Source organism: Schistocerca cancellata, chromosome 4 (assembly GCF_023864275.1).
Source record: "Schistocerca cancellata isolate TAMUIC-IGC-003103 chromosome 4, iqSchCanc2.1, whole genome shotgun sequence".
In the NCBI taxonomy this organism is placed as follows: Eukaryota; Metazoa; Arthropoda; class Insecta; order Orthoptera; family Acrididae; genus Schistocerca; species Schistocerca cancellata.
The window spans coordinates 731,028,562-731,172,740 of NC_064629.1; positions in this window are offsets into that span (position 1 = coordinate 731,028,562).

The window sequence follows — 144,179 nt, forward strand, 5'->3', positions numbered from 1 at the left end:
AGTATGCGAGCTGTTTCAACTCTTCAGTAATATAACTGCCAACATACAGAAAGTGGCTCTACAGTAGCACAGGAGGAGTAGCAAAAACGTAGAACAGCGTTTCTTCTATACAGGTTAGAAGATGCTGACCCCCGCCTCTCCTGTAAGCTGAAGATTCAATCATCTAAGCTATTCTCCTTGGCCGAGCTGTTCTAGGCGCTTCAGTCTGGAACCGCGCGACCGCTACGGTCGCAGGTTCGAATCCTGCCTCGGTCATGGATGTGTGTGATGTCCTTAGGTTAGTTAGGTTTAAGTAGTTCTAAGTTCTAGGGGAATGATGACCTCAGAAGTTAAGTCCCATAGTACTCAGAGCCATTTGAACCTATTCTCCTTGTACGTTGGGACATTCCAAATAAAATTCCTCAAGTTTGCAAATACGACCGGCCCGAAGATGTTTCGCATGAGGAGAATAAATGGGATACACCACTTCTCGAACCTCAAAGTACCTGTAAAATAGAGTTAGCTTTGTTTTAATACATATTACGTAATTTTTGTTTGTTATGTAAGTTATTTAGAGATACTTCTTACCCATAAGTTCTTGCTAGTTCAAATGGCTCTGAGCACTATGGGACTTAACTTCTAAGGCCATCAGTCCCCTAGAACTTAGAACTACTTAAGCCTAACTAACCTAAGGAAATCACGCACATCCATGACCGAGGCAGGATTAGAACCTGCGACCGTAGCAGTCACGCAGTTGCAGACTGTAGCGCCTAGAACCGCTCGGCCACAACGGCCGGCTCTTGCTAGTGATAAGTAGTAAATTCTCTGTGTAATTTTGTGTTCTGATTTCACCTATGGTTACTATATTTTGTACATATGCGTGTTGCTTTTATAGACATATAATGGGTAAAGAGATGCATAGGGCGTAAGAGTTAGACGCGCTTCGTAAGACTCTCTTTATTTTAAAATTTGAATTCAGGCCCACGCCTGCTGGTCGCAAAAGTCCATGTTGCAATAATTCCTTACTGCACAAGCATAATGCCTGTTTTGCAAATGTCTCAGACTGAAGTGGAGTCACCGTCAGCGACAATCATCAGTGTATCCTGACAACATTGTTGTAGTTTTGTTTTAGAACTATGAAGAAGACAGAAGTCGACAAAGTACGGTATTGTTTCCCCAATTTTTTTTCTTGTGGTGCCTGACCTCGTTGTCTTTTTTCTTAAAGTCTTGTGCACCTGTTGCACGACGTATGTTTTCTTGTGAGATTGCAAATTATCTTTGGGGCAAGCCGTTAGTTTCAACCCCTTGTTATAGAGCCGGTCGGTGTGTCCGTGCGGTTCTAGGCGCTTCAGTCTGGAACCGCGTGTCCGCTACGGTCGCAGGTTCGAATCCTGCCTCGGGCATGGATGTGTGTGATGTCCTTAGGTTAGTTAGATTTAAGTAGTTCTAAGTTCTAGGGGACTGATGACCACAGATGTTAAGTCCCATAGTGCTCAGAGCCATTTGAACCATTGTTTTGTTATAGAGTTTCAAAGAATGCAGCGAATCACAGTGTACCGTAAAAGGTGACTTTTTGTGCGTGGTAAAAGGAAGCTTAATGGATTTCGTGTTCTACCTGGTCATAGAATGCAATGTATATGTTATTATGAGTTTTTCGGCCTACCAACATCCATAAAGGAAGCCTTACGGTACTTGCCGGGTTGATTTTAAGCCCGCATCTCGTGGTCGTGCGGTAGCGTTCTCGCTTCCCACGCCTGGGTTCCCGGGTTCGATTCCCGGCGGGGTCAGGGATTTTCTCTGCCTCGTGATGGCTGGGTGTGTGCTGTCCTTAGGTTAGTTAGGTTTAAGTAGTTCTAAGTTCTAGGGGACTGATGACCATAGATGTTAAGTCCCATAGTGCTCAGAGCCATTTGAACCATTTTTTTGATTTTATGATTTTTAGGACGCCAGTTTTTGCCCACAGAGCACTGAGAGATCTCCACCGTGTTGTTAGGTGTTTTGCACTCCGCTATATCATTTTGCACGTTCATCGGCCTGCTCAGGTAGATAATGTAACTAATTTGTATTTACGCCACGCTCTCTGAACGCGATGCACAACACACATCTCAATTTGATCACCGTAGAGGAAGACCTACAGCTGAGAGCCAATAGTAATTTCGATAAGCAGGAAATTCAGGTTAGAGTCCCAGTGTAGCACAAATTTTAATTGTCGTCATTCCATTATACAGCTGATGTTTTAACTTTTTTTTAGCAAGGAAGATTTTTCAGTCAGGATTTGAAACTAACGTTCGGATTTAGTACAGTAACTGCGAATTAATTTGCATTAAAATGTGGTGGAATAACTAGAGTTAATATCTTTTGTTAAATTATTCTAAGGAGCACATTTACATTGTTGCGAAATGTAATGACAGAGTTATCGTGCTGTGCTAAGGTTGTATAAGTGGCCAACCTTTGCTCATTGAAGCTGAAGAACGTGTTGCGAGGATGTGCAAGAGGAGATTCAGGTAGCACGTGCAGCAGAGGTAGGCTGTCACTTGCAAGTGAATGCTCGACCCAGGGGTCCAGCACGCACTGCGGGGCACAGGAGTTGCCACGTGCCGCTCTGCTTGGAGTACGGCGCCGCAAATAATAGCGTCGACAGGCGCCGGGGTCAGTGAACCCGTAGCCACCCGGAGTGGGAGTCTATTCACTAGAAGGAACACTGTTCACGATAAATTATATATTTTCAGTGGAAATGGACGCAGTGAGCACATGCAAAGACAATTCATTCTTGTAAATAATCACAAGATTTTACTTTATAGGAGTGGCCATGCGGTTCTAGGCGCTACAGTCTGGAACCGAGCGACCGCTACGGTCGCAGGTTAGAATCCTGCTTCGGGCATGGATGTGTGTGATGTCCTTAGGTTAGTTAGGTTTAAGTAGTTCTAAGTTATAGGCGACTGATGACCTCAGGAGTTAAGTCGCATAGTGCTTAGAGCCATTTGAACCATTTTACTTAATATTAATTTGATTTCAGTAACCACAAGGAATGTAAATTATATTTCACACACAGTTTTGTACATAGAAACGTGGCAGTCGGCACCAGTTAATCATGTAACTAACCACACAGTAATTTGCAGTCACTAGATTAATTTAGTTTATGTCTTTTTTCAGTTAGATTAATATGCCAAACTTTCGACCCACCAGGTTAGCCGAGAGCGTTAATGCGCTGCTTCCTAGACTCGGGTAGGTGCGCCGGCCACGCATCAAATCCGCCCGGCGGCTTAACGGCGGAGGCCGGTGTGCCGGCCAGCCTGGATGTGTTTTTTTAGGCGGTTTTCCACATCCCACTAGGTGAATAACGGGCTGGTCCCCACGTCCCGCCTCAGTTACACGACTCCCTGACATCTGAACATATTAGCACTATTCCATAGATTACACTAGATGCAGAGAGTTGGGGTACACTAACTCTGTCCCGGGGATACAGGGTGGCGGCAGGAAGGGCATCGAGCCACCCCTTAAATTAACCTTGCCAAATCAGATTAACCATTCCGGGAACAAGGCACAAGCAAACAAAGAAAGAATTAAAATGCCAAACTTTTGCTACCTTAACAAACAATTTTTGTCTTGATCAGAATATTTTGACGTAGGAAAACATTATTTTGGATTCTGACGAAGAAACGTGAATGTTAAGTCGAATTCTTTTGAAATAATTTTCGTTTTCCACACACAAATTTCGTTTCACCTACGACAAAAAATTTTGTTTAATTTTACGCCAATCACGACGATGTTTATTGTAGCAAGCCTGCACTGCAACTCAGGCCAAGTAAGTTAGGGGATTCGGCGGCGGGCTACCGTCTGAATAGGTAATCCGTGGGATCGCGTCCTAGCGGCTGTCTGGTGCTGTTCGGCACACTTTGCTATTCTTGAGGAAATGTAAGCTGGCAGTCTGTAGTTGTGCGATCCTTATTCTGAGCATCTCGCTAACTTATGTGAGACTCAAACGCAACTTGTGTTGCCGATCTGATTTATTGTAAATTGTACTTTCGGATTCTTTAGCTTTGAATTCGCGTGCTGCATAGATAGGATCTTTGTGGTTTATTCTTCACGCAGTATTCCAGGTCAGTTTTGGTACTTCACAAAATGTTAGCGTCATTCATGGTCAATTTAACCGAGTATTAGGGTGACTTCGCGCTCTGTCAATTTGTTGTTAATTTCGCTGAACATTCATAACAAGTAAATACCTGTTGTACGCATACGTGGCTTAAATTTCAAGACCTTTCCCCTTGCTTACAAGTTTTGCTGTTTAGGTACCAATTAAAAATAAATATAACCTGTTAAATACCCAGCTAGGTAACTTCACTGCTTTGGCGTTATCCTTGTGTGCAGTAGCCAAATACAAGAATAATTTACTTATTATTTTGTGAAAGCAACGAGCATAGGACTCGCTCATCTGGTACGGTATCACTACGATCAAGTTTTACACTTCATTCTATGACAGCAAAGAGAATTGAAGCCACACATCTTGTATTACTAAGATTTGGTTTTATTAACTAGGGAGAGCTGAGTCCACTTCCCCTAGAAGTATAAGCTGGTCGTGAGCTGGTAATAATTCACGGATTAAGCACCAGACTAGGAACTTTCAGTCTCGCACTTATTTTTAAACATCCTATACAAGTATGTGCACCGTTAACGGTCACAGGCTTGCTTGCCTCGCAGACGCATGCAAACACATTTCACAGACACTCAAAGAAAGATGCCTAATGCCCAATAAAACCAGCCTAGAAAATTCCAGTTACCAATATTCTTTCCGTGCCATAGATAACGTGAGCATTAACACAACTCTCACAGGGGCATATAAAAAATCATTCTCTTCCCACTCGCTCCCTGATGAAGAAGTAAAAGAAGATTATACACTCCTGGAAATTGAAATAAGAACACCGTGAATTCATTGTCCCAGGAAGGGGAAACTTTATTGACACATTCCTGGGGTCAGATACATCACATGATCACACTGACAGAACCACAGGCACACAGACACAGGCAACAGAGCATGCACAATGTCGGCACTAGTACAGTGTATATCCACCTTTCGCAGCAATGCAGGCTGTTATCCTCCCATGGAGACGATCGTAGAGATACTGGATGTAGTCCTGTGGAACGGCTTGCCATGCCATTTCCACCTGGCGCCTCAGTTGGACCAGCGTTCGTGCTGGACGTGCAGACCGCGTGAGACGACGCTTCATCCAGTCCCAAACATGCTCAATGGGGGACAGATCCGGAGATCTTGCTGGCCGGGGTAGTTGACTTACACCTTCTAGAGCACGTTGGGTGGCACGGGATACATGCGGACGTGCATTGTCCTGTTGGAACAGCAAGTTCCCTTGCCGGTCTAGGAATGGTAGAACGATGGGTTCGATGACGGTTTGGATGTACCGTGCACTATTCAGTGTCCCCTCGACGATCACCAGTGGTGTACGGCCAGTGTAGGAGATCGCTCCCCACACCATGATGCCGGGTGTTGGCCCTGTGTGCCTCGGTCGTATGCAGTCCTGATTGTGGCGCTCACCTGCACGGCGCCAAACACGCATACGACCATCATTGGCACCAAGGCAGAAGCGACTCTCATCGCTGAAGACGACACGTCTCCATTCGTCCCTCCATTCACGCCTGTCGCGACACCACTGGAGGCGGGCTGCACGATGTTGGGGCGTGAGCGGAAGACGGCCTAACGGTGTGCGGGACCGTAGCCCAGCTTCATGGAGACGGTTGCGAATGGTCCTCGCCGATACCCCAGGAGCAACAGTGTCCCTAATTTGCTGGGAAGTGGCGGTGCGGTCCCCTACGGCACTGCGTAGCATCCTACGTTCTTGGCGTGCATCCGTGCGTCGCTGCGGTCCGGTCCCAGGTCGACGGGCACGAGCACCTTCCGCCGACCACTGGCGACAACATCGATGTACTGTGGAGACCTCACGCCCCACGTGTTGAGCAATTCGGCGGTACGTCCACCCGGCCTCCCGCATGCCCACTATACGCCCTCGCTCAAAGTCCGTCAACTGCACATACGGTTCACGTCCACGCTGTCGCGGCATGCTACCAGTGTTAAAGACTGCGATGGAGCTCCGTATGCCATGGCAAACTGGCTGACACTGACGGCGGCGGTGCACAAATGCTGCGCAGCTAGCGCCATTCGACGGCCAACACTGCGGTTCCTGGTGTGTCCGCTGTGCCGTGCATGTGATTGCTTGTACAGCCCTCTCGCAGTGTCCGGAGCAAGTATGGTGGGTCTGACACACCGGTGTCAATGTGTTCTTTTTTCCATTTCCAGGAGTGTATTTTATAGCTGTTGTGAGCATTATGGCGATCTGCGGAGTATAGCTCCAGATGTACAAATTGTGTAAAGCAGTTCTCCACTCGAGATTTGGTTTGACCGTTACCGTACTACACCATGTATGCCTGGTTCTTTTGGGATGGTATGATATCGAGATGCTCGGAGAGAAAATTACCTGTGCTAGGACAGTTCTACATAGTTAAAAGATTCAAGTGTTCGAAGAGGCAACATAGACCTCCTCTATATGTAACACTAATATCGATATTATCTAAACTTATCTCATCGCAATTCTTTGTCTGCTTACGTCTAATGTGGCTTCTGTATAACAATGCTCTTTGATGTAACACCTATGTATATGTTTTATCCATCTTTTATGTCCATTTATGTCAATATAACTAATCTATGGACGTAATTTTAAAAGTAATCTTCTGTAAAAGAATGGAAATGTTAAAATCTTACTTGTAATACTGGTTCATTCATAAGGGACTTAGGTTTATAATAATTAAAACATGTAATGATGACTGTCTGAAATGAAACTGGCTTGCCGGGAATAGAAAAGGTGGATTTGGAGGTCGAACTGTAAGGGTTCTTCGTGGCAAGAGCAAATTATGTTACAAGACACTGTTAACTACTAACACGTGCGAAGTGTTCGTATCTTGTGTGCGGAATGAGACAAGAAAAGCAGCAACTTTATTTAATATAGCCTCGGATGTGACAGAAATTTCGCTCATTATTCATGGCATACATTGGTTAGCTATGTACTATGAAAATCTGACGTTAAGAAGAGAATTTCCAGAGCTTATCATACAGCAAGAGCCATGGATACTTCTGCCGTCTTTTTTGAGAAGCCACAGCAAATCGCCATAACCTTCGTCTCAAATCATCCAGATCATAATTTGAGTACTGTAGAATTGCATGGACCTGTTATTTGGCATCTTATCCAATAATAAGTCGTGTTCTTTACTCACTGTGTTGAGCACACATGTTTTATCCTGAGTCATTTACCTTGGCAGGGAACTGTTCCAAGTGACGCAATGTTTCTGAGTATCCTATTTAATGAACTGAAAAGTAATTGATCTCATAGTCGGCTTAGTGTTAAACTCTTATCTCCCTCATCATTCCTGCATTGAAAGTGTATGAGAATGAGTCTGGAATCTCTTTAGCTATCGGAAAGATGATTCACTCTTCTGAGTAAAGGTTGTGGTAATCAGTTCAGCTTCAGACATTACCTGATTCATCGCCGTAACAAACAGTGCCATTTTGCAATACATGTATGATTCCGCTTCCTCGAATAAAGACAGTGGGACTATCACTGAAGTGTCACTGAAGTGTCACGTTAACAGTCAAAGAGATTTCGATTTTAGCGCAAGGAATTAAATCAGAATCAACATGTGCAAACAGTGTTCTGCTTGTGTGGCTAGTGATAAATGAATATGACTGCCACGTGGAGGAATCGAATTTGGTTCCAGTTGCTACTATACATTAATGATTGGCACTAAGCGTACCAAGCGACCACTGTTCCGTGCTTTGCATCTGTCGTCACTGGATGGCAGCGCTGAGGTGAATTCTTGTCAGGACATCGGTACACCGGTCGTTAATACCAAATTAAGACAAATCAAATAACTCCTCAGCTATACTCACGCGGCTGAGAAGTACTCTTTCGGGTCTTCCCGCCAAGCAAACATCTCTAGTGGTCCTGCGGCTCGGATCAGGATCCTTCGTTCGCCAATGAGAAACGTCCACCACCCAGCCGTAACTACGTCTACACGACTACTCTGCAGTTCACACTTAAGTACCAGCCAGAGGGTTCTTCGAACCATCTTTACACTATTTTCGTACCTTTCCACTATGTAACAGCACGTAGGAAAAATGAACACTTAAATATTTCTGTACGAGTTCTGATCCCTCTTATTTTATTAAGATGATCATTTCTCCCTATGTAGGGTAGCGACAGTAAAATATTTTTACATTCGGAAGATAAAGCTGGTGAGTGAAATTTCGCAAAAAAAAAAAGATCTCGAACGCAACGAAAATCGCCATTTTTTAAAATGATTGTCATCCCTACTCGTTTATTATATCCGTGGCAGTCTCTCCCCTATTTTGGGATAATACAAAACGATTCCCCTTCTTTGGACTTCTTCTATGCACTGCCTCAATCCTATCTGATAAGAACTCCATATCGCACAGCGATACTGCAGCAGAGTACGAGCAAGCGCAGTCTCTTTAGTAGGCCTGTTGCAACTTCTAAGTGTTCTGCCAGTAAAGCGCAGCCTTTGATTTGCCTTACCTATGTGATCGTTTCAATTTAAGTTGTTTGTAACTGCAATTTTAATGTAACTAGTTGAATTTACAGCCTTTAAATTTGTGTGATGTATCGTGCAACAGAAAATTTAACGGATTTGTTTTCGTACTCATGTGGATGATCTCACTCTTTCTTTATTCATAGACAATTGCCACTTTTCGCACCATAGAGATGTCGTGTCTAAGTTATTTTGCAATTAGTTTTCATCTTCTGATGACTTTACTAGACGGCATATGACAACATCATCTACTAACAATCTAACAAGAAACCTCTTGAGATGTTTACATCATTCGAAGCCCCAGATATTGTGTCATGCAACCACGATATTGACTGCTTCTGATAACAGGGGGTGGGACTGGAGTTATCAAATGGTGAGTACAGCATGAGGCTACGGAGCGCAGTTGAACTGCTTAGTCGACGAGTACAGTGCTAGTGGTGTTGACACAAAGCAGAGAAATGGCAACGATAAACAAAGCAAACATTGCATTATATCTACAACAACAGCTGCCGAACTTGACATTTAGTCAGAAAGGAACCCAAGGAATTACGCAGAGTGAAAAAGAAGCTACAGATTAAATATTAGCTCCCTGCAAGGTGAGTTAGTGGAATGTGTGGTGTCGAATACGCTCGATTGTGCGGACAGTGCACATGAGAATTACAATGATGACGACTCGTGCTTAACAAATGAAAGTGATAATGAAACAGGTTTCGAGCCATGTAGTTCATCATCTTTGTCGGACAGGGAGCCACAAATCCCGTCGCTAGTGAAAAGCAGTAAAGGACAGTCATCCAAGGACCGGGTACTACACATAATTACGTAGATGAAAGATCATCCGCAGCACGGTAACAAAACAATTATGAACACATTTCGAATAAGTACGCAGTAATATGACCACGTGTTTCATAAGGAAAACTACGGATATCCAAGAGAGGACAAGGCGTACTTGTTACAAAAGGTGGTGTTTGCGTGTTTGAAGGATGCTCGATACAATTTACAAGATGTGCATGATAGTGACCTACTACGTTATGCACAACAAATTACCCGCGATATAGGTTTCAGCGATTTCAAAGGAAGCAGTGGATGGTTGCATAACTTCATACAGTGCTACAGATTTGGAAGACGTAAGATTACGAAATTTCAAACAAAGCGTCAGCTTGATCATGCACAAAAAACTGTGGAATCAGCCAGAAAATTTATAGATGAGATAAACAAACATCGCATCGTTCAGAATGGAATTTGTTTTCAGCTCCTGACGGTCGGGATTTGAAGAGGAAATACATATGAAGGAAACCTGGACATTCGAGGTACCAAGAGAGTTGTATCAGTGCCTTAACACATTCTGATACAATTATGCCGATTGTTAATCTGAATGGTAAATTTGCTGGAAAGTTATTTATTGTGCTGTGAGACGTTGGAGGTGCTCTGCCTCTTACGATTCTTTCTCGTGTGCGTGATCTTGCAAGGGCAGTAGGGGACATTTACGTCACAGCAAGCAAGAGTGGGAAGATGGGCGTAAGAGAACTACACCGCGGTGTGAGCACTGCTTTTGGCCAATAACTGGTCAACATAACTAGCTTTCGCTTGATTTCTGGCCTGCGTATAAGTATCATACTCCTTTAGAACAAACTATCCCTCCTGAAAAGTGTGAGACATTGCAATTCACCCCACCTGGAACAACTGGACAAATTCGGTCTCTGGACGTTTATTTTTCCGAGACTGTAAAATATGTTATCACACTATTTACAGCTGCCTCTTAAAGGATAGCCAGTTTCAAGATAATCTCCACGGCAGACTGATACGCATTCGGTTGCATGCCATCACATTCCCTCAGATCTCATCACTCCGTTACACCAATATGATTCTATATGCATTCTTTAAGAGTGGATACCTAGCTGAATGTCCTGCACGGTTTGTAACTCCCAAGGAAATCGTCTTGGATCTTGATGGTGCGAACCTTTTTGATCACTGTGGTGTGCCATTTTTCATTCGCTGTTCATGGAGCAAGTTAATGGTTTGTTTTGAACATTTCTTGAATGTCTGCAATGTCCATTTTGTGAAGTGTAATAAACATATCCCGTAGAAGGCTGATCTCTCCACCTCCGGGAGGTGAGTCATTAGCAGCTAATATTTTTACTGTCACAATTGCTAACGCATTACTTTCGAATGAGCGTTATTAAAGATTGAACTTTCGACCTCACATTCAAGGGGTTACCAGTAAGAGGGCTGCTCTGACTGACTCCTAAGTCGTTCATACAGATTAGGATCGACAGAGGAGCCATAACACTTCTTTGGGGAACGCCAGATACCACTTCTGTTTTACTCCCATACAGTTTCAATCTTTATATCTTATATAATTAAATTTTCCTTGAGATCTTATTATCTGCATTATTTATTTCCAACGTGACGTGCGTACTTTTCGGCTTTTTAATAACTTTCCTTAAAATGCAACACTATTTTTGTAGTATGCAGGTAACGTCGTATCTTGACGTAATCTGGTCCTTATATAAATTTCAAATGGTTCAAATGGCTCTGAGCACTATGGGACTTAACTGATGTGATCATCAGTCCCCTAGAACTTAGAACTACTTAAACCTAACTAACCTAAGAACATCACACACATCCATGCCCGAGGCAGAATTCGAACCTACGACCGTAGCGGGCGCGCGGTTCCAGACTCTAGCGCCTAGAACCGCTCGGCCACTCCGGCCGGCCAAATAAAGTTCCCTCTCCCTCGTTATTCGGTTTTAATTTTCTTAGTTATCCAATACATGAGGCCTGCCTGGTCTCGGTTTAGGTGTGGTTGTTCCATCACGTTTCCGCTTCACAATCACACCACTACCAGTCGACTTGGACGGCTTTAGAATAGATCAAATGTCCATGATGGATCTGTTACTCAGGTAGCATCCAACGACTAGTCTACGTTCGAAGCCACTGAACTCTCTTGGCCTACCCATTCTGCTGTTACTCCGTGTCTACTGACAACGCGATTTCCCGGCCTCCTTTTATACTGCCTCTCGTGACATCTAGTGGTCAATCACGCATTACATAGCGGTTGTCCGGATACTTTTGATAGGATAATATATGAATTTGGACCTGTAGAATCATATCCATGTCACCCCTGACACACAATTGTTGGCACATTACGTTCCTGTGCGTACGTAGTGCTTTCATATTTAAGACAGACTGTTAGTTGAATGAGTCATGACCTAGCTACTCCGTAATAGTCTTCACTAACCATGATCTATACGACATTATAGACATTGTTAGCATCGTGGTCTCCACAGGGCGTTCTTTTATTTTTAAGGCAGCCATTCTTGCTACTAGCTCGATTCTCTCTTTAGGTATTACTGTTTCGTGCAAATGCTCTCATCTGTACACAGCTGCCGCGCTCAACGCATGTGGTATGAGTCGTCTGGCCCTCATATGGTGAAAGGTGGGAACATGTAATGCACCCAGAAACACTGTCTAACACGATCGTGTTGATTGTCAAGGTTTTACGGTTGGGTAGGCTCAAATGGCTCTGAGCACTATGGGACTCAACTGCTGTGGTCATAAGTCCCCTAGAACTTAGAACTACTTAAACCTAACTGACCTAAGGACAGCACACAACACCCAGCCATCACGAGGCAGAGAAAATCCCTGACCCCGCGGGGAATCGAACCCGGGAACCCGGGCGTGGGAAGCGAGAACGCTACCGCACGACCACGAGATGCGGGCAGGTTGGGTAGGCATAATGTTGTATTGGCGTACTGACCTCCAAATCTTTGAACACGGTACCCTCACCAGTCAACATTATTATGAAACTGTACTATATCCCCATGTGCGTATTTTAAGGGATGCGTTCCGCCCTGGCGATCACCCAGCAACTGTCAACCGCGCTGATAGATGAGTGAAAGCCCTATCACAAGACCTTGTGGACAGTATGGGAACACTTTGCAAAGCATGCATTGCCGTTCCTGATGATCATATATCCTGTTAAGAACCATGTCCGGCCTTTCGTAATGTTCGGGGGATCTTCATAATTTGTGGTGACTTCAGTATAATTATTGCCTTTAAATGAAGGTGCCATTTCTGTTCGTTTCATTGTGAATTTATTTCAGTTGCCTTCTGTTCTATGCGTAGCAGTTCTGTCTGTATATGATCCAAGTTTCATTATATTATTTGGCAATGACACATCATGCGAAAGTTACTTTCATCCTTAAGGTTTGCGCACCAGTATACAACAGAGACAGAATCATATGGAAGACAAAAAATAGTGTGGAGGCTAATTAAACACCTAAACAGAACAGAGAAAATAAAGTTGTGTTAAATTTACCGGCGGTCCCTGATCGGTTACTGTATCGTGAGGATGGCTGAGTTGTCATCCATATAGTAAAACATTAGTTCTATCTGCAACCCTTACCTCTTTCTGCATTGAAAACCATTTTTCAGAGACCACTTACGCATCGGCTGCTTATGCAAAACACGCCAACGAGACAATTTATGACTAGCATCCGATAATGTGAGATAGTATGAACGAGCTACACGGTTCACTCTCAGGGAGACTAATTTATGCAGAAATTCATGCATGGTAATATCACAGAGAATAACTGTAACTAGCGAACGGAGGATTGGCTGATTACACAGACTCTAAGTGACTTCCTAGCAAAAGACATTGCTCGTAGAGAATAAAGTTTTATCACCTAGGTATGGCGGGAGGAATCCTAGTCTCTGTTTGCCACTGAATGAAGATTCCAGCCAATGTTTAATGACGCACATGGTGCGAGATAACTATTACTTGTAGTGGCCGTACATAAAAATAAACGAAAATAATTGGTTCGTAGTATGAAGCATCCCACACTACACTTATTTATCTGGAATGAGGAAGTAAGATAACAAGTACTGAAGGAAGTGGTTTTGTCCACAAGTTTCCTGTAGGAATATCCATTATGAAATTTCCAGGAACCGCTCTCTCTATCAGTGCAGATTGTCTTATTATCTGATTCAAATATCGGGCGGAAAACAGACATATTAATATGAAGTGCGAGAACCTCAGAGACGCTGTAGCAAAATCAATCGCTGAGATCTCTGAAGGACGGCGAGAAAGGCCAAAAAGTTTGGAACGATGATATAAATTGAGAGAAGTAGGTCACTCAAAAATTATTTACTGTAAATGTTTGAAGACACAAAGCAGTAGAGTCATATAGCAAGGAACAGAGATAAGTAAGTAGTAAGAAGAGCACAACATTTACTGTTGGAAACATTTAGAAACGTAATATAGAATAAGATACACGGGTGATTACAAATAGCATATAATCGAATTAAACACAAAAAAAGTGATTCAAGGAAGAAAGAATTAAAGGTACAATCATCTCGACTGAAATTGTAGTTTACTGGACAACATCAGAAATTACTCCACAAGGGAAGAAACAGGAGTGCTACCAATAACAGAAAAGCAACACAGAACAATGTTGAATGAAAAGAACACCTTCCTTTGATACATTTGAGTGTGTGGACGACCGTTTATCTTTAGGTTGATTTTTCTGTGGGTACTTGTCCTAACTTTATACCAAGTATATCGCAAAAGACTTCGCTGGAGTCTATATTTCACAGGAATTTATTTCTCACCAAACTTAGGTTACGAGTTGCGCCCCACTGCTCTAGTTCCGATAAAAATTGATTAATCGTACCACGGAATTTCATTACGAAGGAAATCCAACATTAAAACCGTCCAGGACGGTCTATGGGATGATTGAAACCTACCTATTCCAGCCTAGACCTATTAAGTAAGCCGGCCGGTGTGGCCACGCGGTTAAAGGCGCTACAGTCTGGAACCGCACGACCGCTACGGTCGCAGGTTCGAATCCTGCCTCGGGCATGGATGTGTGTGATGTCCTTAGGTTAGTTAGGCTTACGTAGTTCTAAGTTCTAGGGGACTGATGACCTTAGAAGTTAAGTCCCATAGTGCTCAGAGCCATTTGAACCATTTGAACCTATTAAGTAAGCACATAAGTAAAAAGAAGAAGAATTTGAACATTTAAAAACAACGACGGAGTATGGGACTCCTTTGTGCATTAAAATGGAAACCAAAGGTGTGGTGTCGCCGCCAGACACCACACTTGCTAGGTGGTAGCTTTTAAATCGGCCGCGGTCCGCTAGTATACGACGGACCCGCGTGTCGCCACTGTCAGTAATTGCAGACCGAGCGCCACCACACGGCAGGTCTAGAGAGACATACTAGCACTTGCCCCAGTTGTACAGCCGACGTTGCTAGCCATGGTTCACTGACAATTACGCTCTCATTTGCCGAGACGATAGTTAGCATAGCCTTCAGCTACATTTCCTACGACCTAGCAAGGCGCCATTACCAATTGATATTGTGATTCTATTATTGTATCATCAAGAGCGATGTTCTACAAATGTGGATTAAAGTTAAGTATTCCAGAAGCTACGTACTTTTCTTTGTAGCATTCATTACGTATCCTGTTTCAGACCTCACGCCAGCCTGCGCGAGCTTATAGCGTGCAACTCGGCCTCCTCTAAAAACAGTGTTGGCAGTTCTGCCGACACTTCAAAAGGTACCTGAATAACTCGTTCAGTGCTAATTATCATGCCATCGTCTATGGCATTTTACTATACAATGTACTCTTCTGAACTCCATGAATAACTTAAATATTTTAATACTGAAACTGAACTAATGACCGTCTTAGAACGATCCCAAATTGTCATCGAATGAATAGCTTGGGAACAGATATTCCATTTGCAATACGTAACATGTGATACAGTTTGTGACGAGGTCGAAGATATTAGTATAACCAGTGAAAGAAATATTTACCAAAAGATATGCTGCACGGTTGTAAGAAGTCTCCAACGAGAAACGGTAAAACGGCCTATCAAGTTTCGGCACATAAACATTTTATAATACTCGTACATCACGGTAAATGATGACAGCCAAACAGTTGCAGGATAAAGAGTTATTAAAATCCTTGACCACTGTTTCGGTGCATCTAAATATACTTTCATCAGAAGCAAAATGCACTAAAATCACATCCTGCAGTGGAGATACATAAAACAATCGTGCCAAAGGCGTCGTCAGCAGTTAAAACATCATCTCCATTTATACAACATAATTATGAAGAGAAGGTCGTTGCGAACACAGCATAGCATCAGTACTTCGCCTGTGAACTGACGACGCCTTTGGCACTATTGTTTTATATATCTCCACTGCAGGATGTGATTTTAGTGTATTTTGCTTCTGATGAAGGTATATTTAGATATACCGAAACCGTGGTCAAGGATTTTAATTAATCTTTATCCTGCAGCTGTTTGGCTGTTATCATTTACCGTGAAGAACTTCAACAGTTGATGTTTCTGCCATGTTTAAAATCTTGAGATACTCGTACATTGTTTAATTTGTAAGGAACTTGTTTCTCAGTAGGTACTTTGAAAACCAAAATGTGGCTGGCTAATTATGTTATACAGAAATACACTTTATAAGAGTATGCTATCACTTAATGTAGTCGTTAATTGTTAAAATCTGCCAAATCGTCAAATTTATACACATAGGGAGCTAAAAAACAACCGAGCAGCTTTGAAGTGAAAGGCACTACCGATAACTGACACAATAACAGTTAAGCTAAATTAGTCTTAATCGAACTGAATGTTTACTCGATACAATAGTTTGTTTTATACACCCTAAGACAAAAAAGACGCTGTCCGGGCTGTCTCCGGTCACGTCTTCGATCTGGAAACTCATTGAGTGGAGTGGAAATGTCTTCCGTGATGAGTCCCCCTTCAAACTGAGCACCGATGTCTAGCGACGACGTGTCTCGAGACGTCCCGAACTGCGGTGGGATACCAACCTGACTATCTGACTGTCGCTCGCCATACGGACCGACAGCCACGAGTAATGATCTGGGGTGCCATATCACTTCATACCAGGACCGCTTTGGTTGTCATCCGCGACATCCTTACAGCAAAGCGGTACAACGATATTCTACGTCCCATTTTCTTGCCCTTCATGGCAAACTTTCCTGAGGTTACATTTCAGCAAGATAATGCCCGTCCAACATGGCGAGCTTCTACAGTCTGTGTCCGTGCTTGCCAGACCCTACCTTGACCAGTAAGGTCGCCGGATAACTCCCCAACTAAGAGCATTTAAAGCATTCTGGACAGTACCCTCCATATATCTCGAGATTTTGATGACCGACCGCGCCAGTTGAATAGAATTTGGCACTATATCCCTCAGGAAGTCATCCAACAAGTCTATCAACCAACGCCAAGCCGAATAATTGCTTGCATAAGTGCCGGAAGTGGACCAGCGCGTCATTGACTTGCTCAATTTATGAAGCTCTTGCTCTTGAATAAATGATTCAATTTTTCTGAAATTGTGGTCATTTGCTTGTCTGTACAAGTACATCACATCTACTGACTTCCGTCCCATTCGGATAATTCCTTCTTGGTGCGTCCATTTCTTTCCCTAGAGTGTATGTCAGCATTGACGCGATAACCTATCGTCACTCGAGCAACAGTCGCCACATCGTTAAGATATTCTTAAATTTGCGAGGGCATGCACATTCGGCTCCCTGAAAGGAGAGGAAATGGTCTTTCATAAATAAGCGCTCTCAGAATGCCAGTAGAGAAATGTTAGGGGATAGTGGGATGGCATCGATCAGCGGGTCGCAATGATCAGTTTATAAACGTCACTATAGTCTACTGTAGCGAAGTACGGTGAGTGCTGCACTTTATCCTGTTCAACACTGAACAACTATCGGGCACTGACCAAGTTCCGCATCGTTGTTGCAGTGAACTGCGCAAGTGCTTTTGTAACAAATTCACAGACTTAAATACTAATGCGTTGACCTTTTATACCTCTATTGCTTGTCGCTATAGTAGAATGCATAGAAGTGTATTCTCTTTCAGACGCCCAGGACATGGAAAAGGGTCACTACCAGGGGAGAACGGACTAATGAAAAGCTAAAACGGGCGATGTTAGTAATCAATGAAAAGCAGTCCATAAGAGCAGTAAGTAAACAGGTCAATATTCCATTCACAACACTGCATGGCAGAAAATTTAAGGGAGTTGCAGAGATCCACTTCTAGACCGAAAAGCAGTTTTTACTCAAGAGCAGGAGATAGCTTTGGCTGAACAAATAAAGGTAATTGACAATAATTTTTAAAGACTCATTCCACTGCAAGTCCGCAGATTGGCTTTTGCATATGCCGAGGCAAACAATGTCCATAACAATTTTTCCAAAGTTTCCTGCTTAGCACGTAAAGACTGGCTTTATAGTTTTCTCAAAAGAAATCCCTTAAGTGTTCGCCGGCCGGGGTGGCCAAGCGGTTAAAGGCGCTACAGTCTGGAACCGCGCGACCGCTACGGTCGCAGGTTCGAATCCTGCCTCGGGCATGGATGTGTGTAATGTCTTTAGGTTAGTTAGGTTTAAGTAGTTCTAAGTTCTAGGGGACTGATGACCGTAGAAGTTAAGTCCCATAGTGCTCAGAGCCATTTGAACCATTTGAACCTTAAGTGTTCGAAAACAAGAAGCAACCGTCTTACAGACTTTAACCGACAGGAAGTAAGAATTATTCTTACCATTTGGGAGCTGTGATGACAAAATTTGCTTCCACACTGGATCGTATTTTTAACATGGACGAGACGGGAGTGACAACTGGCAAGTCCTTGTAAAATGGTTAGCGCAACAGGAGAAAAGTTGGCTCTGTAGTTAGTTGGGAGCGAGGAAAAATAATATTCGCGATTTGTTGCACAAATGCTGCGGGGGACTATATTCCGCTTATGTTTATATTCTCTCGGAAAAGAATGTCCCCACATTTGCAAAAGGATGGACCTCCTTTTGCGTTGTCTAGTTGGTCAAATGAAGCTTTATTCGTTACTTGGCTTAAATACTTCATTTACCACTCAAAGGCTAGTGTAGATAATAAAGTACTTTTGGTATTGGACAACCATGGTAGCCATACCACCTTACAGTCGTACCATTTGTGTCATGATAAAGGCATAGTTATGTTCCCCATCCCACCTCACACGTGTCCCTGGCTTCAGCCGCTGGGCATCTCATGGTTTTCGCCTTTGAAATCTGCATTTCGACGTGAATGTAATGTAAAAATCAAATCCACTCAAAATCATATCCACCTGCCTACGGAAAATAGCCCCGTATGATACTGCTGGGTTGTTTAAGACTGCGAATTCCAGTGTAGCCATTGTTGAAAAACTGCTTCTGGGTTGAAACAAACACGTATTTTTCCTATGAACTCAGATACATTCAGAGTTGCAGTTTACTTACGTGCTAAAACCATCTTGCAACATGATGAAATTCCAGAAACAGCTGTAGAGAGTGATGAGTCAATGATCACATCACCTTCGAGCAAAACGAAGCCGAATGACGCGGCGCATTCAGCATTCTATATGTCTAGCAAACCATCCACATCAGTGTCCAGTGGTCATTTGGCTCCAGTGACTCAGACCATGGAAACTCTTGATATCACTTCTCAGTCCAAAAATGAGTCTAATTCAAATTTTGAAGAGCTAATCCCAGTACCATCTTCATAAAGCCAAAACAAAGCAAAAAAAGGAAAATCCCCCCAAAAAAACTGGAGGATAAACTACTAAACAAGAACTCCCCTAAGGAACGTAGGGCGAAAGAGACAAAGCGAAAGAAACCAATTAAGACGATGAGGGCTAAGGAACGCAACCACAATTCAAAGTTTGGTTCAGGTACTGAAGACTGCGATATTAACATAAATGAAGATGAGTCGTGTGATGATAACAACTTGATTTGACGGGTTATGAAGATGAAGATGTGTGCTTCGTTTGCGGCGAATTTGGACAACATTGTGAAGAGTGGTACAGGTATAGAACAGGCTGTGGGATTTGGAACCATACTCTTTATAGCGAAGCTGATTCACTATTTTATTGACATTTGCTTGAGGAAATAGTTTAAGTTAAAATTTAGAAAAAACTGTCTCAAATTATAGTTTTCTCAGATGGGTTAAACACTTTGTTAAACGTTTAGCAAATTTCTTGCAAGGCCTATTTGCTTATTAATATTTCCATTTAAACCATTATGTTCTTAGTTAGTAACGTGTTTGTGTCGGTCAAAAAATTTTTTGTAAACCATAAATTTAATAGTCAATTATTTCAGCCTTTTGGTTCAAATGGTTCAAATGGCTCTGAGCACTATAGGACTTAACTTCTGAGGTCATCAGTCCCCTAGAACTTAGACCTACTTAAACCTAACTAACCTAAGGACATCACACACATCCATGCCCGAGGCAGGATTCGAACCTGCGACCGTAGCGGTCGCGCGGTTCCAGACTGTAGCGCCTAGAACTGCTTGGCCACTCCGGCCGGCAGCCTTTTGGTGAAAATTATTGCAGTATGTATTATTTGTAAGAATTTTTAACGCAGTGGATAAAGTATATGTATATAATAATTAAATTTTGGTATTCCTATATATCAGTATTTCCCATATAAAATACATGGCGCAAACATATGAACAGTATTACTCAACGGGTTGGGGCCGGCCGGGGTGGCCGAGAGGTTCTAGGCGCTACAGTCTGGAACCGCGCGCCCGCACGGTCGGGGGTTCGAATCCTGCCTCGGGCATGGATGTGTGTGATGTCCTTAGGTTAGTTAGGTTTAAGTAGTTCTAAGTTCTATGGGACTGATGACCTCAGAAGTTGAGTCCCATAGTGCTCAGGGCCATTTGAACCATTCAACGGGTTGGGGAATGCCGATAAAAACTGTTTTTTTTTTTTTTTCAAATTCTGTACCACAAAGTAGAACTTGTGTGACTTCTACTTCTTGACCATAGGCAGCAGGACAGATTTATCTGTTATTTTTGTGCAAAATTTTACATATTCAGGTGTACACATTCTATATGAGCGATCAGTTTCTTTAAGTGATCGGTGCTTCCTCCTTCTCTCCTATACCCGATTCGAAAAATGTGGACACAGGCGTGATAATGGCGAACTGGCTACAATGGACAGAAGAGGGAATGAGAATCAAGTCTGTTGCCAGAGTGTTAAACCTGATAACGATTATGTAATTTTCCATAACGCACAATAACTGAATCATACGGTGGCTGTTTAACGAAATACGTCTCGTCGACAACGACTACAGTATAATCGAATCAGAAACTCCGATTAGGAAAGGATGGGGAAGTAAGTCAGCCATGCTCTTTCAAAGGAGCCATCCTGGCGATGACATCAAGTTGTTTAGAAAATCACGGAAAACGTGCACTCACGGAAAGCTTACATCTATACGACTGAAGGGGTAGTCTTCCCGAAAGCGAGTCCAGTGCTGTAAGCACTGCACCACCTCGCTCGAAGTGTAACAGGTTTCGAAAGAAGAGAAGTCCAATACGTGGGTGATTTATCCGCAACAATAACATTTAGAAAGTGAAAAATCTGGGAACTACATAATAAGATTAATTTATTTATTTTGAGAATATAGACCTACTTTCTTTTATTGAAAAATTCACTCAGAAGATACTGCGGGAAATGTTTGATACTGAAAGGAAGGGCTATTGCGGAGTGATAATGTTCGTGCAGGATGTTTTGAAAGCAGTTCCAGGCAGTTTATGGCGATTTGACGAAACGTGGGAGAATACAAGCTATGCGAGTTCCGTTGTCCAGACAGACAATACGCGGCTACGAATAATACCAGTGCCGGCAGGAATTCACAGTCGGCTCATTCTTTTCCGCGCCGTCTCCGCTAAGAGATTCATACTGCCAACTGCGCTGCTTTCCCGGTCCCAAAAGAACTGCGGATTTTCTTGAGCAGATGAATATGACAAACATCGAGCGTGGCTTCTTGATAACAACACTCGGCTACAGAAGAGAAAAATTCTGCCGTTACTGTAAACCCTGCCCAATCCAAATAATCAGGGTCGCTCTCTGTTTAGAAAAAAAAAATCGTTGAATACTCTAATGACAACATAAAAACTTCGCACAGTGGTAATGGACTTTGAATAAAATGAAACTCCCGTATGACCCAGATAAGATTCCATCACTACAATGGCGGGGGGGGGGGGGGGGGGTCCAGCGGGGGAGCACTATACCCACAGGATTTTATGCCTCACCACCGACAGCATCTGCAGTACGTTAGAGCGGAAGCTACGAATCTGGATATAATATTTCATTGCGGAAAGGAAGAATTCTGTCACAATCCTGTGTAAAAGTAATTTCAGAAATAATACTCATTCTTCCAAAAGGTCAAAGGAGAGCTATAGTAAGTACGCTGATGGGGAGGAAAGCAGAGCGAGTGACGAATGTTAAGAATACAGCAGCGATGATGATAAAGCCCACGAATCATACTGTGATTGCCATGATATTTAAGCGTGTATAAAAGCTAATGCAAGTTTATGTCCAAATCTACACTTCTCAAGCCAGTGTATGGTGTATAGTGGATGATACTTTGGCTAGCATTATCATTTCAAGCCTTTTTTGTTCCACTTGCGATTAGCGCGTGACAAGAGCAACTGTCGCGAAGTCTCCATACGAGCTCGGATTTCCCTTACGAGGTGCATTCAAGTTCTAAGGCCTCCGATTTTTTTTTCTAATTAACTACTCACCCGAAATCGATGAAACTGGCGTTACTTCTCGACGTAATCGCCCTGCAGACGTCCACATTTTCACAACGCTGACGCCATGATGCCGGCCGGTGTGGCCGTGCGGTTCTAGGCGCTTCAGTCTGGAACCGCGTGACCGCTACGGTCGCAGGTTCGAATCCTGCCTCGGGCATGGATGTGTGTGATGTCCTTAGGTTAGTTAGGTTTAAGTAGTTCTAAGTTCTATGGGACTGATGACCACAGATGTTAAGTCCCATAGAGCTCAGAGCCATTTGAACCATTTTTTGACGCCATGATTCCATGGCAGCGACGAAGGCTTCTTTAGGAGTCTGTTTTGACCACTGGAAAATCGCTGAGGCAATAGCAGCACGGCTGGTGAATGTGTGTCTTTCATTGTTGGAAAAAGCCAAAAGTCACTAGGAGCCAGGTCAGGTGAGTAGGGAGCATGAGGAATCACTTCAAAGTTGTTATCACGAAGAAACTGTTGCGTAACGTTAGCTCGATGTGCGGGTGCGTTGTCTTGGTGAAACAGCACACGCGCAGCCCTTCCCGGACGTTTTTGTTGCAGTGCAGGAAGGAATTTGTTCTTCAAAACATTTTCGTAGGATGCACCTGTTACCGTAGTGCCCTTTGGAACGCAATGGGTAAGGATTACGTCCTCGCTGTCCCAGAACATGGACACCATCATTTTTTCAGCACTGGCGGTTACTCGAAATTTTTTTGGTGGCAGTGAATCTGTGTGCTTCCATTGAGCTGACTGGCGCTTTGTTTCTGGATTGAAAAATGGCATCCACGTCTCATCCGTTGACACAACCGACGAAAAGAAAGTCCCATTCATGCTGTCGTTGCGCGTCAATATTGCTTGGCAACATGCCACACGGGCAGCCATGTGGTCGTCCGTCAGCATTCGTGGCACCCACCTGGTTGACACTTTTCATATTTTCAGGTCGTCATGCAGGATTGTGTGCACAGAACCGACAGAAATGCCAACTCTGGAGGCGATCTGTTCAACAGTCATTCGGCGATCCCCCAAAACAATTCTCTCCACTTTCTCGAACATGTCGTCAGACCGGCTTGTGCGAGCCCGAGGTTGTTTCGGTTTGTTGCCACACGATGTTCTGCCTTCATTAAACTGTCGCACCCACGAACGCACTTTCGACACATCCATAACTCCATCACCACATGTCTCCTTAAACTGTCGACGAATTTCAATTGGTTTCACACCACGCAAATTCAGAAAACGAATGATTGCACGCTGTTCAAGTAAGGAAAACTTCGCCATTTTAAGTATATAAAACCTTTCTCATTCTCGCCACTGGCGGTAAAATTCCATCTGCCGTACGGTGCTGCCATCTCTGGGACGTATTGACAATGAACGCGGCCTCATTTTAAAACAATGCGCATGTTTCTACCTCTTTCCAGTGCGGAGAAAAAAATCGGAGGCCTTAGAACTTGAATGCACCTCGTATTTTCTCGTCGTGGTCATTTCATGAAATGTTTGTACGAGGATCATTCACGGCCAGAGCGATGTACACTTATCAGCCAGAACATCATGACCACCTACCTAATAGCCGGCACGTCCACCTTTGGCGCGGCTAACAGTAGCGACACGTCGTGGCATGGAAGCAATGAGGCCATGGTAGGTCGCTGGAGGGAGTTGGCACCACATCTGCACACACAAGTAACCCAATCCCCGTAAATTCCGTACGTGGATTGGGGGTGCATTGAGCTCTGACGTCACATCCAATCATTCAGTCACATCCCAGACGTGTTCGATCGAGTTCATATCTGGCGAGCTGGGGGCCAGCACATCAATTGGAACTCGCTACTGCGTTCACCAAACTACTCCCATCACACTCCTGGCCTTGTGAATGGCGCATTATCTTGTTGAAAAATGCCCCTGCCGTCGGGAAACATGATCGTCATGAAGGGGTGTACGTGCTCTGCAACCAATGTACGATACTCCCTAGCCGTAATGGTGCCTTGCACGAGCTCCACTGGACCTATGGAACGCTCTTGGGAGTCCTCCAGAACGTAATGGACGACAAAACTGCGCTCTTTCATCCACATGATGAAGAATCTATCAAGATTCATCAGACCATGCAACGCTCTGCCACTGTGCCAACGTCCAATGCCGATTTGGCGTGCCCATTTCAGTCGTAGTTGGCGATGTCGTGGTCTGAAGATTGGCACATGCACAGGTCCTCGGCTACGAAGGCCCGTCGATAGGAGTGTTACGTGCACTGTGTATTCAGACACACTTGTACCCTGCCAAGCATTGAAGCCTGATGTTAGGTCCGCCACAGTTCGCTGCCTATTCTGTTTTACCAGCCTGCCGAGCCTACAACGTCCGGCATCTGTAATGAGGGGTGACCGCCCAACCCCACATCATCTCGACGTGGTTTCACCTTGGTTTCGCACACACTCACCACAGCACTCCCCGAACACCCGAAAAGTCGTGCAGTTTTCGAAATACCGTGCCGAGCCTCCGGACCATCACAATCTACCATCGGTCAAACTCAGATAGATCGCGTGCCTTCCCCATTCTACACACTGACAGCATGCTCACTGATCCTACATGCGCCATGCGTGTGTCTGACGAGCCGTCATTTCTCGACAGGTGACACTGCTATCGACTGAACGGGTATATCGATAGGAGGTCGGTTGTTATAATGTTCTGGCTGATCAATGTATGTTGAGACGCGACCAAGCTAGTGCAACACGTCAGGACCCTTGTTTTAGTGCTTTAACTTTGGCGCTCAAGTCCTTAAGTCAACCTTTAAGTCGTCAAAGTGAAAAGGGAGACAATCTAAGTAGCATATAACAAAAATAACGGTACATCAGTTGTCGTTTAATCGGTAGAACTTCCTATAACGCAAAGGAACACATGACCCAAAGACGTAGTGAATCCTCTTAGGCTATACACATTTGGAAATAGTCAAGTGAAGTAGAAGAATAAGCCAAAAGATAAGGCAAATTAAATGTTCACGTTAAGCTGGAATAAGTCTCTCGAGCGACACTACAGACTATTACGCGAGTACATAACCATATCGTAAAGAAACAAGAAGGAAACAGCCCTGTATTAAAAAGATATGGACAGGGGACATAACTAGGTATGAAAGGAGGTACAAATAATCTTAACGTGTAACTGACATGATTGACAAATGGGGTCAGCAGTATACGGGACTAAAAAAAGTGAAGTAACTTGCATTTCTATGTCCTGCAAATAAAAACATGCTTATTTTATTGAAAGAGGTCTCCAAAACTTAAAATCTACTGTCATATATATAAAATTGCAATAGAAACAACAGTGGTCAAACGCAGTTTTCCTTTAACATATGAATTACATGCAGTGAAAGCAAAATGCCTTCACGAATCTCAAACAAAGGTTGCTTGCTAGTTCAACAATTTCCTTGTCGTCAGCTTTTCATACATCCATACCTGCAGACTCTCACCATAAATACTGCTACAAACAACCACAAAGACATGACTATTGTTTGTGTGCATGCCTTGCAGAAGCAAGCGCGTAAACATTGAAGGGGTGTTACGTTTAATGGCAGAAATCCTCCAACGCATAGTAAACTGATTGTTCAGCACCTACATGCTCAGTCAGGTCGGCCCCAAAATTTGTCGGCACCTCACACACAGGACGCTTGTATGTAACAGGTACGACAAGAAGATTAGAAATATTTTCATGTTATAACTGTTTTCCATTACATAATTACAAAATAGGTAACTGATATTGCCGCACGAAATGCAAACGTTCACAAAACGAAGTCTGTCACTCAAGAGATTAAGTACAAAATCCAATAATGATTATTAAACCTTCGCTGAAGACTTCTCAATTATATTTTGCTAATCGTAAGTGACCTAAACCGACTCCAGTAGTAAACCCCATTCAAAAGCCAATGTATCCTTCATATTTTCTTCAATCTATTTGGTGAAGTGAACCGGTTCACTGGGCGCATTTGTAGTGTTTTAGACAGACCACTTTTCTGTGCATGGCTATACCGTTATCTTTCAGCATATTATTAAACTCTTTATTAGTTCCATGATGCAACATATTATGCAGGTTTTGAAATGTCTGCATTTCACAGTGTCTGAATAGTACTATACAATGTCCTTCGGGCAAGCATGCATGTCTGTAGGAACATACACTGTCAACCATCAAGAGCCGTATTAAATGGAAGAAATTTCTTCGCAAATTTCGAATGTGGTTTTACACAGCGGTACAAATGATTAGTGTCATATGAATACTTTTGCCAGACGTGGGCTACATTTTTTGCAATAACTGATTTCTAATGTCTGAAGTAGTGCTGGAGGAATCTGACACAATGAATCCTGCAGGGCTGTCCATAAATCCGTAAGAGTGCGAGAGGGTGGATATCTCTTCTGAACAGCACGTTTAAAGGCATTACAGATATGTTCAATAATCTTCATGTCTGAGCCAACGGAAGTGTTTAAACTTGGAAGAATGTTCCTGGAACCACTCTGTAGCAATTCTGGACGAGTGGGGTGTCACATTGTCCTGCTGGAATTCCCCAAGTCCGTCGGAATGCACGAAGGACACGAATGGATGCCCGTGATCAGACAGCATCCTTACAAACGTGTCACCCATTAGAGACATATCTAAACGTATCAGGCGTCCCATATGACTCCAACTGCACACGCCCCACACCATTACAGAGCCTCAACCAGCTTGAACAGTCCCCTGCTGACATGCAGGGTCCATGGATTCATGAGGTTGTCTCCATGTCCCTAAACGTCCATCCGCTCGATTTGAAATGAGGCTCGTCCGACCAGGCAACATGTTTCCAGTCATCAACAGTCCAATGACGGTGTTGACGGGCTCAGACGAGGCGTAAAGCTTGGCGTCTTGCATTCATCAAGGGTGCACGAGTGGGCCTTCGTCTCCGAAAGCCCATATCGATGTTCGTTGAGTGGCTCGTACACTGACACTTGTTGATGGCCCAGTACTGAAATCTGCAGCAATTTGCGGAAAGACTGCACTTCTGTCACGTTGAACGATTCTCTTCAGTCGTCGTTGGACCCGTTCTTGAAGGATCTTTTTTCCGGCTGCAGTGATGTCAGAGATTTGATGTTTTACCGAATTACTGATATACACGGTACACTCGTGAAATGGTCGTACGGGAAAATCCCCACTTCATCGCTGCCTCGGAGATGCTGTGTCCTATCGCTTGTGCGCCGACTATAACACCACGTTCAAACTCACTTAATCTTGATAACCTGTCATTGTGGCAGCAGTAACCGATCTAACAACTGTGCTAGACACTTGTTGTCTTATACAGGCGTTGCCAACCGCAGTGCCGTATTCTGCACGTTTACATATATCTGTATTTGAATACGCATGCCTGTTCAAAAATTTTCTAATGTGTGTGAATTCCTGAGGGATCAAACTGCTTAGGTCGTCGGTCCCTAGACTTACACACTACTTAACATAACTTAGACTAACTTTTTCTAAGTACAAAACACACCCCCATGCCCGAGGGAGGACTCGAACATCCGACGGGACGGGCCGCGCAGTCCGTGACATGACGCCTCAAACCGCGCGGCCATTCCGCGCGACCGCATGCCTGTATCAGTTTATTTGGCGCTTCAGTGTATAACATACTACTGAATTTATTATAATTCCATTAACAGACAATTTTTTTAAAAATAATCGTAGAATTGGTTCTTTCAAGGACTGGGAACAACATCAACATAACAAACGACAACGCCCTCCTGTCGAAACAAATCAAAACAGTGACCACATGCCAACAAGAGATGAGTAGGTACACACTGATCTACATTTCCCAGAGGGTGTGATTCAGGCACGTCGTCTCGATAAATACTCCATGGTTCAAATTTCGGAACGACACCAAACAAGAATTCACCTACTAATACTCAGCACACCTCAGCTGCAAGGTTGATCCATGAAAACTCTATCCTAAAATCGGCATAATATTAATGAAATCTCGAATGGTGCATTAAAGCGGTATGATGAGCTTGAGGAAACACCCAAAATTCAAGTTCGCTCTTGCTACCATCTTGAAACAAATAGTGAACTGACAGTCCTTTGATCCAGTTCATTACGTTTGTCCTCGTGCTGTGGAAAAAGGCGTTATAAGGTAACAGAAGCGACTGCGGCACAGCAGCAGCACGAAGAAGTAAAGCAAGTAGCTTCCGTATCAGCAGCCACACGTCTGCAGGGGATCCACAGACCAGTCGATGTTCATATGTGTCAAGCATCTGACAGTAAGGGCAAAGCTGAGAATCGGCCACGTTAATGACATGTAGACAGAGTCACGTCATGGGTTTATCACTGACAACCAGATACCATGGCACACGAGGCTCTATGTCGAGGTCGATGTGGTGCATGGGACGACACACCATGGGCCCTGCTATCTCAGGATGCCGACTTCCACCATGTTCTTGGTGTGACTTCTCATCATTAGGCGATAAACGTCCTATGCTGTAGGAATTCTGGTACGAAGTACGTCTGCATGGGCATAACTGTTTATGTACTATTGCAGCGGGTGGCACTCTGGAAGAAGGAACAAGTTCATCAGTTTGATGGCGGCTCCACAACTTAACCCTTATGCAGACATAGAGGGCAGTCACTCTATCATGTACGTTGATCAGATCAAGGCTTCATTCTCGAGGGGAAGGAGTAAGTGTGTCATAACGAACTTTGAAGGTAAGATTCGAGGTCTGGAAATAGCCAAACGCTGCTCGTCATCGCTGATTCCCAAATATTTTCCTGTAGGAAACCATCTGGGTCCATGGACTTGGCGCGGGCTCCCATATTGAGAGTGTCGTCGACATCATCAGCCAAAACTGCTGCCATAACGATCTCCGTGGCTGTCCCATCAAGAACACTAGGAAAAGACTGGAGGACTTCATCTATAGCATCCTGGTCCACTTATGCCGAAAGAACGGTCGATAGTGGTCCACAAAGGCACTCATAAGATTTTTCTGGGACGTCAGGTGGCGACCATCCAGTGTAACAAGGGCATGCATTAGTACTCTCAGCACCGCTGCTTCTCTCTAACAATGTGGTGCATTGATGGTAGCTGCCCCAGGGTCTAATCTTGACATCTCGCACCTATTATTACGCCCTCAAAAAAAAAAATGGCTCTGAGCACTATGGGACTTAACTTCTGAGGTCATCAGTCCTCTAGAACTTAGAACTATTTAAACCTAACTAACCTAAGGACATCACACACATCCATGCCCGAGGCAGGATTCGAACCTGCAACCGTAGCGGTCGCGCGGTTCCAGACTGTAGCGCCTAGAACCGCTCGGCCATCCTGGCCGGCTACGCCCTCAAGGCAGCAACGTGTAAGTGAGCATGGGACGACACACCATGGGCCCTACTATCTCAGGATGCCGCCCTCAACCTGTCGATCAAGGGACGGTACTCAGCCAGAGAGCTTCCAGAGCAGCATGCAATAAAATTCCAACTTATTTCGATGCCAAAACATCTCTTCACGATCATATTGTACCATTGTGTGACGCAAAGCAGACTTAGTATATTCAACCCATTACCAAAGCACTGAAGGGTTGTTGGAAGGTAACTTTTGCATGTGGCCCATACCTCTTCTATTAACTGCCTGGACTCCAGATTCTGGGATGTGTGATATTCAACTTCCATGGGCCTCGACTGCGCCGCACTCTATGCTGTTGGAGGGAAACACTGCTTATATATGCAATATGGTCATAGAAGTACTTAGGCCAAAACTCAGCATCGACATTGAGACCTTGGGAAACATAGACACCATCAAGACGACTCGTTAAATGGTTCTAACATATGTGTACCCACTTGAATCTTCATGAAATCGTTCCTATGTGTCAGCAGAATTCAAATCACGCGCCAACAGATGTAGCGCAAGACGTGAGGTATAATGGGGTAACCGATCCTTCTGGGATAACACATAGTTGAAGCCGCCACCAAGAATAAAATGTTCATAGTGGCCAGCAAACAAAGGGGTGACTTGTTCCAAATAAAACTGCGACTGTACCCACCGCTTTTCCAAGAGACAGGGGGAGCATGAACATATATGATCCGAACACCATGGAACGTCACCGCGAGCTCCCTGGCCAACACACATCTTCAACCACGACCCTTTCCCACAGGAGTATCGCCATCCCCCTACTGCCTTCAGCACATGGCATAACACAGACATTGTATCCATGAAAAGCCAGAAACTTGTCATGGGGAAGTTCTCGCACGAGGGCAATATCAATGTCCCATGCCCGCAACATTTTGTGGAGCAAGTGCAGTTTGACCTGTTTCCCAGCTAAGTTGACATTTATGGAGTCAACCCTATAATACTGTGGCGGAACCATAGTCAGAGGTACACTCATTGAAGCAAGAAGACCAGCAGTATCCGTGCAGGCCCTTCCAACAGACAGTGCGATTCCATCCAAATCCCCAGTCGACTAAGTCATTGGTTGTTGCTGCAGTGAACGCAGCTACATCAACGTTCGTCGATCCATCTACAGCATCATCAGACCACGCGTTAGTGTCCGGGCCAGAGCCTCCAGCAGAACCTCTGTAGCACCCGAGGGCGACAGTGTAGTGTTAGAGGAAGAACGGCGATGTTCCAGTTACTGTTCATCGAGGGGAGGCATGTTGCTAGGTGACGATGATTGTTCTGTATCAGACGGGATATGGGCATGATGTTCTACTATGGGATCATCCAACAGGAGGCCTTGGTAGAGATTATCAGTATCGTCCATCGGCTGTAGCCGGCAAGTGTCTGAGACAGAGTAAGCTGATGCTTCTTGTGGCTCTTCAGCGACCGTTTACGCATGTTTGCTACAGTATTTGAGGATGCCAGTGGATTCTAATGGGCAAGCACGAAGGTTTCAGTAGGTATGACCATGAAGTCGACGTCCATCCCTCCCGTGAGAACCTCCTCACCATCTGTCAGCCCAGGTGGAGCAGGAGAGAGCACTGTCCCTATCAGTTGTACAGTCACAGTCGGTAAGGGTTCAGTAGCGGGAGGCGGTGCAGACAATGGTCTAGAGTCATTTCAGAGAACTTCGACATACGTCTCTGAAAGCGTAGTCGAAACCAGTGGGTCACCAGGTAGCAACTGCATGATCCTTTGCTGCAAGCATTCTGAGAGAACGCGTCCTGCTCGGCCAACGCAAAAGAATGTCTTCAGCTGTCCATCATAGATTACAATGACGTGACACCCACCGATACATAAATAGGATAACATGTGTTTGGTCAGTTCAATACAGGTCTACTTCACTCCATTAAGGACTAGGTACGTGGTGAAGTGAGTCAACTTTTCAGCCATATGGCTAATCACCTCGCCACATGCGAGGAGCACAGAAACCACCATCTCTGAATGTACACTACTGGCCATTAAAATTGCTACACCACGAAGATGACGTGCTACAGACGCGAAATTTAACCGACAGGAAAAAGATGCTGTGATATGCAAATGATTAGCTTTTCAGAGCATTCACACAAGGTTGGCGCTGGTGGCGACACCTACAACGTGCTGACATGAGGAAGGTTAACAACCGATTTCTCATACACAAACAGCAGTTGACCGGCGTTACCTGGTGAAACGTTGTTGTGATGCCTCGTGTAAGGAGGAAAAATATGTACCATCACGTTTCAGACTTTAATAAAGGTCGGATTGTAGCCTATCGCGATTGCGGTTTGTCGTATCGTGACATTGCTGCTCGCGTTGGTCGAGATCCAATGACTGTTAGTAGAATAGGGAATCGGTGGGTTCAGGAGGGTAATACGGAACGCTGTGCTGGATCCCAACGGCCTCGTATCACTAGCAGTCGAGATGACAGGCTTATTATCCGCATGGCTGTAACGGATCGTGCAGCTATGTCTTGATCTCGATCCTTCAGTCAACAGATGGGGACGTTTGCAAGACAACAACCATCTGCATGAACAGTTCGACGGCGTTTGCAGCACCATGGACTATCAGCTCAGAGACCATGTCTGCGGTTACCCTTGTCGCTGCATCACAGACACGAGCGCCTGCGATGGTGTGCTCAACGACAAACTTGGGTGCACGAATGACAAAACGTCATTTTTTCGGATGAATCCAGGTTCTGTTCACAGCATCATGACTGTCGCATCCCCATCTGCATGAACAGTTCGACGACGTTTGCAGCAACATGGACTATCAGCTCAGAGACCATGTCTGCGGTTACCCTTGACGCTGCATCACAGACACGAGCGCCTGCGATGGTGTGCTCAACGACAAACTTGGGTGCACGAATGACAAAACGTCATTTTTTCGGATGAATCCAGGTTCTGTTCACAGCATCATGACTGTCGCATCCCCATCTGCATGAACAGTTCGACGACGTTTGCAGCAACATGGACTATCAGCTCAGAGACCATGTCTGCGGTTACCCTTGACGCTGCATCACAGACACGAGCGCCTGCGATGGTGTGCTCAACGACGAACTTGGGTGCACGAATGACAAAACGTCATTTTTTCGGATGAATCCAGGTTCTGCTCACAGCATCATGATAGTCGCATCCCCATCTCCATGAACAGTTCGACGACGTTTGCAGCACCATGGACTATCAGCTCGGAGACCATGGCTGCGGTTACCCTTGACGCTGCATCACAGACATGAGCGCCTGCGATGGTGTGCTCAACGACGAACTTGGGTGCACGAATGACAAAACGTCATTTTTTTCGGATGAATCCAGGTTCTGTTCACAGCATCATGATGCTCGCATCCGTGTTTGGCGACATCGCGGTGAACACACTTTGGAAGCGTGTATTTGTCATCGCCATACTGGCGTATCAGCCGGTGTGATGGTATGGAGTGCCACTGGTTACACGTCTCGATCACCTCTTGTTCGGATTTACGGCACTTTGAACAGTGGACGTTACATTTCAGATGTGTTACGACCCGTAGCTCTACCCCTCATTCGATCCCTGCGAAACCATACATTTCAGCAGGATAATGCGTGACCGAGTGTTGCAGGTCCTGTACGGGCCTTTCTGGATACAGAAAATGTTCGACTGCTGGTCTGGCCAGCACATTCTCCAGCTGTCTCACAAATTGGAAACGTCTGGTCAATGATGGCCGAGCAACTGGCTCGTCACAATACGCCAGTCACTACTCTTGATGAACTGTGGTATCGTGTTGAAGCTGTATGGGGAGCTGTACCTCTACACGCTATTCAAACTCCATTTGACTCAATGCCCAGGCATATCAAGGCCGTTATTACGGCCAGAGGTGGTTGTTCTGGGCACTGATTTCTCAGGATCTATGCACCCAAATTGCTTGAAAATGTAACCACATGTCAGTTCTAGTATAATATATTTGTCCAATGAATGCCCGTTTATCTTCTGCATTTCTTCTTGGTGTAGCAATTTTAATGGCCAGTAGTGTATTTGAAACAAGAGTTCAAAAACGTATCATTGTCAGTCCACGTTCTGCGTAGTTTATAGACACATCTCCAGTATTGACACCTGAATGACGGAATTTGAGACAATTCCTAGTGTCATTTGGAATCTTCTCACATTAACATTACATAACACACTGCTCACCATGGATAGGCATGGATAGGTGTATGTCAACAAGATCGTTATAGTCAATCTTATGAACATCTCAGAGAAACTATTCAATTTCATGTGCTTTTAGAAGTGCATATTCATTCGAAAAACTGATCTCCATTGTCGATTTACGATAAAAGTAGGCCATTCTTCTTCAAAAGGAAATATAGCATACAAAGACAGCTGGAGCACACAAAGTACTCTGAGTGCGAGCTGTATGGCAAGGATGTAAACAGAGACGTCCACGCCGCTACATTGCCGTAGGCAGACTTTGCCACTTCTGCTATCCAGGCACGCTTTCCAAACTGACCAAAACTTCCATATCTCACAGTGTCCAAGTCCAATGATTACACACCTTTCATGTGACTCTCTGTCCCTGTGTGGGAATCACATGAAACTGGTACAAGCGTAGGACATAGACACTATAACATAAGGTTTGGGTCAGTCCAGGAGGCATGCCTGGATAGCCGAAGTGGGTAAGGCGACCACTCGAGATAAGCGGGAAATCTGGGTTCGAGTCCTGGTCTAGCACAAATCTTCATACGTCACTAATCTTTTGTGCATATGATATACAAAATTGTAAATAAATTTCTTCCAGAAATATTATGTTATTAGCACAGAAAATTTATGCAACCACCTGAACATGAGCTCAGATTCACAACCGCTAGCTCAAAAATAAATAGTTAGTCTGTCGGAATTGTGACTAGTAGCAACTTTTTTCCTGAACATTTATCACGAGTATCAAAAATAGTTCGAGGAAAATTTTATAGGTAACCTCATTCTTAATTAAGTTACATTTTGTCAGCATTTTTCTGGAAAAGCTTAATTGGGTGTTCGTTTTCCTTACAGCCAAACTTTTGTGATTGTTCCCTCTCTTCGAACAACACAACCAAACACACTTTTTTTTTTAAATCAATACATGAAGCCTCTGGAAAACCGTGATCACACCGGATTTTTTTACAGGATAATAGTCCTTCTTGTGATCGAGACAGATTATTCTCCTGTAATACAGTCAAGGAAATCACTGCATGCATCAGTAACAACTTGCCATCAATTAGTTCAGGACTACAAATGGCCACAAAGGAGACCTGCAAATGATGAAAGCCACGTTTCACAGGCATCATGTCAGTGCAGGATAAAGAATGTGTGTAAAATGATTTTCATCATTTACTGATTTGTGCACTGAATACAATTCATTGTGGCTAGGGCCGCTCCATGCCTACCCAAACACTGATGCTACGAATCGTTTCATCATATGCAACGTAATGTAATATAATGTATTGTCCTCGTTAACGCAACACAGACATAAACGGAATTGAGTTTTAACTGCTTTGGCTTTCGGTTACCAGAGAACTTTTGAGTGATGCAGAAGCTTCAAGGGCACTATGTGCGATATGGAAGATTTCGTCACATGTTTACAAGAAGTCTAAAGGGATAACCACATTCACTAAATTGGTACAGCTGTGACTAGCGTGATGGACATTAAATAACAGCACTGACGCTATCAAAGTCTCAGATTAATGAGGTTCATACTGTGCGAGTAACAAGACACAGAAATACAGTTACACTCCCCCTGGGAGTTGAATGTTTCTTTCTTGGAAATATAAGCGTAAGAACTCTAGGAACTTAAAAAATCTGAAGTTACTTAGAGATGAAATACAGCAGAGATATTTCTCACGTATTTAGGATAGCGTACGTCTTTGGTACGACTGCCAGCTGGTGATCAGCAGACGGGAGCTGTTTGCTTAGCGTGACCTTTGCTGTGACCTTTAGGCCGACATTCTACAGAAACTAGCTGTCGTTCGGAAGAAAAAGATTCAGCCAGAAAGGTCATAATGAAACAGGAAACGAATTTTGAAGAGCTATGAGGAGCCACAAAGAAATAGTGCTATGTACAGGAGTTACTTCGGATTTCCACGTTAACAGTGTATATGCACGAAATAAACGTAATAAGAAAACGACGCAGTACTTATACGCAAATCCTTCAGATTCTAATATAGACTGATGTTTGCAAGCTTGCATACTCTGGTCTTTTTTGCACAAACTGTTTTCGAAAGCCAGCCGAAGTGGCAGAGCGGTTCTAGGCGCTACAGTCGGGAACCGCGCGACCGCTACGGTCGCAGGTTCGAATCCTGCCTCGGGCATGGATGTGTGTGATGTCCTTAGGTTAGTTAGGTTTAAGTAGTTCTAAGTTCTAGGGGACTAATGACCACAGCAGTTAAGTCCCATAGTGCTCAGAGCCATTTGAACCATTTTTTTGTTTTCGAAAATTCATAACTCTCTTTTTAGCGAACGCTAATACAATAAAACTCTCTAACAGAATTTATGTTCGTATAATCTAAAAAGGCACAACGCTGAAATTATCTAATCGCTTAAAAAAAACTTGATAAGATACAGTGTCTAAAAAGTTACAGACAGGGTGATCTAAGCTAAGTAAACTTGCTGTACACACTTTTTCCTGTATTTGCGGAACCAAGGCGCAGCAATGTTTTTATTATTACCGAGTTCATTAGACAAAGGAGAAGAGAATGAACAATTTGCAGAAAGAAGTGAGTTAAAAAATTAAATGAAAACAAAACTATGATAAATAGGCGTGGCGGAAACGGCACGCACCGTGATAACTCTGTAATTATATTAGTTAGTTATTATATGCAAAATAACACGAATCATATTTCATCTACATCTACGTCTATATGGTTACTCTGCAATTCACACTTAAGTGCCTGGCAGAGGGTTCATCGAACCACTTTCATACTACTTCAGCCAGCCGGAGTGGCCGAGCGGTTCTAGGCGCTACAGTTTGGAACCGCACGACCGCTACGGTTGCACGTTCGAATCCTGCCTCTGGCATGGATGTGTGTGATGTCCTTAGGTTGGTTAGGTTTAAGTAGTTCTAAGTTCTATGGGACTTATGACCTCACAAGTTAAGTCCCATAGTGCTCAGAGCCATTTGAACCATACTACTTCTCTACCATTCCACTCTCGTATGGCGCGTGGGAAAAAGGAACACCTAAATCTTTCCGTTCGAGCTCTGATTTCTCTTATTTTATTATGATGATCATTTCTCCATACGTAGGTGGGCGTCAACAAAATATTTACGCATTCGGAAGAGAAAGTTGGTGATTGAAATTTCGTAAATAGATCTCACCGCAAAGAAAACCGTCTCAGTGATACTTTCACCCCTATTGAGCGATAACACAAAATGAGCTACCCTTCCTCCGTCAATCCTACCTGGTAAGGATCCCATACCGCACAGCAATATTCCAGCAGAGGGCGGACAAATGTAATGTAGGCTGTCTCTTTAGTGGGTTTGTCACATCTTCTAAGTGTTCTGCCAACAAAACTCAGTCTTTGTTTCGCCTTCCGCACAATATTATCTATGTGGTCTTTCCAATTTAAGTTGATCGAAATTGTGATTTCTAGGCATTTAGTCGAATTGGCAGCCGTTAGATTTGTACGATTTATCGTATACCCTAAATTTATCAGATTTCTTTTAGTACCCATGTGGATGACCCCGCACTTTTCTTTGTTTAGTGCTAATTGCCACTTTTCGCACCATACAGAAATTCTCTCTAGATCATTTTGTAATTGATGATTTTAGTAGACGGTAAATTATAGCGTCATCTGCAAATAATCTAAGGGGGCTGCTCAGATTATCACTTAGATCATTTATATAAATCAGGAAGAACAGAGAGCCTATGACACTACCTAGCGGAAAGCCAGATATCACTTCTGTTCTATTCAATAATTTACCGTCTATAACTACGAACCGTGACCTCTCTGAGAGGAAATCACGAATCCAGTCACACAACCGAGACGATACTCCATATGTACGCAATTTGATTAATAGTCGCTTGTGAGGAACGGTATCAAAAGCAGAGCTTGATGGACGACCAGGCGAAGGACCCGGCACCCTTGGGTTCGAAGACACCTGGAGGAACCGATTGCAAAACAAAGGATTGGAGGCAGTTTATGGAAACAGAGCGTGGTCGGCTGGCCCTGTGATCGCTGGATATGTGTGTATGTTTATAGGTATATATTTCTGTAGTCCTGGTATGCGTTGAAATCCCCGCGCCCCAGTACCCTAGCAAACCACTAGAGAGTCAAAAGAATATGGCATGGTCCATTGATAAAGTGGAATATCATGAAATAATTAACTTTCTGAAATTGAAACGGGACAATGCTACGTTGGTGAACACGTACAGCAGTACCGCACCATCATGTGACACTGGTTAGATGGCGCAGTCGTTCCCATTGTGGTCAAATAAGACGGAATAACGAAAGAACTGGTAATCGCTAGAGAAGTGAAGGCACTCGTGATGAAAGACCAGAGAATCATAAATGAGGAGAGAGTGAAAAACGTAAAAATCAGCCATGGATCAGTTTTCAGCGTATTGTACGAGATTTTGAACATGTCACATGCTCACACTCATTCAAAAAGCCCCGCCGGAGCAAGACAGAAGATGAAATGTTGCAGCTGTGTCTGACCAATCCAGATGATGTATTTAACCACCTAATCACCACGAACGAGCGCTCTGTATGTTACACAAAGGAGCAAAGCGAGCAATGGAAGCATGTGGATAACCCATAGCCGAAACTGGCGATGATCCAACCATCATTGGGCTAGGTGATGCCGAGCGCTTTCTGAGAGCGTAGTTTGGTGTTCACAGACTACCAGTAAAACTGCAGTTCTTTAAATAATTGTACTCCAATATATAAAACAACTCCAAAGATCCGCCAGGGTAGCCGAGAGCGCTAACGCGCTGCTTCCTGGACTTGGGTAGCCGTGCCGGCCCCGGATCGTAACCGCCCAGTCGATTAACGACGGGGGCCGGTGTACCGGCCAGCCTGGATGTGGTTTTTAGGCGGTTTCCCAAATCCTGCCAGGTGAATACCGGGCTGGTCCCCACGTCCCGCCTCAGTTACACGGCTCGCAGGCATTTGAACACATTCGCACTATTCCATGGATTACACTAGACACAGACAGTTGGGGTACACTAATTCCACCCTGGGGGGTACAGGGTGGCGGCAGGAAGGGCATCCGGCCACCCCAAAAAAATAACCTTGCCTAATCCGTTCTAACCGCGCCGACCCTGCGATCGCTGCGGGACTATGGCGTAAGCGAAAGAAAGAAAGAATATAAAACAGCTCCAGACGTCTGTTTACTTTACAAATGAGTTAATATCTGTTAAATACACGATTCAGTCACATTAATGCGACCACCGCCTATGTTCAACGTCAGGTGCTATAACCACTCACAGACGGCAGGTGGCAGCACCAGCAGTGCAGGCATATAAAGCGTGTCGTTGTTGTTATACGGAAACGGAGCGATTTATTTGAAGTCCAAAAGGGCATGATCATTTGCTTTTGGAACTAGGAGAGGGGACCATTTCCGTAACGGCTAAGTTTGTGAACAATTCGCGTGCCGCTGCGGCTACAGTATACCGTGCATGGCAAAATGGCGCTGTCCAAATCCGGTGCCGATGGAACTGTGGCGCACCACGATCGACATATGAGAGGGGTTCAAAATTGGGACTTAACATCTGAGGTCATCAGTCCGCTAGAACTTAGAGCTACTTAAACCTAACTAACCTAAGGACATCACACACATCCATGCCCGAGGCAGAATTCGAACCTGCGACCGTAGCGGTCGCGCGGTTCCAGACTGTAGCGCCTAGAACCGCTCGGTCACCACGGCCGGCAGAGTTTGCACTCCAATACCGCAACTGGACGTACACTGAGTGGCGACAGGTCTCCTTTTCAGATTAATCAACGTTTTATGGCGTGAAACGGCTGAAAGCATACATCCTGCAGCAATCGTCGGAAGGGCCCAAGCCGGAAGAAGAAGTGCTATGATCTGGGGAATGTTTCATGGCATTTCTTGGGTGATCTCGTCATCTACATCTACATCTACATCTACATTTATACTCCGCAAGCCACCCAACGGTGTGTGGCGGAGGGCACTTTTCCTGCCACTGTCATTACCTCCCTTTCCTGTTCCAGTCGCGTATGGTTCGCGGGAAGAACGACTGTCTGAAAGCCTCCGTGCGCGCTCTAATCTCTCTAATTTTACATTCGTGATCTCCTCGGGAGGTATAAGTAGGGGGAAGCAATATATTCGATACCTCATCCAGAAACGCACCCTTTCGCAACCTGACGAGCAAGCTACACCGCGATGCAGAGCGCCTCTCTTGCAGAGTCTGCCACTTGAGTTTGTTAAACATCTCCGTAACGCTATCACGGTTACCAAATAACCCTGTGACGAAACGCGCCGCTCTTCTTTGGATCTTCTCTATCTCCTCCGTCAACCCGATCTGGTACGGATCCCACACTGATGAGCAATACTCAAGTCATTCTGGAAGGCACAATGGATCAACACTTGGATGCATCTATCCTTGGGGACCTCGTCCACACCTACATGCATGTTTTTCCTCGGCATGATGGAATCTAACAGCAGGACAATGCAACATGTCACAGACCTCACAGTGTACGTGTGTGCTTCGGTGAGCACCAGGATTAGTTTACCAAATTCACCTGCCCACCAGTCTCCCAGAATTTAGACGCAATCGAAGATCTCCGGGACTGCCTCGATCGGGCTGTCCGCAACATGGACCCTCAACTGAGAAACCTAGCGCAGCTAGTCACAGCACTGCAGTTGGCGTGGCTTCACTCCCTTTCGGTACCTACCAAACATCTACATCTACATCTAAGTCTACATGGATACTCTGCAGACAACATTTAAGTGCCTGGCAGAGAGTTCATCGAACCACCTTCACAATTCTCTATTATTCCAATCTCGTATAGCGCGCGAAAAGAACGAACACCTATATCTTTCCGTACGAGCTCTGATTTCTCTTATTTTATTGTCGTGACCGTTTCTCCCTATGTCGGTGTCAACAAAATATTTTCGCATTCGGAGGAGAAAGTTGTTGATAGGAATATCGTGAGAAGATTCCGTCTCAACGAAAAACCCCTTTCTTTTAATGATGTCCAGCCCAAATCTTGTATCGTTTCTGTGACATTATCTCCAATATTTCGCGATAATACAAAAAGTGCTGCCCTTCTTTGAACTTTTTTGATGGACTCCGTCTATCCTATCTGGTAAGGATCACACAGCACGCAGCAGTTTTCTAAAAGAGGGCGGACAAGCGTAGTGTAGGCAGTGTCCTTAGTAGATCTGTTACATTTTCTAAGTGTCCTCCCAATAAAACGAAGTCTTTGGTTAGCCTTCCCCACAACATTTCCTGTGTGTTCCTTCCAATTTAAATTGTTCGTAATTGTAATACCTAGGTATTTAGTTGAATTTACGGCTTTTAGATTAGACTGATTTATCGTGTAACCGAAGTTTAAGGAATTCGTTTTAGCACTCATGTGGAGAACCTCACACTTTTCGTTATTTAGGGTCAACTTCCAACTTTGACACCATTCACATATCTTTTCTAAATCGTTTTGCAATTTGTTTTGATGTTCTGATGACTTTATTAGTCGACAAACGACAGCATCATCTGCAAACAAGCTAAGACGGCTGTTCAGATAGTCTCCCAAAACGTTTATATAGATAAGGAACAGCAAAGGGCCTATAACACTACCTTGGGGAACGCCAGAGATCACTTCTGTTATACTCGATGACTTCCAGTCAGTTACTGCGAACTGTGACTTCTAAGACAGGAAATCACAAATCCAGTCACATAACTGACACGATATTCCATAAGGGCACAATTTCACTACAAGCCGCTTGTGCAGTACAGTATCAAAAGCCTTCCAGAAATCCAGAAATACGGAATCGATCTGAAATCCCTTGTTAATAGCACTCAACAATTCATGTGAATAAAGAGCTAGTTGTGTTTCACAGGAACGATGTTTTCTAAACCCATGTTGCCTGTGTGTCAATAGACAGTTTTCTTCGAGGTAATTCATACTGCTTGAACACAATGTGTGTTCCAAAATCCTGCTGCAAATCGACGTTGACGATATGGGCCTGTAATTTAGTGGATTACTCTTGCTACCTTTCTTGAATATTGGTGTGACCTGTGCAACTTTCCAGTCTTTGGGTACGGATCTTTCGTCGAGCGAACGGCTGTATATGATTGTTAAGTATGGAGCTAATGCATCAACATACACCGAAAAGTTGACTCTCTTCCTGTACATCTCGCAGCGGTCCGTCCTTTCAAAAGGTGGTTATTCGGGCTTTTGACAGGCGGTCGTATTAACGTAACTGGACAGTGTATTTGATGTTAAGCATGAAAGCGAAAAAAATTGGGAAAGGTCTGAAGCTATGCTTAAAGTTTGTTGGAAGTCACTAAGGGCTCTCATTACGAAATGCTGGATGACTATAGTGTGGGTAATATGCTCTCCATTTTAAACAAACGCAAGCTTTTCAATCACCTCAGTGTTTATGACATCTTATCTCCTGAACAATGTGCCATATAGTGACATAATTTTGAAGGAACACTCAGACGTATATGTGGATACTGTCTGCAAACTGTGTTGTGAATATAGAGTCGGTAGTAAACAAGTAATGAATTAAAACTTCGTGCATGATGTTGCTGTATTATTGCGCTCCTTTTTAGGCAGAAGCTGGTTCTTCATTCATCTAAATATCTATCAAGTCATATCTCCTGAACTATGTATCGCACAATGATATGATTTTGCGGGTATAGAGTTCGTAATAAATTAAAACGTCATATCTGATGCTGTCGCTTTAGTGCACGAACAGCGAAAGTTATTAAGCAATCAACTTTTTTTCCTTTTACCATTCTGTAAGAGTTGTCAACAATAAAAAGTTTAGAAAAGGTTTGAAATCGTGGGTAAAATTTGCTTTAAATCGCTAAGTGCTCTCATTCTCACATACTGGATGAATGAAGTCCAGGTGTTTGACTACCGTAAGTCACGCAACCTAAAAACAAACACACTGTTTCTAACACTAATGTTTGTTTTATTGTGTTAAACTTTTAACATAAGATTATACACTACTCGCCATTAAAACTGCTACATCAAGAAGAGATACAGATGATAAACGGGTATTCATTGCACAAATATATTATACTAGAACTGACATGTGATTACATTTGCACGCAATTTGGGTGCATAGATCCTGAGAAATCAGTACCCACAACAACCTCCTCTGGCCGTAATAACGGCCTTGATACGCCTGGGCATTGAGTCAAACGGAGCTTGAATGGCGTGTACAGGTACAGCTCCCCATACAGCTTCAATACGATACCACAGTTCATCAAGAGTAGTGACTGGCGTATTGTGACGAGCCAGTTGCTCGGCCATTATTGACCAGACGTTTCCAATTTGTGAGACAGCTGGAGAATGTGCTGGCCAGACCAGCAGTCGAACATTTGCTGTATCCAGAAAGGCCCGTACAGGACCTGCAACATTCGGTCATGCATTATCCTGCTGAAATGTATGGTTTCGCAGGGATCGAATGAAGGGTAGAGCCACGGGTCGTAACACATCTGAAATGTAACGTCCACTGTTCAAAGTGCAGTCAATGCGAACAAGAGGTGACCGAGACGTGTAACCAATGGTACCCCATACCATCACGCCGGGTGATACGCCAGCATGGCGATGACGAATACACGCTTCCAATGTGCGTTCACCGCGATGTCGCAAAACACGATGGCGAGCATCATGATGCTGTAAACAGAACCTGGATTCATCCGAAAAAAAATGACGTTTTGCCATGATGCAGCGTCAAGGGTAACCGCAGCCATGGTCTCCGAGCTGATAGTCCATGGTGCTGCATACGTCGTCGACCTGTTCGTGCAGATGGATGTTGTCTTGCAAACGTCCCCATCTGTTGACTCAAGGATCGAGACCAAGACGTGGCTGCACGATCCGTTACAGCCATGCGGATTAGATGCCTGCAATCTCGACTGCTAGTGATACGAGGCCGTCGGGATCCAGGACCGCATTACGTATTACCCTTCTGAACCCACCGATTCCATATTCTGCTAACAGTCATTGGATCTTGACCAACGCGAGCAGCAATGTCACGATACGATAAACCGCAGTCGCGATACGCTACAATCCGACCTTTATCAAAGTCTGAAACGTGATGGTACGCATTTCTCCTCCTTACACGAGGCATCACAACAACGTTTCACCAGGCAACGCCGGTCAACTGCTGTTTGTGTATGAGAAACCGGTTAGAAACTTTCCTCATGTCAGCACGTTGTAGGTGTCGCCACCGGCGCCTATCTTGTGTGAGTGCTCTGAAAAGCTAATCATTTACATATCACAGCATCTTCTTCCTGTCAGTTAAATTTCGTGTCTGGAGCACGTCATCTTCGTGGTGTAGCATACGTTGGTCGAAGAAGCGCCTTGTAAGCCACTTTCTTCGTGGATGATTTACATTTCCTTAAGATTCTTGCTATGAATCTCAGTTTGGCATCTGTTTTTCCTGCTATTAGTTTCATGTAATCATTACACGTAAGGGCGCTCTGGATAGTTGCTCCTAGATATTTTACGTTAGACACTGTTTCCAACAATTTGTCCTTAGTAGTGTAGCTGTACAGTATTGGATGTCTTTTCTGATAGATACGCAGTATGTCACATTTACTTACATTCAGGGTCAACTACCGGGGCCTACGCCAGTCATCAATCCTCTGTAGGTCTTCTCGTAAAACGGTACTGTAAATCGATACTGCCTTCTCTTGTTGTTACTTTCTTATAGACACCCACATAATCTGCGAATTGTCCTAAAGAGGTTCAGGCGTCTTTTACAAGGTCATTTATGTACATTTTAAACAGTAAAGGTCCTATCACACTTCCTTGGGGTACTCTCGAAATTACCTTTACATAAGCCGATTTTGTACCGTTAAGAGTGACGTGATGAGTTCTGTCTCCTAGGAAGTCCTGAATCCAGTCGCAAATCTGTTCCGATGCTCGCTAAGCTATTATTTTTTTCATTAAACGGCAATGTCGGACGGTGTAAAATGCCTTGAAGAAGTCAAGAAACAAAGTATCAACGTGAGCGCCGTTGTTTATAGCGCTATAAATCTCATGAAGGAACAGAGTAGTGTAAGATCTCTATTTGCAGAATCCATATCGATTATGGAGGAGATTTTCGTTCTCCAAAAATGTCTTAAATCTACAGCATAAAATATGTTTCATAATTCTACGAAATATTGACGTCAGCGATGTAGACCCATAATTACGTGCATCTGACCTAAGAACGTTCTTGATAACGAGAATGACATGTGCTTTTTTCCTATCGTTGGGTACTCTTCGTTGATAATGAGATATGCACTAATGGAGAAAAATCTCGACACATAGAAATAATTAATTTAGAGTAATGAAATTTTGGAAATATATTTGTCTAGGTAACATATTTAAGTGATTAATATTGCAAGAACACAGGATAATGTAATCGTGACATAAACCATTGAAAATGAGATGTGCTGGTACATTAGTAAATGGTGTAACGGCCAGAATATTTAATGCAGCCATGCAAAAGTGTATGCATTGTGTCGCACAGGTGCAGTTGCCAGTTTGTGTGATGGTGATCGATGCCTGTTGCACTTTGTCGGTCAGTACAGGGACGGTTAATGCTGTTTCTGGATGACGCTGGAATTGTTGTCCAGTGACGTCCTTGGAAACGTCGATTGGAGACAGATCTGGTGATCTAGTGGTCCAAGGCAACATGTCGACACTCTGTAGAGCATTTTGGGTTACAATAGAAAACGTTATCCTATTGGGAAACACCTCCTGAAATGCTGTTCACGAATGCCATCACAACAGCTCTAGCCGGCCGCAGTGGCCTTGCGGTTCTAGGCGCTGTAGTCCGGAACCGCGCGACTGCTACGGCGCAGGTTCGAATCCTGCCTCGGGCATGGATGTGTGTGATGTCTTTAGGTTAGTTAGGTTTAAGTAGTTCTAAGTTCTAGGGGACTGATGACCTCAGATGTTAAGTCCCATAGTGCTCAGAGCCATTTGAACCATTTTGAACCAACAGCTCCAATCACCAGATTGAAGTATAGATTTGCAGTCAGTGTGCGTGGGATAAGCACGAGAGTGCTCCTGCTGTCATACGAAACAGCAACCCAGGCCGTAATTCCGGGTGTAGGTCCAGTGTGTCTAGTACATATAGATATACTACTAAAATTGCTACACCACGAAGATGACGTGCTACAGATACGAAATTTAACCGACAGGAAGAAGATGCTGTGGTATGTAAATTATTAGCTTTGCAGAGCATTCACACAAGGTTGGCGCCGCTGGCGACACCTACAACGTGCTGACATGAGGAAAGTTTCCAACCGATTTCTCATACACAAACAGCAGTTGACCGGAGTTGCCTGGTGAAACGTTGTTGTGATGCCTCGTGTAAGGAGGAGAATGCATACCATCACGTTTCCGACTTTGATAAAGGTCGGATTGTAGCCTATCGCGATTGCGGTTTATCCTATCGCGACGTTGCTGTTCGCGTTGGTCGAGATCCAATGACTGTTAGCAGAATACGGAATCGGTGGGTTCAGGAGGGTAATACGGAACGCCGTCCTGGATCCCAACGGCCTCGTATCACTAGCAGTCGAGATGACAGGCATCTTATCCGCATGGCTGTTACGGATCGTGCAGCCACGTCTCGGTCCCTGCGATGATGTACTCAGCAACGAACCTGGGTGCACGAATGGCAAAACTTCATTTTTTCGGATGAATCCAGGTTCTGTTTACAGCATCATAATGGTCGCATCCGTGTTTGGCGACATCGCGGTGAACGCACATTGGAAGCGTGCATTCGTCATCGCCATACTGGCGTATCACCCGGCGTGATGGTATGGGGTGCCATTGGTTACACGTCTTGGTCACCTCTTGTTCGCATTGACGGCACTTTGAACAGTGGACATTACATTTCAGATGTGTTACAACCCGTGACTCTACCCTTCCTCCGATCCCTGCGAAACCCTACATTTCAGCAGGATAATGCACGACTGCATGTTGCAGGTCCTTTACTGTTATTCTGGGTACATATATCTCACCAATTGAAAACGTCTGGTTAATGGTGGCCGACCACTGGCTCGTCACAATACGCCAGTCATTACGCTTGATGAACTGTGGTATCGTGTTGAAGCTACATGGGCAGCTGTACCTGTACACGCCATCCAAGCTCTGTTTGACTCAATGCCCAGGCGTATCAAGGCCGTTATTACGGTCAGAGGTGGTTGTTCTGGGTACTGATTTCTCAGGATCTTTGCACCCAAATTACGTGAAAATGTAGTCACATGTCAGTCATAGTATAATATATTTGTCCAATGAATACCCGTTTATCATCTACATTTCTCCTTCGTGTAGGAATTTTAATGGCCATTAGTGTACCAACTTTCGTTTTCCTCGTTACAACTCCTTTTTGTTGTTGCGATTTTTTTTCGCCAGTGTACTATGAACTGCTGCTAGAAGGGTAACAAGTTCTATCACATAGTCTTTATAGAAACTTATAAGCATCTTCTCTGGTTCTGATGTCTTTCCATTGCTAAGCATTGCTTATCTATTCCGCAATTGGCTATCTCAGTATCTGCTATATCGACGTTCGTTCTATGACTGAATGGAGGGACCATATTATTATCTTCCGCGCTGAATCTATTCCGAAAGAACGAATTCAGTATTTCGGTGTTCTCTCTCATGTCTTCCATTTCGATGCCAGTATGGTCGCTGAGTGAATAGATGATTTCGAACCATTTATTGATTTTACGTAATACCAAAACTTCTTAGGTTTTTTAGCAGATCGGTTGACAAAATTTCACTTTCAAAATCACTGAACGCTTCTCTTATTGCGCTCCTTGCGCTCAATTACTCTTCGGTCAGCTTTTGTTTGTCAGCTAGATTTTTTCTTGTGTTGAATCTGTGATGAAGCTCTCTGTGTTTACGTCGTAGTTTTCTAACGCGGCTATTAAACCACAGTAGGTGTTTCTCGTCCCTTAAGACCTTACTCGGAACATACTAGTGAAAGGCATATCGAAAGATGCTTTTGAATTGTTTTCGTTTATGCTCCACATCTTCGTCCTCAGTGCTGAATATTTGAAGCTGACTACACAGATACTCTGCGATTTGTATCCTGTCACTGTTACTAAGAAAAAAATTTTTCCTGCCTTTGTTAATATTCCCTGTAACACCCGTAGTCGTGGTTGCTATCACAGCCTTATTATCACTAATACTGCAGAGTGTTGTAACTTGCCTAGGTTTTTCTTCGGGAGGAGGTTGAGCGGATGCTACAACACATACGAGATATTAGATCTCTTTTTTGAAACTTGAATGATAATCTGTTCTTGTTACTGTGGCTGACCACTGTGACTGATGTCGCGTGATACAATACTGAATAATAGCCACATCTCAAGGTACAATTAACTATAAGCTTTCATTCGCAGTTCTGACTAATAGTTCTGTTAGTTTGCAGCAGGATCTGATGTAAAGCGATTCCGTCGTCGTAGGTGATGATTATTGAGTAGTGGTGAGCGGCGCTACGTTCTAACCTAACAAGGGAACCTCCCCATCGCACCCCCCTCATATTTAGTTATAAGTTGGCACAGTGGATAGGCCTTGAAAAACTGAACACAGATCAATCGAGAAAACAGGAAGAAGTTGTGTGGAACTATGAAAAAAAATAAGCAAAATATACAAACTAAGTAGTCCATGAGCAAGATAGGCAACATGAAGGATAATATGATCTCAAGAGCGTCGTGGTCTCGTGGTTAGCGCGAGCAGCTGTGAAACAATAGGTCCTTCGTTCAAGTCTTCCATCGAGTGAAAAGTTTAATCTTTTATTTTCAGAGAATTATTATCTGTCCGTCCGTCCGTCCGTCCGATGCGAGGTAACTGCGCCGTAGTATTGGGCAAGGTAGAAGAATCTTTTTACAGATTCGCCAAGTGTACAAGTTAGGTGGGTCGACAAAATATTTCTGTAATGTGACGCATATGCCGTCACCAGTGTCGTACAGAATATATCAGACGTGTTTTCCTGTGGAGGAATCGGTTGACCTATGACCTTGTGATCAAATGTTTTCGGTTCCTATTGGAGAGGCACGTCCTTTCGTCTACTAATCACACGGTTTTGCGGTGCGGTCGCTAAACAGAGACACTAAACTTATTACAGTGAACAGAGACGTCAATGAACGAACGGACAGATCATAACTTAAAAAAAAAGAAGTTAACTTTTTCACTCGAGGGAAGACTTGAACGAAGGACCTCTTGCTCCGCAGCTGCTCACGCTAACCACGAGACCACGGCGCTGTTGGGTTTGTATAGTCCTGAATGTTGTCTGTCTTACACATGGACTACTCAGTTTGTATATTTTGCTTATTTTTTCATAGTTCCACACAACTTCTCCCTGTTTTCTCGATTGATCTGTGTTCAGTTTTTCAAGGCCTATCCACTGTGCCAACTTATAACTAAATCTGAGGGGGGTGCGATGGGGAGGTTCCCTTGTAAGTAATCTTCCGGCAGCGGCGGCGTATGGAACCTATGGGGGACGTCTCCACGCCGATGTCTCCCATTCGTCGATGCCTAACACAGCGACTGTCCTTATAGTGGGTCCGTCTTGAGGTGCCAATTTCGACATGGGAGGTCGTTCTTCGGACGACACGACAGATATCTTCCTATACGTTAACTTATTCTATAACCTCAGGTCTGTTTGTCGCTAGGAGGCCTAAGAAGTTACTTTAAGGAGTTGGTCTTCTAATTATCTGCTCGAAGCAGTTTTCTAACAAAACATACAGAATAACGTGATACGCCTCCCAATCTCTGGATGACTCTCCCAGGCTATACACGGCAAGTTGAAGCCACCCCGTATTACAACGGCATGATCAGTAAAGTTGTTTACCGAGCGAGGTGGCGCAGTGGTTAGCACACTGAACTCGCATTCGGGAGGACGACGGTTCACTCCCGCGTCCGGCCATCCTGATTTAGGTTTTCCGTGATTTCCCTAGATCACTTCAGGCAAATGCCGGGATGGTTCCTTTGAAAGAGCACGGCCGATTTCCTTCCCCATCCTTCCCTAATCCGAGCTTGTGCTCCGTCTCTAATGACCTCGTTGTCGACGGGACGTTAAACGCTAATTTCCTCCTCCTCCTCCTTCCAGAAAAGTTGTTAATGATATTCTGCAAGTTCTCTTTGAAGCGCTCTACAACTACTGCTCCTGACCAAGGCAGTCTATAAAAGTATCTAATTACCATTTTTGGCCGATCTTGGATCCTTAACTTCAACCACATTCATTCACATTCGGAATCCGTGATAACCTCGCTAGATATTATCGAATTCTTTGCTGCAATAAATACGCCGCAATCGTTGGCCAGTAACCTACCCTTATGATGAAAATTCCCATTTGAACTTAGGTTTTCGTTGCTACTCACATCCTGTTTCAACCATCTTTCTGATCCTAGTACTATATGAGCATTATAATATTCAATAAGCGATAGTACTCTGAGACCTTTCCTGGGATGCTCAAGCAGTTTACTAATATCATATTAACCTTTTCTATACCCAATCTGCGAGGACGAACATTCTCTGAGAACATTGTGGCTGACGAATCTCCGATTTCGGGAGTCAGTTCATCTCTGACCACCATGGGGAGACTTCTCTAACCTAACCCCCCCCCATGTTCACGCCACACATACTGCGCTACCCTAGTAGCCGCTTCCTGTGTGTAGTGCACACCTGACCTATTAAGGGGAATGGGGGAATTTCGGCTGCTCGGTGCAAGTCTTAGGTCAGGTGATGCGGCATTGGACGACTTGCGCGTCGGTGATGATGAAATCTGTGCGGCTGGTCCCGGCGGAGGTTCGAGTCCTCCCTCGGGCATGGGTGTGTTTGTTTGTCCTCAGGATAATTTAGGTTAAGTAGTGTGTAAGCTTAGGGACTGATGACCTTAGCAGTTAAGTCCCACAAGATTTCACTCATATTTGAACATTTTTCTCCAACCCAGTCGGGAAACGTACCCGAGCCCGATACATGGTAAGCAAACACGTTACCACTCAGCTAAGGAGGTGGATGGAAGTCGATAAATTCGCATCCGGCGCCGTCGCAGAATCGTCCGAGCCTCTGGTTTAAACTTTCTACTTTATTCTAAACCAGAGGACCGCAATCGATACTAGGTACGAAGAAAACACTGCTTGACAGACGTTTCGAGAGGAAGAGCTGATTTCGGAGGCAGAACGCTTCCTGAACAGCCAAAATACAGACTCCTACTATCAAGCTCTCCGCCATGTCACTCATCGATGACAATAATGTGTTGCATGGAAGAGTAAATATCCAAGGTGGTCAGAAACAGTCTTGTAATGGAGTTACAGGGGAGGTTGTGCTGAGAAATAATTGTTAAGAAAAAAAATCCGAGTTATTCAGCATTGACGTCAGCCAATCAGGTCGCCGTATGCAGAAATTCCAGTGGCCTGCCAGAGACGGTGTCGTAAGACGTGTTCTTCGTTTGATTGTAAAACCGAACGAGGGAACGATACAAAAATTGGACGTGGGACGGTAGTAAAGATCGAACCCGAACCAACTACCGGGCGGTCTAGTGCGCTATCATCTACACTATGCGAACGTCTGACACACACTGTCTCTGGTAGGCTACTTGAATTTGCGAGCGCTGCGACCTCATCGGATAACTTCAATACTCAAAAATGGTTCAAATGGCTCTGAGCACTATGGGACTCAACATCTTAGGTCATAAGTCCCCTAGAACTTAGAACTACTTAAACCTAACTAACTTAAGGACATCACACACACCCATGCCCGAGGCAGGATTCAAACCTGCGACCGTAGCAGTCCCGCGGTTCCGGACTGCAGCGCCAGAACTGCTAGACCACCGCGGCCGGCAACTTCAATACTAAATAACTAGGAAACGATATAACGTATCGCGTTTTTTCTAAACGATTATTTCTTCGCTGGAACATCCTTACATGCTTTTTAGACTGTTTCTGTCCAACCTGTATAGAGATGGACTAACATCATCACCCGGGCTTTATGATGAGACTATGAAATAAATACCTGTAGATATTAAAATACGTTAAGACAATTTAGGACAATTTATTTATAAGTAGTAACATATCTTTACAAAAATTTGTATCGTGCAACATATCGCATTGAAAACGCGATGATGTACAAAATCCGGAGAAAAATAAAGAGAAAAAAATTTTGAAAGTATTAGTCAACTAATGGGGTCACAGATGATTAGCGGATATTTGTACACGCTCTTCATTTATGCTGTCTTCGTAAATTTTGAACCTTTTTGCTAAACATTTTCATAAATTGCCTCCCATACCAAGAGAAATACTTTCTTAGTTTTGAATGTTCTCATAAATTAATATAAAATACATTTAGATGGGAACAGAAACACTTATATAGCCCTGCCTGCATTATTTATGCCACCCAGAGACTATTCATGATATCAGTAGAGCTAGGAAAAATTTTCCATCAAATTCCTCCAGAAATTGAAAAGTGTGAGAAAAATTGTAAGAACGTTCACATCGTAGAATGATATGTTCTGAGAAGCCACTGAACTACGGAGAAGCAAGGTTGATCACATACTACAAGATGGAAGGGACTGGGATCACAAAATATCTTTACAACTCATCACATTTCACTGAAATTTGTCAATATGTCACACACTAAAAGATACGGCAAGTTTTAGTCGCAGAAGCGTTTCAACTTTAAAGACAACAAATTGAATTCACAGCACAGAACTTTATTGTTTTTACTGGATTAGATCGTCTGCGTACAAGTCTCAGGACACACAATCAATGGTTCAAATGGCTCTGAGCACTTCGGGACTTAACATCTGAGGTCATCAGTCCCCTAGACTTAGAACTACTCAAACCTAACTAACCTAAGGGCATCACACACATCCATGCCCGAGGCAGGATTCGAACCTGCGACCGTAGCAGCAGCGCGGTTCCGGACTGAAGCGCCTAGAACCGCTCGGCCACAGCGGCTGGCGACACACTATCAAATTCGCTCTTAGTAAGGCCGGCCAGTGTATATTGGAAATCTCTCCTGACAGCCAGTAAGTGACTTCCCTCCGGTACCATCTGTTTCGTTGCTGCACTGTGTAGGAGGGGTCAGCACGCAGTAAACCAGGGGTGGCCAAGATTTCGGCTCGCAGGCGGTGCCCTGGCACGAGGGCCACAGCAGTCAGTTGGACTGCACGTTTTTCCCACCACGCTGTCCAGGCTGTCTGAGCGGTAGAAAGTGGGGGGGGGGGGGAGGGGGTAGTGAGGAGAGGGGAAAACAGGACGTACCGCATTTATAATAGCATTGCATACGACTTGGTTTTATATTTCACGTTTCTCAAAAACGTAGATCACAAATAAAACAAACTTTCAGTATTATTTAATTATTTTTGGCGTGCTGTAGACATAATTTTTATCTGGTACAAACTGTCGGCATACGGACAGATGCTGACAATTTCACAGATTTTTACACTCAGGTTGACACATAATCATGACTTATTTAGTTTCATAATCGGAAATGGTCTTCCACACAAATATGTCAATCGAAATATTGTAGCACTTTTGCAACCTCATTATAAAGATGTAGAAACTCTACCTGAGGGGAGAAATGTAGACGTCCTGCGCAGCTTTAAAGAAAAAGGATTTGACATTAAAATGGGAGTTGCCTTGCACAGGCACAGGGCGCTTTCAACCGAAACAGAAAACGGTCTCGAAAACAGCTCGAATAACAGATGTAAGATTGACAGTGTTCTCAAAACGTTTAGGAAACTTTCTTTGTAAATTTTCATGGCAACAATGGATTGTTCAGACCTTGTGTTATCTTTAAGGGCATTAAAATTAGGGATTTTCTTTTTAAATGCACCCCCATCAAATCTGAAAGAAGTTGTTCCTCACCTTGCAATGTCTTACTGTGGGCAGTGTGCCGTCAAGTCTATTTAAAATGTGAGATTAGCAATCCATTCCGGAGGTTCTGATTTTCGTTTCTGCATCCCTCTTTCCTTCGTAAATTCGACAATTAAATCGAAAAATCGTTCCATGCTTGTCCTTTGACTGAACCAATGTACTTTGGAGTAATATACAAAATCACCATACTCTTCCATTTCTTCCATCGAAAACAATTAGCTGACAGTGGAATAATGCATCAGAGTTCAGAAATTTTGCTATTCATACCACCACCATTATCTTCACGTGCTGCATGCCTGCATATTTAGGGTAAAGTGCTTCTTGATATATTGAACAATGAATCCTATCTGTCGATCGTTGTAGTTCTTTGTTCTTTCATTGTCAACTAAATTTTTAAATTCTTTTCTAAGGCGATGCAGTCATGGACTCTGCGGCTGGTCCCGCCGGAGGTTCGAGTCCTCCCTCGGGCATGGGTGTTGGTGTTTGTCCTTGGGATAGTTTAGGTTAAGTAGTGCGTAAGCTTAGGGACTGATGACCTTAGCAGTTAAGTCCCATAAGATTTCACACATATTTGAACATTTTTTTTTAAATTCTTTCTGCATGCTACTGTAATATCGTATCCTAGGAAATTTGCTGTATCCGCCACTTATGAGAGTGCATAATATATACTGAGAATTCTGATCCCTCTTTTATGTCATTCTCATTCATTTTCAAAGGCTTGTGACGATAGATCGCTAGAGTGTCATTTTTTGTGCAAACATCCACTGTACCAGTGAACGTTCTTCATACCACGAACAAACAGTGAAGGGTAAACAGCGCTGACACCACGATTCTGCCCAACTGAAGAGAGTTGTGCATACCGAATAAGGCCACATCGCATTCCTAAATGAGATGTCGCACTTTACCGAGTGTTTCCGAAAGAACAGACACAACATATATAATTATAGCGATGACGGCCAGTGACCCTTTCTGTGCAGATGCACACCAAGTTCGAAGTTTTACAGGACTCAGCGAGACGCCGTGAGTTATGAGGCTACTGAGCAGGGGTACTGCACCAGTAGTGTGTGGTATAAGTAGAGAATTTAGGTCTGACGGAAGGCGTGCTAGGGTAGTCTGTGGAGTTGTGGACATAGTTGTGTCTGGATGGCGTAGTGGTCAACGCATTTGTCTAAATAAGCACGATACCTGGGTTCGAATCTCAGCCTAGCACAAATTTTCAACTTACCCCATTGATACAAATCAATGCCCACGAGCAACTAATGTCTCCCGCTGGCCATTTCCCCATAGTATTCCCTCTGTGGAAGCCCTGTTGCCAGAAACGAATTGGAAGATTGTTTGGTCTAGCGTTAGCCTCCCGATTTTCCCGATGGAAGTGGCGTCCTCGTGGTACCAAGTTGTTCATTATATTGTATCTACCAACGTGCGACGTTTTCGTATTGGTCTCAATGTGACGGATCGTTGCAATCTTCTTTCCCCGATCGAGGAACAATGCCATCAAATGGTTCAAATGGCCCTCAGCACTATGGGACTTAACATCTATGGTTATCAGTCCCCTAGAACTTAGAACTACTTAAACCTAACTAACCTAAGGACATCACACAACACCCAGTCATCACGAGGCAGAGAAAATCCTTGACCCCGCCGGGAATCTAACCCGGGAACCCGGGCGTGGGAAGCGAGAACGCTACCGCACGACCACGAGCTGCGGACAACAATGCCATCATGTGGCTTGTTGGACATTATGTCCACTACGTGATCGTGAGTGGATAGGACGCAGATCTGTATGCCTTTTCCCAATATATGGCCACAGCCCATTGGACCTCGCTCAGGATGCCCCGTTATTGTGAGCTTTTTTCTAATCTGCTGTATCTTGTTTTTAATCGACAAGGAGTTGGATGAGTTGACATCCCCCCATTTGTTTGAGGACAGTCTTGTTTGGATTTAGATGTTCCTCGATGTAGTAGTGACGGGGGAAAGAAGGTGTGGGCACGTAAAAATTAACGCCACATTCTGATTTACCCTTTTGTTTTTGCCGAAATGACTTCTTTTGCTTTATTTTAATTGATTGCCTTAAATAATTGCTTTGGAGGGAAAAACGTGGTAATTGTCATGCGTTCTGAACTTATAGTCGCGTGTTTTTTACCACGTTTCGTCCCTCTTAAAAATGCGGTTATTCTTAAAAATGCGGTTATTCGTGAAAAAAAGTCTTTAATTTCTTTATGTCTTAGTTTTCATTAAAAACAGAACTGTGTTTAGAACGTAATTTTGTGTGCATTTTCCATAAAACTGCTTAAGTTTAGTCTGATTCTATATTTTGCTCAAGGATTTTTGCTGCCTGTAACAGCATAGCACGAAAATAATCACTGTTTCTAACCGCGCTTGAGGGAGTAGGCTGCAGTGTGAGGATTTCGTACAGACGACGCAACGTGGCACAGCGATCATATTCAGTTGCTGCACGAAATGTTTTTTTCTGTCTTGCAGTTACTGACAACAAATATCCGTGAACAGTAGTCTAGTCACACTAGACTTACCTAACGCTGCTCTGCCGACTGGATGCAAAAAATTACATGAAAAAACCTCATTTTATTTGTAATGAGAAAGAAACCGACATTTTAATTTATCACTGAATGTCGGTACGAAACACATAATGACCAGTTTTTCTTACTTACTCCATAGACACATTACAAAAACTGACAAGAAAATGTCTTCAGAAACACCAGTGAAAAACTTCTGATCTCTGTCAGGAGACCCTCGGTACGTATGTATGGACCATATTTCAATACTATAGATGTTATTTCTGTCAGAAGTCGACGAAGTGAGCTGACTGTTGTTACGCGACTGTTTTTCCCAAACTGTCCCGTAACTGATGTATAACCAAGAATAAAAACACAAATCAAATCGGAATAAATTAATCCCCACCGATAAATGAAATGTTAATCAGTACCAGTGACAGCCAGTACTTAACTATGAGACGAACAATTTAAGGTATTGAATTGCAGCACAATTTGCCGGCCGCGGTGGCCGTGCGGTTCTGGCGCTGCAGTCCGGAACCGCGGGGCTGCTACGGTCGCAGGTTCGTATCCTGCCTCGGGCATGGGTGTGTGTGATGTCCCTAGGTTAGTTAGGTTTAAGTAGTTCTAAGTTCTAGGGGACTCATGACCTAAGATGTTGAGTCCCATAGTGCTCAGAGCCATTTCAATTTTGAATTGCATGTGTCACCTATATAAGAAGCCTCTTTGAAAGCATCTTGCACTTGGCTGTAGGCGAAGGGACGCGCCCTTTGTCATAAATCGGCAGGGGAAACAGCCCCAGCAGAACCCACGGATGGTCTGCTCGGTAGCCAAGGACCTACCTGGGCGGTCACAATGGACAGTGCTTTGAAGAATGTCCACCTGACACCGGACGCACCAAACGTGGCAATGCAGATTGTGTTTCTAGGCGTTGCGGGGACAACGGAGACTGTTTTTAGCGAGTTTTGTGTGGCCTGTGGATGCATGCTTTTTGGGCAGAGTCCTTGAAGAACACCCATTATGGACAGTTCTCCAGGCAGTCAGAACTTGCCAAAATGCACAGACCGTTAAGATAACATCTGCGAGAGTGGAGTGAGAACAAATAAGATCAGGACACCTTTAGAGACTGTGAGACACCGCCACTATGCCCAGTTCACGCAAGAAAGAATGGTTGGTTCAAATAGCTCTGAGCACTATGGTACTTAACATCTATGGTCATCAGTCCCCTAGATCTTAGAACTACTTAAACCTAACTAACCTAAGGACATAACTCAACACCCAGTCATCGCGAGGGAGAGAAAGAATGGTTGACGAACTGTACAAACAATTACCACTGGTTAACCGAAATAATTCAGAAGTGTGAGTAAGAAACACAACTCTGCTTGCAGAGATCCACCCTCATTGGCCAGCACACGAACGTAGACAGAGAGAGAGAGAGAGAGAGAGAGAGAGAGAGAGAGAGAGTAGGAAAAATTTTTGTGGCGCCAAATACAACGAACTTTGTAACTAATTAACCACCTCAAATGAGAATAGCCGGCCGGAGTGGCCGTGCGGTTCTAGGCGCTACAGTGTGGAACCTAGTGACCGCTACGGTCGCAGGTTCGAATCCTACCTCGGGCATGGATGTGTGTGATGTCCTTAGGTTAGTTAGGTTTAATTAGTTCTAAGTTCTAGGCGACTGATGACCTCGGAAGTTAAGTCGCATAGTGCTCAGAGCCATGTGAACCATTCAAATGAGAATAAGGGAGGAAATTCATCGTCTTTTAAGGCAGCTTCTTACTTTTATTTATTTATTTACACGTCAAGTTCCTTAGGACCAAACTGAAGAGCAAATCTGCAAGATCATGGAACGTGTCAGTAGATGAAATTACAACGTAAAAGTAATAAGAGATGAGAATAAAATGTTTATGAACCTAAGAAAGTCAAGTCATAAGTTTAAGTGAACGCAATCAACAATACAACAAGTATCAGCTTAATTTTTCAAGTAACTCCTCGACAGAATAGAAGGAGTGACTCATGAGGAAACTCTTCAGTTTCGACTTGAAAGCGCGTGGATTACTGCTAAGATTTTTGAATTCTAGTGGTAGCTTATTGAAAATGGATGCAGCAGTATACTGCACACCTTTCTGCACAAGAATTAAGGAAGTCCGATCCAAATGCAGGTTTGATTTCTGCCGAGTATTAACTGTGAGAAAGCTGCTTATTCTTGGGAATAAGCTAATATTTTTAACAAGAAATGACAATAAGGAATATACATATCGAGAGGCCAACGTCAAAATACCAAGACTCGTGAACAGGGGTCGACAAGAGTTTCGCGAACTTAGACCACTTATTACCCGAACCGCCCATTTCAGAGCCAAAAATATCCTTTCAGAATGGGAAGAGTTACCCCAAAATATAATACCATATGACATAAGCGAATGAAAATAAGCAAAGTAGACTAATTTTCGTGTCGAACGATTACTTACTTTACATACCGTCCGAATAGTAAAAATGGCAGCATTAAATCTTTGAACAACATCCTGATCGTGGGCCTTCCAGGACAGTTTACTATCTATCTGAACACCTACAAATTTTATCTGTTCAATTGCACAAGTGATATGCCAATTCTGTGAAATTAAAACGTCCGGTTTTCTCGAATTCTGTGTTAGAAACTGTAAAACCTGAGTCTTACTGTGATTTAGCGTTAGTTTATTTCCTACAAGCCATGTACTTATATCATGAGCTGCACCATTTGAAACCGAGCCAACATTTCGCACAAGATCCTTTGCTGGTCATCACTCGCAATATTTATCATCCAACCAATGAAAATTACGTGTTCCCAGAAAAACCATGTCTTCCTTGTCAAAAGTGCACTGCATAAAGTAACTTGATAGACAGGCATCTTCTCGGGTAATCTTCTGATTGCAGCGTCTCTACAGCCAGGTGCCACATCGGGACTATGTTGTTGTTGTTGTGGTCTTCAGTCCTGAGACTGGTTTGATTCAGCTCACCATGCTACTCTATCCTGTGCAAGCTTCTTCATCTCCCAGTACCTACTGCAACCTACATCCATCTGAGTTTGTTTAGTGTATTCATCTCTTGGTCTCCCTCTACGATTTTTACCCTCCACGCTTCCCTCCAATACTAAATTGGTGATCCCTTGACGCCTCAGAACATGTCCTACCAACCGGTCCCTTCTTCTAGTCAAGTTGTGCCACAAACTTCTCTTCTCCCCAATCCTATTCAATACCACCTCATTAGTTATATGATCTACCCATCTAATCTTCAGCATTCTTCTGTAGCACCACATTTCGAAAGCTACTATTCTCTTCTTGTCCAAACTAGTTATTGTCCATGTTTCACATCCATACATGGTTACACTCCATACAAATACTTTCAGAAACGATTTCCTGACATTTAAATCTATACTCGATGTTAACAAATTTCTCTTCTTCAGAAACGCTTTCCTTGCCATTGCCAGTCTACATTTTATATCCTCTCTACTTCGACCATCATCAGTTATTTTGCTCCCCATAAAACCAAACCCCTTTACTACTTTAAGTGTCTCATTTCCTAATCTAATTCCCTCAGCATCACCCGACTTAATCTGACTACATTCCATTGTCCTAGTTTTGCTTTTGTTGATGTTCATCTTATATCCTCCTTTCAAGACACTATCCATTCCGTTCAACTGCTCTTCCAAGTCTTTTGCTGTCTGTGACAGAATTACAATGTCATCGGCGAACCTCAGAGTTTTAATTTCTTCTCCATGGATTTTAATACCTACTCCGAATTTTTCTTTTGATTCCTGATCTGATTTGATCTGGCAGAGGTTACAACCCTGTCTCACTCCCTTCCCAACCACTGCTTCCGTTTCATGTCCCTCGTCTCTCATAACTGCCATCTGGTTTCTGTACAAATTGTAAATAGCCTTTCGCTCCCTGTATTTTACCCCTGCCACCTTCAGAATTTGAAAGAGAGTATTCCAGTTAACATTGTCAAAAGCTTTCTCTAAGTCTACAAATGCTAGAAACGTAGGTTTGCCTTTCCTTAATCTTTCTTCTAAGGTAAGTCGTAGGGTCAGTATTGCCGCACGTGTTCCAATATTTCTACGGAATCCAAACTGATCTTCCCCGAGGTCGGCTTCTACCAGTTTTTCCATTTGTCTGTAAAGAATTCGCGTTAGTATTTTGCATCCGTGAAACTAATTCTGTCAGCACCTGTTTTCTTTGGGACTGGAATTATTATTTTATTCTTGAAGTCTGAGGGTATTTCGCCTGTCTCATACGTCTTGCTCACCAGATGGTAGAGTTTTGTCAGGACTGGCTCTCCCAAGGCCGTCAGCAGTTCCAATGGAATGTTGTCTACTCCTGGGGCCTTGTTTCGACTCATGTCTTTCAGTGCTCTGTCAAACTCTTCACGCAGTATCGTATCTCCCATTTCATCTTCATCTACATCCTCTTCCATTTCCATAATATTGTCCTCAAGTACGTCACCCTTGTATAGACCTACTATATACTCCTTCCACCTTTCTGCTTTCCCTTCTTTGCTAGAACTGGGTTTCCATCTGAGCTCTTGATATTCATACAAGTGGTTCTCTGTTCTCGGAAGGTCTCTTTAATTTCCCTGTGGGCAGTAGCTATCTTACCCCTAGTGAGATACGCCTCTACATCCTTATATTTGTCCTCTAGCCATCCCTGCTTAGCCATTTTGCACTTCCTGTCGATCTCATTTTTGAGACTTTTGTACTCCTTTTTGCCTGCTTCATTTACTGCATTTTTATATTTTCTCCTTTCATCAATTAAATTCAATATTTCTTCTGTTACCCAAGGATTTCTACTAGCCCTCGTCTTTTTACCTACTTGATCCTCTGCTGCCTTCACTACTTCATCTCTCAAAGCTACCCATTCTTCTTCTACTGTATTTCTTTCCCCCATTCCTGTCAATTGTTCTCTTATGCTCTCCCTGAAACTCTGTACAACCTCTGGTTTAGTCAATTTATCCAGGTCCCATATCCTTAAATTCCCACCTTTTTGCAGTTTCTTCAGTTTTAATCTACAGTTCATAACGAATAGATTGTGGTCAGAGTCCACATCTGCCCCTGGAAATGTCTTACAATTTAAAACCTGGTTCCTAAATCTCTGTCTTACCATTATATAACCTATCTGAAACCAGTCAGTATCTCCAGGCTTCTTCCATATATACAACCTTCTTTTATAATTCTTGAACCAAGTGTTACCTATGATTAAGTTGTGCTCTGTGCAAAATTCTACCAGGCGGCTTCCTCTTTCATTCACCTACTACGTTTCCTTCTCTCCCTTTTTCTACTACCGAATTCCAGTCACCCATAACTATTAAATTTTCGTCTCCCTTCACTACCTGAATAATTTCTTTTATTTCATCATACATTTCTTCAATTTCTTCGTCAATGACAATGCAGAGGTAGACATATAGGCAGATTTACCAAAGTCTTTATTTGCAAGTTCAGCCATATGGTAGGTACGGTAAGCAATAATGTCTCTATCAACAAAGCTTTCAAGTCCAGGAACATTAGGTACTCCTGTACCTCCTCGTACAATAGCTACAGTAAGCCAACCATTACCATGTGTAAATGTATCATTAATATCAATACTAAAATTAAGTCTACATCCACAGAAAACACAGGGTCCGTCGACAAGAGCAGTGGCAGCAACAGTCTTCACAGCATTCTTCTTCTTGTCAGCAGCAGATGTGGAGAATTCAATATTTTCGATGGTTTTATTGACTATTTGCTTAGAGCGACGACGGTAGCTCTAAGCAATATGTCTACCTCTGCATTGTCATTGTATACACGTAACAAAAGAAAAATATCTGTTAATGAGTCTGTATTCATTTGGGTTAAAGGTAAAGGAGTATGTGAATATGTAAAATTTGTTGGTGATTGTACTTTGTATTTTCATAAATAAAGTGATCTGTAGCGTAGCTGAAAACCGGACAAGGGTACATCTAGAATCTGTCGGCATAGAGTATATATCTGGATGACACGAAGAATGTTTGAAATCAGCTCCTCATTGTCCCAACCACTGGGCGTCACCTTGCTCGATTTGGACGAAGGAAAATGGTACATGGCATCACACCGTAAGGGCTTTGTGTGGACATGATGGGTTCCTCACAGCCTAGTAGACCGATGTCGTTCTTCACATTAACCGGGCTCACATTCGGAAGCTCTTTTAAAGTTTAATAACAATCAATTACACCTGTTGCCATCATTCGCATCAGCTAACATAAAACAGCAGTGTCAAACAGTCTTACCTTTCTCAAACTTCGTGTATAGACTGAGCAAATGAATAAAAGGATAACTCTTTGGAACCTCATCATTTTCCCACTTTGTAATGCAAAAATGAGAAATCTGTCTCAAAGGTGCCTACAACCTCCCTCTGTGATGATGCGAAAGCAATGTGCCCTGCGACGCTGTGAACAACAAGGTGTCGACATATTAGAAAAAAAGGCCAGGGCTCGGAAGTCCATGTGAGGAGTAAGGTGGGTTACTGAGTACACATTGGAACCAAATTTCAACGCTAACGTGGATGTGTCCCACGGTGGCAATGTCGCAACTTCACCCCCCCCCCCCCTTTTAACCACAATTGGCCGCTTCTCTTGACGCCTGTGAGTTGGAGGAAAACATGTCGCGAACATTTCTGCTTAGAATCGAGACCACACTGGTTCAGGGGGTGGCATAAAGACCGTCAATGAAACAACCCCTTCCCTTGTGGCGTTCATTTACACACATTTCGCGGTTGAAAACGACAGTCTCCATGGCGATGTGCAACAGAATGACGTTCTTTACTAATTTTGAATTGCCGACACACCTCCAAGTGATTCATCCCTTTGCTAAGGACATCTTGGGGCTGAAATCACATTAAACGTGATCTCACCCCTTCGGAGTATAGCGTGATCACAATGAGGGGAGGGGGGGGGTATTAAATTGACACACGTGTGAATAAATTGACAAAGGGTTCCTCTAAGGCTTTCAACACGGCAAAACCCTCGGTGCCACCTGCCCGTCTTTGGTGAATACTTCAAAAATATATCTGCACAGATACAACCCCTATAGATTCCTAGACGCCTGTGGACAAACAATCCCTTGAACACCTATCAAATTCCACATGCCCACAAGAAGGCGCTAGAACAGCAGAGCAGCACCATTCAACTGCAGGGTGACCAGTAGGTTGCCTGCCAGCAGGCGTCTAGGAATCGGTCAAAGGTTATTTCTGCACAAATACATTTTTAAAGTGCTCAACAAAGGTGCACGGGTGGCACTAACGAGGTCTTAGTGGGACCCTTTGCCATTTCATTCTTGCACATGTCCATGTCGCTTCCCCCCATGATCATGAAACTGGAGGGCGCGAAACATGAGTGCTGAAAAAGCATAAGGACGCTTTGCTGCTTCGGAAGGAGTTCAAACTTCGTCGAATGGTTTTGATCACTCACTAGAGGTTTCACCCTATATACAAGAGCAACCATTGCAGTCACGTACACTTCAAAATAGCCATGTCACGTTCAATAGAGTTGCAAACCCACAATGTCAGACGTGGACTGAATCGTCCAGGGAGAGTCAGCAGTGTAAAAAGTTGTCAAGAGCGCCGTTCTATTGCACACTGCAAACTCTCGTTTTCAACCAGAAATTTATGTAAACGAAGCGTTAGTTTTATTGACGTCATATATGCCACCTCCTTTTCGTGTCGATTGTCAGCGCAGTGTGAATGAAATATTTTCCTTTGCTATCCATAAAAAACGCTGGGCGTCGCGTTTCTGACCTCCGTCGCAGAGGAGTAAAGAGAAGGGGTGAAATGTGGGTAAGGGCGTGTGACAACCTTTCAATTGCATGACGCGTCCATGGTGGCACTGGGCAGATTGTGGTGAAATTTGGTCCAACGTGATGTGGTTAACCCACCTTACACCCAGGGTCGGTTCAAAAACACTTTTCCACGTAAGCGACTTACGATTTGGGGAATCCCTCCCCCCATTTCTCTGTTACACTTTCACCTGGGTCGGATCTTGCAACCAATTGCGATACGCACTGCCTTCAAATCTTGCCTTTGGGAGCCCCTGGCGGTCCTCTCAACCGGTTCTGCTTGCATCTTCCCACTTGAACTTTTGAGAACTGTCTCTCTCTCTCTCTCTCTCTCGTGTGTGTGTGTGTGCGTGTGTGTGTGTGTGTGTGTGTGTGTGTGTGTGTGTCGGCACCTTGCTGTTTCAAGCGTCGCTGAGCCCGAGGGTGACATCACGAGCTCCACGTTTTTACACCATTACAGAGGGAGGTTGTAGGCATCTTTGAGTAGAATTTCATATTTCTGCGTATCAGAATATAATAAATTTCCTTGAGACAGAAAAGCTTCTGGCCACAAATCAGAACGGATTTAGAAAGCATCTCTCATGCGAAACTCAGCTTGCCCTTTTCTCGCATGACACCCTGCGAACCCTGGATGATTGTCTACAGACAGATTCTATATTCCTAGATTTCCAGAAAACATCTGCCATGGTGTTCCACAACAGACTGTTAACGAAGGTAGAAACATATAGAATAGGTACCCAGATATATGAGTAGGTCGAAGACATCTTCAGTAATTGACCCCAGTACGTTGTCCTCGACAACGACTGCTCACCGGTTTGTGATATGACCGCTTTTATTCTCTATATACATAAATGATCTGTGGGGTAGGGTGAGCAGCAATATGTGGCTGAAACGTCCTGGCAGATTAAAACTGTATGCCAGACCGAGGCTCGAACTCGAGACCTTTGTCTTTCGCGGGCAAGTGCTCTACCGTCTGAGCTACCCAAGCACGACTCACGACCCGTCTTCACAGCTTCAATTCTGCCAGTACCTCGTCTCCTATCTTCCAAACTTTGCAGAAGCTCTTCAGCGAACCTAGCAGAAGTAGCACACCTGGAAGAAAGGATATCGCGGAGACATGGCTTAGCCACAGCCTGGAGGATGTTTCCAGAATGAGATTTTCACTCTGCAGCGGACTGTGCGCTGATATGAAACTTTCTGACAGATTAAAACTGTGTGTCGGACCGAGACTCCAACTCTGGACCTTTGCCTTTCGAGGGCAAGTGCACAGTGGGGTCCGGCACACTGTTTTAATCTGCCAGGAAGTTTCATATCAGCGCACACTCCGCTGCAGAGTGAAAATCTCATTCTGGAATATGCGGCTGTTTGCTGATGATACTGTGGTGTACCAGAAGGTACCGTAGTTTAGTGACTGTTGGAGAATACAAGTTTACTTATACAAAATTTCTAGTTGGTGTGACGAGTGTCAGCTTGCTCTAAATGTAAGAAAATCTATGTTAATGCAGATGATTAGGAGAAAGAATCTCGTGATGTTCGAATACAGGATCACTATTGTGCTGCTTGACACATTAGTGTCGTTTAAACACTTAGGCATAATACTGTAGAGCGATATGAAACCGAACGAGCATGTAAGGACGGTAGTAAGGAACCGAGTGGTCTAATTTGGTTTATTGAGAGAATTCTAGGAATGTGTAGCTCATCTAAACAACGTATGAACGTTAGTACGACCCATTCATGAGTACTTCTCGAGTGCGTGGATCACCCATCAGGTCTGATTAAATGAAAATATCACTGAGCTCGGTAGCGCAGTGGTTAGCACACTGGACTCATATTCGGGAGGAGGACGGTTCAAATACGCGTCCGGCTATTCTGGTTTAGGTTTTCCGTGATTTCCCTACACCGCTTCAGGCAAATTCCGGGATGGTTCCTTTGCAAGGGCACGGCGACATCCTTCCACATCCTTCCCTAATCTGATGGGACCGATGACCTCGGAGTTCCCCCCCCCCCCCCTTCCCACTCCGAAATCAGCGAAACAACTAAAGGAAAACATCGAAGCAATTCAAAGGCGCGCTGCTTACATTTGTTACCGCTTGGTTCGATCAGCACGCAAGCATTACGTAAATGGTTTGTGAACTTGTTGTGTACATAGTTCTGCGTAGTCAGTGCGTACACAACTTTCCCACTAGAGCGCGCCCCGCTAAGCACAACAGCGCAGGCGCAGCGCTCATCCGTCTCCGCACTACGAGATGGCGCTGCCTTAGAGACGGACCAAATTCTGCTTCCGCCGATCCGCGTATTAATATGTAATGCAGCCAATGAGATCGCTGCTAACGTAGAACCTTTTCTCCTTGCGGATCACACTCGCACAGTGATACCTGAACGCGTGAGGTATTATAACGAGTGTACAGACCTCCGATTAGTCAGTCTGCAATTGTCTGCACCAGTCTGTACCAGTCTACATTTGTCTGTACCAGTCTATAGTCAACTTTCAGTATGCGCCTAGTAAGATTATCATATCCCTGTACATAGCCATGAAGAGAAATGTATAGACACTTTGTCAAGTATCAGAGATATGTGAGAATAAGATTAGCGTACCAAGACCAAAGAAAGTTCAGATTTTCAATTGTAAATAGCATCCACAATTAAGTTACGTAAGGTATATGCTTTTTATTATTTTAATAAATGTGTGTGAAAATTAATCAAGTTCTGTTTAAAGTTGGTCACCATCAACCGGCTACTCTAAGCGTGCAAGTGGCATTTCTATCGTCTGACCTAACGGCAGAAGATAAACACGCCACGATAAGACCACGAGACATATTGCTAACACTCGCCTACTTCGTTAGAGCGACAAGTCAAATAATCTGATGGTGTGTGTACCGAAGGTCTTACAGTACGCACACCACAGAACTCAAACGGGACTCCTTGGATGGAAGGTGACGTTCTTTTCTGGAGGCACTATTGAGAAAATTTTGAGAACCAGCATTTGAGCACACTGCAGAACGATTCTACTGCCGTCAATGAACATTTAGCGAAAGGACCTTGAAGATAATATAAGAGAAATTAAGGCTCCTACGTAGACATATAGATGGTGGTTCTTCCTTCGTTCCATTTGCGGATGCATTAGGAAAGGAAATTGCTAGTAGTGGTACGAGATACCCTCCACTATGCACTATGCGGTGGTTTGCGATGTATGTATATGGATGTAGATGTATACTGGTCGGATGTCAAAGTAACGTTATACATGTGGTATCAACGTTCGATACCACACTTGTTAGGGGTTGCAGTTATCGACCGCGGTCCGTATTAGTATCGTTGGACCCGCGAGTCGCGACCAGCGCCGCTAGCGCCGCTCCGCGGCTCGTATCAATTTTCTAGCGAGCTCTCGTCTACTCTTGCTCGGGACGACAAGTAGTAAAGTAGCGCAGCCTTCAGCTGATAGGAAGTAACCTCTAACAAGGCGCTTAGTGACGTATGGCCCAAGTGAGGCCTCAATAGCTATCTGTTTATAATTATATGTATGCAGTCAAGAAAAATCCTGTACAACCAGTTAAGTACAATATATATTATTTTTTAACAACGACTTCTAATTATTTTAGTCGTTGCTGATCCAGACCATGCAGCCAGCACCTTATCGACGTTACTAACAAACCTGCTGTGATTTATATGTTTCTATTTAGCATTGGCCACCAGTCAACATTGGCGACGACTCGTTCGTCGTCATCATAACGGTACACATACACAAAATCGGCGGGTATGTGAATAATTAGAGTTGGAATTCTCCGTGCCATGTAGAACGGTCCCCATAGTGCATTAGCTTTGTCCGTGTTTCGTATTGTTGATACGAGGTGCATTCAAGTTCTAAGGCCTCCGATTTTTTTCTCCGGACTGGAAAGACATAGAAACATGCGCATCGTATTAGAATGAGGCCGCATTCATTGTCAATACGTCCCAGAGATGGCAGCACCGTACGGCAGATGGAATTTTACCGCCAGCGGCGAGAATGAGAACTGTTTTAAATACTTAAAATGGCGACGTTTTCCTTACTTGAACAGCGTGCAATCATTCGTTTTCTGAATTTGCGTGGTGTGAAACCAATTGAAATTCATCGACAGTTGAAGGAGACATGTGGTGATGGAGTTATGGATGTGTCGAAAGTGCGTTCGTGGGTGCGACAGTTTAATGAAGGCAGAACATCGTGTGACAACAAACCGAAACAACCTCGGGCTCGCACAAGCCGGTCTGACGACATGATCAAGAAAGTGGAGAGAATTGTTTTGGGGGATCGCCGAATGACTGTTGAACAGATCGCCTCCAGAGTTGACATTTCTGTCGGTTCTGTGCACACAATCCTGCATGACGACCTGAAAACGCGAAAAGTGTCATCCAGGTGGGTGCCACGAATGCTGACAGACGACCACATGGCTGCCCGTGTGGCATGTTGCCAAGCAATGTTGACGCGCAACGACAGCAGGGACTTTCTTTTCGTCGGTTGTGACAATGGATGAGACGTGGATGCCATTTTTCCATCCAGAAACAAAGCGCCAGTCAGCTCAATGGAAGTACACAGATTCACCGCCACCAAAAAAATTTCGGGTAAACGCCAGTGCTGAAAAAATGATGGTGTCCATGTTCTGGGACAGCGAGGGCGTAATCCTTACCCATTGCGTTCCAAAGGGCACTACGGTAACAGGTGCATCCTACGAAAATGTTTTGAAGAACGAATTCCTTCCTGCACTGCAACAAAAACGTCCGGGAAGGGCTGCGCGTGTGCTGTTTCACCAAGACAACGCACCCGCACATCGAGCTAACGTTACGCAACAGTTTCTTCGTGATAACAACTTTGAAGTGATTCCTCATGCTCCCTACTGACCTGACCTGGCTCCTAGTGACTTCTGGCTTTTTCCAACAATGAAAGACACTCTCCGTGGCCGCACATTCACCAGCCGTGCTGCTATTGCCTCAGCGATTTTCCAGTGGTCAAAACAGTCTCCTAAAGAAGCCTTCGCCACTACCATGGAATCATGGCGTCAGCGTTGTGAAAAATGTGTACGTCTGCAGGGCGATTACGTCGAGAAGTAACGCCAGTTTCATCGATTTCGGGTGAGTAGTTAATTAGAAAAAAAAATCGGAGGCCTTAGAACTTGAATGCACCTCGTACATGAGGGATATGAATAACGTCAGATGTGAGTGATCCCTGTGGATGACACAACGCCGTGTACTGGAGTGAGACAGTGTGATGAGTACCTAACTTAGTCTGTAACAGGGCTCAGTGTGGGTCTCCATTTGGCCGTCTGGTCGAATTGCGCAATAGGCAGTTTTGTGGGGCGTCCGGATGTGAGTGTGGTCCGATGTTTCACTGAATGGGAACGTGAGAACAGGCATACTCGTTGTGAAGGTTCCGGTCGACCACGATTGACCACCACAAGGTAAGATCGCTGTATTGGTAACCAAGCACGTCATAACGGCTTCACATCTGCACCTTTCGTCCGAGGACAAGTAACATGCGCCCTTCAACATCTGTGTCACCTCTCACCGTTGGTCGCAGACTACAGTCCGATTCACGAACGATGGCGCTCCGTGCAGCTCGAGGCATAGATGGAGGCTGCTATGTTGCCGGTTCCAAGCGACAGTTGCCGTACGTGCATAGAGGGGCTTAAAGAAAGTTTGAACCAGCAATTTACATTTCCTTGCTTATGTAGAATTTGTCACTTACCACGATCATCAGCAATGACAATTGGCAACAAATGGAGCAAGAATTCACTGAATAGCTCGTCACAATAACGTTTAATGCCCGCACTGCCTACAACAGTACCAGCAGAGCTCTCAGATTACTGCAGAATGGGTCATTGGCTGTCGGATTATGCGTACATCAGGTGCGCTGAACGAGCCTAAATTCGACAGCAGCCGTGCATGTCTCCAGCTTAACGTTTCCAGACTGGGGAATTACCTTCCAACGCGTAGTCTGCCTTTAACACCACAACACAAACGGCTGCGTTTGAATTGTTGCAGTGACTGGGAATTGTAGTCTGTTAATGACTGGTGTCCCATTATGTTCAGCGAAGAATCACGGTTCCGCACTACCCAGAAGGACCATCGTCGGCGAGTACGGCGGCAGCCTGGGGAAAGGTCCCATTCTCCCAACATTTTGGAGAGTCGCAGCGGTGACGTCTTGGTGTAATGAGCCATCGGTCATGGCTTCAGGTCCGTGACAGTGTCCCGGTGCCATTTTTCAACATGAAAATAGACTGTGTCTGTCTGAACTGTTTGCGTTATGTTCATATCTCTAGATCTGTTCCCCATAGAACAAGTGTGGGGCCACCTCGGACTTCATCTCTATCCCAGTGCCATTACCCAGAATATCAAGCACCGGGTACAATAGTTACGGGTCAGATTCCCTCAGGACAGGATATAGAGGCTTTACGACATCCTTCCCAAACGAATCAATGATTGCATTCTGACCAGAGGATGAGAAACATCAAACTGATACGTGGGCGCATACTGCCAAGTTCTTTGTAAATTTGACTTGATTTTGTAATCATTGAAGTAATACCATCACCCTCTCAACCAAAAAATGCTTCAAATGGCTCTGAGCACTATGGGACTTAATATCTGAGGTCATCAGTCCCCTAGAACTTAGAACTACTTAAACCTAACTAACCTAAGGACATCACACACATCCATGCCCAAGGCAGGATTCGAACCTGCGACCGTAGTGGTCGCGCGGTTCCAGGCTGAAGCGCCTAAAACCGCTCGGCCACACCGGCCGGCCCCTCTCAACCCTTGAAGTTTAATTTACTTTCCTCCTCGCCTTATATATGCTTCACATTTTGTGTCAGGCAGCTTATTTCCCTAACTCGAGTCAAGAAATCTTACTTTTCCCTCATTTGCTTTCATAAATTTTCCAGACTCTTGTTAGAAACATGATTCATAAATCGCATAGAGGCTCAAAATGATATACACTACATGTTCATAATTGCAAGATATGTTAAATATGTACACTACATCAGATCAGAACTCCAATGCAGTGTCTTGAACCTTCCGATCAGCGTTATGCAATGGTAAAGCACTGGGCTATTTGTCCAAATAGCTTATCGAAAATTCAGATATGGGTCTTGCAATAAGGACGTGGCCAATTGCTTCTGCCATCCTTTTCATCCTTCGCAGACACAGTTAGAACTTTCTCAAGTTAGTTAGCTATCCCGATATTTCAAAGACTACACTTTAAAGACTGGACGTTACAAGACTGGTTGTTAAAAGAATGTGAGGACGTCAACGTTGCGAAAATGGAAAAAAAGTAATATAACAGTAATATCAGAAATTGAGTCCGCCTTGATGCAAAACACCATGTTATTCGTTTATTTCTTTATTATCCCAAACTAGTTTCGGCGACAAATATCACTATCATCAGTGGGGTTTTTTAATCTAAAACATGCAGAAAATGGCATGGTTGTACAAACACAGTAAACCATTATTACATTTTTACAATTCGTCTTTTGAAATATAGTATTCTATTGATACTTTCATACTACCTTATTTATTGCATGTTACAGCATGTTTTAAGCAATTATTGGCGCTGTTTGCGACATATTTTCTGTGCTCTTCTTGTTGCTGTCTTTTTACTTAGCGAACATCATGTCCTCTGCAACCATGTGAGCGACTGTTAGTAAACAAATACTAAAAGGTGAACTTCGTATGTCAACAGTATATACTTGAGGTTGTGATAGTGTTGTGGAAACCAGTTATTTGGTGTGTACTGAGCTGTTGCTTAGCTATTCGTGTACTCACGTTCGTCGGATGGTATGTGGCTGCTTTTATACACAGGAAAACAAAACTTTTGCACTTTGTGTCTGATCCAGAATATTACGCCATCTTGCTGTTCGCGTGTGTCGCGAGAGGCGTATCGCATGTGGCTATGAAAAACTGTAGCGCGAATTACGACGACTTCTGTTCGTTATTTATGTCTCTGTGCGAGATGGGGAAGTGGTTCTTTTGCGTGTGTGTACTTTATTATTCGTCCTGCTCCTTCTGGAGTGCCTTGCTTGTGACTTCTTTCAGATTCTAAGTTACCAGATGCGGACTCCTTTGCTGTCTACTAGAGTAGACGCAAAATTATATGGCAATTTTTCGTTTGCCATTCGGCGGCGGCCATTGCTGTCGGTTCAAGCAGGGAGTTATATTTACACAGACATGGATATGCACTACAAACTTTGATCCAAAAGTACAAAGAACTAACACGAGAATTACCATCAATCCTTGAGACGAGAGAGATTACTGTACAGCATTTCCCAACCCACAGTTGCTAATTTCATACAATAACCTAGTTGCATGGCTCGTAATAAAAGCCACGCTACTTCATCACGAAATAGAAATCTACTCGTCTCGTTTTAAAATGAACTGACGAAAATCCTTCTACCTCAGAACACGTTCTGCCTAATATAAATGGAGTTCATGTGAAAAAGGAACATAAAACTTAAAAAGAACGTTTCTTTATAACATTAGCAGTGTTCTGTTCTGGTGTGTCATACGTTCGTCAAGCCGGACAGATGTCGTAGAGCGTAATACAGCAAGTATATAGCGTACCAAAAGTCAGCTCGACGACTAACGCCTATGTACAGCATTTAGGAAGCGAAATGCTGGCTTAGCGGCTCCCCCGCTTTTTGTGCCCCCTCTGTTAACGCAGTCAGTGATAGCCGCTCTGCTGCGTGTCTTTCCCCGCATCGGCCGTTCCATTAAACATTTGCCGGCTAGCCGGCTGCTTACGTAAGATAGCCTTCGTCTCTCGCGTATAAGAATTCACAGCCCACAGCACGAGACAGAAGCACATTAGCCACGCAGGCCACTGTTATCTGCTACCGGATACATCACAAACTACAGTGGCTCCCAGTTTCTTATAATTATTTACTGCTTCTTATTTCAACTTCAAGTGCTATTTAGCAGTTAGTTGCTGCGAGGCCTTAGAATATACATTTACGAGGCTGGCCATTATAATGAACATTTTCCCTATCAGGATGAACGTCTTCAGAACAATCCCCTAGCTCAAAAACTGCGGATTTTCATTTAAAGTATGAGGCGACTTCAATAAGCATTGCTACACAATTTTTTTTCACGGCCAGTTTCCGACGAAACCCCTATAGTTTCTTGAAGTTCCAGTAGGTACTGGCGCTATACGTAACCTTCAAAATGGCGCCTGTATCGGAGATGCGTTCCAAGCAGAGAGCTGTCATTGAGTTTCCTTTGACGGAAAACCAGCGCATCAAAAAATGGTTCAAATGGCTCTAAGCACTATGGTACTTGACATCTGAGGTCATCAGTCCTCTAGACTTAGAACTACGCAAACCTAACTAACCTAAGGACATCACACATATCCATGCCCGAGGCAGGATTCGAACCTGCGACCGTAGCAGCCGCGTGGTTCCAGACTGAAGCGCCTAGAACCGCTCGATCACAGCGGCCAGCACCAGAGCATCACAGATATTCATATGTGCTTGTATAATGTCTAAGGAGATCTGGCAGCGAACAAAGGCACGGTGAGTCGTTCTGTCAGGTGTCGCGTAAATCTGTCCGATCTTCCGCGTGCCGACCGGTCGCACACAGCTGTGGCTCCTGCAGTGTTGGAACGTGCGGACACTCTCATTCGAGATGATCGACGGATCACAAACGCCCTGCTGCTCAAATCGATGTCTCTGTTGGTAGTGCTGACACACTCGTTCACCAGTTGAAGTACCGTACTCAAAAGTTTGTGTCCACTGGGTTCCTCGTCGCCTAACGCAAGACCGTAAAGAACAACGAGAGAATATTAGTGCGGAACTGCTTGCGCGTTACGAAGCTGATCGTGTCAATTTACTGTCGGGCATCGTCACAGGCGATGAAACATGACCTCATAACAAAATGGCAATCCACGGAGTGACGCTGCGCGGGGTAGGCGCGCGGTCAAATGCGCCTCGCCACGGTTCTCGCGGCTCCCCCCGTTGGAGGTTCGCGTTCTCCCTCGGGCGTGGGTATGTGTGTTGTCCTTACCGTAAGTTGGTTTAAGTTACATTAAGTAGTGTGTAAGTCTAGGGACCGATGACCGCAGCAGTTTGGTCCCATAGGAACTTACCACCACCATGGAGTGACGTCACACCACCTCTCCTCCCGAAAAAAATTTCAAAGCCGCGCCCTCAACCGGTACAGTCATGAAAACATTCTTCTGGGTCTCTGAACGGGTTATTCTGTTCGATATCCTCTGACGTGTGTTCTGCTACCCTCAGGAAACAGAAGTGACTTCAGCGTGTTCGTCGCTACAAAAATACAACGAACTTCTTCTTCTCCACAACAACACAAGGACTCACACAAGTCTGCGCACACGAAAAGAACCCACAAAACTTCATTGGATTGTTCTTCCTTATCCACCCTACCCCGGATCTCGCACCATTCGACTTCCATTTGTTTGGCCCAATGAAGAATGCAATCAGCAGTGAGCAGTACGTGGATGGCGGGGGGGTTATTGATGCAGCAAGACGTTGGCTCCGATGTCAACCAATAGAGTGGTACCACGCGGGCATATGCCCCCCCCCCCCCCCGCAGTAAACTGTAGTATGAGGCCGTCACATTGAACGCATATTACGATGAAATGTAGGGTTCTGTAGCCGAAAGACTGGGGATGCGCAAAATTATAGACCTATACCTCTGACATCGATCTATAGAATTTTAGAACATGTTTTTTGCTCACGTATCATGTCATTTCTGGAAACCCAGAATCTACTCTGTAGGAATCAACATGGATTCCGGAAACAGCGATCGTGTGAGACCCAACTCGCTTTATTTGTTCATGAGACCCAGAAAATATTAGATAGGGGCTCCCAGGTAGATGCCAATTTCCTTGACTTCCGTAAGGTTCAAATGGTTCAAATGGCTCTGAGCACTATGGGACTTAACATCTATGGTCATCAGTCCCCTAGAACTTAGAACTACTTAAACCTAACTAACCTAAGGACAGCACACAACACCCAGCCATCACGAGGCAGAGAAAATCCCTGACCCCGCCGGGAATCGAACCCGGGAACCCGGGCGTGGGAAGCGAGAACGCTACCGCACGACCACGAGATGCGGGCGCTTCCGTAAGGCATTCGATACAGTTCCTCACTGTCGCTTGATAAACAAGGTAAGAGCCTACGGAATATCAGACCAGCTGTGTGGTTGTATTGAAGAGTTTTTAGCAAACAGAACACAGGATATTGTTTTCAATGGAGAGACGTCTACAGACGTTAAAGTAACCTCTGGCGTGCCACAAGGGAGTGTTATGGGACCATTACTTTTCACAATATATATATAAATGACCTAGTAGATAATGTCGGAAGTTCCATGCGGCTTTTCACCGATGACGCTGTAGTATACAGAGAAGTTGCAGCATTAGAAAACTGTAGCGAAATGCAGGAAGATCTGCAGCGGATAGGCACTTGGTGCAGGGAGTGGCAACTGACCCTTAACATAGACAAATGTAATGTATTGCGAATACATAGAAAGAAGGGTCCTTTACTGTATGATTATATGATAGCGGAACAAACACTAGTAGCAGTTACTTCTGTAAAATATCTGGGAGTATGCGTGCGGAACGATTTGAAGTGGAATGATCACATAAAATTAATTGTCGGTAAGGCGGGTACCAGGTTGAGATTCATCGGGAGAGTCCTTAGAAAATGTAGTCCATCAACGAAGGAGGTGGCTTACAAAACACTCGTTCGACCTATACTTGAGTATTGCTCATCAGTGTGGTATCCGTACCAGGTCGGGTTGACAGAGGAGATAGAGAAGATCCAAAGAAGAGCGGCGCGTTTCGTCACAGGGTTATTTGGTAAGCGTGATAGCGTTACGGAGATGTTTAGCAAACTCAAATGGCAGACGCTGCAAGAGAGGCGCTCTGCATCGCGGTGTAGCTTGCTGTCCAGGTTTCGAGAGGGTGCGTTTCTGGATGAGGTAAAAGGGTACAGTACAGCCCGACATTGAGAATAGGTACAACATACTTAATTATTCTTGTCAGAACAACATATTTTTTTGTAAAAATAACTCAATTTCAATTAATACAGCGAAGCCGGATACCAGTGTGGGAAAGAATGACAATTTATTTATTTAATTGATCACATGTGCACTCCCACAAAATAAATCCCTACATTCAGTTTGGTGAGATCTGTGAAATGAATGAATGTGTGGTCGTCTGCTAACCGCAGATAGTGAATGTGAATATATGATCATCTTTGAGACGATCCTTTGGCCACCTTTGGTGGAACCAAAGAGATGAAATTTACCGGAGCTTTGAGTGCCTGAAACGTGGCTGACCAATACGATAGCAAGGTGCTCCCCCACTTTGGCAGAGGTGCGAGAGGACCTGAAGAACGGCCATGTTTCAGCACTCTGCCGCTGGATCTAGTGTTGGTAAGACCTGTCTTAGGTGTGCTCCGTAAAGACAAAAGAGTGGAGACGTGGTATGCATGTGAAACACTTAAGAGTAGTTTCGAATAATAATTTCTCTATTTCAGGAACTTTTGTGGGGAGGATTAAATGTCAGGCAGGTAATATTAAGGGGATCGTAGTAATCTTCGGAAGTGACCGACGGTCACAATGAAACCACGTGTAGCAATAAGTTGAAATACTTCCGAGTGCTTAAGCGTGTGTACTATAAGTTGGAAATATTTAAGAAATGGCGTGTGCATGACTTGAAATTAGAGACGAGTACTTCCACGTGGTGAGTGCTGTGTGAGTCTCAATCTGTGTATGAGACAAAGGATAAAGAAAACTACTCGTCCATGGTATCAGTTGAGGACTCGCGTGTATGATGAATATGTTCTTAATATTACTTTGCGCGTTAAGTTTACGTGCGACGCTTGATTCAAACTATAATACTCTGAGAGAGAAGCAAGGTGAGTCTGCCGTCTATCCAGCAATGCCACTTGGCTTGCATTGCACAGGAAGATGTGCATATATCCTCCAGAGTTCATAGTACGAAAGAAAAATTACGAAGTGGGGCAGTGTCGTGTGAAACTGAGATAAATACTAATTGAAGTGGGAAAGCTGAAAGTGATGTGATTATAATGTTGTGACTATTCCTTGTGTTGTATTCCATGTTGCAGTGTGGTGTATGTCATGTAATTTAAGTATGTGTGGTTTGCATGGGAGAGTAGCAAGGTAGTTTCAGAGGTAGTGGGTTATGCATGTTCCTTTTGTACCGCTCGGTCTGTAGGAAAGTTTCGTGATGATGGTTGTGAGAGTCGAAGTGTGAGATATAGCAATAGATCCACCATCCTATCCAGAAAGTGCACTGTAGCGTTAAATAATTACGAGACCGTAAGATAGAGAATCACCAATGTAAAGCCATGCCCACTGGGCGGAATTTCTCATGTGTTATTGTTGTAGGTTATAGAATTTGTGTGTTTAGGTTATAGAATTTATCGGAATAAATAAGATAGCGAAAAGAAAAAGATTGGTGGCCTTTTTCTTCGAATAGTGTGTTGCCATGATACCCAGAATTTATAATGTGTGCGCCATTCATAAGCAGTGCGATGGCCACGTGTTGATCAAAGCCGTTGAATAAGAACGAAAATGTGGTATTGCCAGTGCGTAGTGAACAGTCAGAGTTGTGTAAATTACTAATAGTCAGATGTGCGTTTCCGTTGCGTAATATCCAAGCAGGAGAATAACTTTTAACTTAATTGTGAGTACTAGAGTTCATGTTACTTGATAAATAAAAAAATGAATCCACTCGCTTGGCAGACCACTCATCTTGCAGGCCTGACTGCTTGATGCCGCAATATGAGCAAGGCATACGGGTGCCTCTCATAATTCGACCCTGCCAGGATGTTGCTGTTAGGGTTTGCTGTTAAGATTTTTTTTGATGGAATATATTGTGATACCGCTAAGAAGTAAACTTTTTTGTTTGCAATTTCTTTCTGGATTGGTGAGGATCTTTTATTTTTTTATGTAATTAATTGCTATATCGTCCAAGGCTGGAAGATCGTTGTATAATTTTTTTTTCTTTGCGTAATGTCCGTAGTAACTAGGTCGCAGTCGAAAAGTGTAGTCACCATGGAGGAGAGTGATTCTGGGGTGAACGTAGCAGTGGAACAGGAAGTAGGTGTCGACCTTGGGTTAATGTGCGAGAACAGCAAACACTCGGAAGGGGCTGAATTTGTCAGCGGACCGCGGCTAGGTGATCCTTTAGGCAGCGGGCTTTGTCCACAAACGGATGCTTTTCCCGACAACGCGGGCGAGCCGGGACTAGGTCCGGTATGCAGTGAAAGTGTAGCTACCCTTAGCGAAGCTACGGATTCTCAGGCGAGCGAGGTGAGCGCACCGAAACTAGCAAATGAGATTATGCTACTGCAGTTTTTACAGAGGATGGATAGAGATAATAAGGAAAGATTGGAAGCGATGGATAAAAATAATAAGGAAAGATTGGAAGCAATAGATAAGGGAAATAAAGAGGCAATAAGGAAGCTACACACAGTGATCGATGAGCGTCTGTCCGCAGTTGATAATCGGTTAGATAAGGGGGAGAAGAATCTGGCTGCGTTGAATCAAGTATGTGATGCCGTGAAAGAAAAAGCCAATAATTTGGGGGTACGAATAATTGCAATAGAGACTGATATTACAGAACGTAGGGACGTGTTGCCGGATGAGCGAATCAAAGAGGTAGCGGAGGACTTACTTGCAGATAAACAAAGGGCATTAGACAGCGTGGAAGCTCAAGTCACCCGGCAGGAAGTGGCGCTAAATAAACACAGGGATGAAGTTGCGGAGGTAGTGGTCAGAATGAATACGATTAGCGCAGATGTAGAAAAGATCAGTATAAGAGGCGAAACAGGCTCTGACAGTACGCAGCGAGAGGTTTATGCCGACCAGGAGGAGATACAATCACTATTACGGCTTAAAGAGGTGCAATTAGAAATAAGTAGGAAACATAGGGAAGAACTAGCACAGTTGCAATTAGCGTGCAGTAACGAAGGTGACACACCACCAGGTAGATTGCAGACGGAGAGTGAGATAAATTCAAAAAGGAAAATAGGCAGAAAGAGGAAGACGAATTCAGAGAGTCAGAAGAACGGTTGTGTCGGATAAAACACGTGGCAAACCCAACTGGGTATAGTCCAAGGCTGTCTCAATTTCAAGACTCATTACCTTCATTGTGGGGACCGCTCCTCAAAATTACGTTTGTGCGTAATCATTTGAGGAACGAGGCTAGAGCGAAAATGCAGGAAGTTATTAAAGACTGTAGTAGCTACAAGAAAGTTTGTGACAAGTTTTTAGATCAATTCTGGTCGAAAAGTAAGCACGACCAGGTTAAGCAAAGCATATTGATGATGCCAAATTGTAATGAAGGTGGTATAAGAGATCCAGTGGCGTGCTACCAGGAAATGCTGAGTCAAAATAGGTATTTGGATGTGACATACGAACCTGGGGAACTCATTAGGATCTGTATAACGAAGTTGCCAGTGAAATTGCGCAGAGATATAGTGATAGGAGGCAGAGGCTTAGACGATTCTGCATCATTTCAGCACTTGTTACAGGAACTTGGTAATGAGAGCAACAGTGTGAACGGAGACACGACTCATAGGTCAGACAGAGTCGAGGATAGGAACGGCAGAAACCTTCAGAATGACAGGAGAGCATGGAATCCTGGCATTTCTTTCTTGTCGTAATAGATTGATGGATAGGAGAAACTAATCCAACGTATCAGCCCTTAGCATGTTGCCTTAAAACACAGGCCGCTGGCACTGAAAATTGTCTATGTAACAGACATACTCTACTGATATGTAGGAATGCAAATACTATACTTCTGATCATAGAATGAAACACCATTAATGGCGTCTGATAGGCTGGTCTCTCAGAGCAAAACTTGCAAATTTTTATTTGGAACACTAAAGTAAAAGGACTGTTTCCTCAAAAAACCAGTTGCGAAAAATGTCATGTAATAATGCCAATGAGTCCAATTTAATTAGTGCGATTTGACTATTGCAGGCACTTAACACGTAATGTAAAAAGTCAACATTGTGATCAGTATGGCATGGGGTACATTTACACTGCTGTTACAGTTAACATCAGCAATGTGATCGAAGTTCTTAGATCAGCTGCCATCTGATCTATAGTATGTCATTGTCGTGGTGACAGTTTCTGGTGTTAGGGAAAGGGGCCACTAGCACCAAAGTTTCTAACACTTGTGCTGTACCTTTCTCCCAGCTTGTATATTCTCTGCACACATTTAATTTTCATGTAAGCACAGATTCCTAACTAGCAAATTATTTATTGTGTATAGTGGACCATTCAGAGTGAGGCGGATTGTCCATGAAAATGCTGTACTGATTGAGACGATCGAGGGAAAACAATCGCGTGGGCTTCATCACATTGCTAACATCAAATTATGGAAAAGTTAAGGATAGATCGAAAGTAGGCAAGTTATGGTACATAGTCAGTGTATTTATTTGTGGTGTGTAACGTTGTGCTGGGTCAAATCGAACATAAGAATTTTCAGGCGGGATGTCAGAAAGTATGACGGAATAGACTGGTCGAATGAGTCATGAACAGGAGTCGACAGAGTGGTGTATGTACGTATTTTTTGTCATATGAATAAGGATCAAGCAGAAACGACGTGATGATTAATGAGTGGATAAAGATGGTAGATAATGAGACAAGCGACGTAATAAATAGTAGTTGATAAAGGTGATATTTAAGGAGAGAAGCGACGTGAAGCAGTGTGATTAATAAAGAGAGATTCGACGTGATGAACCAGTGGTAAATGAAGGTGAGTAGAATTAATAATGTGGAGATGTCTAAGATGTATGTTACAGAGAGGCCTGTGTATGCTGCAATCGAGACTGATGCGAATGGCGAAGGAAGACCAGGAAATGATGGAGTAATGGACGGACGGAGAGCCGAAATGCGAATGAAGAGATGAGGACAACCGCACAACGTGAAAGGACATAAAGGGAGTATGAGATCCAGATGGTGAACGTTGTGGAATACTGACGTAAGATGTAATATAAGTGTAAATCTAATTCTTACCATAACATTTGCAATATGAAAATAATAATTTTTGTTGTTGTTGTTGAAGCCTGGTACCAGTATCACTAATCAAAACGGTACCAAGAATGTGTACAGTTATTTTGCAGGATGAATGATTTGTGTATTTTTTGTTCTTAGATGAAATGTCGCAATTCTAAAGTGATATTTAGCACGATGAATAATCGGTAAAGTGAATGCAGAGGTAAGCCAATGGAGAGGGGTGCCAGAGTGAAAGGACGTAATCGGAGACTGGAATGCTATCTCCGAAACAACTCCATGTGTTATGTGGTTGAGTATAAGGGAGCAAAGGTATGGTATGTTGCCGTGAGTGTGGTGGTGTTAAGGTTAGCTGACTTCTAGACCTATTCTGTTGGTGTATTAATGGAGTGAATGAGAAGGAAAATGTGGTGTCAGTTGAGTGAGAGTCGTAGAGTAGTGTGATCAATGCGCACACTCCTGTAAAGGGGATGTTACCGATCCATAACTGAAACATTATTGTGCGTTATTGTTTGATTTGGATGAACCTCGATGGCAGGTCAGTTTCTGACATCATGTGGATGGTACATACATGTCCTAGAAATGTTGTTATGTATAATAAAAGGTAAAATATATAAAGAGATACTAATTTCAGTCTGTCACAAGCAGAAAAGCGCATTGTATGTTGTAGATTTAGAGTCATCAGTTTCTAAAATGTTTATTGTGTCAGGATATTAAAGTAGTTTACTATTTAACATCATGTGGTAGGTAATTGTGAGCTGTGTAGATTATTTCTTTTTTTTTTTTTAGAACACTTTCAAGGGGTATTAATTTCAGTCTGTCACAAGCACAAAAGAAGTTCATTGTATATTGCAGTTTTAGAATCAACAGTTTCCAGTATTTTCATTGTGATAGGATGTTAGAGTAGTCTACTATTTGATATTGTAATTATGAGCTGTATAGATTGTTTCTTATTCCTTTTTTTTATTTTTTGACAATTTCATGTTTTGTATGAGGGACGACAGGTACAATCAATAGCACAAGTGTGGGCTGTAGAAAAGGGATAAATGTTGATGTTGTATGTGTAGAAAACTAGGGTGTATGATTTTATGTTTTTTAGAACAAAGATTCTTTTATTACCAATGTATCTAATAGATCATACATGTAATCAATGAGTATTTAAATACTGGAAGAATATCCTTTTGTCTGTAATGTTGCGAGATGCACGGAAGGGTCTGACTGATTGGGTGTCGTAGCGCTGAGCTGCTACGCAGAACGCGCCCATACCGCTAGCGAGAGGCCAAGCTGACGTCGCCATGGGAGAGGTGACAAAGCCGCTGCACTCCCCACTCCACTGTCGGTCAGGGTACACTCCACGCGCCAGCTACAACAGGTCAACGGCCTGGGGCGACACGCACGTACCACTGGCCATTCATAAGTTCCGCCATCCTTACGACTGGAGACAGTATCCCGCGGAGGCAACAGCGGGTGGTTTTTTTCTACTCAGCGGCTCGCGCGGCGGCGGAGCGACGGCAGAATGAACGATGTGCGGCAGAGTCGGCGGGCATTTTTTAACAGCAACTATTAACTAGTACTGGACTGTGGAGCCGTGAAACAAGATGACTGCTCATGTGTCACAATAAGTTGGAAAGTGAAGGACTGGTGTTTGTACGGTGTGAGTGGTGGAAAAGATTTTGTCTTTAGCAGACAGGACGATTGTTTTGTTTTCTCTTGACCACTGAACGGTGGGATCCATAAACTTTTGCCAGTGACTTGTTAAGTGTGCTTTGTAAATTGCATGTGGGACGCTTGTTATACTTAAAGAGGACAGTTGTCGTATGGTGACTAATTATTGTCTGAAAGCAAGAAACTAAAGTGGGACATTGACATTTGCATTTGTAGTAGGAGACATTTCTTTAATTAGTGCGGGAATTAGTGCTGTTTGTTGGAACTTACGACTTTTAATTACACCATGAACTGAAAGGACAGAACCGTGGGTAATAGTAGTTGTAGGACCATTTCTGGACGACCAGATTCGTGTGGATGGTACTCTGAGAGTGACTGACATTTGTGTTTAATGTGTTCAAAATGCCGATTTGAGTGACTTAAAGACTTTCGTCCGGGTAACCATGGGAGAGCTTTGACACCGAGACAGTGTTTCTAGGAAAACTATCAGCAACTTTTTGACCCCAAGAAAATCACAGAATGAAATGATTCCATGTGACTCGCAAGATAGGGAATAATGTATTTGTGCTTGAAATTGTTTCATTTCTGAAGGGACAGCAAGTGTAATTGTATTTCATTAACATTTGTGTTTAGAATAGTTAGTGCTTTTTTTGTTTGTTCTGGGTTATCAAGCTCACGTAGCATGTTTATTAGAATATTTGTTACAATGATGCTCTAATTATTAGCCAGTGGTATAATACTAACGTAGCGGCTCTTGTTGCATTGGTCAGTAAGGTTGTCACAGGGGACAAGAGTTTGCATTGCACAACAAATATCGGAATTAACTGATGCATTTTGATGTCATGGACAGTAATAATCTCGTTGGTGTGTTGACTGAAGCCACTTATTTTCATTATCACAGTGGTGATATTTCACATTGAAGTGTAACGGAGGCTAGTCGAAATGCAAGTTCTTGTCGTCTAAATACACTCCTGGAAATGGAAAAAAGAACACATTGACACCGGTGTGTCAGACCCACCATACTTGCTCCGGACACTGCGAGAGGGCTGTACAAGCAATGATCACACGCACGGCACAGCGGACACACCAGGAACCGCGGTGTTGGCCGTCGAATGGCGCTAGCTGCGCAGCATTTGTGCACCGCCGCCGTCAGTGTCAGCCAGTTTGCCGTGGCATACGGAGCTCCATCGCAGTCTTTAACACTGGTAGCATGCCGCGACAGCGTGGACGTGAACCGTATGTGCAGTTGACGGACTTTGAGCGAGGGCGTATAGTGGGCATGCGGGAGACCGGGTGGACGTACCGCCGAATTGCTCAACACGTGGGGCGTGAGGTCTCCACAGTACATCGATGTTGTCGCCAGTGGTCGGCGGAAGGTGCACGTGCCCGTCGACCTGGGACCGGACCACAGCGACGCACGGATGCACGCCAAGACCGTAGGATCCTACGCAGTGCCGTAGGGGACCGCACCGCCACTTCCCAGCAAATTAGGGACACTGTTGCTCCTGGGGTATCGGCGAGGACCATTCGCAACCGTCTCCATGAAGCTGGGCTACGGTCCCGCACACCGTTAGGCCGTCTTCCGCTCACGCCCCAACATCGTGCAGCCCGCCTCCAGTGGTGTCGCGACAGGCGTGAATGGAGGGACGAATGGAGACGTGTCGTCTTCAGCGATGAGAGTCGCTTCTGCCTTGGTGCCAATGATGGTCGTATGCGTGTTTGGCGCCGTGCAGGTGAGCGCCACAATCAGGACTGCATACGACCGAGGCACACAGGGCCAACACCCGGCATCATGGTGTGGGGAGCGATCTCCTACACTGGCCGTACACCACTGGTGATCGTCGAGGGGACACTGAATAGTGCACGGTACATCCAAACCGTCATCGAACCCATCGTTCTACCATTCCTAGATCGGCAAGGGAACTTGCTGTTCCAACAGGACAATGCACATCCGCATGTATCCCGTGCCACCCAACGTGCTCTAGAAGGTGTAAGTCAACTACCCTGGCCTGCAAGATCTCCGGATCTGTCCCCCATTGAGCATGTTTGGGACTGGATGAAGCGTCGTCTCACGCGGTCTGCACGTCCAGCACGAACGCTGGTCCAACTGAGGCGCCAGGTGGAAATGGCATGGCAAGCCGTTCCACAGGACTACATCCAGCATCTCTACGATCGTCTCCATGGGTGAATAGCAGCCTGCATTGCTGCGAAAGGTGGATATACACTGTACTAGTGCCGACATTGTGCATGCTCTGTTGCCTGTGTCTATGTGCCTGTGGTTCTGTCAGTGTGATCATGTGATGTATCTGACCCCAGGAATGTGTCAACAAAGTTTCCCCTTCCTGGGACAATGAATTCACGGTGTTCTTATTTCAATTTCCAGGAGTGTATGTAACAACAGAGAAATGAGCAGTAGAGTAAAATACGAGAGCTACTGGTGGATTCAAGCACTTATTGCTAACTATTTACTGCGTGTATTGATCGAAGTTGATGGACTGACTAGCTCAGCAGCAGGTATTTGTAATGGTGGACAAGGATAAGGTTAAACTCACAGTCGAGTAGTGGTGGCAATTGCTTAAGTGATGATAGTTAATGAGGTATGACATGATGTCATAGATTGACTATATTACGGAATCAGTATGTAACTTGTGGTATATTTCATTGTTTTTTTTTCTCAGTTTAATTTCTCTGTATGTTTGATGTACATTTTAGAGTAATGGTATGGAGCCTGATATTCTACTTGTAACTAGTGTACGCAATTTTTTTTCTTTTGTTGATTTTGTTTTGTATTTAGACATTGCCGTGTAAAGATTATTACAACGCAATTTATGAATGTTAGATTACTTGTCCTGTGTTTGGACGGTGAGCTATTTAAAATTTTATGAGTAAAATTAGTATTTTTTTTATTTGTTTTAGAATTATTGAAGTTTGGATTACTCCTAAATATAACGGAGATCCCGGTAACCAAGCAAATTTTTATCTCACCATTATTTTTTATTTGTATGATGTAATGTTTTATTTGTCATTTGGATTGTTGTAAATATGTGTGTGTACGTTACTCTGGACTGTGGAGAGTACAGTAATGCAACAACTGTGTCAATAATTTGGTAAAGTAACAGCATTTGGTCGTCAATTTGCAGTCACCAGGGGCTAAGGTCCCCTCCTCGTTATTATGATGACTTGCTACGTTTGTTCTAATACAGATTTCTTAAAAAATGTTCGGAACTACCCTCGCATTGCAAAGATAGTACCGTGCCATTTTTTTCTGCATGGGTAGCCGGTGGTGAAAGGGTACAGTACTGCCCGACATCGAAAATAAGTACAACATATTTCATTATTCTTGTCAGAACAACATTCATTTTTGTAAAAATAACTCAATTTCAATTAATACAGCGAAGCCGGATACCAGTGTGGGAAAGAATGACAATTTATTTATTTAATTGATCACATGTGCACTCCCACAAAATAAATCCCTACATCCAGTTTGGTGAGATCTGTGAAATGAATGAATGCATGGTTGTCTGCTAACCGCAGATAGTGAATATGAATATATGATCATCTTTGAGACGATCCTTTGGCCACCTTTGGTGGAACCAAAGAGATGAAATTTACCGGAGCTTTGAGCGCCTGAAACGTGGCTGACCAATACGATAGCAAGGTGCTCCCCCACTTTGGCAGAGGTGCGAGAGGACCTGAAGAACGGCCATGTTTCAGCACTCTGCCGCTTGATCTAGTGTTGGTAAGACCTGTCTTAGGTGTGTTCCGTAAAGACAAAAGAGTGGAGATGTGGTATGCATGTGAAATACTTAAGAGTAGTTTCGAATAATAATTTCTCTATTTCAGGAACTTTTGTGGGGAGGATTAAATGTCAGGCAGGTAATATTAAGGGGATCGTAGTAATCTTCGGAAGTGACCAACGGTCACAATGAAACCACGTGTAGCAATAAGTTGAAATACTTCCGAGTGCTTAAGCGTGTGTACTATAAGTTGGAAATATTTAAGAAATGGCGTGTGCATGACTTGAAATTAGAGACGAGTACTTCCACGTGGTGAGTACTGAGTGAGTCTCAATCTGTGTATGAGACAAAGGATAAAGAAAACTACTCGTCCATGGTATCAGTTGAGGACTCGCGTGTATGATGAATATGTTCTTAATATTACTTTGCGCGTTATGTTTACGTGCGACGCTAGATTCAAACTATAATACTCTGAGAGAGAAGCAAGGTGAGTCAGCCGTCTATCCAGCAATGCCACTTGGCTTGCATTGCACAGGAAGACGTGCATATATCCTCCAGAGTTCATAGTACGAAAGAAAAATTACGAAGTGGGGCAGTGTCGTGTGAAACTGAGATAAATACTAATTGAAGTGGGAAAGCTGAAAGTGATGTGATTATAATGTTGTGACTATTCCTTGTGTTGTATTCCATGTTGCAGTGTGGTGTATGTCATGTAATTTAAGTATGTGTGGTTTGCATGTGAGAGTAGCAAGGTAGTTTCAGAGGTAGTGGGTTATGCATGTTCCTTTTGTACCGCTCAGTCTGGAGAAAAGTTTCGTGATGATGGTTGTGAGAGTCGAAGTGTGAGATATAGCAAAAGATCCACCACCCTATCCAGAAAGTGCACTGTAGCGTTAAATAATTACGAGACCATAAGATAGAGAATCACCAATGTAAAGCCATGCCCACTGAGCGGAATTTCTCATGTGTTATTGTCGTAGGTTATAGAATTTGTGTGTTTAGGTTATAGAATTTATCGGAATAAATAAGATAGTGAAAAGAAAAAGATTGGTGGCCTTTTCCTTCGAATAGTGTGTTGCCATGATACCCAGAATTTATAATGTGTGCGCCATTCATTTGCAGTGCGATGGCCATGTGTTGATCAAAGCCGTTGAATAAGAACGAAAATGTGGTATCGCCAGTGCGTAGTGAACAGCCAGAGTTGTGTAAATTACTAATAGTCAGATGTGCGTTTCCGTTGCGTAATATCCAAGCAGGAGAATAACTTTTAACTTAATTGTGAGTACTAGAGTTCATGTTACTTGATAAATAAAAAAATGAATCCACTCGCTTGGCAGACCACTCATCTTGCACGCCTGACTGCTTGATGCCACAGTATGAGCAAGGCATGCGGGTGCCTCTCATAATATCTGGGAGTATGCGTGCGGAACGATCATATAAAATTAATTGTTGGTAAGGCGGGTGCCAAGTTGAGACTCATTGGGAGAGTCCTTAGAAAATGTAGTCCATCAACATAGGAGGTGGCTTACAAAACACTCGTTCGATCTATACTTGAGTATTGCTCATCAGTGTGGTATCCGTACCAGGTCGGGTTGACAGAGGAGATAGAGAAGATCCAAAGAAGAGCGGCGCGTTTCGTCACAGGGTTATTTGGTAAGCGTGATAGCGTTACGGAGATGTTTAGCAAACTCAAATGGCGGACTCTGCAAGAGAGGCGCTCTGCATCGCGGTGTAGCTTGCTGTCCAGGTTTCGAGAGGGTGCGTTTCTGGATGAGGTATCGAATATATTGCTTCCCCCTACTTATACCTCCCGAGGAGATCACGAATGTAAAATTAGAGAGATTAGAGCGCGCACGGAGGCTTTCCGGCAGTCGTTCTTCCCGCGAACCATACACGACTGGAACAGGAAAGGGAGGTAATGACAATGGCACGTAAAGTGCCCTCCGCCACACACCATTGGATTGCTTGCGGAGTATAAATGTAGATGTAGATGTAGAATAATATGGTGCATTGGATTCCTGAATAAAACCAACTAGCTTTCAAGAAAAAAAAGTTGCATTATTTATTGAGTGCCACGTGGAGTGGCCGCGCGGTTTGAGGTGCCATGCACGGACTGCGCGGCCCCTCCTACCGGAGCTTTAGTGTGTAAGTCTAGGGACCGATGACCTCAGCAGTTTGGTGCCTTAGGAATTCACACACATTTGAACTTGTTCCTTACGTTGTGCTCCTACGCACGTTGTGCGCCTACGCACACTCCTCGGCTGCATATGAACTGATCTCGTTTCCTTCAGTTTTCCCCAGTCCCACATCATCTTCTTTCATATTTTCATCCAACATCATTTCTCTGTCGTCTGGTCCATAGATACGAACTTTTACGTTCGTAAAAACTGCAAGAACTAGAATGAATGCCCACAATAAGTTCGAACTCAGACAAGTGTCCGCTCGATAACTATTTTATTGGAACACGCTACGAACGCGGATTAGGTAAAAATGGGGAAGGAAATTGACCGCATCTTCGCAAAGGAACTATCCCGGTGGTTACGGTAGTTACCTTAAGCAATTTAGTAAAACCTTGGAAACCATAAATGTTGATGAGCGGATCGCGATTTCGCACGTCGTCCTCCCAAATGCGAGCACAGTGTCTTAACCACTGTGACTCCTCGATAGTGTTAAAGCTGGAAGACTTTGCAGAAGAGTTTACCGTTAATACGTGTGTGCGTCGGCTGCTTAGTGGCTGTTTGCCAGCCTACGTATCAGAATGTCTGGGATTATGTCCGCGGTGAGTCCTAGGATTTGTTTGTTGTTGAGGTCTTTAGTCCGAGGACTGGCTTGATGCTGCTCTACACGCCAGTGTGTCCTGTGCAAGCCTCTTCATCACTGAATAACTGCTGCAGCCTACATCTGTTTGAATTTGCTTACTGTCTTCATCTCTAGATCTCCCTCTACAATTTTTTACTCCCCACACTCGCCTCCAGTACCAAATTGAGTATCCCTTGATGCCTCGAAATGTGCCTTATCAACCTATCCCTTCTTTTAGTCAACTTGTGACCTGAATTTCTTTTTTCTCCAATTCGATTCTGGACGTCCCCATTAATTATTTGATCTATCCATGTAATCTTCAACATTCCTCTGTAGCACAACATTTCAAAACCTTCTATTGTATTCTTGCCTGAAGTGCTTATCGTTCACGTTTCGTTTCCGTGTAAGGCTACAGTCCATACAAACACCTTCAGAAAATATTTCGTAACACTTAAAATTGTATCATATGTTATCAAAATTCTCTTTCTCAGAAATGATTTTCTTGCTATTGCCAGTCTTCATTTCGGTCATCGTCAGTTATTTTGGGTGCCGAAATAGCAAAACTCATACATTAATTTTAATGTCTCGTTTCCTAATCTAATTCCTCAACATTGCCTGATTTAATTCGACTGCATTCCTCTTGTAGGAGTATATAGATGGTATATACTAGGGAGATGTACTAGACGTCAATATTATGGAAATGGAAGGGGACGTAGATAACGATGACAAGGTAGGTATAATACTGCGTGAAGAATTTGACAAAGCACTGAAATACTTAAGTCGAAACAAGGCTCCAGCAGTCGACAACATTTCGTTAGAGATATAGCCTTGGGAGAGCCAGCCATGACAAAACTCTTCCATCTGCTGAGCAAGATGTATGAGATAGATGAAATACCCGCAGACTTCAGGAAGAATATAGTAATTTTAAATCCAAAGAAAGCAGGTGCTGACAGGTGTGAAAATACTGACCCTACGACTTCTCATAGAAGATAGGTTAAGGGAAGATAAACTACGTTTAGAGCATTTGTAGACTTAGAGAAGGCTTTTGAGAGTGTTTACTGGAATATTTTCTTTCAAATTCTAAAGGTGGCAGGGGTAAAATACAGGGAGCGAAAGGTTGTTTGTACAGAAACCAGATGGAAGTTATAAGAGTCGAGGGGCACGAAAGGGAAGCAGTGGTTGAGAAGGAAGTGAGACAGGCTTGTAGCCCATCACCGATGTTATTCAATCTGTACATTGAGCAAGCAGTAAAGGAAACAAAAAACAATTTGGAGTAGGAATTTAAGTCCAGGGAGAAGAAACACAAACTTTGAGGTTTGCCGATGACATTTTAATTCTGTCAGAGACAGCAAAGGACTTGCAAGAGCACCCGAAAGGAATGCAAAGTGTCTTGAAAGGAGGATATGAGATGAGCATGTGCAAAAGCAAAATGAAGATAATGGAATGCAGTCAAACTAAATTAGGTGATGCTCAGGGAATCGGATTAGGAAATGAAACACTTAAAGTAGTAGATGAATTTTGCTATTTCGGAAGCAAAATAACTGGTGATGGTCGAAGTAGGGAGGATATAAAATGTAGTTTGGCAACGGCAAGAAAAGCGTTTCTGAAGAAGAGAAATTTGTTAACATCGAGTATAGATTTAAGTGTCATGAAGTCTTTTCGGAAAGTATTTGAATGGAGTGTAGCCATTATGGAAGTGAAACATGGACGATAAACAATTTAGACAATAAGAGAATAGAAGCTTTGGAGATCTGGTGCTACAGAAGAATGCTGAAGATTAGATGGGTAGATTACGTAACTAATGAGGAGGTACTGACCAGAAATGGGGAGAAGAGAAATTTGTGGCATAACATGACTAGAGGACGGGATCGGTTGGTAAGACACATTCTGAGGCATCAATGTATCACCAATTTAGTTCTAGAAGGAAGCACGTGGGGTAAAAATCTTGGAGGAAGACCAAGAGATGAATACAGTAAGCAGATTCAGAAGGATGTAGTTTACAGTAGTTACTCGGAGATGAAGAGGCTTGCACAGGATAGAGTAGCACGGGGAGCTGCATCAAATCAGTCCGTGGACTGTAGACTACAACACAACGACATTCTATTATCCTTCTTTTACTTTTATTGATGTTCATCTTCTAATCTCTTTTCAAGACACTGCCCATTTCATTCAACTGCTCTTCTAATTCCTTTGCCGTCCCTGACAGAATTACAATGCCATCGACAAACTTAAAAGTGTTTATTTCTTCTCCCCGAATTTTAATGCTTTTTCCAAAGTTCTCCTTGGTTTCTTTCACTGCTTGCTCTATGTAAAGACTAAATATTATGGGGAACAGACTAAAAACCTATCTCACTTCCTGCTTAGCTACTGCTTTGCTTTCATGTCCTTCGACTCCTGCAAGTGCAGTGTGGTTTCTGTAATAGTTGTAGATGACCTTCCCCTTCTAGTATTTTATCCCGACTACCGTCCAAACTTCAAAGAGTGTATACAAATCAACATTGTCAAAAGCTTTCCCTAAATCTACAAATGCTATAAATGGAAGTTTGCCCTTTCTTCAACCTATCTTCTAGAATAAGTCGTAGGGTCAGCACTGCCTCTCGTGTTCCTAAATTTCTCTGGAAACCAACCTAAATTTTTCCAGAAACCAAACTGATCTCTCCCGAGGTCGACTTCTACCAGCTTTTCTGTTCTTCTCAAAAAAAAAAAAAAACAATCGTCTCAACCATGACGTATAAAACTGATAGTTTGGTAGTATCTACATCCATTACCACTTGCCTTCTCTGGATTTGGAATTATTGGGTATTTCCCCTGTCTCATACGTATTGCACATCAGGCGGAATCGTTTTGTTGTGGCTGGCTCTCCAAAATATCTCAAAAATTCTTAGGTAATGTTGCTTACTCCAGGGGTTCCAATGAGGTCTTTCAGTGCTCTTTCAAATTCTTCGCACAGTATCGTATCTGCCATCTCATCTTCATCTACTCCCTATTCTGTTTCTATAATATTGTTCTCAAATTTGTTTCCTCTATATAGACTGTCTACATATTTCTTCCACTCTTTGTCTTTCCTATAGGTGGCATCTAACTTTCCCCTAGTCATGCATGTTTCTACAACCATGCATTTGTCCTCTAGCCATTCCTGATAAGCCATCTTGCACTTGTTATCAGTACCATTTTTAGACGTCTGTATACCCTTTCGTCTGCTCCATTTGTTGCATTTTAATATTTTTTTTCCTTTTGCCAATGTAATTGAATATCTCCTGTGTCACTCAAGGGTTTGTACTAAGCCATGTCTTTTTACACATGTGATCCTCTCCTGCCTTCATTACTTCATCCCTGAAAGCTACCCATTCGTCTTCTGTTGCATTCACTTCCAACGTATCAGTCCAACGTTGCCCTAATGCTCCCTCTGAAACTTTCAGCAACATCTGGTCTTTCAATTTATCGAGGTCTCACTCCTTAAATTTCTACTAGGATTTGTATTTGTCACTTATCTACACCTACAACTACATCTACACTCCACAAACCACCTTATGGTGAGTGGTTGGAGTACTGTGTGTGCCATTGTAACATCATCCATTTTCCTGTTCCAGGCATGAATGTTATGGGAAAGACCGATTGTTGATTATCCTTCGTGTGAGCTCTAATCTCTGTCATTTTGCCTGAATTGTTTCTCCGCGTGATGTTTGTAAGACGAAGTAATATGCTGGTTGAGTCTTTTAAGAAAGTATACGCTAACGAAATTTTAACAGTAAACCACACCGTGATGCACGAAGTCTTCTGTCTAACACACTAGCCGTTGGAGTTGGATGAGCGTCTCGGTGGCGCTTTCGCCCTTACTAAACGAACCTCCGACGAAACGTGTTGCCCTTCTCTATTTCTTTTATCAGTCACTTATCTTACCTCTGGCAGTGTTTGTTAATGTGAAAAATTCAGACTTGCATCGAGGTTCGGAGTTCACACCGAGCGAGGTGGCGCAGTGTTTAGCACTCTGGACTTTCACTGTCGACAACGACGGTTCAAATCCGCGTCCCGCCATCCAGGTTCTTCGTGATACCTCTAAATCTCTTCAGTCAAATTGGGATATGGTTCCTCCGAAAAGGGCACGGCCGATTACCTTCATCATCCGTTAGTAGTCCGAGCTTCTGCTCCGTCTGTAATGGCCGGGACGTTAAACTCTTCCTTCCATCCTTCAGAGTCAACCTTAATTGTAGGCCCCCTATAAATGCGTAGGTACGTCAGTTCAAAAGCCACATGAAAGCAAAGGCATACCACCTCCAATGGCCAATCTTCGGTTCGTTCACTATTGTACCTTAACATCAATATGTGATCTCCAGTGCAGAGAGATGGCGCACACTTGCTTGCAGCAGTGATCCATCTCAAGTGCCATAAAATTCTTGAATTGCACCAAGTTAAGCTAGTGATCACTAAAAAAAATATCTGAAAACTTGAAAACAAGTGTCAGCATACCTAGTAGTTATCAAAGGGCACTAAATCAGCATGCGAGTAAGTTCTAGCAGCCCGCCCGGTTAGCCGTGCGGTCTAACGCATTGCTTTCCGGGTGGGAAGGCGTGCCAGTCCCCGGCACGAATCCGCCCGGCGGATTAGTGTCGAGGTCCGGTGTGCCGGCCAGTCTGTGGATGATTTTTAAGGCGGTTTTCCATCTGCCTCAGTTACAATACGTCGGCGATTGCTGCGCAAACACTGTCTCCACGTACACACACCCCACCATTACTCTACCACGCAAACATTTGGGGTTACAATCGTCTGGTGTGAGACGTTCCCAGCGGTGGGAGGGGGGATGGCGGGGGGGGGGGGAGTCCACTGGAGGCTGAACCGCACACCAACCTTGGGTTCGGTGTGGGGCGGCGGTCGGGTGAGTGGACTGCTGTAGCCTGTTGTGGGGTTGTGAACCACTGAGGGCTTCGGCGGGGACGAAGCCTCTCCGTCGTTTCTAGGTCCCCAGTTCAGTACAATATAATACAATACAATACAGAGTTCAGGCAGGGCAGAAAGATATGTCTCCCAAAAATGAGTTTGTCAAACCACGCAATTTCAGTTACTACAGGGTATCCCACTACCACAGAGAGGAATGTGTAGCCATCGGATTGACGAGGATCGTACGCTACAGCGAGTGGCTACTTGAGTACGCAATGTGCTAACTGCGCAGGACGACAGCTGTCTTGTCGGTCGAGCAGTAATGGATATTACAGCTAAGTACACAGTGTCGACTTGACACTGGAGAACAGTAAACGACGAGAGCGTGCCTGTGACAACAGTAACCACAGACTGGCAGCTTGGATTTTCAAGTGGCACAGCTGACTATTGTGCAGGACGTCATTGGCTACAGTGTGCAATGCCGTCTCCTACGTAGGGAATGCAATCTGAGCAATAAGCGAAACGTTATGGAGGTTTTAGAGCTCTCGGTACTGTCCCACGTTCAAGCAATCCCAATAGCAACATTTAGCACGACAATGCTAAGCCACATGTAGTGTGGAATGTGCAAGTGCTCCTCAAAGTGCTTCAGGTAGCATTTTGCCCTCGAGCTACACGGTTACCTAACGTATCATGACACTCACAGGTCTGGTATGCAGTTGGCTGGCTACACGGTTCTCCCCACTTGTGATGCTTTGCGGACACTCTTACCCAACACCTGCGGGAAGATTCCTCAGAATGGTTCTCATTTGCGATCTGATTTTTTCCCGGAATGTTTCTAAGAGGTGAAATTTTCTGGTATCTGCCTGGGTCACATCATAAGTTCTCCTTATTGTTCGACGAACAGAATCCTTGCCACCTTCAAGTGGTTGCTGATGGCTGATGAAGATGACGAAGAGTATGTTGGTCGAAATATCGTGGAGAACTTACTCTGTGACTTAGGCCGACACCTGAGATTGCTACACAGTTGTCGCTGATTCGACGGCACGGCGTATACGTAGAGGTCCTGAAGCATCATGTGGGGGCCTAACTCCACACGGAATTCTCGGCGTTAGAGAGCGTGTGTATTTCCATAATCATAACTAAATGTGTATTTTCATGCACTTCAGTTGTGGTACGAGGCTGATGTCAGTCAGAATTAACTTTGTTGAAATACAGATACCAACGGCTAGCACATGAGGGCATTGAAATAATTCAGTGGTGACAAGTGAAAATTTGTGCCAGACCGGGACTCAAAACTGGATTTCCCGCTTTACGTGAGCGATCGTCTTCATGCCCGACTCAAATTCCCAGTTCGTCGCACATTACTGACGTAGCGCCATCCTGTCCATGTTCCCCATTGCTCGCAGCATCTCGCATGATTCTTGCAAGAGGTCGGACCTAGTTTGCATCCACACCGAAGATAGCATAAAATGCCGTCAAGGCTGGCTCTGAGCACTATGGGACTCAACATCTTAGGTCATAAGTCCCCTAGAACTTAGAACTACTTAAACCTAACTAACCTAAGGACATCACACACACCCATGCCCGAGGCAGGACTCGAACCTGCGACCGTAGCAGTCCCGCGGTTCCGGACTGCAGCGCCAGAACCGCACAGCCACCGCGGCCGGCTACCGTCAAGGCTTAGATAGTAGTACTAAACGTGTGGTGTCTGTTCTTTCGGGCATGTACGAAAGAACAGATATCGGCATCACAGATATAATAGTAATATCTCAGTCTCGACGGCATTTCATAATATCTCAAGCGTGAATGCAGCCTAGGTCCGACCTCCTGCGGGAATCATGAGAGATGCTGTGAGCAATGAAGAAAATGGTCAAGGGAGCACTACAGCAGTAGTGTGCCACGACCTGGAACTTAGCGTGGTCGGACACCCGAAACTGTTAAGGCTTCCTCTTGCGTAAAGGAGAAAGTCCCAGTTCGAGTCCGGTTCCGGCACTAATTTCCACTTGTCGGCACTGAATTATTTCAATGTCCTGATGTGGACGACGTCGGTATTTCTCTTTCAGCATGTTATATACGGCCGTGGAATCATGGTATGTCCAAAAGAACAGACACCACATGTAAAATAGAAACAATTATCTTTCTTGGTTTGGCTGTTTCTACACAAACATCTGTATTGTACGTTATTTTCGTTTAGGGTATCTTCAAACATTCTCTTAGTACATATTACTCCAACTGTCCTCACTCAAGTCATAATTTCCAGTGAGAGTCTTGTAGCTTAGCTATTTTCATTTAAGTTCACATCATATTTGGTCGTGCTGTTTTTGAAAAGAAATACCAGCACATTTGAAATGTTCAACGCCAACAGGAGACGTCAAATTATTACGTTACCTGGCCGCACCGCCTGTAATTTAAGCTTCTGGGTAAATCCATTTCCAAGGCAAAGCACTAATCTAAGCAACAACATTTAATTGAAAAGAAAATTAATGCTTTATGTACAGTCGTCTAAAATAACAAATGAAAACAACATTTTCCCGTATCAGAATTGTATTGTATTCAGTTCACACTTTTAGAGACACAACAAAAACTTATGTAAATCTTCCGAATCAGTCAGAAATTTGTGGCAGTCCCACAACTCAGATTTCCTGTTTTACTATTTACCTATCTATTTGCTTTATATTTGTAACTCAGATAACTGCAACACAAAAATCAACAAATAAGATATTTGCGTAACATATGGATATTTCTTCCTTGTCGGAGAGAAGTACATTCCAAAGACCATGTTTCTGAGATAAATTGGGAAAAATAAAAAAATAAATAAGTTGCAGCTTGGTTCAATGATATCGTAACACAACTATTTAGTTACCGATCATATAATTTTCATGTGCGATCTCTAACGACCTCTCCGTTGAGAGAACCCTAATATTCATGTCACTCCCTGTTCTCATACATTCGCTCCTGTAAATTTCATCCCTCTGCCATTCGTCTTATACTAGATGCGACCACCCTACCGTAAGACACCGATGTTGTTGTTGTGGTCTTCAGTCCCGAGACTGGTTTGATGCAGCTCTCCATGCTACTCTATCCTGTGCAAGCCTCTTCATCTCCCAGTACCTACCGCAACCTACATACTTCTTAATCTGCTTAGTGTATTGATCTCTTGGTCTCCCTCTACGATTTTTACCCCCCACGCTGCCCTCCAATGCTAAATTTGTGATCCCTTGATGCCTCAAAACATGTCCTACCAACCGATCCCTTCTTCTAGTCAAGTTGTGCCACAAACTTCTCTTCTCCCCAATCCTATTCAATACCTCCTCATTAGTTACGTGATCTACCCACCTTATCTTCAGCATTCTTCTGTAGCACCACATTTCGAAAGCTTCTATTCTCTTCTTGTCCAAACTGGTTATCGTCCATGTTTCACTTCCATACATGGCTACACTCCATACAAATACTTTCAGAAACGACTTCCTGACACTTAAATCTATACTCGATGTTAACAAATTTCTCTTCTTCAGAAACGCTTTCCTTGCCATTGCCAGTCTACATTTTATATCCTCTCTACTTCGACCATCATCAGTTATTTTACTCCCTAAATAGCAAAACTCCTTTACTACTTTAAGTGTCTCATTTCCTAATCTAATCCCCTCAGCATCACCCGATTTAATTTGACTACATTCCATTATCCTCGTTTTGCTTTTGTTGATGTTCATCTTATATCCTCCTTCCAAGACCCTGTCCATTCCGTTCAACTGCTCTTCCAAGTCCTTTGCTGTCTCTGACAGAATTACAATGTCATCGGTGTACTGTGTACTCAAATTTCCATTCCGCGCACACATTAAGTTTTCGTGATTCGCAAAAATCGCTTCTCATGAATGCCGATGTATTTCTTTCATTACTATCTCATCTGAGCCAGTATTCCGTCTTTAGCGACATAGGTTATCGAGGGGACGCTAAACTCTGACGGTCCTTCCTACCTTGACTCTCTCTCTCTCTCTCTCTCTCTCTCTCTCTCTCTCTCTCAAACACACACACACACACACACACACACACACACACACACACACACACACACGCACGCACACACACTACTCTCAGTACTCTTTACACTGAAGTGACAAAAGTGTGTGTGTGTGTGTGTGTGTGTGTGTGTGTGTGTTTGGAGCTTAAGGGCACTCAACGCCAAGGTTATCAGCACTGTGATAAAAGTCATAGGATACGTGGTAATATTGTGTCGGACCTCCTTTTGCCCGGCGTAGTGCAGCAACCCGACGAGGCATGAACTCACCGAGTCGTTGGAAGTCCCTTGCAGAAATACTGATTCATGCTGCCACTCCAGCCGTCCATAACTGCAAAAGCGTCTCCGGTGCAGGATATTGTGCACGAACTGACCTCTCTTTTGTGTCCCATAAATGTTCGATAGGATTCGTGCCGGGCGATATGAGTGGCCAAATCATTCGCTCGAACTGTCCAGAACGTTCTTCAAACCAATCGCGAACAATTGTGGTCTGGGGACATGGCGTATTGTCATGCATAAAAATTCCACCTTTGTTTGGTATCATGGCGTCCTTGAACGGCTTCAACCATTTCTGCTCAATGATGGGTTCAGTTGGCCCAGAGAACCCAGTTTATTCCATGTAAACACAGCCCACACCGTTATGGAATCACAACCAGCTTGCACAGTGCCTTGTTCGCAACTAGGGACCACGGTTGTCGTGGATTCTGGGCCACACTCGAAGCCAACAATCAGCTCTACCAACTGAAATCAGGTCTCATCTGACCGGGCCACAGTTTTCCAGTCGTCTAGGGTCCAGCCGATGTGGTCACGATCCCTGGAGGGCCGCTGCAGGCTCAAATGGTTCAAATGGCTCTGAGCACTATAGGACTTAACTTCTGAGGTCATCAGTCCCCTAGAACTTAGAACTACTTAAACCTAACTAACCTAAGGACATCATACACATCCATGCCCGAGGCAGGATTCGAACCTGCGACCGTAGCGGGCGCTCGGTTCCGGACTGTAGCGCCTAGAACCGCTCGGCCACAGCGGCCGGCCCGCTGCAGGCGATGTCGTGCTGTTAGCAAAGGCACTCGCGTCGGTCGTCTGCTGCCATAGATCACTATTGCCACACTTCGCAGTATTGTCCTAAACGATACGTTCGTCATACGTCTCACACTGCTTTCTGAGATTCTTTCGCGCAGTGTTGCTTGTCTGTTAGTACTGACAACTCTATGCAAACGCTGCTGCTCCCTGTCGTTAACTGCAGGCCGTCGGCCACGACATCGTCAGTGGTGAGAGGCAATGCCAGAAATCTGGTATTCTCGGGAAAAAACCCGTGGCACCGTGTATCCCGAAAAATTGAATTCTCTAACGATTTTTGAAACGATTTGTCTCATGCGTGTAGCTTTAACTACCAAACTCTGTTAATTCCCGTCGTGCCGCCATAATCAAATCTGAAACTTTTCACACGAATCACCTGAGTACAAATGACTGCTCCACCAATACACTGCCCTTTTATATCTTGTGTAGGCGATACTACCGCCCTCTGTTTATGTGCAATTGCTATCTCATGACTTTCGTCACCTCGGTGTAGAAAAACATGCCAGTTCTACATATCTCGAAGTACTCTCACTATTAGGTTGCTATGGATAGCTGCAATAGAAATCTTGATCAGTACTTGTATATTTTTTTATTCTAAACCGCACTCTGCTGGCTTCCAAATCAATGTAGCTTGTGTTCTATTCCATCTTGTCTTTTCCTTGATGTGTTGCCTACATTCTTTCAACTTTCTCTATTTCTTACCGAAACGCATTTTCACTTCATGCAGACGTGCTGCTCTCCTCGAGTAATATTTCCCTCGCCGTTCCTGTCTCTGCTGATGTTTGAGGGCGTGTTGAAAAGTAATGCCTCCGCATATTTCATCCGAAAACGCGTAAGGATTTTTAAATAAAACAAATATTTTTAACATTTTACATCTTTATTCTTCACGTCTACGTATTTTTTTCTCAACATGGTCACACTGGCGACGAACATATTTCTCCCAATGAGAGACCGGTTTGTTGATATAATCACTGTAGAATGATCAGCCTTATTGACAGAGACACAATTTCACCTCTGTTTGCACCACTTCATCAGTAGCAAAGTGAAGTCCTCGAAGGTGTTCTTTAAGTTTTGGAAATACAATCGTGCTCATAAATTAAGGGTAATGCTGATACATGGTGAAACAACACTCTGGTGGGCGGTTTGCGGGTTTAAATCACCTCCGGGTATTACCATGAGGTGCATTTGACCTGCGGTCGTCGCACGGTGGCACCGGCAGCAGTCCACGTACGCAGAAGTGTGTTGGTGTATGTCAGAGTACGGTGCAGCGAGTAAGTGTGCAGACGTTTTCAGACGTGCTAATGGTGACTGTGTGTTGAAAATGGCTCAAAGAACACATATTGGTAACGTTATGAGGCGTAAAATACTAGGGGGGCTGGAGGCTGGTCAAACACTGCAAGTCGTAGCACGGGCCCTCCGTGTGCCACAAAGTGTGATCTCAAGATTATGGCAACGATCCCAGCAGACATGAAACGTGTCCAGGCGCTACAGTACGGGACGTCCACAGTGTAAAACACCACAAGAAGACCGATAACTCACCACCAGTGCGCGCAGACGGCCACGGAATACTGCAGGTAGCCTTGCTCGGGACCTTACCGCAGCCATTGGAACAGTTGTCTCCAGACACACAGTCTGCAGACGACTGAACAGACATGGTTTATTCACCCGCAGACCTGAAAGGTGCATTCCACTGACCCCTGGTCACAGGAGAGCCGGTAAAGCCTGGTGTCAAGTACACAGTACATGGTCATTGGAACAGTGGTCCAGGTTATGTTCACGGACGAGTCCAGGTATAGTCTGAACAGAGATTCTCGCCGGGTTTTCATCTGGCGTGAACCAGGAAGCAGATACCAACCCCTTAATGTCCTTGAAAGCGACCTGTATGAAGGTCGTGGTTTGATGGTGTGGGGTGGGATTATGATTGGTGCACGTACACCCTTGCATGTCTTTGACAGAGGAACTGTAACAGATCAGGTGTATCAGGACGTCATTTTGCACCAGTATGTCCGCCTTTTCAGGGGTGCAGTGGGTTCCACCTTCCTCCTGATGGATGATAATGCACGGCCCCACCGAGAGGCCATCGTGGAGGAATACCTTGAAACAGAAGATATCGGGCGATTAGAGTGGCCTGCCTGTTCTCCAGACCTAAGCCTTGTCGAGCACGTCTGGGATGCTCTCGGTCGACGTATCGCTGCACGTCTTCAAACCCCTAGGACACTTCAGGAGCTCCGACAGGCACTAGTGCAAGAATGGGAGGCTATACCCCAGCAGCTGCTCGACCACCTGATCCAGAGTATGCCAACCCATTGTGCCGTTGGTGTAAGTGTGCATGGTGATCATATCCCATATTGATGTCGGGGTATATGCGCAGGAAACAGTGGCGTTTTGAAGCACATGTGTTTCGGGACGGTTTTCTCAACTTATCACCAATACCGTGGACTTATAGATCTGTGTCATGTGTGTTCCCTACGTGCCTATGCTATTACCACCAGTTTTGTGTTGTGCCACGTTGTGTGGCACCACATTCTGCAATTGTCCTTAATTTATGAGCATGAGTGTAGATAAAAATCGGATGTTACCAAGCAGGGACTGTTTGTAGGGTGATCGAGGACAGTGAACCCGAGGCGTCGGATTGTTGTAGATGTCGCATTGCTCGAGTGTGGTCTGTCGTTGTTATGCTGAAGGAGAGAGTGCGCCATGTGTGGACGAACACTTCGAATTAGAAACTCGACTGCAGCATGCTGTTTCCCACGCACCGACATAGTTACGTTACACACTATCGTGTTACACGCTACAGTCCGGAGCCCTCTAGCGGCAGAGGGCTGCAAACATGTAGACATAAAGAATAAAGATTTGAACTGTTAATAGCGTTTGTTTTATTTAAAAAGCATTGAGAGTTTTCACATAAGGGATTCGGAAGCATAACTTTTCAGTCCCCTCTCGTAACTCATATATCAACGTACCCAGGAGTCAAGAAGTCTTAAGCCAAGAACCACCTTATAGATCTTTATAACTTTGCCGCACAGATTCATAGCAGTGTAGGTACCGTTCTACAGAGTTTAGTTAACGCTTTTTCACTGTAACGGAAGAGATGTGAGCTCTTCTTTTAATTTACTACTCTCCCAAACAGAATCTTTCATCCGTTCATTTGAAGTGGATTTACAAGTACATAACATCCCTTGTGTTCCAGTTCCGATAACTTGGTGGGCCTCAAGAAATTTAATGGTTGCTTGAACACTGAAAACCTAATTGGTTTATTTTCTTTTTAGGCAAGAAATGATCTTTCTTTACCTTGTTTTCTTTATAAGTGGCTAGTCATACGACTAGAATACTCGTTATTTTCTTTCCTATATGCACTTTTCTGCTTGTTCACTGAGGTGGATTTTTGAAAGATTTTTAAAAGTTTATCTGTATCACATTGGCCTGTCTGTTGGTGAAAAATGTAGTTGATACCAAATAAAAGAATAGAAAAATACCTGAAGGAGATATAAAGTGCAAATACTCGGGCATGGGAAAGAGAAAAGCACATGCTACATTCAGTGAAGAGAAGGCAAACGGGTAAAAACACTGAAAACCCATCACTCCAAAGTAATAGATAAATTTATAACAGAGATCTTAGAAGAATTTCAAAGTAGAGTGAAGAGGCTGAAAAATCAGACAACCAGTTGCAAACAAAGCTTTATTAGCCCATTGACCTAGGTTTCGATATTTGTAAAAATATCTTCTTCAGAATGAATGGGCCTTCTTACATCACATGATGGTACATTAGATTAGATGAAGCCGAGCGGCTCTTGTCATATATAAAATTGATAAAACAAGAATTACCCCAAGCCATGGCTTTAGATAGCAGCCAGATTACACATATCATACTTCAGAATGAATGCTCACTAGTAAATGCCCACAGGTAGAGGCTCTTGTCAACGTAAAATTGTAATAGGGGTCACAGGATATATCTGCATACGTTACGTGTACATCATTCCAGAGACTAAGGCCAATATATGTCAAAAGCCGCTGGGCTTCATCTAATATACCATCATGTGATGCAACAAGACCCACACTTTCTGAAGAAGATATGTTTACAAATATCGAAACCTAGGTCAATGAGCTAATAAAGCTTTGTTTGCAGTTAGTTGGCTGATTTTTCAACCTCTTCAGATTTACACAGTTGCTGTTTCGCAGCCATGTTTAAGATTTTCAAAGTAGAGTTTTAAGGAATCGAGAGAGGAAGATTTGTTTTCAACGTACGATCGACGACAAGAACATTAGGGGCGAAGCTCGTGCTTTGATCTGGGAAAAATAGGGAGGGAAGTTGACCTTGCCCTTTTCGAAGGAATCATCTTTAAATGATTTTGTGAAACAACGAAACATCTAAATCTGGAACACTATTCTTCCGAATACGAGTCTAGTGTATGTCCATTGCACCATCTCGCTCGGTAGGAAGAGTTTTAGAATAAGAATAATCTTTCAGTAGACACCGCCACCAAATCGCTGCGACGCAGTATTGCTCGCCCTGGGAATTGCTGTATCAAATCCCGTTGGTGGTATAAATTTTCTGTGACAGAATTCCACCTGTCAGAGATGTAATGTCGAAATTTTATATTTACTGGTCAATTTTTGGCTGCACGTGTTCTTCGTTTAGCTGTAAAACTTCTCTGATATGTGTTGTCATAGCTTGGGTAACAGTCGTGTGTGAGCTCTGTTCACCTTGGGCACTACACCTTCACGCGATGCGCAGGTATTTATACAGCCCACATTAATCTAAAATACGCCCATGTCAGCAAGATCAATCAACGTGTGATATGTGCCAATTCTGAGCCAATTTTGAAGTCAGATACTGAAGTTCAGCGGTAGCGAACCTACTGGCAGTTGAGAAATATACATTGCACATGATACTGTTTGCTAGGGGCCGGCCGAAGTGGCCGTGCGGTTAAAGACGCTGCAGTCTGGAACCGCAAGACCACTACGGTCGCAGGTTCGAATCCTGCCTCGGGCATGGATGTTTGTGATGTCCTTAGGTTAGTTAGGTTTAACTAGTTCTAAGTTCTAGGGGACTAATGACCTCAGCAGTTGAGTCCCATAGTGCTCAGAGCCATTTGAACTGTTTGCTAGGATGCCCCATCGGACTTGAAGTCCCGTAAATCCCAAAGCTTTTCTTTAGTCACATCCATTATGTTCCTTTACTTTGCGAAGTGCGTGTGCTGTGTCCTAAGTCTAACTGCTCGGTTTGGATGACTGTAATAAATAAACATTCAACGTATTATTTTACTTACATTGTTGATTAAAATAAGAAAGCGGTTTCATATTTAACTTATAGTCTGGCAAGTCATTCGTCTTAAACGATTTAATCGGACGGGCATTTGGAACCTATACCTCCCGGATATGCGTCCATTGCCTTTAACATTGCTCCAGTCTGCTCAGTGCAAACCAATATAGATGTACGGCAAAACTATCAAGAGTCAAGTAAGAAGATGCTGGAAGGATATATTTGTTACATGGATAGCAAGAACGTTGGACCTCAGTGTAGTTTCACGGATATTCTGTCTATACTAAAACAACTTCTCAGTGAAATGAATATTACGTTCTTTAAAATACTTGTATTAAACATTATAGTGGTCCAAATAAACCCTCTTTCATAAATAAGGTGACTAACGTACGATAACGTCTTGGCGCACAGCCTTGATGTATATCATTCGGATCGCTGTACGAGAAGAACTTTTCATCGCAGTGGTCTGGCTTGCAAGTGGAGGAGTGAAAGTGGCGACAGTTATTGCGCACCGAAATGGACACAACTGTTTTGGGTTAAGACCCAGTCCTCCCCGCAATGAGTTATCGAATGAGGGCAGTGACGGTGTGATGGGGATCCATTCGCAGATGGGGAATTTAAATTCTTTGTACTAACGGAGAGACATAGCCTGTATGCTAGAGCATGCTAGAGCTAAGTTTCATCCTCTCACATCTCTCTCTCTCTCTCTCTCTCTCTCTCTCTCTGTCTCTCTCTCTCTCTCTCTCTCTCATCGTCATTAATAACACAAAACACAACACTATATTGAACCCACACTGATCACAGTCACGCTAAGTACTTACACTTGAGACGACAGTCATTGTTCACTCTGCCAAACTGTACAAGCAGGAAATCAGTTAAGAGTCTGAACTTACTTTTTAGGGTCTCCCAGGCAGTAAGAAAGTACTCTGAATTACTTACGTTTCATAAACTTCTTGGTTAATTCGTTAAACGTATTGTACTAAGTAATTCCTGTCAGTCATTAAATTTTGGATCCTTTTAATTAAATTTCCTTATGGCAATGGTGAACCCAGGTTTCATCCGAAGACCACTCCTAGCATGTTATTACGCTATGATAGTCGACATCATGCAGATTGCTTTCCTAGGCGTACATTTGGTGCTCAAACTTTTCCAGAACCACAGAGTACAAATTTTGTTTTTTGTCTTATTGCAGCGTAATCAAATACGCAAATGATGGTTTTCTAGAGCGAAGTCATTCAATATTTATGTTGCCGGAGAACGAATGAACAGGAAATTGCTAATGGTTCAGAATTTTCCTGAATTCTTTAAGAAATGCGTGTTGCCTTCGCAGTTGTGATGGAGGTATATGACTTAAGGGGGGGAATGTGATGAAATTGACCAAAAATGTCAATTTTCGATTTATTTTTTATTTGTTAGTACAACTCATGGACAATAAGTTCCCAAAGTTTCAATGTTGAAATCGCATCCGAAGTGCATGAAAATTAATTAAAAGTGTGACGCGGCCTCCCTGCCTCGCCCATGTTTTGAAGCAGCACTTTAATACCAGCTCAGTGAACAACGGTTCTGTGTATTACTTTCAATCAAACGTGGTACATACTCTTGGGTTTTACAGATCATATTTGGCTGTTCCTGCACTTCTCAAAAAGTGTGTTCATGGCAAAACCCAAAATCCAAGTGAGTCTCTAAATTCACTCATATGGAAACGATGCCCTAAAAACAAATTTGCATCTGCTACAGTTGTCAGAATTGTAACTTATGATGCGGTTATTGCATTTAATTATGGGAACGTCGGGAGGATGAAGTTATTAGAAAGAATGGGTTTCAAGATAGGAAATTTTACTCAAGACATCCTGAGAAAAATAGATTTACAGCTGAAAAGTCAGTTGAAGACTTGGCAAAGGAAAGAAGACAGACAACAAGAAACCAGAAGAGAAGCCTTGAAGGGAAAGACGACCCAGAGTACAAATTTGGTGCCTTCTAGAGAAGTGACATAAGGAAAAAAGTTAGGTTGAACTTTAAATTGCATTTCCTGAGAAGTTTTTTTTAAGTTTATGTACCTCTTCCTCAGATTCTGCAAATGCAAGAATTATGAAATTTTGTACACATATTTCTGTAAAACTAATAAACGTTGTCTCAAGAGCAAATTTTGAAATTCTGATTGCAAGCTGAGATATGGGACAAAGCGCTTGGAATTTTGCATGAATTTAAAATTGTACTTTTGGAATTATAATTAAAAATTATGAAAATTCTCCTATTTGACATATTCCAAAAACCTCATGAGAGAAGCTTACAACATATAAAGAGATGCGACAGGGAAAATTTTGTAGAAATCTCTTGAATACTTTCTGAGAAAAAGGAACATACATTATTTTTTGAAAATAAAACTTCAAATTCCATTCAAAAAAAAGTTGAATATATATAATCAAAGGATTTTATATGTAAATGTGTTACTTTCATGTAAAGCGTGGTACAAAATTTCATTGCCATATCTCTAAAACTGTGGATTTGGTGAATTTTTGAAATAGTGTGTGTATTTCATCAACTCCCCCACTTAAGGCTGCTAGCCATAAGGTGGAGGTACTCTTAATGTATTACGAGTCGTCGGGAACTACAAGTCCATTATACCTGAATGCCCAGAAAATATCCCTGAACTATCCCCGAAATTTTGTCGGCGCATTTCAGGTTCTTAAAAATGAAAACATTCACCTTAATATCAACTATTTCGACCGAGAAACAAGGAAAAATCTTGAAGTATAAGTGTAGAACCCACGTACTTAAACTTCAAAACAGTAAATAATCTGCAGTCGGCAACCTTAATTACTTAAATCATACAACACTAAAATTAAACAGCCCGTCCAATAAAACATGCGAACGCTCACAAGATTTGCGTCTCTAACTCTGAATTCAGAGTATTTTCTTACTGTCTGGGAGACCCTAAAAAGTAAGTTCAAACTCTTAACTGATTTCCTGCTTGTACAGTTTGGCAGAGTGAACAATGACTGTCGTCTCAAGTGTAAGTACTTAGCGTGACTGTGATCAGTGTGGGTTCAATATAGTGTTGTGGTTTGTGTTATTAATGACGATGAGAGAGAGAGAGACAGAGAGAGAGAGAGAGAGAGAGAGAGAGAGAGTGAGAGAGAGAGAGAGACAGAGAGAGAGAGAGATGTGAGAGGATGAAACCTAGCTCTAGCATGCTCTAGCATACAGGCTATGTCTCTCCGTTAGTACAAAGAGTTTAAATTCCCCATCTGCGAACGGATCCCCATCACAGCGTCACTGCCCTCATTCGATAACTCATTGCGGGGAGGACTGGGTCTTAACCCAAAACAGTTGTGTCCATTTCGGTGCGCAATAACTGTCGCCACTTTCACTCCTCCACTTGCAAGCCAGACCACAGCGATGAAAAGTTCTTCTCGTACAGCGATCCGAATGATATACATCAAGGTTGTGCGCCAAGACGTTATCGTACGTTAGTCACCTTATTTATGAAAGAGGGTTTATTTGGACAACTATAAAGTTTAATACAAGTATTTTAAAGAACGTAATATTCATTTCACTGAGAAGTTGTTTTAGTATAGACAGAATCTCCGTGAAACTACACTGAGGTCCAACGTTCTTGCTATCCATGCAACAAATATATCCTTCCAGCATCTTCTTACTTGACTCTTGATAGTTTTGCCGTACATCTATATTGGTTTGCACTGAACAGACTGGAGCAATGTTAAAGGCAATGGACGCGTATCCGGGAGGTATAGGTTCCAAATGACCGTCCGATTAAATCGTTTAAGACGAATGACTTCCCAGACTATAAGTTAAATATGAAACCGCTTTCTCATCTTAATCAACAATGTAAGTAAAATAATACGTTGAATGTTTATTTATTACAGTCATCCACACCGAGCAGTTAGACTTAGGACACAGCACACGCACTTCGCAAAGTAAAGGAACATAATGGATGTGACTAAAGAAAAGCTTTGGGATTTACGGGACTTCAAGTCCGAAGGGGCATCCTAGCAAACAGTATCATGTGCAATGTACATTTTTCAACTGCCATACGTTAAGCGCTCTGAAGTGCAGTCGGTGAAGCGTTGTAGCTGAGACAGGTTGGGACGGCGGCGCGGCTGAATGGAACGGGCCCGGTCACGTGGGCGTCAGGCGCGCCAGACGTCGGCTTATCTGGCGACCCGCTGAACTGCCCGATAAGCGTCTGCCTCCGTTGTGTGCCCTCTGCGACGTCTCCGCCGCGAGGGCTGCACCAGCAAGAAGTCAGACGGTCACCAAACCACAGAACTGCAGTACAAAGAAGTTAGATGTTATTCCACGTTGTCGTATCGCCGTATCTGCACCGACATTGAATATAAAAATATGACATTACTATCATCTCATGGAGGGAGGCTTGACATTTCTACACCAACTTCAGACGCATCCATTGTGCTTACGAGGTGCATTCAAGTTCTAAGGCCTCCGATTTTTTTTCTAATTAACTACTCACCCGAAATCGATGAAACTGGCGTTACTTCTCGACGTAATCGCCCTGCAGACGTACACATTTTTCACAACGCTGGCGCCATGATTCCATGGTAGCGGCGTAGGCTTCTTTAGGAGTCTGTTTTGACCACTGGAAAATCGCTGAGGCAATAGCAGCACGGCTGGTGAATGTGCGGCCACGGAGACTGTCTTTCATTGTTGGAAAAAGCCAAAAGTCACTAGGAGCCAGGTCAGGTGAGTAGGGAGCATGAGGAATCACTTCAAAGTTGTTATCACGAAGAAACTGTTGTGTACCGTTAGCTTGATGTGTGGGTGCGTTGTCTTGGTGAAACAGCACACACGCAGCCCTTCCCGGACGTTTTTGTTGCAGTCCAGGAAGGAATTTGTTCTTCAAAACATTTTCGTAGGATGCACCTGTTACCGTAGTGCCCTTTGGAACGCAATGGGTAAGGATTACACCCTCGCTGTCCCAGAACATGGACACCATCATTTTTTCAGCACTGGCGGTTACCCGAAATTTTTTTGGTGCCGTTGAATCTGTGTGCTTCCATTGAGCTGACTGGCGCTTTGTTTCTGGATTGAAAAATGGCATCCATGTCTCATCCATTGTCACAACCGACGAAAAGAAAATCCCATTCGTGCTGTCACTGCGCGTCAACATTGCTTGGCAACATACCACACGGGCAGCCGTGTGGTCGTCCGTCAGCATTCGTGGCACCCACCTGGATGACACTTTTCGCATTTTCAGGTCGTCATGCAGGATTGTGTGCACAGAACCCACAGAAATGCCAACTCTGGAGGCGATCTGTTCAACAGTCATTCGGCGATCACCCAAAACAATTCTCTCCACTTTCTCGATCATGTCGTCAGACCAGCTTGTGCGAGCCCGAGGTTGTTTCGGTTTGTTGTCACACGATGTTCTGCCTTCATTAAACTGTCGCACCCACGAACACACTTTCGACACATCCATAACTCCATCACCACATGTCTCCTTCAACTGTCGATGAATTTCAATTGGTTTCACACCACGCAAATTGAGAAAACGAATGATTGCACGCTGTTCAAGTATGGAAAACGTCGCCATTTTAAGTATTTAAAACAGTTCTCATTCTCGCCACTGGCGGTAAAATTCCATCTGCCATACGGTGCTGCCATCTCTGCGACGTATTGACAATGAATGCGGCCTCATTTTAAAACAATGCGCATGTTTCTATCTCTTTCCAGTCCGGAGGAAAAAAATTGGAGGCCTTAGAACTTGAATGCACCTTGTACATAAAGTACCAGGTGGTAGTGTCATTCTCACCAAGCTCTCTCAAGCTGTTCTTGTGTTGTGTTCTCGATGTCTCTGGTAGAACTCGTATTTTTTAGCTTCGCTGGAAGCGTATGAACGTCAACCTTAAGTGAGACGAAACCCCACAAGGGAAATTCATCCAAGAAGGTGGACATCTGTCGGCAACGCAGCCATGTTCTCCAACAACAACGTGCCTGTTTACTGATAGCATTGGCACTCAGTTGCCAGCGTCGAAAATTCAAACATTCCTCTTAGTGTTATTGATATGGTCAAGAATTTACATCAAGTGTTGGCGAAAATACGACCGCTTCGAGCTGTGTTTGAATTACATTTACAGGAAAAATCGCAACAAAAAAAAGTAGGGAAATGAAATGTCGGGAACACATATGTGGAGGTAATACATTTGAGTGATTAACACTGCAAAATCGTAGGTTAATGTGTGTACGAGATAATACATTGCAAATGTGAAAAAAAATGGTTCAAATGGCTCTGAGCACTATGCGACTTAACTTCTGAGGTCATCAGTCGCCTAGAACTTAGAACTAATTAAACCTAACTAACCTAAGGACATCACACACATCCATGCCCGAGGCAGGATTCGAACCTGCGACCGTAGCGGTCGCTCGGCTCCAGACTGTAGCGCCCAGAACCGCACGGCCACGCCGGCCGGCGCAAATGTGAAATAATGGTACATTAATAACCAGTGTAACCTTCAGAATTATGAATACAAGCGTTCTAAGAAGCTCACAGGGCCGGATGTCGGTTTGTGGGATGGAGTTCCATGCCTGTTGCACGTGGTTGGTCAGTACAGGAACGGTTAATGCTGCTTGTGGATGACGCTGGAATTGTCGTCGAATGATGTCCCATATGTGCTCGATTCGAGAGAGATCTGGTGATGAGCAGACCAAGGCATGGTGCAGGGAATGGCAATTGAATCTCAATGTAGACAAGTGTAATGTGCTGCGAATACATAGAAAGAAAGATCGTTTATCATTTAGCTACAATATAACAGGTCAGCAACTGGAAGCAGTAAATTCCATAAATTATCTGGAAGTAGGCATTAGGAGTGATTTAAAATGGAATGACCACATAAATTAATCGTCGGTGAAGCAGATGCCAGACTGAGATTCATTGGAAGAATCCTAAGGAAATGCAATCCGAAAACAAAGGAAGTAGGTTGCAATACACTTGTTCGCCCACTGCTTGAATACTGCTCACTGGTGTGTGTGTGGGGGGGGGGGGGGAGGGGGGAGCGTACGTACCAGATAGGGTTGGTTCAAGAGATAGAGAAGATCCAACGGAGAGCAGCGCGCTTCGTTACAGGATTATTTACTAATCGCGATAGCGTTACGGAGATGATAGATAAACTCCAGTGGAAGACTCTGCAAGAGAGACGCTCAGTAGCTCGGTACGGGCTTTTCTTGAAGTTTCGAGAACATACCTTCACCGAGGAGTCAAGGAGTATATAGCTCCCTCCCACGTATATCTCGCGAAGAGACCATGAGGATAAAATCAGAGAGATTAGAGCCCACACAGAGGCATATCGATAATTTTTCTTTCCACGAACAATACGAGACTGGAATAGAAGGGAGAACCGATAGAGGTACTCAAAGTATCCTCCGCCAAACACCGTCAGGTGATTTGAGGAGTATAGATGTAGATGTAAATATAGAAGGCAATATGTCGACACTCTGTAGAGCATGTTGGGTTACGACAGCGGTATGTGAGTAAGTATTATCATGATGGAAACATCCCCTGAAATGCTGTTCATGAATGGCGGCAGAGCAGGTCGAATCAGCAGATTGACGTAAAAACTTCCAGTCAGGGTGCTCGGTATAACCACGAGAGTCCTCCTGCTGTAATACGAAATCTCATCTCAGACTAAAACCCAGGTGTTGGTCGAGTGTGTCTAAGCCGCTGACAGGTTTGTTGCAGGCGCTCACCTGCCTTGCTCCTAATCAACACATGGGCATCACTGGCAGCGATACAGAACTGGCTTTCACCAGAAAACACAGCAGACCTCGACTCCACCCTCCAATGAGCTCTCTCTTGACACCACTAAACACAAACGGCGATGGTTTGGGGTTAGTGGAGTGCACGCTCCATGACATCTGGCTCTTCGTACAACCGTACCTTCTCGTGACCACCGCTGCCAGCAATCATGTACAGTGGCTACATTCCTGCCAAGCCTTTCTGCAGTGTGGTGAAAGTAATATCCAGCTTCTCATAGCCCCATTACACGACCTCGTTCAAATTCAATGAGCAGTTCATAATAGCGTCTTTGTGGTCTTAAGGGCGCTCTTGACCAACACTGTGTAACTCCGGAAATGCATATCCTTCTATTTCCATCTCTTGTACTACAATTTTTTTCTTGTTTTGTTACCTCAAGATATGACATTTCTGTGTCTTTATATATTGTAATTATTTTACTGTATATATATATATATATATATATATATATATATATATATATATATATGCATTTATGTTGGTTTGTTTTATGAATATTATTTGTATTTATACGCTGGGTCTGGCCTAGGAAAAACTATGCAATCGAACGAATACATCGATAGGTCGTGTGGAGAACCAAAGTGTTTAGGATCTTTGGTAGTGTTAACTCTGTCGCGTGGAGCGCGAGCAGAGAGAGTCTGGCGTGGGTGGTGCAGTGGAGCAGGTGTGTTGTGTGAAGCTCCCGCGAGTTGCCGCGCTTTCGGGGTTTGGCAGCATGTAATTGCGCTCGACTTGCGATGATAGTTTCTGACATGGTGTCGCGGACGGGAAGCATTAGCTGGCGGACATCAAGAGCCCGTTTCGTCTGGTGACCGTGTCGAGAAGAAGGCGCGCCAACATCCAGCTTCTGCAGCAGCGACGGCCGACAATTAGTGACTGTCGCCACCTCCTCGATCGACGGCTTCAAACCTTCAATCAACCAACAAGGAAGACTGGAAGCACGTAAAGTTTTAGAACTGTATGGCAGACCTCAGCTTTTCAAACTTTTAAAATTGTTGCATCACAAAATTACAGCAACTTAGCATGAACGTTTGTTGCTCATTGTCCCAATTGCATTACCAAGCAGGGTCCCTTCCTTTTCCGGAATGAACCCGAGTGTCGTTGAAATTCAAACGCCAGCATCATTCGATTTCACTGCTTTAATTTCAAAGTTCAGTTAAGGTATTCATAGCTGGCTACAATATTTAGATTACATAAGCACAAATTAAGAGTGCGAGTTTTGTTACCGTATTTTAGCATACTTGAGACTGCAGCTCAGCTTGGTACGTACTAAATTTTACTATTGTTAATTGTTCAGAATCATTTAATTCAAGTTCAAAGTTAAATCTCTTATTTCTAAATTGCGTAGATTCAAGTAGCTTTTGAAATGATTGTTGAGGTAGTCCAACACTTACCGTATTTTGCTGAATTTCGATGTGCTTCAGAAAGAAAGCTCACTATTAACTTCAGTCACTAAATTAACTTTCGATTTTCCGGTTTTATTAATTCTTTTGCTAAATTAAGTCAGAGTGTAGCGAAATTTATTACTTCTGACAAACTTTCAGTTTTCACACTACACGTGTCAACCTTCAGTTGCCACGCTTCTAGTGCTAATGAAATATGTGTAATAACCTTTCTTTTTCAGTTACTATAGTAATTGTCCTTAGGACTGGCGACTGTAATTTTCCCCAAATCTCAAATATCTAATTACCGCTAGTTAATTGTTAACGTAACGGCCGCACATTTACTTTCTTTATTAACTTTACCCCTTTCCAAAATTAATTTCCACCAGTTTCATTAGCATTTTTCCCTTTCATTTCGATGTAACCCTTTCCTTCCTCTTTACCGACAAATTAACTTCGGTGACGATTGCTTTTCCCAAATTTCCATTAGGTACACGCGGTTTAATTTTTCACTGTCATTAAGGTCGATAAGTGAGGGGGAGGCTACAACTGGCTCAACACGTCCAACGCCAAGGGCAACTAACACTCACGATCGTTACAGAGTGTATTTAAAGCGAACTGATTTACATCCTCATAGTGACGCTACCAGCACTCTTATGCAACTGGCGCGAAATTTGAATAATCATCTTTCAGATGTAGTAACACGTCTACGAACTTTCGTTTATGTCGTACAACTCTTTTTTGGTGTTGCGATTTGTTTCTCGTCAGTGTGTTAATGCTTAATAACGACGGTGTGACTAAATGAATGAAAGAAATAATGTTGGTCGCTGCCTACTGCAAACCTTGCCTACAGTGTCTGACAAAAAAAGTGAGTACCCAGAAGACGTTGTCGGATGTGAATGTTACTGCGTACAACTACACACCATCGTAAATGACAAGAGCTACAATTCTTTGTGACGGGTAGAACACGTTAGTGTTGTTCGTGTTTGGTGTTGTTACCTGGCCTGACAAGTTAAATAAACCACGTGAGCAGCGTGTGGTGTCGAGTGATAATAAATAATAATAGCGTGTGACGAGGGCCTCCCGTAGGGTAGACCGCTCGCCTGGTGCAAGTCTTTCGATTTGACGCCACTTCGGCGACTTGCGCGTCGATGGGGATGAAATGATGATGATTAGGACAACACAACACCCAGTCCCTGAGCGGAGAAAAATCTCCGAACCAGCCGAGAATCGAACCCGGGCCCTTAGGATTGACAGTCTGTCGGGCTGACCACTCAGTTACCGTGGGCGGACGTGTCGAGTGGTCCCTGTGAAGGACTCGGAAACGCTGCGTTATCATCTCCTGGCAGAGTTAGAAAGGAGCTTCGTTGTGGCTCTCTGTTTAGCCAGCTGGACGAATCTTGCAACATCCAGAACTGTGGGACATTCGGTTGTAACAGCGGCACGGTTTTGGACTGCATGGGAACATGAGTGCAGGTATACTCACCGCCAACGTTTCGGTCGAACACGTCTGCCCAAGCCGGCCTCTGTGGCCGAGCGGTTCTTGGCGCTTCAGCCCGGAACCGTGCTGCTGCTACTGTCGCAAGTTCGAATGTCCGAGGGGGCATGGATTGTGTGATGTCCTTAGATTAGTTAGGTTTAAGTAGTTCTAAGTCTAGGGGACTGATGACCTCAGATGTTAAGTCCCGTAGTGCCCAGAGCCATTTTTTTTGAACGTCTGCCCACCACAAGGGAGCATCGGCGTTTTGTGCACCAAGCACATCGTAACCCCTTCACATGTGCGCCTGCTATCCAAGAACAGGTAATGGGCTCACGGCAACATTCTGTGTCATCCAGCACCATTGGTCGGAGACAATCAGCAGGTGCAGTAGGCTGCCAGTAACGGTACAACACAAACGTCTGCATTTGGAGTGGTACCGTCATTGGGAACCATGGACTTCTGATGAATGGCAGTGCACTGTGTTCAGTGCGATGAATCGCGATTCTTCACTAACCCGGATGACCATCGTCAGCGATTATGGTGGTGTCCTGAGGGGATATGCCATTCTTCCAATGTTTTTGAGAGGTACTTTAGTATTATTCCTGGTGTCATGGTGAGGGGAGCCATCCGGTATGACGTCAGGTTACGACTGGTATTGACTGAGGGAACTCTGACGGCGCAACTGGACCTAACGGACATCCTGCGTCATCAAGTGTTAATTTTCATGCGACAATATCGTGGCGCCACTTTTTAACAGAACAATGCTCGTGCCACTATAAAATGTCTGCATGTTGCAGAGGGACTCCTGTGCCTAGCAACATCCCTAGATCTATCCACAGTAGAAGATGTATGGAGCTAGTTTGGACGTCAACTCCATCCCAGTGCCACTATTAAGGACCATTTACAACATTTGTGCGCCAGATTGCCTCAGGAGAAGATACAACTGCTTTATGACACTTTTCCCAATGGAATCAGTGCCTACATCGAGGTCCGGGAGGGGTGGAGCGTCCTACTAATGAGTGAGCTCATACTTCGAAATTCTTTCTAAATCTGACTCGATATTGCAATCACTTAAATAACATCACATAACCTCTCCACCTTCGCAGTTTCATTTCGTATCCTCCTCCTCTTCTGAGCGCTTATCTTTTTTTTTTCAGACAGTGTAATTGACAGTATTTTGACGAATCACATTTCAGGTATCTTGAAAGTAATTGTCTTGTGTAGGTGGCTGTAATGTGAATGTGTTTAGCGCAGTCCCGTGTTAGTATTGTTGATGACTGTGATGGCGATGATGAGAGAGAGAAATGACTGAAACTAGTTGCTGGAGCATAGCCCACTGCTCTCGAACTGCATCAAGGTGGCAGCCGATATAAACGTTCCCATTGGACTGACTGATCACCATCATCATTGAGGCACTGGGGTGAGATTTGGAATTTAATCCAGGACACGCCTGGTGATCGGGTTCTCTGCGCCACCATCTGTTCTTCAGCTTTTGAGTCTGACCTTCACAGGCAAACCATACAAACATGCATCATGTGGGTGACTTAAAGAGAGCCTCTCATCAAACGAATGTCATGCCTAATGTAGCCACCAAAGTATTAATACATTTCTGTATATAAACAAGTTTAGAATTTAGTGATGCTTATCGGTTAACTTCTTAGGTTTGAACGATGATTATGTTTAGAGCTCCATGATGTTTCTACCTTTACAGTAATGTCACTAGCTCGTAACTATTGTTAAATATCTCTTATGTCTTATACATTGATACTCATTTCTAACATAGATCACTTCGTCGATAGGTCCAAGTATTTCTCCACAAGAGCTAGTGTAATAGCAATATAGTCCCCGCCGGCCGGTTAAGACGGTCAATATGAGTGCGGAATGTCCTCCCGGTTGAAGTTAGCTCTCTGACAATTGCGTTTAAACTACTTGCCATTGGTCCTGCATCTATAGAGATATTCCTTGTATATGATCATCATCTAAGGCAGAACTGTTAGAGGGGACCTTTAACTCTGGAATATATCTCTTGTATAGATATAAACTCCACAGAGGAAGGATACGGCCTATCCACCTGGAGTGTTACCCCGTAGAACTTAACTGATTCCCCTTGACGAACAACCGTGCATTTCATTTCTCTAGCGGTATCACAACAATTTATGACATCTGATCTTCATCAGTCTACGTGAAATGGAGTGAAAGTATCATATGTCTATTGATGTCCACTTGAAAATACAAAGACCCTTACACAGTTTTAACTGATACTCGAACTTTAATATAAAATATCGATAATAGCCCTTATTCTTCTGATACACATCATATATCTCCCTGGATTAATTTTGTGCGTTGTGGCTCCGAACGTGTGTGTCCGATTTTCAAGGAATGTGAACTCATCTCAAATTCACCACAGCTGAGCAGCTTAACTGCGCAAAATAGCTGTGTCCTGTTGCAATTGCCAGTTACGATTGCCAAATTGTAAATTTTAATCACTGTTCCAAAATTTCCACAAGACCGTTTGAGAATTCTAAAATGGTTTAGAGAGAAACAAAATATGAAATGTCTTCCTAAATTCACAAACTAATTATATAAACGTCTGATTTTACCCATAGAAGAATTACTGTGATCAGATTATGAGATACTGCTGAAGTAATTAATTGAGAAATCGCGATTCGGAGTTGAGCATATGATGAGGGAGCGATATTTGCTGGTATATTCTTAGGTATCTTCACTAAATGACTTACATTACAGACTGGCTACTCTCCGTTCTTACATTCTGCGATTATTGATATGTGTTCCATACTGGTTGCCAGATGCAGTACAATAAAGTGCCAACAGTTATGTGGCAGTGATACGCGAGAGCTGTGCCATAAAAAAGCTTGTTAACTGAAGATCGTTCACGTTGCACATGTAGTTGGAGTGCCGCATCCTCTATACAGAGTTGCTACTCACCACAGTCTAAACAAAATGCAATTCATTTAAACCATCGTCGAACACAACTCTCCAAACCTCTTGAAAAAATCAGACAGGAAATTAATTATTCTTCACAGCTATGCTCGTCTTAAACAGGGGTGTATATTGTGGTAAATCACGTAACATCGCGCCCACGTTGGAAGCTGAAATACGGTGAACAGAAATTTTTAGTGGGGATGTAGGGAAAATTAATTGATTTCTTGTGTGCTGAGCGCCAGGCTTCATCATCATTAATCAGACTAAAAGTCACCTCCTCACTACATAAGCGCAAAACATTGGAATGTCTGTCAGGGTAGCACAGACAGTAATATCAAAACAATTTATTAAAACAACACAAAAAAGAAACATCATTAAAACGTTTAGAATGAGCATACAAGGTACAGATGGTTTCTCTAAGGAGCTCACTTGTTGGTTATATCTCATCGGAGTTCTAAATCGGCCGTTGGCTGTGCAGAGTTGAATATTGGCCGGCGTCGATTTACTGCAGCGCGTTTCTTGGGCTGTTGTTTTGTCATTCCTCTCTGCGTCCAAGCAGTGCGTGGCAGATGATTGACAGCTGTTGCAGACCGAATTACCTGTTCCCTTTGTGCAGGCCGAGAGGGATTAGCGCTGCGTTCCTACACTGGCAAGGGCTACACGGCCGGCGCATTCGCTGTTTAGGCTGCTGCATCACAAAGGGTCACCTCTGTGACCGGGGTGACATTTTGCATGGGACCTAATTACAGAGGTGTCACCCAATGATACGAATTTGATTCAAATGACCGTGGCCATGAGAATGACTCTTTGGCAGCAGAGATCAGTACTGCAATCAGACTGCGAAAACAGCATCAGCTGTGAGATGGAAAACAGAATTCAGAAAAGAATACAAAGGCGAATTCTAGTCAGAATGAGCATCGAATCTGAACAAAACCAGAGAAGATTGGAGTGACAATGAGAACAATTTGGAGAAGACTGAAGTTATCATACCATCACATCAGCACTATGGGCGAGTGCAGACTAAGTCCTGACTACCAAGTCTTCAGATGAAGTCCCAGCACGACGTGTCTCCAAAGTCATCACGAAGTCAGACATCAGCTACCGTCCAAGACAAAGCAGTAACGGAGAAGTAACCGATTTGTGACATTTTACCAGTTCCTAACCAGGAGTTAGGTAGTTTAGTTTTTGTATTTCTGCGTGTTAATTGAATATTTACTAGACACAATCCTCACGTTTTCGTTTGAATAGTAAAGTAACTGATTTTGTGACATTTTACAAGTTTCTATCCAGGAGCGAATTATTTAGTCTCACCTGTGTGATTCAGTATTTTAGTTTTTGAATCTCTGTTTGAAAATCTAATTTACTAGACACAGTTCTTGCATCTTCGTGTCTACAGTAGAGTTTCGTACCATCTGTCGATAATCGTTTGTTTGTCTTTGTAGCGTAGTTTTCATCGGTTTTTAGTGTGGACAGGGACTGTGGTTGCTGTGTGCTGATAGGAGTTAAGCTGGTGACATTTTGCTCTCAGCTCCAAGCTTCGGTTACAGAGATTGAGGCTGCAGTGGGACTGTTGTGGACCGGCCGCAGAGAACCAAAGGACATCCGGCACAACCCACGAGTCCGCCAATCGGTCTGCACCGGTGGCCGGAGGCCCTATTCTATATCCTTCGTACCGATCGGTGCAGTAGGTTAGTCTCGGTAGTGACGTCATTTTCGGTTCTTTATCCGAATTTCCTATTAGTAAGCTTCTGAGACCTTTACCGAATGATCCTCCTGCCGATTTTTCGACAACTGTACCAAGAGGTTTTGGATTTCGGTATGGCCCTGTCGTTCGGTTAGCTGTGGTTTATTTACACCTATAATTTGTTATTTTAAACATATTCAGCGGTTTTAGCTTTGGATTTAGTGATTGTGTTACTAAACAATCACCTCAGCACGTGTCCGGTTGGAAAGTGAGTTCATAATAGACTATTTTCCTTTGTTAGAAATATGATTCGGTTAGGTTGTCACATTGAATGATTACAACATAAAAAAAGTTTTCGGTCAATATTCTCTCAAAATACTTTTTATTTTTATGTAATTAAGAGTTTAAAGATCAATAAATATCAAGACGTCGGCTCTGCTTATGTATATTATACGAGTGTTAGCTGAAATTTCTAGTGACCTCGCGTACCCTTTTCCGCAAATGGTTTACTTATTAACTATCGAAACGCGTTTAAAACTTTTAGGTAACAATGCAAAGGAATTTGGTGAAGTCTGAGAGAGGTAACCTTCCAAAATTTCAAACATTTACGACTTACACCCGCATCATTCGACAACGAAGTCAGCCTGTGTCTCTCTCGAATGGAATTACACAAAATAAAGCGCCAACAGTGCGTAAGTTGCAGTTGCGGAGTTGCTAAGGTGATGAACTGCTGTGGCAGAAGTGTGTACCGCTGGATGCGAAAACGTTTTTTTTTTTTTCTTTTTTTTCCCTCTTTGTGTTTGCAATACATTCTGAGACTTCGTTAATCGTCAAAGTTAAGCATTCTTATGAAATATTCGTTGTAATTTACACGTAAGAGCACGCTTTCTCAGTAACGAGTATCTCCGATTTCGTGAATTCCGTATGTTTAAGAAATGAAAGATGAAATTACTGTGCACGAAACAACTGACAGTGACATATATATTACTTCTTGTCACAAATAATTCACTATTTTCTTCGTAGCGATTTCCGAGAGTGTGATCAGAAAGGAATCTAAGAGCACAACGTAAATTACTGCGAATGAAACTAGCAGCAATTATCTTTATACTCTAGCTTGTCACATTTATTTACCTGCGATCGAATCCTTAAGAACAGTAGACAGAGATGAATGGTTCCTGTCATAATATTTTCAGACTATACCACCATATATGAAACATTTTGATTCATCAGATGCATGTTATAAACTGCAACCAACTTCTATAGCTGCACTCGCCACACGCTCACTAAAAGGCGATTTTTTTACATTTTGTTTTTATGAACCAGATCGTTGATGCATCATATAAGGAAGTAGGCTGCTTCATGATTTGGATCTCTAGGAGCGAGCTACAACCACATTCTATGCATCTTCTTATTCTTTGACACTCTCTTAAACAATTTTTCGGGTTCGTCGAGATGTGTTCCGTCTATGCAACTAACCGAAGGCAGTTTATTCCCACGCGTGCTTCGCATCTTTATTTCTGAAGCATCATCACGAATAAAGGAAGCGAAATGCATATGGCAATAAACAAACTGCCTTCAATTAGTTACATGGACAGAACGTACCTTCATGAATTTTGAAGCAACTAAGGAACAACAGAAAATAGAAAAAATGACGATTTTGTTGGGTGTTTCTATAGATATACAAGGCTAATATAAATGATTGAAGCGATTTCATAAATTCACTGTAGCTCCACTCATTGACATATGGTCACGACACACTACAGATACGTAGAAAAACTCATAAAGTTTTGTTCGGCTGAAGCCGCACTTCAGGTTTCTGCCGTCACAGCGCTCGAGAGCGCAGTGAGACAAAATGGCGACAGGAGCCGAGAAAGCGTATGTCGTGCTTGAAATGCACTCACATCAGTCAGCCATAACAGTGCAACGACACTTCAGGACAAAGTTCAACAAAGATCCACCATCTGCTAACTCCATTCGGCGATGGTATGCGCAGTTTAAAGCTTCTGGATGCCTCTGTAAGGGGAAATCAACGGGTCGGCCTGCAGTGACTGAAGAAACGGTTGAACGCGTGCGGGCAAGTTTCACGCGTAGCCCGCGGAAAATTGGCTCATGCCACAACTGGAGACCGACAGCGCCGACTTCATCTTTCAACAGGATGGTGCTCCACCGCACTTCCATCATGATGTTCGGCATTTCTTAAACAGGAGATTGGAAAACCGATGGATCGGTCGTGGTGGAGATCGTGATCAGCAATTCATGTCATGGCCTCCACGCTCTCCCGACTTAACCCCACGCGATTTCTTTCTGTGGGGTTTAAACCTCCTCTTCCAAGAAACGTGCCAGAACTGCGACCTCTCATCAGCGATGCTTTCGAACTCATTGATGGGGACATGCTGCGTCGAGTGTGGGAGGAACTAGATTATCAGCTTGATGTCTGCCGAATCACTAAAGGGGCACATATCGAACATTTGTGAGTGCCTAAAAAAACTTTTTGAGTTTTTGTATGTGTGTGCAAAGCATTGTGAAAATATCTCAAATAATAAAGTTATTGTAGAGCTGTGAAATCGCTTCAATCATTTGTAATAACCCTGTATTTGTACAATGCTGTACTACACTCCATTCCTAATTCATATTCCGAAACGTAAAATCCAAAACAAGACGTCGATGTGAATGAGAATAAAATGATATAATGTGACATTTACGACAGTTTCCAGAACACAGTCAATATTCTATCGTTATCATGCATTAATGGAAGCCCGTGCTCAGCGAAATTTGAACAGTATTACGTACTTTTCGGTACTGTGAAGAATGGCATGACTGTGTCGGCTGCTAGCCACTTCGAGTTCATGCTGCTGTGGTGCTGCAGTGCGCATGCGCGGATCTGAGGCAGATTGCTTTTCATTGGTTTGCGCGAAGAGAACTAACAACAGCGTTTCGGTTCGCTAGGACCGTTCGGCATCGCTTTCGAAATGCTTACTGAATAATGTTGGGGCTCTGTTTCGAAAACAAGACCGTTCGGTGCGCTAGCGTACCGAACCGATCAGCAAAATGGCAGAAAGATACAGAATATGGCCCCAGCCCACTTACTGCTCGCAATGAGGTTGACCCCTCACCCGTAGTCGAGTGGGAGGTCGCCTTGGGACGTGGCGGGATGCGAAAGACTTCCCATGAGGCCGAACGTAGGGCTCCCTGGTTATTCTGACAAACAGGTTCCAGTTTCTATCTGTGGCTGTCAATGTCCCTCAGCTAGATGCAGTTGCTTGTTCTGTTTGAGAGGAAATCTCTCAGCCTGCAAGATCCGGACAGTCACAGAGGATGGGATTGCTGACAGCTGGGAGCTGCAATTCCAGGTGCATTATGGGGCCCCTTAGAGACACAGTTGACAAAGAGGGGAAGAAACCCAATGTGCACTCCGTGTGCATACTGGGAGGAGTCATTCCAAATGTGGAACGAATACTTTCGGATGCAATGAACAGCAGGTGGTGGCTCATGTCGGAACCAAAGATTTGTGTCACTTTGTATCAGAATAGATTTTCTCTGGTTTTGAGCAGCTATTCGAAATGGTAAAGGTTGCCAGTCTTGCTCGCGAGATGAAAGCACAGCTCACCATTTGCAGCATAGTCGACAGGACCCCTGTGGACCTCTGGTACAGAGCTGAGTGGAGGGTCTGAATTAGAGGATCAGACGGTTCTGTAAATGTGCAGGCTGCAGATTCGTCGCCTTGCGCCATAGGGTGGTAGGGTTTCAGGATCTGCTAAATAGCTCAGGAGGCGGCTACATGGGTAGTGGGGACTGTGTGACGTGGACTGGGCGGTTTCTTAGGTTAGAGGATCTCAGGGAAACAAAAAGGGCTTTGGTCTCAAAGGATGCAGGTCCAACCTAGAAAGACGTAGATCTAGGCACCATCGGTATAACAGTTTTAAATTGTCTTAGTTGTGTTGGGAAAGTACCACAGCTCCAAGCGCTAATAGAAAGCACTGATGCTCAACTCGTTAAAGGCACTGAAAGTTGGCTTACGCCGGAGGTAGGTCCTGTCAATATTTTTGCGAAAGACCCAACGATGTTCAGAGTGGATAGGCTAAATACAGTAACGGTGGCGTGCTTGTTGCTGTTATAAATCGTTTATCTTGTAGCGAAATTGAAGTGGGTAGTTCCTGTCAGCTAGTATTGGTAGTGGTCACTCTCGGCAACCGGAATAAAATAATAATGGGATCCTTTTACCTACCTCCCACCTCAGATGATACAGTTGCTGAAAGGTTCAAAGAAAACTTGAGTCTAATTTCAAACATATGCCCGACTCATACAGTTACTTGTATAGTTGGTGGTGGCTTCAATTTACCCTCGATACGTTGGCGAAAAGACATGTCCGGAGGTAAACATAAAACATCATCCGAAACTGTGCTAAATGTATTCTCTGAAAATTATTTCGAGCAATTGTTTCGTGAGCCCATGTGAATAGTAAACGGTTGTGAAAATATACTTGAACTCTTACCAACAAATAATCCTGAGGAAATAACGAGCATCAAAATGGATACAGGGATTAGTGAACCCAAGGTTGTAACAGCGAGACTGAATACCGTAACTCCGAAACCCATCAAAAATAAAAGGGGTCCTTCTATGAAAAGAATGGCATCTCTGACCATCACATGGCTGTCGGGCCATATGGCGGGTGGTTGTCAGGTTGGTATCCCAACGCAGTCCACGTCGTCTCCAGCCACGTCTTTGGCCTGGAATCACATTGACTGGAACAGAATTGTCTTCAGTGATGAGTTCCGCTTCCAACTGGGCGCTGATGACCAGCGAAGCAGTGTCTGGAGATACTGGGTGGGATACCAGCCTTATTGTCGTTGGCCATACGGCCTGACAAACACAAGAATGGTCTGGAGTGCCATTCCTTTTCCTAGCAGAAGCCCTTTTGTTGTCATCCGCAGCACCCTTACAGCACAGTGGTTCGTGGACGATGTTCCACGCCCAGTTTTGTTGCCCTTCTTGGCAAGCCATCCTGGGCTTAAATTTCAGCAAGATAATGCCCTCACGCTCACGGAGAGAGTTTTTACCGCTAGTGTTTGTGCTTGCCAAACCCTATCTTGGCCAGAAAGGTCGCTCGATCTCTCCTAAATTTAGAACGTTTGAAACATTATGGGTAGGGTCCTCCGAATGCTAGGGATTTTCACGATCTAAGGCGCCAATTGAACAGAATTTGGCACGATATTCCGTAGGAGAACATCCAACAACTCTATCAATCAATGCCGAGCCGAACAACTGTTTGCATACGGACCAGGTGTGGACCAACGCGATAATGACTTGCTCAATTTATGAAAGCCTTTCTCTTGAATTGCGGGTAATCATGTAAATGTAGATGTAGAAGTGAATGCCAAAGTATAACAGAGAGTTTAGTATGCACCGGCTTTACGCACAAAAATAACAGCTAAATGCTTATTGGATGTTTGTGGAAATCCTTCCTCAAAACATGAGCGATGGACAATGCGACTGTGGACTGTGCCGAGAAGCACACTGTTTTCCACTTTAGAGACTTTACTGAGAAAGAGTTATGATTTACATAGGAAACTCGTCGGCAGCTAGCTTTCTGTGCAAGGAAAACAGACTGTTTCGCTATACCTGTACATCTGTGAGAAACATATAATTTGAGGTAACCTTCCTGCAGGTCTGTGACCACCCTGATACCATCTCAAGTCACCCTCATGGAATAAGCTTGTTTGTGACGTATGGTAAGTTGTCATCCTGCCGACAGGACCTCAAGTAGGGTTGCTGGACGTGGGTATGTGAAGGTCCAGGCACAACAACTGACTGCAAGTGACATACACACTGACACAAAGAGGAAAAAAGACACAGCACGAGGGAATTATCCGAATGGGACGGAAATTGATAGATGTGATGCGCATTTACAGAAAAACAACCTACCTGGCAGAGGGTTCATCGAACCACCTTTAAGCTACTTCTCTACTATTCCCCTGTCGAGCAGCGCGTGGGAGAAACGGACACTTAACTCTTTCCTTGCGAACTCTGATTGCTCTCATTTTATTATGACGATCATTTCTTCCTATGTAGGTGGGCGCTAGCAAAATGTTTTCACACTCTGAGGAGAAAGTTGGTGATTGAAATTTCATGAGAACGTCCCACCACAGCTAAAAACGCCTTTTTTGAATGACCGCCATCCCAATCTGTGTATAATATAGTGACATTCTCTCCTCTACTTCGCGATAGTACAAAACGAGCTGCCCTTCCACTGAACTTTTTCGATGGCCTCCGTGAATCTTATCTGATGTGGATCCCACACCACACAGCAATACTCCAGAAGTGGGAGGACAAGCGTAGTAGAAGCAATTTCTTTAGTAGACCTGTTACATTTTCTAAGTGTTCTGCTAATAAATCGCAGTCTTTGGTTTGTTTTCCCCACAACATTATCTGTGTGATCTTTCCAATTTAAGATATTCATAATTGTAATATCTAAGTATTTAGTTAGTTTACAGCCTTTATATTTTTGTGGTTTACAGTGTAACTGAAATTTAGTGGATTCTTTTTAGTGCTCAAGTGGATGACTGCACACTTCTCATGATTTAGAGTCAATTGCCACTTTTTGCGCCGTACAGATATCTTGTCTAAATCATTTTGCATCTCGTTTTGATCATCTAATAACTTTACATGACGGTAATTGTCAGCATCATCTGCAAACAATCTAACAGGACTGCTTAGGTTGTTATTTTAATCGTTTATCTACATCAAGAACAACAGAGGGCCTATAACACTTCCTTCGGAATGCCAGATACTATTTCTGTTTTACTCGATGACCTTTCGTCAGTTATTACGAACTGTGACCCTGCTGACAGGAAATCACGAATCCAGTCACATAACTGAGACGACACTCCATAGGCACTCATTTCAAGTACAAGTCGTTTGTGAGGAACAGTATAGCTACAGCAATAATCATTTCCATGACGTAGGCAGTGTGGCTTATATAGAGCATAACATCTGTCTCAGTAGCCAGCATGTTGGGACAGAGTTCCTGAAAGCACTATTAGGAGCCGAAGCTACAAATGGCTGCAGATAAATCTTAAGGAAAGTTGGTACTGGTCAAAAATAAGGAACAAATGAATAATCTCTGAATAAATTCACTTTCATTTGATAAACTTTTCATATTCAGCAAAATGTTCTGTATTTGAAACAAATGATTGAACTATCGACGATCATGGGCAGCCGAATGAGATCAGGAAAGGAAATTATTAGTAGTGGTACAGGGTACCCTCGGCCATGCACAATACGGTGGATTGCGGAGTATCTATGTGTATGTATATGTACAGTATTCGAAGACGTACGATGGCCTGTCACTAACTGCCTCTACAGGCTGCGCCACAGTAAAGATCAAAATCTAAAACAAGAATTTAATAGTTATGTAAGATTACCAGCACCACAGTGAGTGTAAGGTGTCAAAGAACAGTAGATTTTGTTACTAATAGAAAAGTTTTGTTAATGGATTAACCTTTCACACCCACAAAATAAGCACTTCTCTCAGTAGAAATAACCAGTGACCAATTTAACCATTGAAGTCAACCACCCTGCGTCGAACGTATAACTTTCCTTGGTCAGATAACTTCACCTAAAAAAATTTTGGACACAACTATTATTGACGTAATTTGTGCCAGTGCAATGTTGTGTGTGTGTGTGTGTGTGTGTGTGTGTGTGTGTGTGTGTGTGTATTAGTATGTGGCAGTCGGTTGAACCGTATCATCTCAGTAAGTCAACAGAATGACAAAAGGGGACTATTGTGTTTGGATGTGTTTGTGACCACACCGGGAACGAAATTTGCCGAGTTTTTGATGTATCAATGCGAACTAAGATGTCTACAAAACGTGGTTTAACTCTCGCATCAAAGTAATACCGCGTAAGAACAGTGGTCGTGAGAGGATCCTAACCGACAGCAACCGGAGACGAGTGTCACACCTTTCATTGACAATCGCTGTCAAACCAGTCGGGAAGTTATGCATTAAGTGAATCCAGGGCCATCTGAACCACTTTTCGAGTGAACATTGTGAAGACGACTGCATCCAATGCACATTTGGAGTCGGCTACCTCGTAAAAGGCCGTTGCTCAAAGGCAATTAAGGCAACTGAGACAGGTAAACCAGTCAGAAAAACATGCAGCAGAACTGAATGAAACTGAAGAAGATCAGTGGATTACACATTATTAAAATTTCTTTTTACAAACAAGAGGGGAATGGTATGTGTTTCGTACCATAATCGTCAGAGTTTGCAGTCAACCTATACTATGTCAGATATCACAGCGATTAAAAAATGAACTAGTGTAACTAGTGTAACATTTTAGCTGTGGTTCTGCAATTGGAAGGCTTTAATCTTCCTATTGCTCTGAGGCAACCTTCGGCCGGAAATCACAATTTTCAGTTGCTAGCTTCGTGTAAGTCGTCAGCCATACCATCAATGACAACTCTTAAACCCCAGCCTTTCTGTTACAATTTTAAACGTTTTGCACTAGCTACAACTCAGAAATTTCTGATCAGTAGGTAAGTAAACGAGGTTTCTGATATATGAACTTCATAAAGAATACATTTCTTATTTGTAGCACGGCTGAAAATACTCTATATTCTTAACTATAAGTGCTTCACATGCTAGAATGCTGAGAGAATATCTCTCCAATAACCTGCCGCCATTGAAAACGTGCGTAATATTCGTTATGTCCTGCTGCGAAAGTGGTTTCATGGAGTACTATGGGTTTTAAGAAAGGTGGCACGTGACATTACTGATCCTCTAACCGTTGGTGTTACGAAGGAATAGACCACTCCCAGTTCAGGAAACAATTAGTCCGTTTTGGAAGACCATAAAAGTCCGAAAATTGTAAGCTCAACCTTATCCACCACGGAAATTTTAGAATATGTGAATGTGTAACAATTAAACACAAATGTAAATAACAATAACTAGTCACTTTTGAAATATTTACTTACATAAACTAGTTTTAGAGATTTTTCAGGCTCATCTTCTAATGGGAGTAACGTCTGCATGCTCCCTCTGAAGAGGAGTCCGAAAAGGCTCGAAAACTACACTGAGGCGCCAAAGAAACTGTTATAGGCATGAGTATTAAAATAAATAAATATGTAAACAGACAGAATATGGCGTTGCGGTCGGAAACGCCTATATAAGATAACAAGCGTCTGGCGCAGTTATCAGATCGGTTACTGCTGCTACAATGGAAGGTTATCAAAATTTAAATGAGACTGAACGTGGTGTTACAGTCGGCGCACGAGCGATGGGACACAGCATCTCCGAGGTAGCGATGAATTGAGGATTTTCCCGCACGATCATTTCACGAGTGTACCGTGAGTATCAGGAATCCAGTAAAACATCAAATCTCCGACATCGCCGCGGCCGGAAAAAGAGCCCGCAAGAACGGGACCAACGACGACTGAAGAGAAACGTTCAGCGTGATAAAAGTGCAACCCTTCCGCAAATTGCTGCAGATTTCAATGCTGGGCAATCAACAGGTGTCAGCGTGTGAACGATTCAACGAAACATCATCGATATGGGGTTTCGGAGCTGAAGGCCCACTCATGTATCCTTGATGACTGCACGACACAAAGCTTTACGCCTTGCCTAGGCCCGTCAACTGTTAATGACTGGAAACATGTTGCTGGTCGGACGAGTTTTGTTTCAAATTGTATTGAGAGAATGGACGTGTACAGGTATGGAGAGAAGCTCATGAATCCATGGACCCTGCATGTCAGCAGGGGACTGTTCAAGCTGGTGGAGGCTCTGTAATGCTGTGAGGTGTGTGCAGTTTGAGTCTAGATACGTCTAGATATGACTGACAGGTGACACGTATGTAAGCACACTGTCTGATCACCTACATCCATTCGTGTCCATTGTGCATCCCGACGGACTTGGTCAATTCCAGCAGGACAATGCGACCCCCCACTTGTTCAGAATTGCTCAAGAGTGCTCCAGGAACACTCTTCTGAGTTTGGCCACCAGACTCCCCAGACATGAACATTATTTAGCGTATCTGAAATCCCTTGCAACGTGCTGTTCAGAAGAGATGTCGATCCCCTCGTACTCTTACGGATTTATGGACAGCTCTGCAGGATTCATTGTGTCAATTCCCTCCAGCACTACTTCAGACAATAGTCGAGTCCATGCCACGTCGTGTTGAAGCACTTCTGCTTGGACGCGGGGGCCGTACACAATATTAGGCAGATTACCAGTTTCTTTGGGTCTTCAGTGTAGTTTACAAAAGCAAATAGATATTTCCTAATTAACTGGTCACAGGTATCTGTATTTATATTAAACTCTTATGTCATTTTACCTTTCTTCGACCGAGCGTGTTGACGCACTAGTTAGCACACTGGACTCGCATTCGCTGGCTGCTGTGGCAGAGCGGTTCAAGGCGCTTCAGTCCAGAACCGCTCTGCTGCAACGGTCGCAGGTTCGAAATCTGCCTCGGGTAGGGATGTGTGTGATGTCCTTAGTTTAGTTACGTTTAAGTAGTTTTAAGTGTAGGGGACTGAAGACCTCAGATGTTAAGTCCCATAGTGCTTAGGCCATTTGAACCATTTGACTCGCATTCGTGAGGAGAACGGTTCAAACCCGCGTCCGGTCATGCTGACCAGGGTTTTCAGTGATTTCCCTAAATCGTTTCAAGCAAATGCCGGAATGGTTTCTTTGACAAATGGTTCCCTATCCTTCCCTAATCCGAGCTTGTCCTCCGTCTCTAATGGCCTGGTTGTCGACGGACGCTAAACACTATCTCCTCCTCCTCCTACTTTAGATTTTTCTTCCTATAGACTGATGTCCAGAAGTACAGTGTATTAAGTAATACCGGACAGTTGCTTAAGAAAGTGGCACGATTGCTGACATCGAAAGTATGCTTTCACAAATTAAAAGCGCATTTTCAAATACTGTTTTCACTATAGAACTAGAAAAACAACGTTTCATTATTTTTTATACTTGATGAAAAAGTATTACAGTGACACTCATAAAATCAGAATATTTTGGAAATCTACCTGCACTGACAGCATTATCCACAACAGTTCGTGCTGCCTATAAATACATAAGAAAACCTCTTTTCTCTCCCTGGCCAACAGATTCATTAACCTCTCCTTAGAACAGAATTACCGAAGGATTATGTATAATAAAATGTATGGCAACAAATAACGGCTGAAGTCCAGATATGGCAAATAAAATGTATACTACAAAATTACAGAACAAAAACGACAACATAGATAAAGAAAAAATAGTACCACTAGAAGCAGAACCAGAAAAAACGAAATATGTTGCTTTACCTCTTTATGGTACCATATGAGATAGAATAGCCAACACTATTCGTAAAACTAATGTACGAACAGGGCTCCGCACGAACAACAAAGAAGGGACTGTAGTCAGACACACCACCCACAAAAGAGAACCATTAACTCAACAAGTAATTTATAAACTCAGGTATGGTGAATGTGAAAGTTTCTACGTGGGATAAACATGTAGATGTTTCTTCAACAGACTCAGAGAACACACAGGCCGACCGCGGTGGTCTAGTGGTTCTAGGCGCACAGTCCGAATCAGCGGGACTGCTACGGTCGCAGGTTCGAATCCTGCCTCGGGCATGGATGTGTGTGATGTCCTTAGGTTAGTTAGGTTTAAGTAGTTCTAAGTTCTAGGGGACTGATGACCACAGAAGTTAAGTCCCATAGTGCTCAGAGCCATTTGAACCATTTTTTTGAGAACACACAAACATTAGCAAGAACAGTAAATCCTCATTTAGTGCATATCTGCGAAACTACAGTCGTAACACCAGATGTATCGAGGAATCTTTAAAGGTATTACATTGGCTAAATAACAGCAGGTTAATGGATGCCCTGGAAGAAAATGAGATTCAGTGCACCTTCAAGAAACTACCACAACATATACTCAGTGAAAAACTGGACCTCGGAAACAAAAATTTTATCAGTTGTTTTATACATTTAGTCTAATGTACTATAAGTGTACACTTTTAGATGTGCCAGCCTGTCGTAAAATACATAATCCACTCAGAATTACTGTACATAAAATGGAATGTCAAGATCGATAACTGACTCGTATTGCTGACTAGTTGTTCTTTGATGTGCATGCATATTACGTTGATATCTCTACACGTCAGCGTGCAATTCAAAAGTCATTTACGTATATGAACATCAACAAACCGCACAATCGGTTGTCATACCCTTAATCCCATATTTCATTTTCCTCAGTACGTTGTATTATGTTTTGTAGATGCTTGAAAATGGATGACACGCCGAAATTGCAATAGTAAAATAAAAACAACCGTGCGGGGTAGCCGCGCGGTCTAAGGGGGTCTTGTCACGGTCCGTGCGGCTCCCCATGTCGGAGGCTCGGTCCTCCCTCGGGCATGGGTGTGTGTGTTGTCGATAGCGTAAGTTAGTTGAAGTTAGATTAAGTAGTGTAGGCTTAGGGACCGATGACCTCAGCAGTTTGGTCCCGTAAGACCTTACCACAAATTTCCAATTTCCAAATAAAAACAACAACAGCTACAAGCAAGATGACATCAGTTGTTTCCAGACTGTGGCACAGATATTGAACACGTACAGAGTTGATCCATAACAGTGTGACTATGGATCTCCATCATCTCAGGACTTTCGTCCTCTATTTGAGACAAGACAGTGTATTACTGCCAGTGGATCGCATTAGAGCTCGCAGCGGCACTAGGAGCACCCGTTTCATAGTAAATTGCTGGAAAACAAAAATGAGTATACCTGGAAAGACGACGTCGAATTTGAGCCAATGACGGCATATGCAACCTAGGAGACTGTAGATGTACTGATAATGGTTTCAACATCGTCCGCCTACAGATATCGTAGTGGCATAAATACCAAAGCACCATCTGTGTCTACCCTTTAATAGGGAATGCTCACAGCCAGAAGTCTCAATGTGGCGCAAACGTGCAAAGCAACCAGGTAGCGTTGCGACGGAGAAGCACTCGTGCTTTCTACGGCCAACGACTGAGTGAGTTTGAAACGGGTCAAATTGTGGCCATACGAGTGGCGGGATGGTGTTTGCGGAGAACTGCCACACAAGCTGTGTGTGCTGCGTCAGTTGTGCAACTATACTGGTGTCGGTAGGAGTCACGTGAACATTTTTACACCCGCAGACGAGGTTCTGAACGTCCACACAGCACAGACGACCACCGGGATCACGAGTGGCAGATCCTACAGCTACCACAGCACAGATAAGAGAGCTGAACCCAGACGTGTCAACACGAACTATGGTGAACCTGTTACTAGCAACAGGACTTTGGGCACGCACACCTCTTGCGCCTCTTCCACTCACGCCACAGCACTGACGTACACAGCTCGACGGTGCCGTCAGAAGATCACTTGGAAGATGGAATGGCGCGCCGTTGTTAACAGCGATGAAAGCAGATTCTATCTGCACGCAAGTAATGCTCGTTTGCACATACGATGTTGACATGGTGAGCACTGTCTTGTAGAGTGCATTCGTCCAAAACACACTAGCCACACCCCAGGCCTTATGGTCTGTGGTGTTATAAGCTACAACTCTCGCTCAGCTTTAGTGTTTCTGGACGATGATGATGATGCTTAGTTTGTGGGGCACTCAACTGCACGGTTATCAGCGCCCGTACAAATTCCCAACCATTCCTCAGTCCAGTCTCGCCACTTTCATAAATGTTGATGAAATGTTGAGGACAGCACAAACACCCAGTCATCTCGAGGCTGGTAAAAAATTCCTGGCCCCGCCGGGAATCGAACCCGGGACACCGTGTTCCGGAAGCGAGAACGCGACCGCGAGACCACGAGTTGCGGAGTTGTGGTTCTGGAGGGGACACTAACCAGCGACCGGGAAGTGCAGAATGTTGTTAGACTCGTTCTTTTGTCATTCTTGCCACAGGAAGGTGATGCGTTGTTACAACAGGATAACGCTCGACCACACACTACCCGTGAAACTCAACGTACTCTGCAAGGCGTGCAGGCATTTCGCTGGCTAACACGAACTCCGGACTTGTCTCTAATCGAGCACGTGTAGGATATGATGGGACGACAAATGACTCGGGCGACTCGCTAACCAACAACTCTTACAGAGTAACGTGAACAGCTTGAGCAGGCGTGTCATAAAATATCCCAGGGCAGTATTCACCATCTGTACGATCGACTGGATGCCAGAGTCAGCGCCTGCAATGCTACCTGTGGAGGCTACACCACCTTTTAATATGGGCGTTTCAGCATGGGTCGATACATGGTACCTCAGAACCGCTTATGCTACCGATGTGTAAATGTAATCTTGTCAGGTACTCCATATGCACTGTTGCAACATTAAATCTTGAGTGAAATGGAAACCTGTAAAGAGATGTATTATTTTCTCTGGCAGTGTAGATGGTCTCCATACCAGACGACTCGGCATTATTTGCTCATTAGATTTCCAGTTCCCTGAATTTTCGCAGCAATTCTCTAGGTGTCAAGTCTTGTGGGATCGCCTTCTATACGGCTAAACGTACATCTCATCTATGAGCTCCTTACCCGCCGGGTTATCAGCGTCATGTGAACCAGTTTCACACGCATATTTATTTGCCTGAATGTAGTGCTAGATCTAAAATCAATTAAGTTGGAAGGAAAATCAGCTTGGCCGTATTTTGTTGTTTTATTGTCAGCAAAATCGATTTTCGGTCACTTAGTGACCATCCTCAGTGCTAGAAGTTAAAAATTTTCACATAACGATCAGAGAGTATAAAACCGAAAATCACAACTCCACTTACGTATGAACATAACAGTTGGTAGGAACATTCCTGTAATATACAATTAGAATTGGTAGGCGCTGGTATAACCACAAGCTTAGAGCGATCACATAAACTGAGGCCGCTGTTTATATGCACCTGTACAGCAGACTTCGGTGTGACAGGGCCTGGAACGCCCTCTATGTGACATGGGTCACGTGAAGACTTAATATTACTGGTTTTGCAAGATATTAACACAAAATACCTCTTGTGCATTTGTGACTTATGAAGTAATTCAAATTTAAAATGTACGTAAAAAACATAGCAGACTAAGGGGGAAGGAAACATCTAAAATACACTGGCGTATTGTTTCTTTAAAAAAAAACCTTACAAAACTTAAAACAGATCGATAATAAATTGTCAGAGTGCAGGACAAGTAAAAGAGAAAAACGAAAGGAAAAAGAATAATATATGAATAACATGAAATGAGGTATAACACAGTTTTTTTAAAAAACATAGTACCCACCATCTGGCGTGGGAAGGTAGAAGTAAAACGTTCGTGATTTATGTAAACTGTTACGTTACGACTAAGGAGTCAAAAACATAAAAATAGTAATAGTACGAAAATGCCATTACGTAATAATTAAAATGCCGTGAAACACAATATTCATTATAAAAAAGTTTTGAGGGTGTAGAGAAACAATTTTGTAATTATATTTAACCTACATGATGATGTACATCTCGTTTGTCCCTTTGGACAAGCTAACATTATTATAACAATGGTTATACGCTTCCGCATAACCACTGGGTCAGAACCCATACATACATGACATCAAACATACACGATTGCTTAATGTAAAACATAGCACCCACAATTTGGCATGGGAAGTTAGAAGTATATCGTTCTTGATTTACGTAAAATATTACGTTAAAACTAAGGAGTCAAATATACAGGGTGTTACAAAAAGGTACGGCCAAACTTTCAGGAAACATTCCTCACACACAAAGAAAGAAAATATGTTATGTGGACATGTGTCCGGAAACGCTTACTTTCCATGTTAGAGCTCATTTTATTACTTCTCTTCAAATCACATTAATCATGGAATGGAAACACACAAAACAGAACGTACCAGCGTGACTTCAAACACTTTGTTACAGGAAATGTTCAAAATGTCCTCCGTTAGCGAGGATACATGCATCCACCCTCCGTCGCATGGAATCCCTGATGCGCTGATGCGGCCCTGGAGAATGGCGTATTGGATCACAGCCGTCCACAATACGAGCACGAAGAGTCTCTACATTTGGTACCGGGGTTGCGTAGACAAGAGCTTTCAAATGCCCCCATAAATGAAAGTCAAGAGGGTTGAGGTCAGGAGAGCGTGGAGGCCATGGAATTGGTCCGCCTCTACCAATCCATCGGTCACCGAATCTGTTGTTGAGAAGCGTACGAACACTTCGACTGAAATGTGCAGGAGCTCCATCATGCATGAACTACATGCTGTGTCGTACTTGTAAAGGCACATGTTCTAGAGCACAGGTAGAGTATCCCGTATGAAATCATGATAACGTGCTCCATTGAGCGTAGGTGGAAGAACAGTCAAGACATCACCAACAATGCCTGCCCAAACGTTTACAGAAAATCTGCAGAGCAATGAGTCGCATGTCAACACAAGCACCGAAGTCAACATTACCTTCCTTCAATTGGGCCAACTGGTGGTGAATCGAGGAAGTACAGTACATACTGACGAAACTAAAATGAGCTCTAACATGGAAATTAAGCGTTTCCGGACACATGTCCACATAACATCTTTTCTTTATTTGTGTGTGAGGAATGTTTCCTGAAAGTTTGGCCGTACCTTTTTGTAACACCTTGTATAAGAAATAGTAATAGTACGAAAAATGCCACTAAGTAACAATTCAAATGCTATGAAACAATATTCATTACAAGAACAAAAAAAGTTTTGAGGGTATAGACTAATAATTTTGTTATCATATGTAACGACGCGATGATGTACATATCATTCGTCCCATTTGGACAAGGTAACATTTTTTATAACACTGGTTGTACGCTTCCACATCAGCACTGGGTCAGAACCCATACATACATTCACTGTTTGCCCGGCATTTATCGCTACTGCCACAATTAAGAATCGGAGGCGATCCTATCGAGGATTGTCGAATATCGAGAATGCATGTACGATTGAAGAGATGTCGTGCAGTGTGTTAGCATTTGCAGTTTGATGGATCTTACCCAACTGTTTATATAACCTAGTTTCACGACTTCACTCTATTATGGACGTTTACACAACTGCCTTGTTACAGAAGATATCTCAGCTTCATTAAAATCGGATGTGCGATTCATCACAGCTTATGAAAATCGCTCAAAGAGGCATGCAGAACATTATGTGTATCTTTATGAATGTAAATTGAATTTATAAGTCTTTTGGCCTGTGAAGTGTTCCATTAATATTCTGTTCACCCTTTTTTAGACCATCGATCTCGGTTATCCTGCAGGAATTCATAGCTACACCAGATAGAGAGCAATATGTAACTCTGTATTTGAATATTAGCTTTTTTCCTCGTTTTGTTCGTTAATTCTAATTTTTTTTATGTCACCATACGCAATAAGGGCCCCTACAGCCAGCTTTCCGCCGATATTTAAAACCGCACTATTTCCAATACATACCAAAGCAGATGAAACGAAGGACGGGGGATTAAAATTTAACGTCCCGTCAGTGTCGAAGTAACCACAGGCGAATCAGAAACTCGGACTGCACAAGTATGAAGAAATAAATTGCGTGTAGCTGTTTTTGAGGAGTTCTCAGTATTCACCCATAGCGACTTAGCGAAAAACAAACGTTCATGTGTGGACCACACTTTGAACTCGACTCCTCCCCCATACAAGTACAATTTACAGCCAGAACCACTGTAGGGTGAACAAGTTCTGGTTACTCAGCCACTAGCGGAAATTTATACCACAGTATTTAAGATGAGATTGAAAACCCCGTGCAACTTCTGTGAGTTCGATGTTTCATGGTCTCCTTAAGACAATGAATGTGAATGCTGGGACGGTTCCTTCGACAAGGTCCGACATAAATAGCATTTATTGTCAAATATACACTCCTGGAAATGAAAAAAAGAACACATTGACACTGGTGTGTCAGACCCACCATACTTGCTCCGGACACTGCGAGAGGGCTGTACAAGCAATGATCACACGCACGGCACAGCGGACACACCAGGAACCGCGGTGTTGGCCGTCGAATGGTGCTAGCTGCGCAGCTTTGTGCACCGCCGCCGTCAGTGTCAGCCAGTTTGCCGTGGCATACGGAGCTCCATCGCAGTCTTTAACACTAGTAGCATGCCGCGACAGCGTGGACGTGAACCGTATGTGCAGTTGACGGACTTTGAGCGGGGGCGTATAGTGGGCATGCGGGAGGCCGGGTGGACGTACCGCCGAATTGCTCAACACGTGGGGCGTGAGGTCTCCACAGTACATCGATGTTGTCGCCAGTGGTCGGCGGAAGATGCACGTGCCCGTCGACCTGGGACCGGACCGCAGCGACGCACGGATGCACGCCAAGACCGTAGGATCCTACGCAGTGCCGTAGGGGACCGCACCGCCACTTCCCAGCAAATTAGGGACACTGTTGCTCCTGGGGTATCGGCGAGGACCATTCGCAACCGTCTCCATGAAGCTGGGCTACGGTCCCGCACACCGTTAGGCCGTCTTCCGCTCACGCCCCAACATCGTGCAGCCCGCCTCCTGTGGTGTCGCGACAGGCGTGAATGGAGGGACGAATGGAGACGCGTCGTCTTCAGCGATGAGAGTCGCTTCTGCCTTGGTGCCAATGATGGTCGTATGCGTGTTTGGCGCCGTGCAGGTGAGCGCCACAATCAGGACTGCATACGACCGAGGTACACAGGGCCAACACCCGGCATCATGGTGTGGGGAGCGATCTCCTACATTGGCCGTACACCACTGGTGGTCATCGAGGGGACACTGAATAGTGCACGGTACATCCAAACCGTCATCGAACCTATCGTTCTACCATTCCTAGACCGGCAAGGGAACTTGCTGTTCCAACAGGACAATGCACGTCCGCATGTATACCGTGCCACCCAACGTGCTCTAGAATGTGTAAGTCAACTACCCTGGCCAGCAAGATCTCCGGATCTGTCCCCCATTGAGCATGTTTGGGACTGGATGAAGCGTCGTCTCACGCGGTCTGCACGTCCAGCACGAACGCTGGTCCAACTGAGGCGCCAGGTGGAAATGGCATGGCAAGCCGTTCCACAGGACTACATCCAGCATCTCTACGATCGTCTCCATGGGAGAATAGCAGCCTGCATTGCTGCGAAAGGTGGATATACACTGTACTAATGCCGACATTGTGTATGCTCTGTTGCCTGTGTCTATGTGCCTGTGGTTCTGTCAGTGTGATCATGTGATGTATCTGACCCCAGGAATGTGTCAATAAAGTTTCCCCTTCCTGGGACAATGAATTCACGGTGTTCTTATTTCAATTTCCAGGAGTGTATTTAAACTTCAAGTGTGTTAATATGTAATCCAGCAAAACAACAACTTAAATAGATTTTTTAAAATAGCCTTTCAACCCATTGTTTCCTCTGGAGGCGGATATCCACCGATACTTTTATCAGGCTTTAAGGTTGTTTCTTTGTCATGTTGCAGTGAATAAATTCGGTGTAATATGTTCATTTAATTCACACTTCCAAAAATAATCAGCCGATAACACTAAAAAGTGTGTAAAATTAGACATGGCTGATACGAGTACTGCCAACATACACTGAAGAGCCAAAAAAAAAAATAACTGGTACAACCGCCTAATATGGTGTAGGTCCCTGTGAGCTCGCAGAAGTGCCGCAATACGACGTAGCATGGACTCGACTAATGTCTCAAGCAGTCCCGGAGGGAATAGACACCATGAATTTGGTAGGGCCGTCCATAAATCCGTATGAGTACGAGAGGGTGGTAATCACTTCTGAACAGCACGGTGCAAGGCATCCCAGATATGCTCAACATTGTTCATGTCAGGGGAGGCTGCTGGCCAGCGGAAGTGTTTAAACTCAGAGGAGTGTTCCTGGAGCCACTCTGTAGCAATTCTGGATGTGTGGGGTGTCGAATTGTCCTACTGGAATTGACCAAGTCCGTCGGGATGCACAATGGACACGAATGGATGCAGGTGATCAGACAGGATGCTTATGTACGTGTCACCTGTCAGAGTCGTATCTAGACGTATCAGAGGTTCCGTATCACTCCAACTGCACACGGCCGACATCATTACAGTGCATCCACCAACTTGAACAGTCCCTGCTGACATACAGCGTCCATGGATTCATGAGGTTGTCTCCATACTCGTACACGTCCATCCGCTCAATACAATTTTAAACAAAACTCGTCCGACCAGGCAACATGTTTCCAGTCATCAACAATACAATGTCGGTGTTGACGGGCCCAGGCCAGCTTTGTGTCATGTAGTCATCAAGGGTACACGAGTGAGCCTTTGGCTCCGAAAGCCCATGTCGATGATGTTTCGTTGAACGCTGACACTTATTCATGGCCCAGCACTGAAATCTGCAGCAATTTGTGGAAGAGTTGCACTTCTGTCACACTGAACGATTCTGTTCAGTCGTCGTTGGTCCCGTTCTTGCAGGTCCTTTTTCCGGCCGCAGCGATGTCGGAGATTTGATATTTTACCCGATTCCTGATACTCACGGTACACTGGTGAAATGGTCGTACGGAAAAATCCCCACTTCATCCCTACCTCGGAGATGCAGTTTTCCGTCGGCCACACCACGTTCAAACTTACTTAAATCTTGATAACTTGTCATTGTAGCAGCAGTAACCGATCAAACAACTGCGCCAGACACTTGTTGTCTTATATAGGCGTTGCCGACCACAGCGCCGTATTCTGCCTGTTTACATACCTCTGTATTTCAATACGCAGTTTATTTGGCTCTTCAGTGCAGAATCTGTCACCTGAACACACTGACAACCACACACGTAACATTTGAAGCCATTGTTTTGTATGTATGGAAATTAAGTTTATTAGATATTGATTGAACTGAGTTGATATGGGAACAGATGTCCTAAAAGTACTTTAACAAATTATCCTTATTTTATTAATATGAAAATTGACTGTAATTTCATTATTTGTCTAGCAAACGATATCGTTTTACCTGTGGAACGTAAGTCAGTAAGCAGGATTTGTTCAGTCATTATGTCTGAAAAGAAATCGATGTTTACTTATTGATGCTTTAATTAATTTGTGTTACTAAAAACACAGTCTTCTGTGATAAATTATCTGTCAGAATCGAGGTATTCTAATCTCTTGCTTCAAATGAGATGGTTCAATTACTTCAACAGGTTATTTCTAAAAAGTGTTAAAAAGCAAATGGTGCAGTGCTCTCATAGCAGTTTGGTGTGATTATCTGAAGGAAGCTGTCGCTCACTAAACTCATTATCCTACTGGTGGTTCTAACATCTTCAAATGTTAGCAACGTTGAGTGCAAGCTATAAAACAACAACAACAACAAAATAGCGGAAACTGGAATCAAACGATGAAAACTGATTGAGTTAGCAAATGTAAAATTACACTGTTCTACAAATAAAACCTTTTTTTCTATTTCTGATAAAAAATATTGTGATCCTAGTTGTATTTTGAGTGCTGAATTGAAAACTGTTTTTGGTTTTTTTCTGTCAGGGGTAGTTTATGAGTAATCGCAATTTTATTTCTCTTTTCAGTTTCTGATATAGTGCAGCAAACGTGAGGTGAAATTCGACAAACAAATGCACATTTTTATGATGTTATAAGTTCATCACATTAATGGCGGGTGGGATCTAACATATAACACAGTAACCTTTGTGTATATACTTTGAAGCATTTATTTGACATGAGAAATTACAGAACATTGACAAACAATGAGCCACTGCCTTGGTATGCACATCACTTTTTTCTCTTGTATTGTGAATCTTTCTTCTCTCGAATGATATTCCAGCAATAACCTGCTAACATAGAAGGTACCCACTTCCCTTCATAGCACCTTTCTGTGGAAGAAATGTCTTTATGGAATCTTTCCCCATGTTCATCCCATACGTCACTACAACTCTCTGTGAAGTAGTCCAGATGAGAGTCCATCATATGTACCTTCAAAGACATATTGCACCCCAAATCCTGATATGCTTTGATCATATCCTTCACCATTGCTTTGTAGTTAGTAGCTCTTCTTCTTCCGAGGAAGTTTTCCGACACCATCTTGAAACATTCCCATGCGGTTTTTTCTTTATCAGTTAAACATGCTTCAAAATTTGCATATTTCTGCAGCTCCCTGATTTGTGGGCCCACAAATACACCTTCCTTTATTTTTGCAGCTGGAAGACGGGGGAATTTGGTAGCTAGATATGCAAACCCACAGCCTGTTGGATCCATGGCCTTCACGAATTGTTTCATCAGGCCAAGTTTGATGTGAAGCGGTGGAAGTAGTATATATTCAGGAGCTACCATACTTTCACGTTGTACATTCTTTTCGCCAACTTTCCATCTTCGCCTAGGCCATTTCTTTTTCACGTAGTGAGAATTTCGGTCTCGACTATCCCACTCGCAAAGAAAACAGGCATACTTTGTGTAGCCTTGTTGTATTCCCTGAACCATAGCAATTACCGTGAAATCTGCACATATTTTCCATTTGTGTTCATTGTATTTTAATGAATTTAGCGTCCTCTGTACGAATTCGTAATTCTCTTTTGTCAAACTAGCGTAATCTACTGGAACAGAAGGTATTTTATTTCCGTTATGGAGCAAAACACCCTTCAGACTTGTTTTCGATTCATCTCTGAAAAGTCTCCACTCCTGTGAAATATAAGTGAAGTTCAGAACTTTCATCAGGCCAGCAACGTCATTGCAAAATGTCAGTGCTTCGTCAGTTGAAAAATAAGAAATAAAGGCATATTCTCTGTGCCTGAACACACTGATTTTAGTACTTTGGTGCACTAGATTATGCTCTTGTAATCTTGAACCAAACAGCTGCGCCTTTTGTTTACTTAGTTCTAGATCACGTACTAAATCATTTAAATCTGCCTGTGTTAACAAATGTGGCGATGGCTCACTTGTGCAGTGATATAAAAAATCATCATCTGTGATTTCTTCAGTACTACTTATTTCACTGTCACTCGGAATTTGACCTCGAGCTCTTGAAGGTACTGGAAGGTTGTCGGAATGCTGCACTGGCATTCTCGCTGAAGGCAGATCTGGGTAAACAATGTGCCTCTTCGACTTTTTGTTTGTAAAACCCTGAATTTTTGTTAGACAAAAATTACAATCAGTCCTGCATACAACATCGTTATACTGAATGACCACGTTCGCCATTGGGAAAATAATTAGCTTCTTTCGAAGTACGTTGTCTGGAACGATTTCCACATTACGAATACTCGTCGAGAAGGCCACGTCAACAGTTCCCAGATGATGACGATGCCGTTACGAACTTGTGTTATCTCAGCGATGGTTGTAAGTTGTTTGCTCGTCTTATCTAGTAAACCGTTCGTCGAAGCAGGAAAAAAACTTCACCACTAATCAGAATTGCAACTCTACAAGTACGGCGTAAAAATTCTCAATAGCTGAGGATGGGAAAGCGATCATTTGCAAATAATACACCATCTTCGAACTACATGAAAATCTGAAAATCGATAGATTTGTTTATGACATCAAGTACACTTAACTAACGTTCAACTACTAGATGAAACTTTTTAAAATATATGAAACACAAGGTGTTTCAACGAAGACTTCACCTTTTTGCAGTTGTCTGAAAATTTATTGCCACAATTCACATAACTTTTTCCGAAGCCATTCTTGTATTGATTATTCGGCAGACATGTCACCTGAAATGGGCTTTTTATACTAACTTTGGCAGCATGTCACTTGCAGCTTCTTGATCCGAGCTGCGGACATTCTTCTGTAATTAGCGAGTGTAAGCTGTCGAAGGACGCTGAAATGACAAATCCCGTCAGGGAAAAATCAAGATGCGTCATGCGTGCAGATTAGATGGCCGCACAGTACGTCGAACTCGAGCTGTCCACCGAATTGTAAGTCAGTCACTAACGAAATCTCGGCGGTGCTTAATCTTGTTACGTATGCGGATTTCTCGATCAGCCAAACCGAACTATGTTTTTAAAGTTTTCCTGTGCCAAGATATTGTAATCTGTTTATCGTCCTGTGCTGGAGAACTAATGAGCTGTATATTCTGCAGTTATTTAAAGGCAAAACATATTGAATTCTGGGCTGCTGTAAATGTATTCTAAGTTTTTTAATTTCCACAAATCTGACAGTTTGTCACTCAAGGGGAAAATCGATTCAACACTGAATATTACATTTCCACTAAATTCTTTGTCTTCACCGAAACAATTTATCCTTTCATGACAAAACTCTTAATGAGGTACTTCATGTGCCTTTTAAACCTCTCACAGTCTAAATCTATGTGGCAAATGTTTGCTCAGTAAACGCAGAGATCGAGGTGGTGTTGTGTTGTAAGGCCCTAAACTTAAATATGAAAGGAGCAGGAGTAAATCTGCGTCCGACCATCTGGACTTAAGTTTCCTGTGGTAACCTCCTGCTGAAATGGAACTAGGAAGAACTCTTAAAATATCGAGATATCTGAGAGTATACTCGGGAGACCATTGCAATTTCATGCAGGCAGGTATAAAAGGTAAAACCGATATGAATATATTTATAAACATCACAAACAGACAATTTAGACTTCTCTACACTGACGGAAAAAATCTCAGCACC